At 39.9% G+C, this 144,179-nt stretch overlaps 2 protein-coding genes and 1 pseudogene across 9 annotated transcripts; 2 read left to right on the top strand and 1 right to left on the bottom strand.

Moving 5' to 3' along the window:
• Positions 1-47,932: 47,932 nt before the first annotated feature.
• On the top strand, positions 47,933-125,537 carry ACSL4 (acyl-CoA synthetase long chain family member 4). 7 transcript variants are annotated; one of them, XM_015461586.3, is made up of 16 exons: positions 47,933-48,103; positions 78,196-78,248; positions 91,478-91,714; positions 91,952-92,129; positions 92,499-92,608; positions 92,726-92,864; positions 95,581-95,731; positions 95,872-95,995; positions 96,745-96,816; positions 105,942-106,081; positions 107,074-107,246; positions 109,081-109,155; positions 111,590-111,781; positions 113,371-113,485; positions 115,800-115,957; positions 122,530-125,537. In XM_015461586.3, the coding sequence occupies exons 3-16, from the start codon at positions 91,487-91,489 to the stop codon at positions 122,685-122,687; spliced, it is 2,013 nt and encodes a 670-aa protein (XP_015317072.1). In that variant the 5' UTR covers positions 47,933-48,103; positions 78,196-78,248; positions 91,478-91,486; the 3' UTR covers positions 122,688-125,537. The 7 variants fall into 7 exon arrangements, with proteins under 7 accessions (XP_015317072.1, XP_002699912.1, XP_024844495.1 ...); XM_002699866.6 differs by having other exon boundaries at positions 91,475-91,714; XM_024988727.2 differs by having other exon boundaries at positions 91,298-91,714.
• LOC781022 (ferritin heavy chain-like) lies at positions 55,706-56,639 on the bottom strand (annotated as a pseudogene). Its single transcript, XR_084136.5, has one exon. The product of XR_084136.5 is annotated as a ferritin heavy chain-like (transcript).
• Positions 125,538-142,372: 16,835 nt separating the features above from the next.
• Positions 142,373-143,777, top strand: KCNE5 (potassium voltage-gated channel subfamily E regulatory subunit 5). The gene has a single exon (NM_001077875.1). The coding sequence runs from the start codon at positions 142,482-142,484 to the stop codon at positions 142,917-142,919; it is 438 nt and encodes a 145-aa protein (NP_001071343.1). The 5' UTR covers positions 142,373-142,481; the 3' UTR covers positions 142,920-143,777.
• The last annotated feature ends 402 nt before the right edge of the window (positions 143,778-144,179 follow it).

The following is a 144,179-nucleotide window of genomic DNA, read 5'->3' as shown; positions in this document are numbered from 1 at the left end:
GGTCTAAAATTAGTTTTGGAGCAGCAAGGCTAGCCACTGTGCTACTAGGGTTGAGAGAGAAAGGACGCCTGTTATACTTAACACTTGATTAATACTTTACAGTTTTCAGTGTGTTTTAATACTGTCTCATTAATTCCTCCCAAGCTGTGAGGTGAGGGTGTGGGTATTCCCATAAGGAAACTGAAGTCAGAAGATTAAGTAACTTCCTCAAATGTACTATTTCAAACTCTTTCAACAGGAAAGGTAACTTGAACACAAAAGTGGATTTACTTGTTCACATAACTCTGTGGTACCTGGCAGAATTGAAGGGGAAAAAGTTGCCAGGAACCAGGCCTCAGATGTTGAAATAAAGACTCAACATTGCCAGAAATTTCTCTTTAATCACCGTTATTTCTTCTTGTCTCTGTTTGGATTCCTTCTATATATGGGCTATCTTTATATGTTGGGAAAGTTTGTGGGTAGTAGCCCCAATCATATGCCTTTAACAGCTCATTATCAAAGTGACAAGTACCTGTACTTCAGATAATTTAGGGTAAGGATTCCAATTTGCTTAGCCTTGGTCATTCGCCCTATCCCTTGGACCAATTACCACTGATGCAGTGCTATGGTTGGGCCAGGCCTGGATCACATGCCCATTCTTGTAGTGTGGGGTTGAGACTGGAGCACTTGATTAACCGCTTCACCAGGAAGGCAAGGAATGGGAAGAGGGTTCTCTAAAGGGAAGGGAATGATGTTATTAGGCAAAGAACAATGGGGAAGTATCTGGGGTAGACAAAAACCACAACTACCACTGCAGACTACACCAATATTCTGGAAAATGCAGATCGCTCTTTCCAAAATACCATACTAGGTATGGTATTTTGTAAGAGAGAGTAAGGAGAGAGCAAGGTATTTTGTAAGAGAGAGTAAGGAGAAACAAATTGGGTGAACACACAGGAGAATGTTTCAGTTTTAGAAGGCTATCTTAGAGCCCTTTGTCATTATTTTTGAGAAGTCATAAACAAGAGATAGACCTGGAGATGTGAAAAGTTTGTGTACAACACATAATTAAAAGAGGAAACTTGTCTTGATAAGAGTCATGCTTGTCAAGTTAAGAGAGCAACAGTTTTCAAATATTTTGGTGTGAAGAGCCTCTCACATTCTTAGAAATCATTGAGGACCCCAAAGGTATTGTTTGTGTGAGTTATAGCTATCCATGTTTTAGAAAGTAAAACTAAGACATTTAAAAGTTAAAATAATAATGAATCACATGTTAAAAATAACATTTTAATGAAAAGTAATTATAATTTATACTGCTTCATCAAATATATTCCTAAGCAAACTGGCATTTCTTTTTCTGAAAGTGGATGGTGGTAAAGAATACAATGACTAGTAATATAGTTTTGTACCTCTGCCTTGATTCACACTAACACACCAGATGTTTTACTCACCACTGCTTTTCACCATCCGTACAAATGCCAACACTCCAGGAAAAGCAAACCCTACTTTAGTATTATTATAAAGTAATTCTGACCTCTCTAATGCCCCCAAAGGGTCATGGAAACCCCCAAGCATCTGGGAACTATACTTTGAGAATTAGAATTGCTACAGGAGAGGAGATTGTCCAATAATCCATTTACTCCCTAGACTAACATCAAGTACTGTGTAGCAATCAACCCAGCTTTATATAAAGCAAGTCATTTCATGACATTTTAATTTCCTTCTTTCATAGAAAAATAGGCCAAGGAGTTAAGAGTGAAACAGTATCATTGTAATAAAGTCACTTTGAAATTGTTTAAAAGTCTTGTTAGATTTTCACAGTCATCAACATCAAAAAGTGTTTGTTAAGCTTGCACTTCCCTAGAATAAAGCCCTCTTTCTCTTAAAGACTTAAAAATGTAAGCTAGGATGTACTGACAGAGTTTGCCACAGGAATAAATGTGTAGGAGAAGCAGGTAACAAACCAAAAAGAAGAGCTCATATTTAAACAGTTGAATTTATATATCAAATACTCAGATCTAATCTATAGTCACAGTCTTGCCCATGATAGCACCATCAATGGCTAGTCACATAGACTTGTCAATATGAACAGCACAAGGGGACTACATCTATCTGGAGGCTCACACCCCAAAAAAAGAGACTTTCAGTGCTTCTTTATTATAACCTGGAAGCAATGTGAAACATAGTGTTTCACAGGCAGAGCCCTGGGAATGGTATATCAAATCCATTCATAATTCCAAAAAGAAATAGAGTGAGTAATACATCTGCATAAAGTTCTAACCAGGGCACTTGGTTAAATTGGAACTGCAACTTGGGAACAAGTCAGGAAATTAAATATATATATATATATATATATTATCAGGCCATTGGACAGAGTCTTGGAGCATCGAACTTCTGGAGAAGGAACTTAGTTATTATAGATTTATTTGTGTGTTTGTTTAATGTCTGCCTTTCTCATTCACCACAGTATCCAGAGTCTAACATAGTGTTCAGTAAATATTTGCTGAATAAATAAATAAATGATTGCTTCTACCTGGTCCTGCATGATCTGACCTCTGCCTCCCTTCCCAGCCCCATCTCCACCACGTTCCACCTGGCTCTCTGGACTCAAGTCACAGTTACCTTATTTTCATTCCTTGATTACACTCTACATTCCACTATCAAAAAGACCATTCTGTTCCCTTTGCTTGGAGTGATCTTCCACTCTATTCCCTAATTAAAACTCATTTGTCAGATATCAGCTCCAGTTTTAGGTTTATGTTCCTTAGGAAAGCCCACCTTGAGGTCCATTTCTAGAGCAGACCCCTGCTTGGAAGGTTGGGCAGGACCTAGCACAGGTGCAGGTTTCCATTTGTTTGTGTGGTTATTTGACTGATGTTGGTCCCTATTCCTACCTGATGAGACTGTAAGTGTCACAAAGGTAGGGACTAGGTTGGCTTTCACTTAGCCTTAGAAGTCAGAGCATAGTGGCTGGGCATGGTGAGTGCTTCCCCATTACTTGTGAAATGAAGGAGAGAATGAATGGAGCGTGCTGTTCCCTTGTCATGGAAGGAATCTAATACCATTTAGGATGGGGGAGGGTCATTGGAGGAGACACTGCTTATTTTCCGATTTCTTCAATTCTTCTCACTCCCTTTATTCCCCTCTGCAATTTATTTGCCTTCTGTGGTTGCTCAGCTGAAGTGGCCATTAGTATCCTCATTGTTGTTGTTGTTGTTTTTGTCGCTAAGTCATGTTCAACTCTTTGAGACCCAATGGGTCCATGGGTTTTCTCAGGCAAGAATATTGGAGTGGGTTGCCATTTCCTTCACCAGAGGATCTTCCCAACCCAGAGACTGAACCCTTGTCTCCGGCTTGCAGGCAGATTCTTTACTGCTGAGCCACCAGGGAAGCTCAGAATCTTGTTAGCCTAGGATAATTACTTGGAGCAGGGATAGGCCAACTATGACCCGTGGGCCAAATCTGATCCACAGCTTTTTGAAACAAAGTTTTATTGTAACACAACTATGCCCATTCATTTACATAGTGTATATGACTGGTTCTTCCCCACAGCAGCAGAGTTGAGTACTTGCAACAGAAGCCATCAGTCCTGTGAAGCCTAAAATAGCTCCCATCTGGCCTTTTACAGAGAAAGTTTGCTAACTCCTTTTTACAGAAATGTGGTGTTTTGAAAGCCCAGTGTCTGAGTTTAACTTCCCATGTATTGTTGGACTTCCAAGTTATACACTTAAAATGATGACTGTGTGTGAGGGCTTAACACAAAAAAGATATTAGGCAACTAATAGTCTTTCCATGCAATCTTCACAAAAAATATGTTTGATTTGTAGCCAAAGTTGGCCCTAAGTAGCTTGCAAATTTTGAGTTCCTTGGATAATGATAGCTAATATTTATTAAGCACTTTTAATGAACTGGGCTCAGTTCATAACACCTTATGTGAAATTATCTCATTTATTCCTCACAACAATTCTTTGGTGCATAGATTATAATTATTCCTGCTCTGCTGATGAGGAAAGTAAGGCAAAGAGAGGTTATACTGCATGCCAATATCACACAGCTTGTGGAAGTACTTAAGCAAGAATTTGATTTGGAGGATTCTGACTCCAGACAGGACAGGACCTATGCTTTTAATCATTCTACCATCTTGCCATTTGGTTCCTTCACTCCAAAAAAAAAAAAAAAAAAAAGCCACCCTGTTTCTGATTTCTAAATATGAAGACAGTTGATGTGATATTGTTTACAAGTGGGACCACTTAGAGTTTTGAGCTTTGGAGGTAAGATGTGGAAAAGTTTTTAAAAATCCCAGGGCTTGGCAGAGTGCCAGGCACACAAAAGTCAATCAATAAATGTCTTTATTGTGGTTGGAAGTGAGATGGCATTGAAGAGGAAAAGGATGAAGACAAAGAATAAGTTTTACCTCATCCTAGGTCATTGCCAGTGGATGAGAAAGTAGTTCCAGGTATTGGATTCACTGCTTAGGGATCTGGCTACCTCTGAGCATGTGAGTGGAAATAGCTGACCTTTCAATAGAAACTCTTCAGGCAATAAGGGAATGGCAGGACATACTTAAAGTGATGAAAGATAAAAAACCTACAACCCAGATTACTATACCCAGGAAGGATCTCATTCAAGTATGAAAGAGAAATCAAAAGTTTTACAGACAAGCAAAAGCTGAGAGAATTCAGCACCACCAAACTAGCTTTTCAACAAATACTAAAAGGATCTTCTCTAGACAGGAAACACTGAAAAGGTTTATAAACTCAAACCCAAAACAATGAAGTAAATGGCAATGGGATTATACTTACCAATAATTGCCTTAAATGTAAATGGGTTGAATGTCTCAACCAAAAGACAAAGAAGGACACCACATAATGATCAAAGGATCAATCCAAGAAGAAGATATAACAATTACAAATATATATGCACCCAACATATGACCATCGCAACATGTAAGGCAAATGCTAACAGTCCATTCTGAAGGAGATCAGCCCTGGGATTTCTTTGGAAGGAATGATGCTAAAGCTGAAACTCCAGTACCTTGGCCACCTCATGTGAAGAGTTGACTTATTGAAAAAGACTCTCATGCTGGGAGGGATTGGGGGCAGGAGGAGAAGGGGATGACAGAGGATGAGATGGCTGGATGGCATCACTGACTCGATGGATGTGAGTCTCAGTGAACTCTGGGAGTTGGTGATGGACAGGGAGGCCTGGTGTGCTGCGATTCATGGGGTCACAGTCAGACATGACTGAGTGACTTAACTGAACCAAACTTAACTGAACAAGTATGAAAGGGGGAAATTAACAGTAATACATAATAGTGGGTGACTTTAATACCCCACTCACACCTATGGATAGATCAACCAAACAGAAAATTAGCAAGGAAGCATAAACTTTAAATGATACAATGGACCAGTTAGACCTAATTGATATCTATAGGACATGTCACCACAAAACAATGAATTTCACCTTTTTCTCAAGTGCACATGGAACATTCTCCAGGTTGGATCACATCCTGGGCCATAAATCTAGCCTTGGTAAATTAAAAAAAAATTGGAATTATTTCAAGCATCTTTTCTGATCACAATGGGGTAAGATTAGATGTCAACTACAGAAAAAGACATGACTGACGACTTCACTTTCACTTTTCACTTTCATGCATTGGAGAAGGAAATGGCAACCCACTCCAGTGTTCTTTCCTGGAGAATCCCATGGACAGAGGAGCCTGGTGGGCTGCAGTCTGTGGGGTCGCACAGAGTCAGACAGGACTGAAGCGACTTAGCAGCAGCAGCAGCCGCAGGATTTATTTTCAGAGAAGGCAATGGCACCCCACTCCAGTACTCTTGCCTGGAGAATCCCATGGACAGAGGAGCCTGGTGGGCTGCAGTCTGTGGGGTCGAGAAGAGTCGGACACAACTGAGTGACTTCACTTTCACTTTCACAGAAAAAGAAAAAAAACTATTAAAAATACAAACATATGGAGGCTAAACAACATGCTTCTGAATAACCAACAAATCACAGAAGAAATTTTTTAAAAATCAAAATATGCATAGAAACAAATGAAAATGAAAACATGACAACCCAAAACCTATGGGATTCAGTAAAAGCAGTCCTAAGGGGAAGGTTCATAGCAATACAAGCTTACCTCAAGAAACAAGAGAAAAATCAAATAAATAACCTAACTTTACATCTAAAGCAACTAAAAAAAGAAGAAATGAAGAACCCCAGGGTTAGTAGAAAGAAAGAAGTCATAAAAATTAGGGCAGAAATAAGTGAAAAAGAAACAAAGGAGACTATAGCAAAAATCAACAAAACTAAAAGCTGGTTCTTTGAGAAGATAAATAAAATAGACAAACCATTAGTCAGACTAATCAAGAAAAAAAGGGAGAAGAACCAAATCAACAAAATTAGAAATTAAAACAGAGAAATCACAACAGATAACACAGAAATGCAAAGGATCATATGAGACTGCTATTGGCAACTATATGCCAATAAAATGGACAACTTGGAAGAAATGGACAAATTCTTAGAAAAGTATAACCTTCTAAAACTGAAGAAATAAAAGAAAGAAATAGAATATCTTAACAGACCCATCACAAGCACAGAAATTGAAACTGTAATCAAAAATCTTCCAACGAACAAAAGCCCAGGACCAGATGGCTTCATAGCTGAATTCCACCAAAAACTTAGAGAAGAGCTAACACCTATCCTACTCAAACTCTTCCAGAAAATTGCAGAGGAAGATAAACTGCCAAACACATTCTATGAGGCCACCATCACCCTAATACCAAAACCAGACAAAGTTGCCACACAAAAAGAAAACTAAAGGCCAATATCACTGATGAACATAGGTGCAAAAATCCTCAACAAAATTCTAGCAAACAGAATCCAACAACATATTAAAAAGATCATACATCATGACCAAGTGGGCTTTATCTCAGGGATGCAAGGATTCTTCAATATTCACAAATCAATCGATGTGATACACCACATTAACAAATTGAAAGATAAAAAACATATGATTATCTCAATAAATGCAGAGAAAGCCTTTGACAAATTCAACATCCATTTATGATTTAAAAAAAACCCTCCAGAAAGCAGGCATAGGAGGAACATACCTCAACATAATAAAAGTCATATATGATAAACCCACAGCAAATATTATCCTCAATGGTGAAAAATTGAAAGCATTTTCCCTAAAGTCAGGAACAAGATAAGGGTGCCCACTCTCACCACCAAACTATTCAACATAGTTTTGGAAATTTTAGCCACAGAAATCAGAGAAGAAAAAGAAATAAAAGAAATCCAGATTGGAAAAGAAAAAGTAAAACTCTGTTTGCAGATGACATGGTCCTCTACATAGAAAATCCTAAAAATACTACCAGAAAATTACTAGAGCTAATCAATGAATATAGTAAAGTTGCAGGATATAAAATCAACACACAGAAATCCCTTGAAATCCCTTGCATTCCTATACACTAACAATGAGAAAACAGAAAGAGAAATTAAGGAAACAATTCCATCCACCATTGCAATGAAAAGAATAAAATACTTAGGAATAACTCTACCTAAAGAAATAAAAGACCTATATATAGAAAACTATAAAACACTGATGAAACAAATCAAAGATGACACAAATAGATGGAGAAATATATCATGTTCATGGATCAGAAGAATCAATATAGTGAAAATGAGTATACTACCCAAAGCAATCTGTAGATTCAATGCAATCCCTATCAAGCTACCAACGGTATTTTTCAGAGAACTAGAACAAATAATTTCACAATTTGTATGGAAATACAAAAAACCTCGAATAGCCAAAGCAATCTTGAGAAAGAAGAATGGAACTGAAGGAATCAACCTGCCGGGCTTCAGACTATACTACAAAGCTACAGTCATCAAGACAGTATGGTACTGGCACAAAGACAGAAATATACATCAATGGAAAATAGAAAGCCTAGAGATAAATCCACACACCTATGAACACCTTATCTTTGACAAAGGAGGCAAGAATATACAATGGAGAAAAGACAATCTCTTTAACAACTTGTGCTGGGAAAACTGGCCAACCACCTGTAAAAGAATGAAACTAGAACACGTTTTTAAACCATACACAAAAATAAACTCAAAATGGGTTAACGATCTAAATGTAAGACCAGAAACTATAAAACTCCTAGAGGGAAACATAGGCAAAACATTCTCTGACATAAATCACAGCAGGATCCTCTATGACCCACCTCCCAGAGTAATGGAAATAAAAGCAAAAATAAACAAATGGGATCTAATTAAAATTTAAAACTTTTACATAATGAAGGGAATGAAAAAGCAAGGTGAAAAGACAGCCTTCAGAATGGGAGAAAATAATAGCAAACAAAGCAACTGACAAAGAATTAATCTCAAAAATATACAAGCAACTCCTGCAGCTCAATTCCAGAAAAATAAACAACCCAATCAAAAAATCGGCCAAAGAACTAAACAGACATTTCTCCAAAGAAGACATACAGATGGCTAACAAATACATGAAAAGATGTTCAACATCACTCATTATCAGAGAAATGCAAATCAAAACCACAATGAGATACCATCTCATGCCAGTCAGAATGGCTGCTAACAAGAAGTCTACAAACAATAAATGCTGGAGAGGGTGTAGAGAAAAAGGAACCCTCTTACACTGTTGGTGGGAATGCAAACTAGTACAGCCACTATGGAGAACAGTGTGGAGATTCCTTAAGAAACTGGAAATACAACTGCCATACAACCCAGCGGTCCCACTCCTGGGCACACACACCAAGGAAACCAGGATTGAAAGAGACACATGTACCCCAGTGTTCATCACAGCACTGTTTACAATAACTAGGATGTGAAAGCAACCTAGGCGTCCATCAGCAGATTAGTAGATAAGAAAGCTGTGGTATATATACACAATGGAATATTACTCAACCATTAAAAAGAACACATTTGAATCAGTTTTAATGAGGTGGATGAAACTGGAGCCTATTATACACAGTGAAGTAAGTCAGAACGAAAAACAGCAATACAGTATATTAACGCATATATATGGAATTTAGAAAGATGGTCATGATGATCCTATATGCAAGACAGCATAAGAGACACACCTATAAAGAACAGACTTTTGGACTCTGTGGGAGAAAGTGAGGGTGGGATGATTTGAGAGAATAGCATTGAAACATGTATATTACCATATGTGAAATAGATCACCAGTCCAAGTTCAATGCATGAAACAGGGCACTCAAAGCTGGTGCACTGGGACAACCCAGAGAGATGGGGTGGGGAGGGAGGTGGGAGGGGTTTCAGGATAGGGGACACATGTAAACCCATGGCTGATTCATGTCAATGTATGGCAAAATCCACCACAATATTGTAAAGTAATTAGCCTCCAATTAAAATAAATGAATTAATTAAAAAAAGAAATATCTCAATACTTTGATTAGTTCTTCCTTATAAACAATATGGAAGATGGAAGCAAGCAGTAATTAATTATAGTAAAGAATCAATAAGCCATACCCTATAAATATTAAAAATTAATGAGATCACATTTCACTAAATGAAATATAACTACAATTTCATTCCAATTTTCTGATATGATTGAACAGACTTCATCAAAACAGTTTTGTCTCCACAATCAATGCTTAGCTCTTTTTTTCCTATGTCTTGTTAATTGTTCTTATGGGCTCTGGTTAGTTCAGTGATGTACCCTGACTATCCCCCCCTCTCATAAAGTGGTCATATGATCTTAGACGCAAGAGCAGATGCCCAAATTGCAACAAAATTGAGATTTTCACCCCCACCAACAGATAAGACATATTTGTGCTTCAGTTTGGACACAAAGCTTGGTTTCTGCCTTCTGTGTTGATAACTGCACCATTTGGGGTCAGCACTAGCATCAGTAAATTGCATGTCCTCTATCCTCTGATGTGTGTTGCCATGAATTTGAATTGTTTCAATGCCTGTAGTCTAGTTGTACTCCAGGACTTGGTTATTGGGGAATCGAACCTGACAATGCTAATTATAGCTTGTAGCTGACCCCAACACACTTAATTTGTTAAGATAACCAGTTTAAGGGACACCTAGATGTGATGTCCAATTCCCACTAACAGGCCCATACTGTTTTAGTGAGAGAGAACTTGTAAACCTGCTAGACTTCTCAAGACAGCCAGATTTATTCAAAAGTTTCCATAGTCCATTTCTGTAAATTGCATTAAGGGCTTCAGTTAGGTCAATATATTATGTTTGATCTTGATGCTCTTCCCCACATTTTTGCTAAACCAGCCATAGGATCATGTCCAGCAGAAGCATCCTACTACTTTGCATCTCATTCTGATTTGCTAAGTCCTTGATATCAAGGTACTGTGTTAGGAAGGATTTTACTAGCTGGAGGAGTGGTATAATTATGTTCCTTCACTCTTCTATTCAACAGCTATTTATTGTGTGCCTATATGCTCTAAGTACTAAGGATGCAACAGTGGAACAAACTAGACAAGAAGCCCCTGCTCTCATGGAACTTACATTTTTGTTGGGAGAAAAACAGAAAAACAAATACAGGATGTCAGGTGATTATAAGTCCCACAAAGAATAATAAAGCAATTTAAGAAGAAGGAATGAGAGAGAGACATGGATGACCAGTGCAAGGGATATATACTAATTTAGGGAGGGTAGTGGGGCTTTCCTGGTGGCTCAGATGATAAAGAATCTGCCTCCACTGTGAGAGACCCAAGTTCAACCCGGTTGGGAAGATCCCCTGGAAAAAGGAATAGCAACCAACTCCAATATTCTTGCCTGGGGAATTCCATGGTCATAGGAGCCTAATGGGCTTCAGTCCATGGGGTTGCAAAGAGTTGGACACGACTGAGCAACTGACCACACACACACACACAGGGAGGGTTGTTAGGGATCCACTGAGACCTGAAAGAAATGAGGGATGTCAGAGGGAAATACATGAGTAGCAGCAAAGCGAAGTCTGTGGGGCGAGAGAGTGCTTGGGTTGTCCAGGAAACAGCAAGGAGGCCTTTGCTAAAGGGCAAAAGCAAGGAGTAGTGGGAAGGAATGAGGAAAGAAGGGAGTAATGCATAGGGAGGTCAAAGAGATAGTTAGGAACAAGACAGTGTAAAGTCTACTGAGCTCAGGTCATGCTATGATAAAAACTAATCTCGATTCTACATTTTTTGTTTTAGAGTTTCATTTGTAAACTGGGTCATGGATTAATATAACAATGTTTTATTTACATATTTTGATATTTAGTTGCAGTGGTAAAAGCAGCTAGCTTATATATCAATAGCTGGGAAACCTTTATTTTAAAGGAAACATGATTTGGAAATAAAACAATTAGAACAGGAACTGATACATGTGTGGTGTAACAAAACTGTGCTTTATTCAAAACAGACCAGTTCCCCAGTGGATGGCTTACTTGTGGCCTGATAATGTCTGACATTTTCAAAATGCTTTTAGATTTGTGATTTCATCAGACTCTCATAACAACCCAAAGAGATGGGGGGACAGGTGGTATTACAGATATGGAAATAGAGGGAGTTGATATGGTTTACCCCAAGATAACCCAGAGTATGAGTCAGTATCAGAACGGGAGACTCCTGACTCTGAATATTCACCTCCTCACCGCCTGCTAAAAGGATTATTGAGTAACTTTTTGACTCAGGGGTCAGAATGTTGAGTCAACCAAACTATTAGCTTGTTCCTCCCTTTTACCTCCCAAGGGCATAAAAAATATGCACTATAGAGTTGAGAAAGAAGGCAAGGGATCTCCTCCCTCTCTCTCTCTTTTGTTCCCCAAGCAAAGTCATTGACCACTTTGAAAACATAGTTCTACACTCAGAGAAATATTGGGTATGTGGGACCATCTTCTGGATCACCGTAGTACAGGGGCTATCCTTTTCCCACCCTCTCAGAATCAACCCTGGAAGAGTACAGTAGCTCTCTGTGTGTCCCATGCATCTATGAGTAAGGCTCAATACTTCAACAAGTTAAACTTCTGCTACCATATTCTCAACAGTATATAATTTTTTTCTAGTTTTTTGAGAAGTACTAACAGTGTATTTACTAACATCCTCCTACTGATATCTGGTAAAAAGTAAAAGTACTCCCTCACAAAAATAGCGCAATCTCCTTCAAGAAAGGGAATGTTGATTTAAAGAGGGGAAAAGTTATTTTTTTGGATGTAGTCAGGGTGATTGAGTGGCAAAGTGAAAGAAAGAATTCAGGATTTTTGATTTCCATCAGTGAAGGGAGAAGCCACATATTGTCGTAGCTACTTTTTCCTTTTGGAGTACAAAAATGAAACAGGGCAAAGGCTAACAGAGTTTTGCAAAAGAACACACACGTCATAACAAACACCCTCTTCTAACAACATAAGAGATGATTCTACACATGGACATCACCAGATGGTCAATATCAAAATCAGATTGACTATATTCTTTGCAGCCAAAGATGGAAAGCTCTATACAGTCAGCAAAAACAAGACAGGGAGCTGACTGTGGCTCAGATTATGAACTCGTTATTGCCAAATTCAGACTTAAATTGAAGAAAATAGAGAAAACCATTAGACCATTCAGGTATGACCTAAATCAAATCCTTATGATTATACAGTGGAAGTGACAAATAGATTCAAGGTATTATATCTGATAGAGTGCCCGAAGAACTATGGATGGAGGCTCATGACATTGTACAGGAGGCATTGATCAAGACCATCCCTAAGAAAAAGAAATGCAAAAAGGCAAAATGGTTGTCTGAGGAGGACTTACAAATAGCTGTGAAAAGAAGAGAAGCTAAAGGCAAAGGAGAAAAGGAAAGACATATGCATTTGAATGCAGAATTCCAAAGAATAGTAAGGAGAGATAAGAAAGCCTTCCTCAGCGATCAATGTAAAGAAATAGAGGAAAACAATAGAATGGGAAAGACTACAGGTCTCTTAAAGAAAATTAGAGATAACAAGGGAACATTTCATGCAAGGATGGGCACAATAAAGGACAGAAACAGTATAGATCTAACAGAAGCAGAAGTTATTAAGAAGAGGTGGCAAGCATACACAGAAGAACTATACAAAAAAGATCTCCATGACTCAGATAACCATCAAATGGTATGATGGTATGATCACTCACCTAGAGCCAGACATCCTGGAACGTGAAGTCAAGTGGGTCTTAAGATTCATCACTACAAACAAAGCTAGTGAAAGTGATGGAATTCCAGTTGAGCTATTTCAAATCCTAAAAGATGATGCTGTTAAAGTGCTGCACTCAATATGACAGCAAATTTTGAAAATTCATCATTGGCCACAGGACTGGAAAAGGTCAGTTTTCATTCCAATCCCAAAGAAAGGCATTCCCAAAGAATGTTCAAACTATCACACAAATGCACTCATCTCACACGCTAGCAAAGTAATGCTCAAAATTCTCCAAGTCAGGCTTCAGCAGTACATGAACCGAGAACTTTCAGATGTTCAGCTGGATTTAGAAAAGGCAGAAGAACCAGAGATCAAAATACCAACATCTACTGGATCATTGAAAAAGCAAGAGAGTTCCAGAAAAACATCTACTTCTGCTTTATTGACTATGCCAAAACCTTTGACTATGTGGATCATAACAAACTGTGGAAAATATTTAAAGAGATGGGAATACCAGACAACCTGACAGGCCTCTTGAGAAATCTGTATGCAGGTCAGGAAGCAACAGTTAGAACTGAACATGGAACAACAGACTGGTTCCAAATCGGGAAAGGAGTATGTCAAGGCTGTGTATTGTCACCCTGCTTATTTAACTAATATGTAGAGTACATCATGTGAAATGCTGGGCCGGATGAAGCACAAGCTGGAATAAAGATTGCCAGGAGAAATATCAATAACCTCAGATATGCAGATAACACCACCTTTATGGCAGAAAGTGAAGAAGAACTAAAGAGCCTCTTGATGAAAGTGAAAGAGGAGAGTGAAAAAGTTGGCTTAAAACTCAACATTAAGAAAACTAAGATCATGGCATCTGGTCCCATCACTTCACAGCAAATAGATGGGGAAACAATGGAAACAGTGACAGACTTTATTTTTGGGGGCTCCAAAATCATTGAAGATGGTGAGTGCAACCATGAAATTAAAAGACGCTTGCTCCTTGGAAGAAAAGCTATGACCAACCTAGACAGCATTTTAAAAAGCAGAAACATTGCCAACAAAGGTCTGTCTAGTCAAAGCTATGGTTTTTCCAGTAGTCATGTATGGATGTAAGAGTAGGACTATAAAGAAAGCTGAGTGCCAAAGAATTGATGCTTTTGAACTGTGGTGTTGGAGAAGACTCTTGAGAGTCCCTTGGACTGCAAGAAGATCAAACCAGTCAATCCTTAAGGAAATCAGTCCTGAATATTCATTGACAGGACTGATGCTGAAGCTGAAACTCCAATACTTTGGCCACCTGATGGGAAGAACTGACTCATTGTAAAGACCATGATGCTGGGAAAGATTGAAGGCAGGAGGAGAAGGGGATGACAGATGATGAGATATTTCAGTGGCATCACTGACTCTATGGACATGAGTTTGAGCAAGCTCCGGGAGTTGGTGATGGACAGGGAGACCTGGTGTGCTGCAGTCCATGGGGTTGCAAAGAGTTGGACACGACTGAGTGACTGAACTGAACTGAACTGAACTGTTTTGTTACACATGTGGACTTTTCCTGAAGACTGGTCCTCAGTTGTCTCCCATCTCTATGCTCTCTCTCCTGGCAAACTCACCCACATCCACAGCTTAATTACCACGTGCACACACATGAGGTCCCCAATTTATATTTCCATCTCAGTCCTCTTGTGTGACCTTCAGACTGGTATATCCAAATGCCTACTGGACTGGTCTGAAAGGATGTCTGAAAGCCTACTCAGACTCAACTTGTACCCCAAACCTGGTCCTCTTGCAGCCTTCCCTATTTCAGTTGATTGGTCTACCATTCTATCCAGTGGTACTTAGAGATCTTTTGATACCACTTGGTTCCTCCCTCACTTTGAAACTTTCTTTTGGGAGGGAAGTCAAATTTTGCTTATTTTTTTGTTTATTGCTTACTTCCTAAAACCTTAGGAATCCATTCACTTCTTTCCATCTTCATTCTCACCATGCTACCATCAACCTCTTTCCTAGACTACTGCAGTATCTCCTCATGTACAAACATTCACTCTGATCTGTTCTGTTAATTGCTACCAGAATGGTCTTAGCATAAGGAATGCCATGTCATTCTTATGCTTAAAAGCCTTACGGCTTCCCATCACTTTTAAAACAAACACAAACAAGACTCCTTAATGTAGCCTACAAGGCCCTCCATGACCTGGCATGTGTACTTATTTCTCCAGCCTCATCATAGACCCCTTCGCTCTCCTCACTTACTATCACATTAGTCTTAAGTTCTTCAAGTCACCAGGCTCCCTCCTGCTATGGGGCCTTTGCATATTCGGATTTGTTTGTTTTCTTTGTTGCTCCTTCCTTTCTCATCTCTTATTCATTCTTTAGATGTCATTTTGAGTGACTCCCTTAGGGTTATCTTCTTTGACCACCATCCCCCAACCCCAGCCACCCTCCTCCCTGTAGGTCAATTAGTGTCTTGGTACTGTGTACTACCATTTGTAGCACTTACTGTAGTTCCTGTTTGACATTTGTTAGTATGATTACTTGATTATTATCTGTCTCTCCAGTAGATTGTTAGCTCCTGGAGAGCAAGAACTTAACACAGTATTCCTAGGGCCTAGTAGTAGTCCTAGGGCCTAGCACACACTATATGCCTGGTACACAGTAGTAGTAGTGTTAGTCGCTCAGTCGTGTCTGACTCGTTGTGACCCCATGCACTGTGGCCCACAAGGCTCCTCTGTCCATGGGATTCTCCAGGCAGAAATACTGGAGTAGATTGCCATTCCCTTCTCCAGAGGATCTTCCCGACCCAGGGATCGAACCTGGGTCTCCTGCATTGCAGGCAGATTCTTTATAGTCTGAGCTACAGGGAAGATCCTGGCACATGGTAGACACCTAATAAATACTTGTTGAATGAATAAGTATGTTTAAGTACATTAGATCAGTACTTTTCCCCTGGAGAACAAACACTGGGCCTTTTTAATTTTTTACTTTTCTTAGAGCTACTGACTGGATTCCATAGCCATGCCCAATGGTTACCTATATTTTTAACAGTAGATTCAAGGATGAGAAAAAATAGACCTAGTTCAGTTCAGTTCAGTTCAGCAGCTCGGTTGTGTGGGACTCTTTGTGACCCCATGAATCGCAGCACACCAGGCCTCCCTGTCCATCACCAACTCCTGGAGTTCACTCAGACTCACGTCCATCAAGTCAGTGATGCCATCCAGCCATCTCATCCTCTGTCGTCCCCTTCTCTTCCTGTCCGAAATCCCTCCCAGCATCAGAGTCTTTTCCAATGAGTCAACTCTTTGCATGAGGTGGCCAAAGTACTGGAGTTTCAGCTTTAGCATCATTCCTTCCAAAGAAATCCCAGGGCTGATCTCCTTCAGAATGGACTGGTTGGATCTCTTTGCAGTCCTAGTTAGGGCTCCCACAAATTTAAATACCAGGGGAATAAAAGAGTTTTGCAACTGGAATTGCTGGTGTAAACCATTGAAAAAAATGACACCTTATTAATGCTGTTAGAATAATTTAATTTTTAATATTTTGTCCATTGTGGTTTTCCCCCCTTTAAGTAGACTTTATTTTTCAGAGCACATTCTTTTAGGTTCATAGCACAATTGAGCTGAAAGTACAGAGAGTTCCCATATACTCTCTGCCTTCAAACACATACTGCCTCCTCTACCATCAACATTCTGAACCAGACTGGTAGATTTGTTACAGTCAATGAACCTACAGTGACACGTTATAGTCATCCAAAGTGCAGAGTTACCTTAGGGTTCACTCATGGTGTTGTATGTTCTATGGGTTTGGTTTAGTCTCTCAGTTGTGTCTGACTCTTTGTGACCCCATGGACTGTAGCCTGCCAGGTTCCTCTGTCCATGGGATTCTTCAGGCAAGAATACTGGAGTGAGTTGCCATTTTCTTCTCCAGGGGAACTTCCTGACCCAGGGATTGAACCCTGGTTTCCTGCAGAGCAGGCAGATTCTTTCTTGACTGGGCCACCAGGGATGCCTAATTTTTTCAAAAGGGCTGAGAGGCTGTAAACGATTCCTTCCCTTCAAGTAGCGTCCATGGGAAAATCATTGAAAAAGAATTCAAAGCATGGTCCAAGTCCAAAAGCACTTGGAAACATACTCCACATTGTAAGGCGAGTGCAGAGGAAAAGAGAGTGAGCTGGGCAGTCAGGCAAGAAAAGGGAAATTTATTAGAGGGAAAAGAGAGTGTGACTGGCCCTTAAAGAGAACCAGCGTCCTCCCTTTCTGACGGATTCCTTCTTATACCCCATCAATGAAAAATTCTTTGGGTTTGGACAAGTGTATAATGATATTGTAGTATCACACAGAATATTTTCACTGTCTTGAAAATCCTGTGTTCTGCTTATTCATCCGTCTCTTTCCTGCTTATTCTCTGGTAACCATTGGCTGCTTTAAAATTTTTTTTTTAATTTTTTAATTTAATTTTATTTTTGCCTGTGTTGGGTCTTTGTTGCTGCATGGGCCTTTCCTCTAGTTTCAGTGAGCGGGTACTACTCTTTGTTGCAGTGTGTGGGCTTCTCATTGCGATGGCTTCTCTTGTTGCTGAGTACAGACTCTAGAGCGCTCAGGCTTCAGTAGTTGCTGCATGTGTGCTCAGTAATTGCGAGTCCTGTGCTCTTGAGCACAGGCTCAATAGTTGTGGCACATGGACTTAGTTGCTCTGCAGCATGTGGGATCTTCCTGAATCAAAGATTGAACCTGTATCTCCTGTATTGGCAGGCAGATCCTTTACCACTGAGCAAACAGAGAAGCCCACCACTGACGTTTTTATAGTGACTATAGTTTTGTGTTTTCTAGAATGTCATATAGTTAGAATCAAATAGTATGTACCCTTTACAGATTAGCTTCTTTCACTTAGTAATATGCATTTAAAGTTCCTCCATATCTCTTCATGACTTGACTTCTTTTTAGCTTTAAGTAATATTTGACTGTCTGGATGTATTACAGTTTATTTATCTATTCAGCTATTGAAGGACATCTTGGTTGCATCCAGGTTTGGGGAATTATAGGATAAAGTTTCTATAAACATTCATGTGCAGGTTTTTTAGTAGATGTAAGTTTTCAGCTCATTTGGATAAATACCAGTGTGAATGCTCTATCATATATTAACAGCATATTTCATTTTGTGAGAAACTGCCAAACTAGCTTCCAAAATGACTGTATCATTTTGCATTCCCACCAGCAATAAATGAAAGTTTCTATTGCTCTGCATCCTCACCAGCATTTGTTGTTGTCAGTGTTCTGATTTTTGGCCATTCTAATAGATGGGTACTGGTGCCTTATTGTTGTTTTAATTTACAGTCACCTAGGCAATGGCACCCCACTCCAGTACTCTTGCCTGGAAAATCCCATGGGCAGAGGAGCCTGGTAGGCTGCAGTCCATGGGGTCGCAAAGAGTTGGACAACTGAGTGACTTCACTTTCACTTTTCACTTTCATGCATTGGAGAAGGAAATGGCAACCCACTCCAGTGTTCTTGCCTGGAGAATCCCAGGGACAGGGGAGCCTGGTAGGCTGCCATCTATGGGGTCGCACAGAGTCGGACATGACTGAAGGGACTTAGCAGCAGCAATAATACATGATAGGGGCTTCTGCAGTGGCTCAGTGGTAAGGAATCCACCTGTAAGGCAAGAGATGTGGGTTTGATCCCTGGCTCTGGAAGATCCCCTGGAAGAGGAAATGGCAACCCACTCCAATACTCTTGCCTGGGAAATCCCATAGACAGAGGAGCCTAGTGGGCCACAGTCCATGGAGTCACAGAGTTGGACACAACTGAGCAACTAAATAACAACAAATAATATACAATTTGGAGATTTTTTTTCACATGCTTATTTGACATCTGTATATCTTTTTTTGGGGGGGGGGAGCGTGAGGTGTATGTTCAGGTCTGGTGTTAGAAAAGGCAGAGGAACCAGAGATCAAATTGCCAACATCCACTGGATCATCGAAAAAGAAAGAGAGCTCCAGAAAAAAATCTATTTCTGCTTTATTGACTATGCCAAAGCCTTTGACCCTGTGGATCACAATAAACTTTGGAAAGTTCTGAAAGAGATGGGAATACCAGACCACCTGACCTGCCTCTTGAGAAACCTATATGCAGGTCAGGAAGCAACCATTAGACAGGACATGGAACAACAGACTGGTTCCAAATAGGAAAAGGAGCACGTCAAGGCTGTATATTGTCACCCTGCTTATTTAACTTCTTTGCAGAGTACATCATGAGAAACGCTGGGCTGGAAGAAGCACAAGCTGGAATCAAGATTGCCAGGAGAAATATCAATAACTTAAGATATGCAGATGACACCACCCTTATGGCAGAAAGTGAAGAATTAAAGACCCTCTTGATGAAAGTGAAAGAGGAGAGTGAAAAAGTTGGCCTAAAGCTCAACATTCAGAAAACTAAGATCATGGCATCTGGTCCCATCACCTTATGGCAAATAGATGGGGAAACAGTGGAAACAGCGGCTGACTTTATTTTTTGGGGTTACGAAATCACTGCAGATGGTGACTGCAGCCATGAAATTAAAAGACGCTTACTCCTTGGAAAGAAGGTTACGACCAACCTAGATAGCATATTAAAAAGCAGAGACATTACTTTGCCAACAAAGGTCCATCTAGTCAAGGGTATGGTTTTTCAAGTAGTCATGTATGGATGTGAGAATTAGACTATAAGGAAAGCTGAGCACCAAAGAATTGATGCTTTTGAACTGTGGTGTTGGAGAAGACTCTTGAGAGTCCCTTAGACTGCAAGGAGATCCAACCAGTCCATCCTAAAGGAAATCAGTCCTGGGCGTTCATTGGAAGGACTGATGTTGAAGCTGAAACTCCAATACTTTGGCCACTTGATGCAAAGAGCTGACTCATTTGAAAAGACCCTGATGCTGGGAAAGATAGAGGGCAGGAGGAGAAGGGGACAACAGAGGATGAGATGGTTGGATGGCATGACCAACTCAATGGACATGAGTTTGGGTGGACTCTGGAAATTGGTGATGAACAGGGAGGCCTGGCGTGCTGCAGTTCATGGGGTCGCAGAGAGTTGGACATGATTGAGTGACTGTACTGAACTGAACTGATATTCATGTCTTTTGTCCATTTTTAAAACTAAATTGTTCATTTTCATATTGTTGAATTTTAGACTTTGTACATTTTGAACGATAGTCCTTTATCTGGTATGTTTTTTGCAAATATTTTTTCCCAGTCTGTGGCTTGTGTTTACATTATCTTAATGTTGGGTTTCACAGAAATGAAGCATTTATTTTTAATGAAGTCTAGCTTATCAATTATTTCTTTCCTGATTTTTGCTTTGGTGTTGTACCTAAGGGGCTTCCCAGTTGGCATTAGTGGTAAAGAACACACTTGCCAAAGCAGGAGACATAAGAGACACAGGTTCAATCCCTGGGTTGGGAAGATATACTGGAGTAGGAAATGGCAACCCACTCCTGTATTCTTGCCTGGAGAGTCCCATGGACAGAGGAGCCTGACGGGCTGCAGTCCATAGGGCCACACAGAGTTGAACACAACTGAAGACACTTAGCATGCACATGCACTGTAACTGAAAAATTCATTGCCATACTCAAGGCAATGATATTCTCATATGTTATTTTGTAGGAGTTTTATAGTTTTGCATTTTATATTTAGGTCTGTGATCCATTTTCAGTTAATTTTTGTGGAGAGTATACCTAGATTTTTTTCTTTTTTTACATATAGATGTCCAGTTGTTAAAGCACCGTTTGTTAACAGGATTATCTTTGCTCCATTGTATTGCCTTTGCTCCTTTGTCAAAGAACAGTTGACTGTGCTTTTGTGGGTCTATTTTGAGGCTCTCTATTCTGTTCCTTTGATCTGTCCATTTTTTCACTAATCCCATTTGGTTATGGTATAGAATTCTTTTTATACATTGCTGGCTTTGATTTGCTAATATTTTGTTGATAAATTTTACTTATATATTTCTAAGAGATATTTGGTCTGCAGTTTCCTTTTCTTGTCATGTCTTTGTCCAGTTTTGGTATTAAGGTAATGCTGGCCTCATAGAATGAGTTAGAAAACATTCCCTTTCTTTCTATTTTCTGAAAGACATTGCAGAGAATTGGCATAATTTCTTTCATGAATGTTTGATTGAACCCACCAGTGAATCTATCTGGCACTAGTGCTTTCTCTTTTAGAAGGTTATTAATCAGTGACTTAATTTCTTTAATAGATATTGGCGTATTCAGATTGTCTATTTCTTTTTGAGTTTTGGCAGAGTGTGTCTTTTGAGGAATTCCATTTAATTTAGGAGGTTCATTTCATTCAGGTTAAGAAATATGTGGGTGTGGCAATATTCATAGTATCTCTTTATTATCCTTTTAATGTCCATAGGGTCTTCAGTGATGTTGCTGCTGCTGCTAAGTCACTTCAGTCGTGTCCGACTCTGTGTGACCCCATAGACGGCAGCCCACCAGACTCCCCCATCCCTGGGATTCTCCAGGCAAGAACACTGGAGTGGGTTGCCATTTCCTTCTCCAATGCATGAAAGTGAAAAGTGAAAGTGAAGTCACTCAGTCATGTCCCACTCTTTGCGACCCCATGGACTACAGCTTACCAGGCTCCTCCATCCATGGGATTTTCCAGGCAAGAGTACTGGAGTGGGGCGCCATTGCCTTCTCTGACAGTGATGTTACCTATTTCATTTCTAATATTAACAATTTGTGTCATCTCTCTTTTTTCCTAATTACCCTAGCAAGAGGTTTACTGAATTTATTCATCTTTTTAGGAAACCAATTCTTGGTTTCATTGATTTTCTGCATTGATTTCCTGTTTTCAATTTTATGGAATTCCTCTCAAGTTTTTATTGTTTTCTTCCCTGTGCTTGCTTTCGGTTTATTTCGCTTTTTAGTTTTGGAGGTCTCTACTGACATGTCCTCAAGCTCAGAGGCTCTTCTATCCTCAGTTGTGTCCTATGATGGACCACGCAGAAGCGTGGCTGAGAGGACCTACCCCATGCCCGAGGTCAAGGGCGGCAGCCGAGAGGAGCAACCCCATTCCTGAGGCCAGGGGCGGCGGCTGGGAGGAGCAACCCTACGCTTGAGGTCAGGGTTGGCTGTGCAGGTGCAGGAGGGCCTAGAGGAGCTACTCTACATTCAAGGTCAGGGGGGGGGGCGGCCCTGATGAGATACCCCTTGTCCAAGGTAAGGGGCAGCAGCTGCACTTTGCTGGAGCAGCTGTGAAGAGATACCCCAGGTCCAAGGTAAGAGAAACCCAAGTAAGATGTTAGGTGCTGCGAGAGGGCATCAGAGGGCAGACACACTGAAACCATAATCACAGAAAACTAGTCAATCTAATCACATGCACAACAGCCTTGTCTAACTCAGTGAAACTAAGCCATGCTGTGTAGGGCCACCCAAGACAGATGGGTCATGGTGGAGAGGTCTGACAGAATGTGGTCCACTGGAGAAGGCAATGGCAAACCACTTCAGTATTCTTGCCTTGAGAACCCTATGAACAGTATGAAAAGGCAAAATGATAGGATACTGAAAGAGGAACTCCCCAGGTCGGTAAGGGCCCAATATGCTACTAGAGATCAGTGGAGAAATAACTCCAGAAAGAATGAAGGGATGGAGCCAAAGCAAAAACAATACCCAGTTGTGGATGTGATAGAAGGAAGGTTCAATGCTGTAAAGAGCAATATTGCATAGGAACCTGGAATGTTAGGTCCATGAGTCAAGGCAAATTGGAAGTGGTCAAACAGGAGATGTCAAGAGTGAACGTCAACATTCTAGGAATCAGTGAACTAAAATGGACTGGAATGGGTGAATTTAACTCAGATGACCATTATATCTACTACTGTGGGCAGGAATCCCATAGAAGAAATGGAGTAGCCATCATGGTCAACAAAAGAGTCTGAAATGCAGTACTTGGATGCAATCTCAAAAACGACAGAATGATCTCTGTTTGTTTCCAAGGCAAACCACTCAATATCACAGTAATCCAAGCCTATATCCCAACCAGTAACGCTGAAGAAGCTGAAGTTGAACAGTTCTATGAAGACCTACAAGACCTTTTAAAACAAACACCGAAAAAGATGCCCTTTTCATTATAGGGGACTGGAATGCAAAAGTAGGACATCAAGAAACACCTGGAGTAACAGACAAATTTGGCCTTGGAGTATGGAATGAAGAAGGGCAAAGGCTAATAGACTTTTGCCAAGAGAATGCACTGGTCATAGCAAATACCCTCTTCCAACACAAGAGAAGACTCTACACATGGACATCACCAGATGGTCAATACCAAAATTAGATTGATTATATTCTTTGCAGCTAAAGATGGAGAAGCTCTATACAGTCAGCAAAAACAAGACTGGGAGCTGGCTGTGGCTCAGATCATGAACTCCTTATTGCCAAATTCAGACTTAAATTGAAGAAAATAGGGAAAACCACTAGACCATTCAGGTATGACCTAAATCAAATCCCTTATGATTATACAGTGGAAGTGAGAAATAGATTTAAGGGACTAGATCTGATAGACAGAGTGCCTGATGAACTATGGATGGAGGTTCGTCACACTGTACACGAGACAGGGATCAAGACTATCCCCAAGAAAAAGAAATGCAAAAAAGCAAAATGGCTGTCTGAGGAGTCCTTACAAATAGCTGTGAAAAGAAGAGAAGCTAAAGGCAAAGGAGAAGAGGAGATACACATCCATCTGAATGCAGAGTTCCAAAGAATAGCAAGGAGAGATAAGAAAGCCTTCCTCAGTGATCAATGCAAAGAAATAGAGGAAAACAACAGAATGGGAAAGACTAGAGATGTCTTCAAGAAAATTAGAGATACCAAGGGAACACTTCATGCAAAGATGGGCTCAATAAAAGACAGAAATGGTATGGACCTAACAGAAGCAGAAGATATTAAGAAGAGATGGCAAGAATACACAGAAGAACTGTACAAAAAAGATCTTCATGACCCAGATAATTACAGTGGTGTGATCACTCACCTAGAGCCAGACATCCTGGAATGTGAAGTCAAGTGAGCCTTAGAAAGCATCGCTACGAGCAAAGCTAGTGGAGGTGACGGAATTTCAGTTGAGCTATTTCAAATCCTGAAAGATGATGCTGTGAAAGTGCTGCACTCAATATGCCAGCAAATTTGAAAAACTCAACAGTGACCACAGGACGGGAAAAGTTCAGTTTTCATTCCAATCCCAAAGAAAGGCAATGGCAAAGAATGCTCAAACTACCGCACAATTGCACTCATCTCACACGCTAGTAAAGTAATGCTCACAATTCTCCAAGCCAGGCTTCAGCAATATGTGAACCGTGAACTTCCAGATGTTCAAACTGGTTTTAGAAAAGGCAGAGGAACCAGAGATCAAATTGCCAACATTCACTGGATCACCAAAAAAGCAAGAGAGTTCCAGAAACATCTATTTCTGCTTTATTGACTATGCCACAGCCTTTGACTGTGTGGATCACAATAAACTGTGGAAAGTTCTGAAAGAGATGGGAATACCAGACCACCTGACCTGCTTCTTGAGAAACCTGTATGTAGGTCAGGAAGCAATAGTTAGAACTGGACATGGAACAACAGACTGGTTCCAAATATGGAAAGGAGTATGTCAAGGCTGCATATTGTCACCCTGCTTATTTAACTTATATGCAGAGTACATCATGAGAAATGCTGGGCTGGAAGAAGTACAAGCTGGAATCAAGATTGCTGAGAGAAGTATCAATAACCTCAGACATGCAAATGACACCACCCTTATGGCAGAAAGTGAAGAGGAACTAAAGACTCTCTCGATGAAAGTGAAAGAGGAGAGTGAAAAAGTTGGCCTAAAGCTCAACATTCAGAAAACTAAGATCATGGCATCTGGTCCCGTCATTTCATGTCAAATAGATGGGGAAACAGTGGAAACAGTGTCAGACTTTATTTTTGGGGGCTCCAAAATCACTGCAAATGGTGATTGTAGCCATGAAATTAAAAGATGCTTACTCCTTGGAAGGAAAGTTATGACCAACCTAGATAGCATATTAAAAAGCAGAGACATTACTTTGCCAACAAAGGTCCATCTAGTCAAGGCTATGGTTTTTCCAGTGGTCATATATGGATGTGAGAGTTGGACTGTGAAGAAAGCTGAGCACCAAAGAACTGTGGTGTTGGAGAAGACTCTTGAGAGTCCCTTAGACTGTGTGGAGATCCAACAAGTCCATTCTAAGTGAAATCAGTCCTGGGTGTTCACTGGAAGGACTGATGTTGAAGCTGAGATTCCAATACTTTGGCCTTCTCATGTGAAGAGTTGGCTCATTGGAAAAGACCCTAATGCTGGGAGGGATTGGGGGCAGGAGGAGAAGGGGATGACAGAGGATCAGATGGCTGGACGGCATCACCCCCTCGATGGACATGAGTTTTTTTTGTTTTTTTTTTTTTATTTTTATTTTTTTTTATTCTTCCAATTTTATTTTATTTTTAAACTTTACATAATTGTATTAGTTTTGCCAAATATCAAAATGAATCCACCACAGGTATGAGTTTGAGTAAACTCCAGGAATTGGTGATGGACAGGGAGGCCTGACGTGCTGCAATTCATGGGGTCACAAAGAGTCGGACAGATGTTTGTATGTTTGATTTCTAGTGTTGCTTTTGTAATCTTTTCTAGAATTTCTGTCTCCCTGCTTATATTATGCATTTGTTCTTGCATATTGCTTTCTTTTTCTTTAGAACCCTTAGCATATCCGTAACAGTTGTTTTAAATTCATGGTCACAATTCCATATCCCTGACATACTGAGTCTGGTTCTTTTTCTCTTCAAACTGTATTATTTTTACTATTTAGTATAATTTATTTTTTTATTGAAAGAAGACATGATGTACTGAATGAAAAGATCTTCAATAGATAGGCATTTAGTGATACGCTAGTAATGTGTAAGAAGAAGGGAAAGTTTTCTGTAGTCCTATGATTAGGTCTCAGTCTTCTATGAACCTGTACCCTTGGGATATAAATTTCACCAGTATTTCTCTGTCATCCCTCTTCACCTTAAGTCAGACAGGATGGCCAGAGGGACTTGGAATCGGGTATTTCCCTTCTCCCAAAATTGGGTATTTCTCTTTCATCAGGTGGAAGGCTAGAATAAGCTGAAACTAAGTATTTCATTTCTTCCAAGTCAGGCTCCAATATAAACCCAAAAGTTTAGGCTCTGGTAAAATAGATTCTCTTGAGGGTAAGTCTTGTTAAGAAGAACGGAATGCTGTGGTCTACTTGAAAGTGGCCACTTTTCCCTTCTTCCTGCCAGAAGCCTGAGGGGATTTTCTTTTTCTCCTCCCTGTAAGAACCTGGTAGGGCTCCAGGAGATAAAACTCACAAAAATGTTGGGTTTCCCTTGGAGTTTTTAACTCACAGAACTGTCCACCCTAAGCCTCCAGCATTTCATCATTTACATCTCAGATTTTCCTACCCTAGTACCCAATACAGGTTCCACTGGAGGTTTCTGCTTTGATAAACTGTGATTCTCTATATACGCCTGTCTGTTTCTCCAATTTTCAGAGCAACATTTTACCCTGTGACCTCACTTCTTTTGTGGATCTAAGAAAAACTGTTGATTTTTCAGTTTGTTCAGCTTTTTGCTTTTTGTCAGGATGGAATGCCGACTCCCAAGCTCTTTACATGTTAGACAGGAAACCAGAAGTTCCTGTTATGTTTTTAATGCCACCTTTTAGCATAGATGTTATCTCTGCAATCCTTAGATAAAAACTTTAAAAACAAAAAAGTAATTTGATCTGTGTTAAAGAGTGAATTACTTATTGAAATCTTGGTAGGCTAGAATAATATGCACTTTGTTGTACATTAACTGTACAACTGATCAAACAGCTATCGTTGCCCCCAGGCAAGAGTTAAGTTTTTTGTAAGAAAAGGACTTCAACTATAGCCCTATGATTAGGTCTCAGCCTTTTATGAGCCTGTACCACTGGGATTTAAAATTCACTGATGGTTAACTCTCAGATGACAGGGACTACACCCTAAGCCACTCTTACCTATGAATATTTGACTCCATCGCTGCATCATCATTACCTTCTCTTGTATTATTTAAAGATGCCACTGTTGGCAGAGTTCCCCATGTGTGGAAAAATAATTGAAAAGGCTCAAAAGTGAGGCAGTTTTCTCTACACTTGTGTGTGTAAGGAGATGGACTGCAAATGGGAATAGACCTTTAGAGCTGTAAAAGGCCACAGAAATAACTATTTTTAGTTGTCTATCTCCATGATAATCTCAGGATGTTATGTAATGTTTCCATTGATATATCTAATATATGACCTCAGAAGTATTTCTATTTATTTCCTTGATCATTGGCATATTATCTTGTGAATATTTTCATTGCACACATTCGGACTACAGGAGTACTTGGATCTTGTATGAATTATATACTTATTGAGAAGAAGAGTGAAAGTTTACCCCAAAGACAAGTTTCTAAACCCCTTGCTGGGTTATGTCTTGGCTTAGCTTCCCTGGTGGCTCAGATAGTAAAGAATCTCCCTGCAATGCAGGACACCCATGTCCAATCCCTGGGTCAGGAACATCTCTTGGAGAAGGGAATGGCTACCCACTCAAGTATTCTTGCCTGGAGAATCCTATGGTCAGAAGAGCCTAGCAGGCTACAGTCCATGGGGTTGCAAAGAGGTGGACATGATTGAGCAAGTAATACTTTCACTATGAAAGATAAAAATGGATCTATGACACAATCCTTTTTTTTTTTTTTTTTTTTTACAGCCTTAGTGACTGAGGGGAATGTTCAGGATTGTTGTTCATTGCTCAGTCACCTACTTGTTTCTGACTCTTCACCCCATGGACTGTAGACTTTCCTGTCCCTCAGTATCTCCTGGAGTTTGCCCAAGTTCATGTTCATTACATCAGTGATGCTATCCAGCCATCTCATCCTCTGACACTCTCTTCTCCTTCTGCCCTCAATATTTCCCAGCATCAGGGATTTTTCCAGTGAGTTGTCTGTTCGCATCAGATGACCAAAATACTGGTGCTTCAGCTTCAGCATCAGTCCTTCCAATGAATATTCAGGGTTGATCTCCCTTAAGATTGACTGGTTTGATCTCCTTGCTGTCCAAGGGACTTTCAGGAGTCTTCTCCAGCACCACAGTTTGAAGGCATCAATTCTTTGGCATTCTGCCTTCTTTATGGTCCAGCTCTCACAATTGTACATGACCACTGGGAATAGCCTTGACTATACAGACCTTTGCTGGCAGAGTAATGTCTCTGCTTTTTAACACACTGTCTAGGTTTGTCATTGCTTTCCTGCCAAGAAGCAATCGTCTTCTGATTTCATGGCTGCAGTCACTGTTCACAGTGATTTTTGGAGCCCAAGAAGAGAAAATCTGTCACTACTTCCACATTTTCCCCCTTCTATTTGCCATGAAGTAATGGGGCTGGATGCGATGATCTTAGTTTTTTAATATTTAGTCTTAAGCCGGCTCTTTCACTCTCCTCCTTCACCTTCATCAAGAGGCTCTTTAGTTCCTCTTTGCTTTCTGCGATTAGAGTGGTATCATCTGCATATCTGAGATTGTTGATGTTTCTTCCTCCTATCTTGATTCTGGCTTATAGCTCATCCCCTTCAGGGATCACTGCCTTGTCATGGCAAAGGAGCCTGCATAACTCAATGAAGCTATGAGCTATGCCATGCAGGGCTGCCCAAGATGGACAGGTCACAGCAGAGAGTTCTGACAAAGTGTGATCCACTGGAAGAGGGAATGGAAAACCATCTCAGTATACTTGCCATGAGAATCTCATGAACTGTGGTCGTGATGGTTCAGTTGCTAAGTCGTGTCTGACTCTCTGTGACCCCATGACTGTAGCCTGCCAGGCTCCTCTGCCCAAGGGATTTTCCAGGTAAGAATACTCAAGTGGATTGGGTAGCCATTTCCTTCTCCAGGGTATCTTCCCCACCCAGGGATCAAACCTGGGTCTCCTGCATTGCTGGTGAATTCTTTACCAACTGAGCTACTAGGAAAGCTAAAAAAGATATGTTCAGGATACCAATATCTATATTATAATTGACCATATTATTATGGGATATTAAATGGATCTTATCTGAATCTTAGCTGTAAGACAAGGGATTAGGCTTCAAGAAATTTGTGCTAAATCTTTTGTTAGTGGATAATATGGTCTAGAAATCTTAGTGTTCATTGAAATTTTTTTCTGTATTTTTTCTCTGTATCTGTCACAATGCCAAGAAAGTGAATGCTTGTTATTCCACAGTAAGTAAACAGTTCAAAGAAAATGAGAAAAGGAACAAAATAATGTTATATTTATCCAAGAGTTGCAAAAGTCTGGGTTTTCAGCAAAGTAATGGTTTGAAAATGTCTGCTTTTGTGAAAAGAAATACTGGTCATTGAGAGAAGCAAGTGGCTCCCTGTGTGAAGTGTTTATAAAAGGGTATGTTTAGGGCTTACCACAGGAGATAAAAAGAAGAATCCTAGTTGATTTAAGAGACTATCTGAGGAAGAGCAACTCTTGGGAATTTACAGAGGATAAGAACTATAGCCCATTAATATGACATTAGATAAGATAGCTCAAAGGACTTTCAATGCAAGCTGTAGTGGAATTCCTTTAACTGTGGGATGTGAATGATGGCTTAGGCCTGGAGAAGTAGCAGTCTTCTATGATGGAGATAAGCTTAAGAAGTGTGAGTTTTTATTAGAAGTGAGGCCTAGATAACAAGAATTATGTAACACAAATATGCCAGATTTTTCCATTTGGTGAAATGAGATCACATGAATGCTACTATCCAAATTTCATCAGCTGCAAAGCCCCACCTGCTCTCAGAGGAATTTAATCCCCTTCCAAAGACTCTTCAGTTATTTCTAGCCATCCTCTGCAGAAAGCTTTATCACATGTGCTTGTAACAATATCATCATATTCTTACAGTCCAGCCTATCAGACAAGGCACCTCATCAACTATGTCTGTTGCTGATACCCTTTGGGCAAATAGCATTGAGCTTTCAGTCCTTGAGCTATTGAGATTGGGACCCTCACCTAACTTTATATAAATTTTATCAATTTGGCCCTAAACAGCAACATTTGAGCTCAGAATCACAGAAGGTCCTTCATTAAAATGTTTTTTTTTTTTCCAGTTTTTGGCTCCATCTTCCATATTGAGCCTTGAATCCAAAGTGCTAGCAGGAGCACCAACACTCTACCTTTCCCTCTGTTCTTTTAAGCTCTCTCTCCTCTTCTGTGTGCCCCAGCAAAAACCCAACAAACAAAAACCGAACTTCTCACTCCTTCGGGCAAAACCAGAAAGCCTCAATGTGCACAGAATTATGCTAATAGGTAAAGGAAGTAATAGGGGTAGGTGTCATCTGATTTGTTGAAAAAGTGCTATCACTAGCACCAGCCTAGTCAAGATAATCTGTAATACATACAATAAAAACACAGGCTTATGTTTCTGTTACATCCTGGGTGGGAATAGGAAGAGCATATCAAGGAAAACAGTGGTATAAAGGAACCACCACTTCAGAAAGAGAATTAAACCTTTCAAGAGTGACTGACTGCTTTTGTCATTCTTTCTTACTGCTCTCTTTCATTTTTTCAGGTTTAATTTCAATATTGAGTCAAACTCTTTTGTTCCTTCGTCTCCTTCATCTTTAGATCCAGGAGAGGACAGAGATTAATTAGTATTTATAATTGAACAACCAGGAATTAAGATGAGTTTTCATTATGAAAGCTATGGAAAATGATTGATGACATTAAGTTTGATAGACCTCTTTGCCTTAAGTTAATTCTACTTTATAGCCAAAGCAGAAGGCTTCTGTTCCATAATTCAGTGGAATATCTTTTCAGACAAAGCAGCCTTATAATGAGGACAAGACCACACTTGAACTATGATTATTGAAACAGTAAGGACATGCAAGTACTCCCCCCATCCTGTTTTTTGGAGAAGAGGAAGGATTATTGCATGGCCATTCAAGGAGAACAAATGGCTCATATTCAAATGACCCAAACTCCAACAGTAGCCCAGTTAAATTAGTCATATCACTGAAGATTTTCATACCATAAAAAAGAACAAATAGTTGAACAATTATCTCATGTCTTGAAATGGAAGAATTTATAGACTTGATTTGTTAGATATCGGAGAAGGCAATGGCACCCCACTCCAGTACTCTTGCCTGGAAAATCCCATGGATGGAGGAGCCTGGTAGGCTGCAGTCCATGGGGTCGCTAAGAGTCGGACACGACTGAGTGACTTCACTTTCTCTTTTCACTTTCATGCATTGGAGAAGGAAATGGCAACCCACTCCAGTGTTCTTGCCTGGAGAATCCCAGGGACAGGGAACCCTGGTGGGCTGCCATCTATGGGGTCACACAGAGTCGGACACGACTGAAGTGACTTAGCATAGCATAGCATAGCATTCCCCATGAGGGAGATGATGATGAACCTCACTTCAATAGGTATGATGTGAATTGCCAGACAAAAGTGGAGAGGAAGAACATTCTGGAAGCTGTAGGTGAGGACTCAGAAGATTTTAAAGTTTTAAGAAAAATTCTTAAACATCAAGAGTTTGATAGACATAGAGAAGAATCTCGAACTTGGTAAAATACTATAAGGTGTTGTTGTGCTGTTTAGACACTAAGTTGTGTCTGACTCTTCTGCAATCCCATGGGCTGTAGCCCGCCAGGCTCCTCTGTCCTTGGGATTTCCCAGGCAAGAATACTGGAGTGAGTTGCCATTTCCTTCTCCAGGGGATCTTTCTGACCCAGGGATTGAATCCATGTCTCCTGCATTGGCAGATGGATTCTTTACCACTGAGCCAGCAGGGAAGCCCAGTACAGAGGGTGGAAGTGCTATAATGAAAAAGCAAATGATTAGATTGAGTTAGAGCTGTGGTTCTCAACTGGGGAAGGTTTTGCCCGCTAGGGGATGTTTGGCCATGTCTGCAGACATTTAAAAAATAACCTTTCAAATATTAGTATATCTTTAGAGTTACAAAAAAGTTACAGAGGACAGAGACTTCCTAAATACCTCTAGTTTCTCCTATTGTTAACCTGTTGTCCTGGATGGTGAAGAATTCCCCCACAATGCAGGAGACCTGGGTTCCATCCCTGGGTTGGGAAGATCCCCTGGAGAAGGGAATGGCTAGCCAATTCTAATATTCTTGCCTGGAGAATTCCATGGGCAGAGGAGGCCAGCAGGCTACAGTCTATGGGGTAGCAAAGAGTCAGACTCGACTGACTGTGACATACTAGTATGATATATTGTTGCTAGTATGATATATTGTTACAACCAAAGAAACAATATTGATACATTATCATTAACTAAAGTGCATTCCTATTCAGAAGTCCTTAGCTGTTATCTAACACTTCCTTTCTGTTTCAAGAAGCTACATTGTATTAATTGTCATGTCTCCTTAGCTTTCTCTAAGTTAAAGTTTCTCAGATTTTCCTCCCTTTTGATGATCTTGACAGTTTTGAGGGGTACAGTTTAGGTATTTTATAGAATGTTCCTCAACTGTGATTTGTCTGAAATTGTTCTCAAGATTAGACTGGGGTTGTGGCTTTTTAAGGGGAAGAAGAATAGAGGTGAAGTGCCATTCTTATCACATCATATCTAAGGTTATCAACATGACTTACCAGAAATGGTATAGACCTAACAGAAGCAGAAGATATTAAGAAGAGGTGGCAAGAACACACAGAAGAACTATACGAAAAAATCTTCATGATCCAGATAACCACAATGGTGTGATCACTCAGCTAGAGCCAGACATCCTGGAATGTGAAGTCAAGAGGGCCTTAGGGCATCACCAGGAACAAAGCTAGTGGAGGTGATGGAATTCCAGTTGAGCTACTTCAGATCCTAAAAGATGATGCTGTGAAAGTGCTGCATTCAATACACCAGCAAATTTGGAAAACTCAGCAGTGGCCACAGGACTGGAAAAGGTCAGTTTTCATTCCAATCCCAAAGAAAGGCAATGCTAAAGAATGCTCAAACTACCAAACAGTTGCATTCATCTCACATGCTAGTAAAGTAATGTTCAAAATTCTCCAAGCCAGGCTTCAGCAATATGTGAACCATGAACTTCCAGATGTTCAAGCTGGATTTAGAAAAGGCAGAGGAACCAGAGATCAAATTGCCAACATCCACTGGATCATTGAAAAAGCAAGAGAGTTCCAGAAAAACATCTACTTCTGCTTTATTGACTATGCCAAAGACTTTGACTGTGTGGATCATAACAAACTGTTATGATCTGAAATTCTGAAAGAGATGGGAACACCAGACCACCTGACCTGCTTCCTGAGAAATCTGTATGCAGGTCAAGAAGCAACAGTTAGAAGTGGACATGGAACAACAGACTGGTTCCAAATCGGGAAAGGAGTATGTCAAGGCTGTGTACCATCACCCTGCTTATTTAACTTAAATATGCAGAGTACATCATGAGAAATGCTGGACTGGATGAAGCACAAGCTGAAATCAAGATTGCTTGGAGAAATATCAATGACCTCAGATATGCAGATGACATCACCCTTATGGCAGAAAGTGAAGAAGAACTTATGAGTCTCTTGATGAAAGTGAAAGAGGAGAGTGAAAAAGTTGGCTTAAAACTCAACTTTCAGAAAACTTGGATCATGGCATCTGGTCCCATCACTTCATGCCAAATAGATGGGGAAACAATGGAAACAGTGACAGACTTTATTTTTTTGGGTTCCAAAATCACTGCAGATGGTGACTGCAGCCATGAAATTAAAAGATGCTTGCTCCTTGGAAGAAAAGCTATGACCAACCTAGACACCATTTTAAAAAGCAGAGACATTACTTTGCCAACAAAGGTCTGTCTAGTCAAGGCTATGGTTTTCCCAGTAGTCATGTATGCATGTGAGAGTTGGACTATAAAGCAAGCTGAGCACCAAAGAATTGATGCTTTTGAACTGTGGTGTTGGAGAAGACTATTGAGAGTCCCTTGGACTACAAGGAGATCCAACCAGTCCATCCTAAAGGAAATCAGTCCTGAATATTCTTTGGCAGGACTGATGCTGGAGCTGAAACTCCAATACTTTGGCCATGTGATATGAAGAACTGACTCATTGCAAAAGACCCTGATGCTGGGAAAGATTGAAGGCTGGAGGAGAAGGGGATGACAGAGGATGAGATGGTTGGATGGTATTACTGACTCTATGGACATGAGTTTGAGCAAGCTCTGGGAGTTGGTGATGGACAGGGAGACCTGGTGTGCTGCAGTCCATGGGGTCGCAAAGAGTCAGACATGACTGAGCGACTGAACTGAACTGAACTGATCAACATGACTTATCACTAGCGGTGTTAATCTTGACCACCTGTTCAAGATAATATTTGTGAGGTTTCTCCACTGTAACATTATCCCCCCTCATCCCACCCATCTCATACTCTGTCCTTTGGAAGCAAGTCACTCCCTTTTGTAGCCCTCACTTGCAAGGTGAGTAGTTATGCTGCATTGCATTAAAGGGGGAGTATCTATGTAAATGAGTTAGAATTTTGCACAGGAGATTTGTCTCTTCTCCCATATTGATTTATTCATTGTTCATTTACATTAGTATGGACTCCTGTATATTTATTACAAACATGTAGATTTTTATAATAATCTGGGTAGAGTGCTTATGGCATCTAGTGGGCAGAGACCAAGGATGCTGGTCCTGTATTACACAAGACAGACCTCCACAACAAAGAGTTGTGTGGTTCCAAATATCAATAGCACCATGGTTAAGAAACCCCACTTTCGAGTCCTGGATGTTCTATCCTGCTAGAGATTGCATATGGAAATACAGGTCTAAAATCATAATTGAAGTCAGTGAATAAAAGTTGTATTTTCAGAGAACTTCATTGGAATACATAAAATGAATGATTCTTTTGGTGTTATAAAGACGTAAATAAAAGGCTTAGTCTCTCTAGGCTGTGCTCAAAATGAGCTGGAAAGTTAAGGCAGTTACCCAGACTATTTAAATCCAGAGGTATAGTGACTCAGTAGTCCACATAGGTAGTGTACATTGAATGAATTTACTAAATATTTACTTAGCACCAATGTATGAGTTCTGGGAATCAAGAGATGCTTTGGAATGGGCCTGGAGATGGGAAGGTTAAGCATGGTATAATGCACAGGACAGGCTCTTCTGTCCATGGAATTCTCTAGACCAGAATACTGGAGTGGGTAGCCTTTCCCTTCTCCGGGGATCTTCCCAACCCAGGGATTAAACCCAGGTCTTCCACATTGCAGGTGGATTCTTTACCATCTGAGCCACCAGAGAAGCCCAAATAAAGAATTATCCAGCCTCAAATGCCAATAGTGCCAAGGTTGAGAAACTCTGGACTAGAAGGGAAAACAACAATCTTTCAACTTGATCAAATTGATTTTTCACAGAGAGTGGTGTAATTATCTTGGATATCTCTTTTAAAATTGTGTGTGTGTGTGTTTCACCAGCCTCTTTGTCCAGATGACTGCTGGTGCTGAAAGCCATTTCAGAGCATAGGTGCATCTGAATAAAGTCAAACTTCTTATGCTAGCCTATGAAACTGAAAAAATCAGGCCCTCCCCACCTTTCTGTCTTCTTTCCATACTCTTATGCCCTTGGTTCTCTTGATCCATCCAACTGTAGAAGATGCAAGCCCCATCTGACTTTAAAACCTTTGTACTTCATAATCCTTCTGCCTGGACCACTATTGTCTGAGACTTAAGCATGGCTTGCTTGCTTTCATCATTCCCATCTCAACTCAAACATCACCTTCTCAGTAAAGTTTTCTTTTTCTTTCTTTCTTTTTTTAATATGGACCATTTTTAAAGTTTGTATTGAATTTGTTACAATATTGCTTCTGTGTTATGTTTTGGTATTTTGGCCATGAGGCATGTAGGATCTTAGTTAGCTCCCTGACCATAGATTGAACCCACACCCTCTGCACTGGAAGGCAAAGTCTTAAACCACCAGACAACCAGGGAAGTACTTAGGACTCAACATTTTCACTGCCATGGGCCAGGATTTGATTCCAGTCAGGGAACTAAGATCCCACAACCCAAACCATGTGGCTGAAAAAAAATGGAATTATACATTATGTGACCTTTTGTGTCTGGCCTCTTTCACTTGGCATGCTGTTTTTAAGGTTCATCCATTATGTATCACATATCAGTGTTTCACTCATTTTTATGACCAAATAATATTCCATTGTATGGTTATACCATATTTGTTTATCCATTCATAAGATGATGGATCTCTGGGGTGTTTCCACTTTTTGGACTATAATGAATAGTGTTACTTGAACATAAGTTGTTCCTGTATCGTTTGATTACCTGTTTCCAATTTTTGGGGGTAAATGCCTAGTGGTGGGATTGCTGGATTACATGGTAATTCTATACTTATCTTTTTGAGGAACTGCTGAATTGTTTTCTACAGCTATAGCATTTTGCATTCCCACTAACAGTATGGGAGGGTTTCAATTTCTCCTTTTTTGCTTTCCTTTTTTAAAAATTAGCCTTCCTCGTGAATGTGAAGTGCTACCTCAGTGTAGTTTTAATTTACATTCCCTAATGACTAATGAGGCTGAGTATCTTGTCCTGTGTTTATTGTACATTTTCCATGCAGATTATTTCTGACTGTAGAGCATTTCTGAACTTTTACAGTTTCTTTTATATAGCGTAGAAAATAGAAAGATCAGAAGCAAATAGGAACAAGAGAACTAGTGTTATAAAATTATATTTGGCAAATACCCCAAATGTCTTTCCGGCCTCAACTCCTGAGAATTTCACATTTTCCGTAACACTGGAAAGTTCCCTTCTGATATCAGGTATTATCAGCCTTGAATATTTGCTGATACAGTTAAATGACATTGCAGGAATGTCATAAAAATGACAGGAAATATGGAAGGCATCTACAGATGGGGCAAGCCATCAACTCCATGCCTCCATTGGGTAAGGAAGAGGTTGCAATCTGAAGTGGACCTTTGTAAAGTATATTGACCACATGCAGATAATCAACAAACACATTGGAAGAGTTTGTTTCTTTCCCTTAACAAATTAGATTAGGGAGCAGAAATGATCTTTTCCTTCAAAATTTCCACTTGCTTTCTCAGACACATTCCACGTAAATTGAACAGACCACATTTTCTTGCTATTTTTAAAAATGTATTCCTGATTTAAAAAAAGAAAACTGAGCAATCAGGGCACTTTCATAAATGTGGTTATGGAAACATAACCTTTCCAATTTGCTTCAAATATCAAATGACCATAGAATGGTCAAATATACATATATATATATATATATATATATATATATATATATATATATATATACACACATACATAGAGAGAGAGAGAGAGAGAGAGAGAGAGATGGAGAAGGCAATGGTACCCCACTCCAGTACTCTTGCCTGGAGAATCCCATGGACGAAGGAGCCTGGCGGGCTGCAGTCCATGGGGTCACGAAGAGTTGGAAATGACTGAGTGACTTCACTTTCACTTTTCACTCTCATGCATTGGAGAAGGAAATGACAACCCACTCCAGTGTTCTTGCCTGGAGAATCCCAGGGACAGAGGAAGCTGGTAAGCTGGTAAGCTGCTGTCTCTGGGGTCGCACAGAGTCGGACACGACTGAAGCGACTTAGCAGCAGCAGTAGCAGCAGCAGAGAGAGAGAGAGTGAGAGAGAGAGAGCGAGCTTATTGTTAGACCATCAAACCTCTGGCAAACTGATATGAGGTAGGCAATGTAGCAAAATAGGAAGAGCTTTGAGCCTGGTCAGGAGATCCATGTTCTGGTCTCTAGTTCTGAAACAACTAGTTTTATAACCTTGGATAAATTAAACTCGTGAAGCCCTAGTTTCCTCATTTGTAAATAAATGAGTGATTGTACTCTAGATTAGCCTTCAAGTCCATTACAGCTCTAAAATTCTATTTGAAAAGTTCATATGTTATGCTAAATTTCAGAAGCAACACATACTCTTTTTATGTTTGCATATGTAAAAATTAAAACCGTTGCCTCAGTTCAAACCTGTGTCAACAGAAAAAGTTAAAAAGAAAAATAAATAAGGCCTAGGGACACAGGTTTTCAGGTTCCAGAGCCACACTCTTCTTTGTGTACTGGCTAAATGCCTGGGTGCTTTCTACGTGTGATGATCTGTCCTCTACCCTGAGGTTTCTTAATCTACGTTTTGCAATGTGTGTCATAGATGTTTGTTTATCAAACATAACTGACTCACACAGGACATAGAACTCTTTCCTAATCAGCGGCTCAAATATTTCTTATCTCCTGAACTTTTCCAGTCTTAAATTCTGGTCTGAAATGAGGATACTTTGACTTTCACTTAATCTGATGATGCATTTTATTGTTGCAGGAAGATACTGGCTTTCAAAATGTTTTCCCCCATCCCCTTCATTTGTAAGAAAACATTACATGAAATGGTAAGGTGATTCTGTTCTGTCACCCATAGAGTCTCTTTCCAGGCACAAGACCTAGGGAGCTCTGGGTCATTTCATTGCCATTGCCAGGAGAGTGCAACTAGCAACTTTAGTCCCTGATGAAGAATCCAGAGTTTATGATCTCTCCGGGAAGGGTTGTGTTACATTTAGGTACAGTATAGCATGAGGTTTTTGTAATCGGGATTAACATAAAGCCAGTGGAAGGGAAAGGGTGAAGCTAGTCATCTCAGATGAGAGAAGCTGACGTGATCTTTGTATTAGCATTTATTTCCAATTTGGAAGATGTTCTCACATGAAAAACTGTCCTAGATAAGATAAAGGCTCTATGAAATTTTATGATCAGAGAACTTTATCAGAAAACTGATCTGTTCTGCACTATCTTAAGACTCATTTTTCATGTGTTTATTACCTCTTGACTATTTCTTTTATGTTCATTTCTTTTATGTTCATTTACAGGTGTACATTGCATTAGTGCTTTTCTTGGTTTTCTGTATTTGGTCTTTTAGCCCTAGGTCAGCTTGTGTATTTCCCCAAAAGCAGCAGCTTCTGCAAAATGCTGGCAAACAGGGTGGAGTATGGGGTGTGAAGGAGGGAAATGTGATTGAAGCTGAAAGGAACTTTTATAGTTAGTGTGTTCTGTTCATCTAAGCTATCTCTCCCTCGACTTTTTTCCCCAGTAGAATGTTAAAATATTGTACTCCTGCCAAAAAATTTCCTAAACTCAAATCCTACACAAAAGAAACTACCTCTCTATCCTGAACTAAGCTGTATTTATTTTGTTTGTGTCTTATGTCAAGAATCATTATATTTAATTTAATTTAAAATTACCTTTGTGATTTTACAGCAGAAAAGTACACATATTTTTTTTCCTATTGGGGTCTATTGATAAATGGGACTATCATTACAAATCATTGTTTTCAATTTCTTTTTAAAATCAGAGGAAAATTGTTTTGGTTATGTGAGTCAATTACCTTGAAATGCATCATTTGATTCAATAAGTCTATATCTAGTCTATTTCTAACAAAATAATTAGGAAGACAAATTTATGTCCAAGAATGTTCACAACAACATCATTTATAATACTGGGAAAATTTAAAAACCAACATAAATGCCTGCAAAGACTAGGCAACTAGTTAAATAAATTATGACTCTCATATGCTAGAACAGTATGCAATCCTAAACATTATTTTTAAATAATTTTAGCAAATGGGGGAGAGCTCGTGTTATATGTCAAGTGAAAAAAGCACACAGTATCCAATTTTGGAAGACATATGCATAAGACAAAACTGATAAAAGTATATCAAAATATTAACAGTGAGTAGAATTGTGGAATTAAACAGCATTCTTCATACATTTTTGGTGTTTCCTATATTTTCTATGATGAATAGTCATTACTTTCATAGAAAAATACAGTTACCAAACATTTTAATGAAAGCCAATTAAACAACAATGAGATGGCGTTACCTATCAGATTGGCAAGATTTTTAAAGATTGATAATATTCAATGTTTTCAAAAATATAAGGAAAACGTTACTCTTATGCACTCTAAGTAGGAGTATTAATTCATCTGGCCCTTTTGAAAGACAATTTGACAGTATCTTTTAAAATTTAGAATGCACATACTCTTTGACCCAGCATCATTTCCACTTATAGGGCTCCACTGTAGAGATGCTTAGACAAATACACAATGCTATATGCATTGGGATATTAGTTGGCATATTGTGAAAATTAGAGAAAACTCCTGACTGTATATCAGTAGGCCTTTGGCTAACACATCATGGTATATCCATACTATGGAATACGGTGTAACAGTGAAAAAAGGATGAGGTATAATTCTTTAGATATCTATCTACACACAAATATAAAGACATGGGATAATGTTTGTGATGTATGATAAAATGCATAAAGGCAATCTGTAGAGCAATATGAATAATCTCATTTTGAAAAAATAAGTATATGAATGTACCTGTGCACAACAAACATTTGGAATGATATATACCAGATTATTCATAGTTATCTCAGAGATTCTGTTACTTCATACACTTGAACCAAAGAAGTGAACATGCACTTCGTTTGTAAAAATAATAATAATAATAAAGAGGCAATCAATGGAAAATGAGGTTTGCTGTGTGAAAATCTGATTTATTAATAGCCTTTCAGGAATGTATTACAGTGGTATACAGCTACGAAGAGTTTGGCCACCTTAACCTAGGGCCTAATCTGTACGATGGCTCAATAAAGAGACAGAATAGTCTCAGGGAAAGAATTGATTCATAAACTGATCTAGACTGCCATGCCTGAATTTTTCCCAGTGGCTACAAAATCAGATTTGTTGAACTCTTTCATAAATACCATTGAAGTGAGCTTACAGAGAGTTGAGGTTAGCCAGTGATATTGAAATCTGCCTGCATAAGTGGATTAGATACATATCATAGCTAAAAATGACTCTTCTAACCTATGAGTTAAATATTTAAAAAAAAATTCTATGTGTTCACCTTCAAGGTATTTGCTTTAAATTTCCTTTCATAGGAGGGATTTTCCCTGGGTCTGATATAGAAGTAGGATGTTCCCAAATGAGACTTTGTTTCTCTTCTAGATAGGTTTATGTGATAATGAGATGGACATTGGACATTTTACTTATTCAATTATATGTATATTTCCTCTGGAATAATAATAGTATCCACCTCATAGGCTCATTGGGAAGGTAAAATGAAATAACACATGCAGTGTTTGTGGCAGCGCCTTGTACATACTAGGTACTCAATAGCTGGTGGCCATCATTACCCAACCACTTACTAAAGCTTTTCCATTTAAATAGTCATAACTTGGCCTGAACCAGGTACTATATATGGTCCGAGTGAAGGAGACAGTTTTCTTATAGTATTTTAGTTTGAAGAAGAATTGCTTTGAATGGAAGTTTGCCAGTTTAAGCAGAGTGAATATCTAGGTATAAAGATGGGGCTTGTCCATTTCATAGAAAGCATTAGCAAAGGCACATTTAGAGGATTAAAAAGAATGGAAGCTGGCTTGTAGGTCAGAGAGTGATTTAGTGAACGAAAGTGAAGGTGGTGGTTGTAGACAAAGGGATTTAGCCCTTGGCTTTAAAGAAAGTCACTCAATAAGTAGGAGAATCTGGAGAAAGACTGGTGGAGTGTAACGGAAGGATATGAGTTTTGGTTCTAGCTTTTTTTTCAAATCTGTAAAATGAGGTCTAAGTTGGTAATGAATAGCCCCATTTTCTATATGCTTGCCATCAGTTCAGTTCAGTTGCTCAGTCCTGTCCAACTCTGTGACCCCATGGACTGCAGCACACCAGGTCTCCCTGTCCATCACCAACTCCTGGAGTTTACTCAAACTCATCTCCGTTGAGTTGGTGATGCCATCCAACCATCTCATCCTCTGTCATTCCCTTCTCCTCCTGCCTTCAATCTTTCCCAGCATCAGGGTCTTTTACAATGAGTCAGTTCTTCACATCACATGGCCAAAGTATTGGAGTTTCAGCCCCAGCATCAGTCCTGCCAAAGAATATTCAGGACTGATTTCCTTTAGGATGGACTGGTTGGATCTCCTTGTAGTCCAAGGGACTCTCAATAGTCTTCTCCAACACCACAGTTCAAAAGCATCAATTCTTTGGTGCTCAGCTTTTTTTATAGTCCAACTCTCACATGCATACATGACTACTGGGAAAACCATAGCCTTGACTAGACAGACCTTTGTTGGCAAAGTAATGTCTCTGCTTTTTAAAATGGTGTCTAGGTTGGTCATAGCTTTTCTTCCAAGGAGCAAGCATCTTTTAATTTCATGGCTGCAGTCACCATCTGCAGTGATTTTGGAACCCAAAAAAATAAAGTCTGTCACTGTTTCCATTGTTTCCCCATCTATTTGACATGAAGTGATGGGACCAGATGCCATGATCCAAGTTTTCTGAAAGTTGAGTTTTAAGCCAACTTTTTCACTCTCCTCTTTCACTTTCATCAAGAGACTCATAAGTTCTTCTTCACTTTCTGCCATAAAGGTGGTGTCATCTGCGTATCTGAAGTTATTGATATTTCTCCTGGTAATCTTGATTTCAGCTTGTGCTTCATCCAGTCCAGCATTTCTCATGATGTACTCTGCATATAAATTAAATAAACAGGGTGACAATGTACAGCCTTGACATACTCCTTTCCCGATGTGGAATCAGTCTGTTGTTCCATGTCCAGTTCTAACTGTTGCTTCTTGACCTGCATACAGATTTCTCAGCAGGCAGGTCAGGTGGTCTGGTATTCCTATCTTCTTCAGAATGTTCCACAGTTTGTTGTGATTCACACTGTCAAAGGCTTTGGCATAGTCAATGAAGCAGAAGTAGATGTTTTTCTGGAACTCTCTTGCTTTTTCAATGATCTAGCAGATATTTGCAATTTGATCTCTGGTTCCTCTGCCTTTTCTAAATCCAGCTTGAAAATCTAGAAGTTCATGGTTCACATACTGTTGAAGCCTGGCTTGGAGAATTTTGAGCACTGCTTTACTAGCGTGTGAGATGAGTACAGTTGTGCAGTAGTTGGAATATTCTTTGGCATTGCCTTTCTTTGGGAATGGAATGAAAACTGACCTTTTCCAGTCCTATGGCCACTGCTGAATTTTCCAAATTTGCTGACATATTGAGTGCAGTACTTTCATAGCATCATCTTTTAGGATCTGAAATAGGTCAACTGGAATTCCATCACCTCCAATAGCTTTGTTCGTAGTGATGCTTCCTAAGGCCCACTTGACTTCGCACTCCAGGATGTCTGGCTCTAGGTGAGTGATCACACCATCATGATTATCTAGATCACGAAGATCTTTTTTGTATAGGTTTGTGTATGCTTGCCACCTCTTCTTAATATCTTCTTCTTCTGTTAGGTCCATACCATTTCTGTCCTTTACTGTGCCCATCTTTGCATGGAATTTTCTCTTGGTATCTCTAATTTTCTTGCTTGCCATGGTTTCTCGCTTCTTGGTTTATGCTTGCCATAAACCAGACATTTGATGATCATGATTTCATTTAGCCCTCCCTCAGAAAAGCCTGTGTTACCATAATGAATGTGGTATCATTATTATCCTTGACTTACAGATGAGCAGGCTGATGCTCAGAAGAGGTTATGTAACTTGTCTAGGGGGGTCCAAGTCCAAGGCCCATAGTTTCTCTCCTGCTCCTCTGACTATGTGACCTCCTGACTCCAGTAGTCAATGATTCCCAGTAAAGAACATTAAAAAAAAAAAAACCAAACATTTGTTTAGTTATTTTTGCCTGTGCTGGTCTTCACTGCTGTGTGGGTTTTTCTCTAGTTGCAGCCATTTGGGGCGGGGGGTGGCTATTCTTCTCTGTGGTGCACAGGCTTCTCGTTGCAGTGGCTTCTCTTGTTGCAGAGCATGGGCTCTAGGGCACATAGGCTTCAGTAGTTGTGGCTCCTGGGCTCTAGAGCACAGACAATAGTTGTGGTGCATGGGGTTTAGTCGTTGTGTGGCATGTGAGATCCTGCAGGACCAGAGATCAAAACTGTGCCTCCTGCATTGGCAGGCAGATTATTTACCACAGAGCCACCAGGGAAACCCCGAGTAAAGGAAAACCTGGACTCATCTTTTAAGAATGGGTAAAGAAACCAAATCTTCTTGCATGTGAAAAGGAAAGGAAAATAAAGATTTAAAGCGAGTTAAGATATTGATGACCTTTTGTACACACTGATATATTCAAAATGGATAACCAACAAGGATCTACTGTATAGCACACAGAACTCTACTCAATGTTATGTGGCAGCCTAAATGGGAGGAGGGTTTAGGGGAGAATGGATACATGTATATGTATGGCTGAGTCCCTACACTGTTTACCTGAAATGACCACAATATTACTAATTGGCTATACCCCAATACAAAATGAAAAGTTTAAACTTTGAAGAAGTAAATAAAATAAAAAGGAAAATTCTAAAAGAAGAAAAAGATATTGATGACCTTTCCCTCTAACATTACTAGGCTAGAATCACTACAGAAAATGGGCAAAGTATACAAAAGGTAACTTTTTGCAGATTTGAGGACTACCACTGCACATTCAGTTTGCCTCTGGCCTTATGGATAAACATAAATATTTTGTTCCTTTTTTCTTTCTTTTTGGGAAGGTTGCAAAAGTAATTTGTGAGGATATTGCAGAGGATCTTATCTAGAGGGGATAGAATTCGTTTTTAAGAAGACAGAGTTAATGAGAGACACAGAAGTCAAATTTCATTAAAATCCTGCTGGTATTTGGTTTGGACTGCATGATCTTTACAGATGAATTTGGGAAGAATTGGGTCTTAACTGAGTTTTCCCATCCAGATGAGTTCAATATCTTTCCATTTGTTTTGTCTTTTCAATTAGTTTAAAAGCCAGTGGAATGTACTAAAGTGACAAGAAATTGTGGTCTGAAAAGATAAAAGAGTTGTTTCTCAAAAAATGACATTAAATCTAGCTACAATGGCAATGGTCATTTTTGAAAGGATTAGCTTAGGTTATTATTTATGTTCACAGTTAGATCAGCTTCTGTTTAGGTTTCTGATTTCACCAGTTGTTTCAGACACACCACTGAAGACAATATTTGGCTTGGTTATTGAGTCTAAAAAAAATAAGGTCTCATGAATGACAAAGCATAACATCACTTGGCTATGCAAATATTATTATAAAGTCCTGCTGCTTGTAGTGAGACCAAAAAGGAAATTATTATTTTACAAACATGTGAAGTATGTTTAACATGCAAAGGCTTGTTACACAGTCAATGAAGAACAGTTGTTTTCTGCCCTTCCATAAATAACTAATGCCAAGAGCAGCCTGGCTATCTGTTTCAGCTTCTTGTTACAGAAGAGTAAAATGGGCAAGGTCTAAATATCAGTACCTGCTAACAGAGCTGTCCTGTAAGTTCTGTTTGCCTTCAGTTTAATTTCCATGCTTTCAGTGCTTTTTATGTTGCATGTTGAATCTGTCAATTGCACTGTACATTTTACTAACTTTTCTCCATGTTTATATGTTTCTCTCTTCTGTTTCTAATTGGACTGGTTGTCCTGGGTAAAACTTATTACCTAGGAAGCCTGATGTAGTGCAAGCACCCTGGTCTAGGAATCATAATTGTGATGGGAAATCCAGGCTCTGCTACTGGTTAGTTGTATGTCTAGACAAGTCGTTTAACCTGCATCTGTTTCTCTATCTGTAAAATAGGGATAATAATCCCACGTCTTCCAAACTAGTAAACAATGATGCAAATGTTCTCTCTAAAATGTCAGACAGGTGGCTTGGGGGATGTTTTGCTTCTGGGTAGTACACTTCTAGAGGGTTTCTGATGACAAGAAATTAAGCAGTTTATTTTGACCTTGAAAAAGTGAAAAAAAGCAGCTAGAAACAGCATGGATACACTTGGTTTCCTTTTTGGAGATCCTTCTATCCTCTTCGTCCTGAGTGTGGTTAACTAGAAAGGAAAAGGTGAGAAAAGGCAGATGATAAAGGTAGCCAGAACTGTTAGCATGAATGACTAGCATGTGATAAAGATCTTGAAAAATACAACTAGTTTCTTGGTCTGATAAATATCTCTGTATCTGTATTTACAGACATGCTTATACATAGGTAGGTATATGCACAGATTCATACATACAAACAAAAACTGATAGCTTCAGGTTCTTTCCTTTACACCTTCTAAAGCTGGAGGAACTTTAGCAACCTGCGCTCAGTATTAAGAAAAAATTACCCAACTGAAAAATTCTGGGCTAAATGCCTGCTAGTAAAGGAAACTGACAAAAGTATATACTTTCATTACGAGGTTGTTGGTTTTTTTTTTTTTTTTTTCATTTTGGTCTGATTTATGTGGTCTACTGGGTCTGTTCTCTGTGTTTTCATTCCATCACTAGACACTAAGTTTGTTGAAGGCAGGAGTGATCATTTGTTTGATTTCGTTTGTGTTTACTATACTTGACAGTCCTCTGTATGCTGTTGGTGCCCAGTGAATTTTATAGATGACAAATGATTACTTATTTCTGGTATTACAACAAGATCTCATAAATAAACATGACAATTAAACTTGTTGTTTGAAGTCCCGAACTTTCTAGGTCAGTCTTGAAAAAAGAAGTTATATGACTGCCATAGCAATATTCATAGGCATATTATATATAAGTGGGTGGGCCTGTTGAAAATTGGATGAGTAATCCCACTTCAAAGAAGTAACGTATAAAGGCTGCAGCTCTCAGCTCTCCAGTTGCGGGCTTCCAACCACCTATAGTGTCACCTGAGATGCTTATTAAAGATTCAAGTTTCTCAGTCCCACTCAGATCCAGGTATCCATATTTTAACAAGCACCCCGGATGATTCAGATGCATACTAAAGTCTAAGAACAACTCTAGCCTGTAATCTGAGTTGCCCCCCCGCCCCCCACCACACACACGCAAACACACATGCGTTGTTACGTCCCATAATTATATGGGAAAGTGAAAAACAGTGAAATGACACGTCCATGCCTAGCAAGAAAAGGAAGCTAGTTCTCCATTAAACATCAGGGAACTGGAAGAATACTGGCATTTTCTTTCTTTTGGTGATATATTCTTGGCAGTTTGTCGTGGCTTATTTACAATTACGGTCTCTTTTGAAGCCCCAAGGCAGTTCGCCAGCATTTTATTTTTAACAGCAGTTTCTTGAATCTCTTGGGAAGATTATTTGTAGGACTGTCTTAGGAGCAACGATTAAGGGCCAGTAAGATGTCACAGTGCTGCGGTGACATTTCCTTATCGGTTGTGAGCTCTTTTTGCCACAACACCATCGTAGAAACACAAGGCATAAAGTGAAAACCCTGCATTCTTGTGATATTTCATAAGTGGGGATGGCTGTATGGGGTCTTAACGCAGTGAGAGGCGCGATAGAGATGCGTTAGGTGGGGCTTGGAGGGGCAGGATGTCTTAGGCAAAGAACGTTAAGATTCCTCTCTAAAGAGTAGTGAAGTCCGAAGATGAGTATCTTGAAAGGGCAGCTGGAATATGACCCGAGGGGAACTTTCATTCTAGGGTGGAGTTCTGGGAAAGCGAGCGCAGGTACGGGCGTGGGCCCATGGGGTAGCTCGCGGAAATCAGATAAGCGCCGGAACCTCCCCAAAACAAGCTCCATCACCAGGCGGCGGGTGCGGGAGCTGGACCCTAAGGCAAGCCCGCGAGGAGCCGTTAACCAACTTGGTTCCCCCGCACTTCCCCCCGCCCCCCGCGTTCTAACGGCCCTGGCCGCCCCTCCTTTTCGGCTGACGTCGGGTGAGCGGAGGCGGGAGCGTGGGTGGGCTGAGCGGGCCGTCGCCCGCGATTCGGCCGGCTGTGCCACACCACCGCGCGCCCCCGCTCCGCCCGCCCCTCCGGGCGCGTCTTTTCCGGGCCCGCGCGGCGCTGCGCCTCGCCCCGCCTCCGTTGGCCCTCCGGGTGCGCGCGCGCTGCTGCGGCTTTTTCTCCGGCGTCCGCGGCGCGCCCCTCCTCATCCCAGCGCTAGCGGGCACGCGGCTCCTTTCCGCCGGCTTCTGGAGTGCCGAGTCCCCGCCGGCTGCGAACACGCCACAGGCAGCGCCTCGGGTAAGTAGCCGTAATCGGAGAGGCTCCGGCCCCGGCACCTCTACCCCGTTGCTATGTCCCAGGCCCCCCGCTCTGGCCGCGCCACCGTCCCACACCTGAGCCCAGAGGACGTGGGGCGGGGTGGGCGGGGGACGTTCCTGTTCCCGAAATCCGTTCGCTTTCTTCTAGAGCCTGGGCGATTTACCCGCCCGCCTCCTCCGGGGCTGGGAAGATTTCCCGAGATGCCGGCATCATCTCCATTGCTGAGGTGTGGGGTCTTCGAGACCCTGGTCTGCCTCTTCATGCCACTCACCGCCTCCTCGAGGGCCAAAAGCTCTTCCTGATCGGGGTGCTAGGCTTTGCCATGACCTTTCCCCAGTGAGCACACCAGGGACTCGCCAGACCTCCAAACGACCTTTAGGACGCCCCCGGACCTCAACTCCATTTTGTCCGTTTCGAGTCGCTCTATATCTGAGAGCTTGGGACTCTTTCTGGCTCTAGAAGCATCCGCCCTTCGAATTTGAAGGATGCCCTTGCTTCCGATATCCTCTTAGCTTCCTATCTTTAGGTAGGTTAGAAAATGACTAGTTTCTAGCAGAAGCATGCTCTTATTTTTTCCTGTCCTACCTATCTACATCCCTGCCCTCCGTGGGTGCTGTATATTTAGCATCAGCTTTATTCACTTCCTCTTCCTCTCATTCAAGTGCCCTACAGAAAGAACTGTGGTCGATGTCTATAGCACAGAGAAAAATCGAGGAGAATATGATTCACTGCCTAACCACCATTAAGGGGTTACATATTTTAAATAAGACGTCATTTCTCCTCTTCACTCCAGCATCTCCTCTTTCAAAGGCATTTTTTTCCACCCTCTTGAAATGACTTTGCTCTAATCGCTCTTTTCACGTTAAAAGAATCAATCATCGCTCTAAGAAACAACGGCGAAATGGCATTTAAATAAGTCCCTCTGAAAAAGTAAGCAGTCTGCTCTATTGGTTAATGGTTTAATCAACGCCTCAGTTAGCTCATTTACAAAATTGAGGGTGTTGAACGAAGGTTCCTTCTAGTATTTTGATTTTAAGACCTGTGAATTCATGCTTAGTATTGTAACGTGTTGCAGCGTAAGGGAGATTTAACCTGATGAAATCCACGTTTCCCAGTAGTTGCTTGTCACATTAGGTTTTATATTACTTATAAGTACTTATATTACTTTATATTACTTATATCTTTTATATTATAACAAATCCTTTTAATTGCTCTTGATGCATAAGTTTGTAGGGAGATATCCAATGTCTGTACTGTCAATGAGTGTATCAATTAAGATTTGCATAGTGTGAGGCCTCTTCCTTGAATTATAAAATAGCTCATCTTTTAGATTGAAAAGAAGTGTGAAACACCTAAAACTCCTGGAAGAATTAACACCCTTTCTGCCATTTTGGCAGAGGATGAAACACTGAGCTGTTCTTCTTCTCCCAACATAGAATAAAATACCTTATTGTTCTGATAGAAGTAATTTGACACCTAAAAATCCACAGAAGGTGTAATGCAACAATAAACATCTTGAATAAATTCAATTTTTCCTCCTAAAGCACCGATTTTAAAAATAAGTGATTCAGAAGAACATTTTTGAGTGTTTTGGGTAGGGGCAGGATGGGTGGAGAAAGAAGAGGCTTGCCCAATTCCGTGGGAAGAGAAATGAATTGGGACTCTGGAGAGGCTGACGTGCAGTTCCAGTGGTAGCTAAATGTATAACCTTGAACAAGTCACTTTACCTCACTTCATTTTTGCATCTGTAAAAGGGTCTTGATGTTGTCAGAATAATCTGCATGCTGCTGCTGCTACGTCGCTTCAGTCATGTCCGACTCTGTGAGACCCCATAGATGGCAGCCCACCAGGCTCCACCGTCCCTGGGATTCTCCAGGCAAGAACACTGGAGTGGGTTGCCATTTCCTTCTCCAGTGCATGAAAGTGAAAAGTGAAAGTGAAGATGCTCAGGCGTTTCCGACTCTTAGCGACCCCATGGACTGCAGCCCACCAGGCTCCTCCGTCCATGGGATTCTCCAGGCAAGAGTACTGGAGTGGGTTGCCATTGCCTTCTCCAATAATCTGCATAAGTCCCCTAATTTGACAATACATATCTATCACAGTTTGCATTAAGGCTGTGCCGTAAATCATTAGTTAAGTCCTTAGTTATTTAGAACATTTTTCTCAAAGATCTGCTTATACTAGTTCCAATCTATATATCCATAATTCTTAATTCATCCATATCAAATGAATTACTCTATGTGAAAGTCTATATATTGGGAAGCATTCTACAAAAGTCAGGTATTGTTCACTTCTGCTTGCAAGTGAAGGGTGTGCATACCACACTTTATTTTTCTTTAAAGGTTCAAGGCTTTTAAGAAATGTGTATGGGAATGTATACAGACTGCCTTGTAACTGTAATTGGCTAGGCAACTTGAAAAGAATATGCAAGCATCTCATTCATTCATTCATTTGTTCCTTCTTTCAACTTATCTCATTCCTCCATCTGTCATTTATTTTGTGCCATAGGCCTCTAGGGTATGATGGTCGAGAAGACAATCCTTTGCCTCCAAGGTTTAATTTTATAGTCCAGGATGGAGGCGATGGTGGTGAGGGTTGTGGAGAGATGGTTTTGTGTGCCAGTTTATTTTTATTAACAACAGTCAAATCAGGGACATAAAATCCTGGGGAAGTTAAGGCTCCACAGGGGAGGAGGAGATAATTGTGTTAATTGTAGCCTGTAGACTCTCTTCTTGGTGTTCCTTTTTTTTTTTCTTTCCATTTGTTGACTTTCAATTACTGAGACTTTAGCAAAAATGAAAGATTTGTTTTTTTCACTCCTGCCGTTGACTGGTTTTATATATTCCTTTCATTTGTTTCTCTTTTAGCTGTTTAAGATAATTATACATTCTCATACAATTGTAAAAAACAATACCCTTTAATTTTCTTAGTGGTAACATCTGGCATAACTGTAGCATAATATCACAAGGAGATCGAAGCAGGTACAATCCATCCACCTGATGCAAAGATCTCCAGTTTTACATGCACTCACTTGCGTGTGTGTACTTAGTTCTGTGGGCTTCTCTATAGGCAATATATAGTGGTAAAGAATCCACCTGCCAATGCAGGAGACATGGGTTTGATCCCCGGGTCAGGAAGATCCTCTAGAGAAGGAGATAGCAACCCCCTCCAGTATTCTTCCCTGGAAAATCCCATGGACAGAGGAGCCTGGCCAGCTACAGTCCATGGGGTTGCAAAAGAGTTGGGTATAACTTAGCGACTAAACAACAACAGTTTGTCTCTGTGCAGTGTTAGCACATGTAACCACCACCACAGTCAAGAAACAGAACAGTTCCATCACCCCAAAGGTCTCTGATGTCCTTTTATAGCCATCTCACTCCCTCCCTGAGCCCCTGGCAACCCCTAATGTGTTTTCTTTGCCTGATTGGTGTTTTTTCACTCAGTGTAATTGTGTGGAGATTCTTGCAGGGAATATATCTTGTATCAATAGTTCTTTTCATTCTAGAGTCGTATTCCACGCTGTGGATGTATTATAGTTTGTTTAATCATTCACCCATTGAAGGATATCTGGTTCTTTCTTGTACTTTGTAACCCGTTATGAATAAAGCTCCTATGAACAGTTATGTACTGGTTTTTGTATGAATGTAAATTTTCATTTCTCTAGGATAATTGCCCAAGAGTGCAATTGATGCTTGTATTGGTGTTTAGTCTCATAAGGAACTGCCGAACTGCTTTCCAGAGTGACTGTGCTATTTTATATTCCCTCAGCAATGCATGAATGGTTCTCATCTTTGCCAGCACTTGGAGTTGTTACTATTTTTTATTTTTAGCCATTCCAATATATATATATATATATACAGTGATATCTTGTCATAGTTTTAATTTGCATTTCCCTAATGGCTATGATGTTGGACATCTTTTCATGTGCTTATCTGCTCTCTCTGTATTTTCATCAGTGAAATGTATGTTCATGTCTTTTCTCCATTCTCTAGTTGGACTTTTTTTTTTTTTTTTTTACTGTTCTGAGAGTTCTTTATATAATTCTCAATACTAGTGCTTTGTTGGCCACGTGGTTTGCAAATATCTTCTCCCAGCCTGCAGCTTGCGTTTTTGTCCTCTTCATAGGCAAGTTTCACAGAATAAAAGTCTTTAATTTTGATGAGGTCCAGTTTGTCAGTTTTCCCTCTTATGGATAGTGTGAAGGAATCTCATGTACCTTTGTTATTTAATTTTATTCCTTGCTGTTCTATATAACATCCAGTATTTCTGTGAGCAGTGTGAACATTTTTTTTTCTTTGAGCATTCCTGGAGCTCAGATGTATTCTTCAAACAAGTGACCTTGATGGCTTAGAGTGTGAATCCATACTTATACATATTCTCACTGGATGAAAATGGCTGCCATCCTTTTGTGCCTTAAAACTATAATTTCTATATTACCAGGCAGTCACCGTAACATTAAAATTAATATTTTAAAATTAAGTATATGCGTCATATGCCAAGGAGATTTTTGGTTTCACTTTCTAATTTTAAAATATTTTGGCAAAACTGTGTAGTTTCTAATCAACATTTCTGGTAAGTAATCCAAAGAAAAAAATTTGAGTTCTCATTTAAATGTACTTTGAAAGTCTGCTTCTGCATTTTGAGTAGTGAAGTTGTGAATATGATGATAGATTTAGTAGGCTTGTTCTGCTCAGAATAATGAATCGAATGTTGAATTTGTCTGTCTAGACTGTATGTTTTTCTTTTATAGTAGCTATTTAATGTTCATTTTAATTATCTTTGAAAATAAGCATTAGTTTTAAGGTAGCTTACAAGTGTTATTTTGAAAAATATATGTGCTCATGTTTGAGAAGAACTTAAGGAAAAGCTTCGTGATTGATTTTTAAGAGTATTCATTTCTGTAAGGGGGCACTTAAATTATTAATTGTCCCTTCAGTGTCACAATATTTGCTCAATAAATTTATAGCCAAGATAGTGGATTCCTAGTTGGAAGAGATCAATCATTGGTGTGAGACAGTGGTGGGTAAAGTACTGCTTGTGACGAAATCCTGCCCACCACCTGTTTTTGTAAATACGTTTCTGTTGGAATACAGGCACATCCATTCATTTATGTGTTGTTTGGCTGCATTCAAAATACAGTGTCAGAGTTGAAACAGAGAACTTAACGGCCCTGAAAGTCAATTTACTCTCTGGTCCTTTACACAAAAAGTTTGCCCAGAGATAAAGCAACCTTATAATAAATTATTGAGTCTCTATGTTTTAAAAGAAATTTAACAAATGTTACCTTGACTTTTAGTACCTTTTAGGTATATTTCCATGTGGAAATTGTGGTTTGGAAGAGTGTATTCATTTTCTTTATTGTGTCCAAAGGCACTGATCCTAGGGGCAGCATTAAGGAATGGATGGAGAGTTGGAAAAATTGATTTTGTTGTTTTTGTCAAGTGTGGGCTCTTTCAGTGTGAATGTCAGTTTGCAAGTTTGGTAACTGGTGAGATTCAGAAGGAGGCCTATCTAGTCGCCATATCCTTTGGAGATTCTGTTGTGTGCCAGAGTGGTAATGACAGCCAGGTATGGCAGTTCTGTTGCTCCTCCTCCCAAAGTTACTGCGATCTTTAAATACATAGTAGTTTGAGCCTGTCAAGCTGAACTTAAGACTGTTGGTTTATTATTTTGTGTGCACAGCTTCCTTTTGTAAGTTAGAAGTTCATACTTTAGTTCTTTTGAATGCCCCACCTACAAGTAAGGTTGAAAATGGAAACTGAGTTTGGACTGTTTCACTGTATATTTGGAAAGAGATGGGTCCCTGCCTCACATCATACTCCAAAATAAGTTAAAGATGTATTTTTTAAAAATATATGTATATATTTTAAAAACTTCTGGAAAGCACAACACACCATAACAAAGTTGAAAAGTCATATGACAGGCTGCAGGAAAATAATTTCTATATATGCCATGGGAGCTTTTACTGACTTCCACTTAACTGACCCACCATATTAAATGCTATTCGTTTGTTTTGTAAAACACACTATGAACTGAACACTTGGTATCTGGTACGCCAGGCTTGTGAACCCACCAATACAACAGATGCTTTTATTACTGAATTATTATGAATTAAAATAATTAAATTAAAAATATGAATTATTTTATTATGAATTACTGTGCTTGTTCTTGTTTTTGTAAATATAAAATTTATTTTCATATAACTTGATACAATCTGAGTAGTGAGGAATTGAAGTTCTTACTGAAAATTTACATATTAAATGATATGATGTCTGGGATTTGCTTCAAATTATATAGGAGTTGAGGTGCAGAGTGCATAGAGATGTGAAAGAAATAAAATTCAGCAAATACAGATGATAGTTGAAGTTGGGGGATAGGTTTATTGTAACAAAACAAATGGTATATTATGAAATGAGTTGATGAAAGCAAGTTGTAAGTGTATAATTAGGTGTGTGTAAGACAATGATAAAAGATTTGTATAATCTGAAGTGTTCTCCACTAATAGTTCCTTACAGGTATCTTTTAAGTTCTTTGAAGTTCTGCATTATCTAAGAATTCAGTTTAAATTTATTTGCAGTCACTGGGCCTGGAGTTAAAGAAAGGTTTTGGCCTTCTGGCCGTTTATCAAAAACTTGATGAATGAGTGTACATTTACCACTGATAAAATGAAGATAAAATGAAATGTTTGTCATGAGCATATTTTTTTTATGATTGTCCACCTTAGTTGACTTTTTAAATTAGCTAATTGTGTTCCAAATAAAATTAGGTTAAAAGGTTTCTACTATATAATATCTATGCTATGTAAAGAGCTCCTCCAGATCAATAAATAAAAGGTACCTGTTAGAAAAAGTGGCAGAGGGTTGTGAATTGGCCTTTACAAAAAAAGAAAAGAAATTGAAATAATGATTCAAAAAGAAAAGATGCTCAAATTCACTCTAGTAATTAGGGAAATGAAAATCATTTTTTTACCAAATACATTGGCAAAAACTGTAATATCCACTTTTAGAAAGGAATGGGCACTGTCATACACTTTAATGAGAGTGTGAATTGTGTAGCTTTTTGATAGAGTGCCAAAATCCTCTCATTTTTAAATGTGCATATATTTTTGACCCAGTAATTCTGTATAAAGCTATTCTTGGTAAATATCTGCACATTTGTATAAAAATAAACACAAGATTTCAAAGCAATGAACCTTGGTAACAGTGAAAACTTGGCAGCAAGCTAAATGTCCATCAGAAGGGGAATGACTTAAATAATAACATGTTGTTCTGTGGAATAATATGAAGCTATTAAAGGAAAGAAATCCCTTAGACCTATATAAATGGACATGGGAGTTCCAAAATATGTTGTTAAAGGATGGAGGGAATTATATAACACTCCATATACCATGAATCCACCTATCTAAAAAAGACAAAACCTTGCCATGCATATGGATAATACAAAGAGGTGTGACTGATAGGCACCATGCATGGTTATCTCTAGGGCAAAAGGGAGTGGTGTTAGAGGAAGGCATTACAGAGATACTTATACTTTTTACCCTATACAATTCTATAATGCATTTTATTTTTATTTATTTTGGGGGGGTACCAAATTACTTTATTTGAAGGAATGGTACTAAAGAAAGAACTTAAGTAGATGTTTTGTTACAACTTATAGAAAAGATGAAGGTAACCCAAATATGCATGCACTGCCTTGCTGACCAGGGAAGTCACCCCTGTGGCTGTGGGAAACCAGCCTGAGGCTTAGCTCTCACTGTGTCCCAGGGTGTGCTTGTCAAAGAGGTACTCTGCCATGCCAGATCCAGGGCCCCCCATCTTGCGCAGGTTGGTTATGTGGTCACCCAATTCTTTGATGGCTTCCACCTGCTCATTCAGGTAATGAGTCTCAATGAAATCACACAGATGGGGATCATTTTTTTCAGTGGCCAGTTTGTGCAGTTCCAGTAGTGACTGATTCACACTTCTCTCCAAGCACAGCGCACATTCCATTGCAGTCAGCCCATTCTCCCAGTCATCACGGTCTGATTTTTTGATATCCTGAAGGAAGATTCGGCCGCCTCGCTGGTTCTGCAGCCTCATCAGTCTCTCAGCGTGTTCCCTCTCCTAATTAGATTGGTGAAGAAAGTATTTGGCAAAGTTCTTCAAAGCCACATCATCACGGTCAAAATAGTACGACATGGACAGGTAGACATAGGAGGCGTAGAGCTCCAGGTTGATCTGGCGGTTGATGGTGGCCTCCGAGTCCTGGTGGTAGTTCTGGCGCATCTGCGAGGGGGATGCAGTCGTCATTGTGGGCGGCTGAAAACGGGCAGTGGTGGTGGTGGTGGCGGCGACGGCCGAGCGGCGCTGGAGCAATTGGCGGGGACCTTGGGCCGGTCGGAGGGTGCTGTCAAGTGGTGACGAGGGCTGGCTCTGAGTGGCCGGCCGGCCGGGGTGCTTGAACGGAACCCCACCGCCGGGTTCCGTTCAAGCACTGTTGAAGCAGGAAACCGCGGCGACTCTCTGCTAAGACTGTCTATAATGCATTTTAATATATGATTACCCTTTTGATAGTAATTTTACAGATTCTTCATATGCAACATTACACATTGAAGGATATTTACAATGCAGTTTCTTCACTGTGCTTTATACAGTAACATTGTGCTAGAAATGGGGTGAATGCCTTGTATTTAGAGAGTACTTAGTACTTTAACAAAGGAAGAACATTATTTTTAAAACTATTTGTATTTTCTGAATGTTCTGCATTGAAAATATAAGTATAAAAAAAGAATAAAAGCGCCATAATGCCATACCCAGGGAGATCTATTGTCAACTTCTGGGCACATGTTTGTGTACATACATGTATGGACACTTGCATGCACACACACATGCACGTGTGCACACATATGTATCTTCTTTCTACAAAAGAAGGGTTCTTAGTGTACATGCTGATTTGTAACTTGCTTCCTTTAACTGGACTCTATACAGTGAGCATCTTTCATGATCGATAGCTGTGAATAAGTGAAAAAGACATACTAGTGGGAAAAAGAACGACCACGTGCCAGGTAAACATAGTGTTCCACTTAAAATAACTGATTTCTGGGACAAACTATAATCTTCAAGCAAAGTCATGGCCACCAAAAGTAAATAACCAAGGAATGAAAAAATTCTCAATGTTAAACCAGTTCAGTTCTGTTTTGAATTTATGCATGTTGTTTAAGTTGTAGTTACTAGTAATGATATATAAGTACAGTATATTAAAAGGTCATTAGGGATCTTTTGGGGTGGGGTTTGGTTTTAATGAAGGTTTTAAAACTGAGCTTGAACAGTTATTTTGGTTCAAAGAAAAACCAACCGCTCTGACTAATTTTTGGTGAATGTGTGGGCGTAGTTGTGTTCTTTTGCAGCTTATAAAAGTAAAGAAAATCTGGGTGTCTGTGGCAACATGAATCTTTGTCTATGGTATCTCAGTCTACAGTAAAATTGAACATTACGAGAAATGTGTTGCAGGACCAAGTTTGATTTGTATAGTATGTATTCTGCTCATATGTCATCGAGAAGCATTTATTAAGCACATCTGCCATAGGCTCATTATAACCACTTCTGAGTTTATACTGTGGGATTTAGAGGTGAAAATACTTTATGATGAATTCAATAGAGTATTTAACAAAAGAATATTCTACCTTGTAGACAGTGGTGTTAATGTGATGGCCCAGTGTAGCTGCTCATATTTTTGTTATGGTGATTGAAATAGCATCCCATTCTCCAAGGCCTTTCTAGAATTGATTTTGCAGCAAGAGGATTTTTTTTTTTTCATAGGCACTGTGAAGTTTGAAGATTTTATAGGGGACTAAAAATCCCATGGACAGAGGAGCCTGGCAGCGACAGTCCATGGGGTCGCAGAGTCAGACACAACTGAGCCACTAAGCATGCACGCAGAATAGAGTTTTCCCACTTCTCACTTGAGTAATGACAGGTGTGTGTGAGACGAGACTTTTAACAGAGGTATTTGAAACATTTATGGGGGCTTCTAGTGATTGTTAGGAAGTTAAGGCAGTGGAAGGCATGGTGAAATACCTGTTTTCTCTTAGGTATTCTGTTTATTACCTTCAACATGTGCCTGAAGCATTCTAATACTGTTAAAAAAAGAAATGACAGAGTTTTGGAGGACCACTCCCCTGGGGGTACCCAGGTGATGTCATAAAAAAAAAAGGTCTGCAAAAATGGGCAGAGCTGCTCCCTATGAAATGGTGATCATTCGTTTTTCTCAGAATATATTAGTCATTTCTGCTTTTCAAATAAACTGAAAGCTGAAAACTTCCCACAGACAGGAAACAGGAACTTGGTTGAATGAGCTTAAAGTTCAGTTATGGCTTTGGAAACAGAAGAGAAGACACAACTAGCACTAGTATCTCATGGGATGCATCCAAGTAAAAGGTGCTCTGTTCTCCATGACTGCTGAAGATGGTAAGTTGAGAAGTAGCTTAAAAGAATAGTTGAAAAACCGTAACTTGACTCAGGGGTGGAACTGAGCAGAACTAGCCATAAATAACTGTCAGATGAATGTGTTTCAGACAAATAGAGTAGAAAAGAGAAAAGCAGGCCGGGATAATGGTATTCTTATACTTGGAACCACAGAAACCTTCGGGATTTGGTCAGTTGCAGGTTAGTCTAGAATGGTTTAAAGCCTTTGGTAAAATATTTGGGATTTCTCTGTGCATTTCCTTACAGAAGTAGGTTAGAATATCTGTGAAGAAAGTGGTTTACATACTCTGGAAACTAGAAAAGGCAGGGTTCAGGCTCACTGTTTGGTGAATTATAGCGACCTGCAGATGGGAAAATGTGTAGTGTTTATTTCCCTCAGTAGAAAGAAATGTCAGTATTAGCATATTCATTCAAATATATTTACATGTTATACATTTTTAAGCAAAATGACTGAACTTGGAAGGATATTATACAACTCAGATTTTCCACCAGAAATTTTGGGATCCCTTTCCTTCGATTTTGTTTTTAGTGTCAAGTATAAAGGCCAGGATTTTTATGTAGAAGCAAGTTTTTAATTTATGCCCTTATGTACATTAATTTTAATATTCTCTTGATCACCAGGAGATCATTGAGAATTAAACTGTTAATAAGGGAGTAGCTTTCTTTAGGAAGTATCCCCCCCCAAATAATTTACTTCTTTACAAGTAACTTTAGAAAAGACAAGTGCAAAATGGAAACCTCCCTGGTGAATCTCCATTCTCTGTTTTTTATTCTTGTTTTGAAATGGAGTTCCCCAACCTCACTATTCCAGTCTTTCTTTTAGGACTGAGTAGAATTGAATCAGGGATGATGATTCTCAACCCCAGAAGTACAAATTGTTCACTGCAGTTGTAAAGACATGTGCACTAGTCCTGCTGGCTGACTTGAATCCTAGCTCAGTAGGGTCTGTTTGCAGTCACTGTAAGTATAAGGAGTCTGCAAAAGAAGACTGTTCTACCTGGCTCTTGGGAGAAGAATATTCCAGTGCTCAGATAGTTACCTAATCTCTGTCCTATGTCAGCAGTACCCTGCATTTGAGCCATTGTTCTTTGGTTATATGAAATGTTTGTGAGGAGTGATTGGCGTATGATTGCAATGATATACATGTGGTGAAATGGTGGAGTTGTTCTTAACTCAACTTTCAGACCACTGATCTTTTTCTCATAAAGCCCCTAACCCTTAAAGATTGTAGGGTGTTTTTTTTTTTTTTTTTTTTAACTTCTTAGGGAGGAAGCGTGTTTCCCTGGTGGCCCAGTGGTAAAGAATCTGCCTGCCAATGCAAGAGACTCCAGTTCGACTGCTGGGTTGGGAATATCCCCTGGAGGAGGGCATGGCAACTCACTCCAGTATTCTTGCCTGGGAAATCCCATGGATAGAGGAGCCTGGCAGGCTACAGTCCATGGGGTCACAAAAGTCGGACATGACTAAAAAACACAAGGAGGAAGTGCTTCCTATTAATCTTGCTTCTAATTGTCCTCAACTGATGAAGACTGTTGTCCACCGCCCTCTCTGCCTTTGACTGAAGGGTCGTGTTGCTTAGGGCATTGCCCACAGGAAAGAGGAGGTGGATGCTATACTAGGGCATGACCAAAGGAGTGGGAGGTGGCTGTGAGCATACAGTCTCTAGCCAGAACGTACCTTGAGTTTTGAAAACTAGGAATCTCAACTCCAGTTTGTAATTAAAGACATATTTTAGAAACCAGTTGTAGCCTATTGAATCCCTAAACTAAGAAAATATTGAGAAGCCTTGCAGTGTTTAATCTGATGATATCATAGTCCTCAGTGGAAATCTGCAAAATTGAGTCAAAATTCTATTTGTCTTCTTCAAATATGGGATTGTTGTTATGAAACACATATATGTTATTTTAATGACTTTGATGAAATGCACGAAACTCATTTTGATGCAGCTAATTCTGGTTGAAAGAATTACTTTTCAACCTAGACTAGATTTCTTCACTCTTGCATCGTTTCTAGCTATTTTGACACTAAGGTCATTTTATTTGTCTGGTCTCTTCTAGATGTCATAACATTTTGTCATGAGATCATGAGAAATGTTTCTTCTGCTTTGAGAGGAGTGATTAGGAATCTGTTTAGGATGGAAAATCTATTCTTAGATTTGTTGCCTCTACTGCTTACCTCTATCTGCTGCATGAAAGAAAATCAATAATGTCTCAAAGCCTCACAGTTACATATTTGAGTTACATAAAATTGTTCTGTGGAATGATCTAAACTTTTAGAATTTGTTTTGAGTTTGGTACTTGGTTGGGTCTGGGGCCATGTCTTGCTATTGCTTGACCTTAAAAAAATTTTTTTTTCTTTTTTTTTTACCAGCACTGCCCCATTGCTGATGAAAGATCAGGATGTTGTCTAGGTGGGCTTGGCACCAGGTGCCAAACCTCAGTACCTTTCTCTTCTATTTTCAGGCATAGCAGCCCTGGAAACCATCAAATTGAGGTGCTGGAAGCATTTTGATAATATCTTTTCTTATTCTTTAAAAATCTGGCCTGTCGCCATCATGCAACCATCAGACCTCAACATGTGTGCTTAACGGAGAACGTTTGTTTTCAGAACCGCCTCTGTGTTGACCTTAGTTTTGCTTTTGAAGAAGAGTAAGCAGTGTATTGCCCCATGCAGTACATGAGAAAGCAAACTGCTTTTACTGCTCCTCGTATTGTTTGCAGATGTTTGTAGGAGGATTGAATTATAACTTAATTAAAGATGATACATTTTTGCTTAACAATTCACAGAAATAACTGCAAAGGGATGTCTTAAAGGCGGATTACATTATAGATACAGCAGAAATTAATTGCTTTAGAGATAAATGGGTGATTTCTACTAGTAGTAAATATCAACACTGTTGAAATTGCAGCAAGGTTCTTGGCTGACCTTTTTATGGGGACACATAATAGCCCTTCCTTAAGTAGTGTTCCATTGAGATGGGAAAGACTTCTCCTCTGCTTGGGAGTTCTTAGTACACTGGTGCTTCTTTTTAAATCTGTTTTTTGAAATTTTTGTTTTGGGTCTCATCTGCAGACATACCTTACTGATGCATTTTCCATACTCAACTAATGAAACTTCCAGGTAACAAAACCTCAGTTGGGTGTGTTTTGCAGTGGAAGTAACCTATTCCAGATTTTACACTTGCCAGAGTAGTAGTATAACCAGAAAGCTGTAACCTGTTTGTAACAGCTGGGTAGCAGTCTGCAGATGAAATTGATCAAAACCTTTTAGTTTTCTGTTTGTGTATTTCAGCTCTGCATTTTCCTTTCCTTTATTTCTTTTCAGAACCTCACTTTCATCCTTTGTCTTTGCATAATTCTTCTTGCTCCAATATTTAAAGATTAAAAAAAAATACATTTTGAGCAAGCCAGCTGGTCCCTAAGCAGTAACAGGTATAACTGGATAATTCTAGAGGGTAGCTATTATTATTAGCTTTTTATTAATAAAAGGTAAGATGATCATCTGATTGGGCATATAGGGTTGAGGGTTGACTCATGGGTGACCCTCCTTTCCTGTTACAGGTGTATGTCTGCTCTCTGTGTTAGTCTCATGGCCTCTTTTTTAAAAAAGTTTTTAAAGATTTCTCTGATGTGGATCATTTTAAAAGTCTTTATTGGATTTATTACAATATTGCTTCTGTTTTATGTTGTGGTTTTTTGGCCACAAAGCATGCAGCTCTTAGCTCCTGGACCAGAGATTGAACCTGCACCCCCTGCATTGGAAGGCAGATTCTTAACCACTGGACCACCAGGCAAGTGCCTAGTCTTAGGTCCTCTTAAAATGTTATCTATTGAACACTAAGCTCCAGAAGGAGAGGGCATAGTAAATGTTCACTGGATTTTTCATGAACGAATGCATGTTCATGTACCTGTAGCTGCCTGCAATTTGACAACTAGAAGTACTACAACTAAAAATATTACAAAAGAAGAGGGTTGGGACTTCCCCGGTGGTCCAGTGATTGAGAATCTGCCTGCCAATGCAGGAGACATGGGTTCGGTTTCTGGTCTGAGAAGATCCCACATGCCACAGGGTAACTAAGCTGGTGCGCAACAACTACTGAGCCTGCGATCTAGAGCCTTTGAGCCACAACTACAGAAGCCTATGGGCCCAGAGGCTGTAGTCCGTGCTCCGCAACAAGAGAGGCCACAGCAATAAGTGTGCACCGCAACTCGAGAGTAGTCCCCACTCACTGTAACTAGAGAAAGCCCAAGTGCAGCGATGAAGATCCAGTGCAGACAAAAAGTAAATACATTTTTTGAATTAAAGGTTGTTACTGGCTGTACTTACTTTTAATTCCTTCCCTCACATGTTCTTATGATGGTTGGTCTTCAGCAATGATGATTACAAAATCAAAGAAAATAGAGACTCAGCCATTTATTTCCAGCTTCAGTGAGTCTTTGCCTAATAGGGTAACTTCACTTTCATATTATGAAAGGCAATGCATATGTCGTTAAGTCTTTATAGCTTTTGGTTGTCATGCTAGAAGGCATACCTTCTTCAAAGCTTCTATCTATGAAAGAAGTTTGATTCCACAATATTATTCTTTAAATGTAGGAATCTTTTTAACCAAATGGATTTTTTCTTCTAGGTTTAAAAGGCGTGATCTTAATACATGGCTTATTTTTTAAAATAAGTATTTCATGTTGGAATAATGTTAGATTTACAATGAATTTGTGAAGATAGTTCTGATGTTCTGGATATCTTTCCCCCAACTTCCCCTAAGGTTAACATTTTACATAACAGATAGTGGCACAGTACTCTACAGTATAGAATTTGTTTGGATTTCCCTAGTTTTTCTGCCAAAGTCTTTACTTTTCTTCCTGTTCCAGGATCTAAAATTGTTATACATGTTTATTTTAGAAACATGTATGGATAAAAAGACAAAACAAAGTAAGGCTAACCCCCTACCCAGAGACATCTATTGAGGCTTTTAGTATATATCCTTCCATATGTCCCCAAACATTTTGAATGCCCCTAAAACACTGGGTCTTAGAAAAGACCCTGATGCTGGAAAAGATTGAGGGCAGGAGGAGAAGGGGATGACAGAGGACAAGATGGCTGGATGGCTTCCCCGACTCCATGGCCATGAGTTTGAGCAAACTCCAGGAGATAGTGAAGAACATGGAAACCTGGCATGCTGCAGTTCACGGGATCAAAAAGTCAGACACGACTGAGTGACTGACAACAGCAACAAAACACAAAATGTGTTTTATATACTGTTTTGTAATTGCTTTTTACACTTAATATAGCATTTACTTTTTTGGTGAACATGTTCCCATGTTTGCTGTTTTTTAATATAGTTTAATCTATTCCTTATCCTGAGGGTGTTTGTTTGTTTGTTTGTTTTGGTCATGCTATGTGGCTTGCAGAATCTTAGTTCCCCAGCCAGGGATTGAACACATCCTCAGCAGTGAAAGCACCGAGTCCTAACCACTGGACAGCCAGCAAATTCCCTATCTTTAGTTATTTTGTTTCCATTTGTTTGTTCAATTAACTCTTCATGATTACAGAGAAACTATGCATGTATTCTCAACCTTTTTTCCCCAACAAACCTGAGAGATAGGACACTCTTATCAGTAACAGTGGCTCACTAAACCACTGATTCTAAATAGGTGTGTATTTGGTTGAACTGTTTGAAATTGCTATTTTGGGGGATATGTAACAGTTTTTTGACTATCAGCAATTTTATTTGGCTCAACTTAATAGTTTTTTTTTTTTAGTTTTTAAAAAAATCTGTATTTGTATTTTGAAAAATTTCCAATAAAGATCATGTTTATTTACTAAGACAAAGTATATTCTTTATTTCTACTAAAAGTGGTTTAAGAGGGACTAAAGAAAAACTGCCAAAATCAATTCATGAAAGTTTATTTTAAAATGTGGGATAATACCACCTAATAGTTTTTAAAATAGCTTTCTAAGTCATTCTGATCCCTTTCCTTCCTTATCACTCCACTCAGAATCCCTGGCATCTCACTCTGAGATTCTCTGCATTTAGAATGATAAGCTATGAAAAATTTCACCAGGTAAAAATGTTGACAAACCACCTTCTAGGTGTCTCTGATAAACAAACATCCTTAAAACCTATGCCTGTGTTAATGATACATGCAGAGAACTTGAAATCTGGTGAATTGCATCTGTCCATCAGTATGCTGAAAATAAACTTGTGAGCATTTAACCTAAGCTCTGGGAGATGCAGGCTAATTGATGGCTCTGCCTCCTGGTTCCATACCTGTATTGGAAAGCCAGGGGCACTGGCGCCACCCAGTGGTTCCTTGTAGACTAGCAGCTGATGTTGCTCTTAATACGGCTGCTGCTGCTGCCAAGTTGCTTCAGTCGTGTCCGACTCTGTGCGACCCCATAGACGGCAGCCCATAGACGGCAGCCCATAGACGGCAGCCCACCAGGCTCCCCCCGTCCCTGGGATTCTCCAGGCAAGAGTACTGGAGTGGCTTGCTATTGCCTTCTCCGCTCTTAATACTACTTTCGCTCTTTTTTCTTTCCTGTTTTTCTGTGTTCATGGTCTCACCTTCCTTTGCTTCTCTCCATCTGTGCCAATTGCACTAACGGATTTCATTTAGCCCAGCTGATGAAAATCGGAGTGGTACCCTAACCATATAATTTTGCTGCGATATACTTATAGCAGTAAAGGCTTTGGAATATGAGACATGAAATCATAGATGTAAACATACTGAACAGACTGTTACTTTCTCTGCTTGTGAAATCATTATTCCTACCCAGAATGGCTATAAAATTTGTATTCTACCGGAATGTGGCATGTCTCATGTTTAATTTCAAACTTCTCAATAGATGAGAGGAAGTATTCTTATACATCTCAGATATGAAGAGGCATACATTTCTGCCTAGAGTGAAAGATTTAAGTGGGAATTCGTTCTTTGGTCTCCTTCCTCTTTAGCATGACTTGTTATTTCAGTCCAGAACTGTTTTGTAAGCATCTACTGTGTACCTGTACTGTGCTGGGTTCTCAGAATTATGGCAATGATGGGGACAGACATGACTTCTGTCTTTAAAGAGCTTATAGCCCAGCTGGGGAACAGAAACTTGAACACGTTTAGGTGTTGTGCTATATGAGCACTGGGAGGACAAACAGCAGAGGCACCTGACATAAAGTGGGGAGGTCAAGGAAGGCTTTTTAGAAGTGTCATTTAAACTAAGACCTAAAGGAAGCCAAGAAAAGGGAGAAGAGAATGTTCTTGGCAAAGAGAAAAGCATGTGCTAGATGCAGAGGTGAGAGATTAAGCTTGGTGCTTTTGAGAACCTAAAAGAAGTTCATGATGGCTGGAGCTGTGAGATCAGCTCATTTCAGCTTCACAGCAGTCCCAGAAAGTAGGAGGAGTATTCCCTCCATTTCAGGGTTGTGGCAAATGAGGCACAGAGGGTACATAACTTGCCCGAGGTCACTCAACTCTAGTAAGTGGCACCACCAGGAACTGGATCTAGGCCGGCTGGCTCCAGCACGTTGGTTCACAGTTACCCTCATCAGGGTGGTGTGTTGTGTGTGCTGGAGCTTCACTGTCCCCCTCCCTTTAGCCTTTGATGGAGCATAGCACCTTATCCTTTTCATCTGTGGTCTTTTTTTTTTTTTTTCCTGATGGGCCTAATTAAATAAAATCGTTCTTAGTAAGCTGAATATTAGGCTGTACTGGATACAGCCTCTTCCAAGAACTGAAGCTTATAAATAGGTGAAAAATTCCTTAAGCTTACAACATCTGGGTTAGCCTGGAATGTCTCCTGTTTGCTTTAGTCTTTTATCACTGGGAATCAAATACCTCATTCAATATGCAGCTCTATGGTTGCTAACCTGTATTTTCCAGAAAATCTTAGATGGCAAGTTATAATCGGTTGTATTTTTCAGAAATGAGTATCAGATTTGTATTCCCTGCAAAGTTAGAATTTTTGTTTGCTCAGTCCGTGGGGTTGCAAAGAGTTGGACATGACTGCCTAAGCACAAAGTTGGTTTGGCAATAGGTTAATTGCCAAATTAACCTATTTGATTTAGGTTAATTTAGTGAAAGCGTAAACACAACTTCTTAAATAGGATTATAGTCTTTAAAAGTCATAAGTTAAAAACCTATTTGTGGAGGTATTTTCTTAAAATGGATCTAATTTATCCTTTATGTACTTAATATACAAGTGTATGCTTTGTAAGATGAGGAATTGACTTCAGTTAGAAATTACCAATTAAAATCTAAAACAGTAGATTTTAGAAGTGGGATTATAAATATTTGGTTGTAGATAAAATATTTAAAGTTATCATAATTTGATATTGTTGAAACACTTGGAATAAAAAGTCATGTGTGTGTTTACTGGCACAAAGCTGATTATTTCATTTACTTGCCCATTTGTATATGACTGTGGATTCAGTCAGTACTTAGTACTTTCCAGTTGTGGAGGTTGGCTTCTGCTGGTGTAGCCATATATTCTTATCTTGTTCTCTGTGGGACCAGAGTTAGGGTTATTACTGGGTCATCACTAGGGTTGCCTCTCCCAAAAAAGGAAAAAGGTTGGGCGTGGGGGATGACTCTGATAAGAATTCTGGTAAGAATCTGGGACAACACATGACAACCAGGGAATATACATTAGCAAGCTGAGAAATGTGATTGCCTTTTTTTTTCACCAATTCATGTGCATGTGAGCTTGGTCACTCAGTTGTGTCCAACTCTTTGTGATCCCATGGAGCCCACCAGGTTCCAGTGTCCATGGAATTTTCCAGGCTAGAATCCTGGAGTGGGTTGCCATTTCTTTTCTCCAGGGGATCTCCTGACCCAGGGTTCGAACCCTCATCTCTTGCATTGAAGGCAGATTCTTCACCAGTTCACACAGGGCTCAAATTTGTGAGCTTAGCTTCAGAAGCACTGGCTCAACTCAATTGAGTTAACCAGCAGCCACAGACTACTTTCCCTTAACTTTGGAGTAAAAACATTAATTTTCAAGTAAATTAAAAACATTAATTTTCAAGTAAATTGTATATTGCAGTGGGATGTTATGCGTAGCTGCTGTGTGCCTTTTATCATTTTGAGCATTGTGAACTCAGTGCCACTAGGCCCTGTCGAGGTTATTGCAGGACACAGTTGGAGCTGTGTGGGCCTTTACAGGAAATGAGATTACTTAATGATACTTTACTGTTGCCCGAAACATTTTGAAATGAAAACTTTGAGGGAAAGAAATGATTCAACCCTTTCTGCCTCCTACAGCTTTTTGAAGTCAGCTAGTACATATTAATAACCTGATATCACAGTTGATTGGAATGTCTGAAGTAAGACAGTCTTAGGTAAGATGAGATCTTCTAATATTCTGAGCCACTGGTCCCAGAGTTCAGGTTGTAAACAAGTGGGTACGGATGGAGAGTTTAGTTCTGAAATCCCCTGCCTGTATCATCCCTCCCATCACCATGTGGAAAGCAAAGAAAGGATACTCATTTGCTGCCTTTTGCCTGTGATGCTCACCTGGGGGCAGGCAGGCCTCAATTCCCATTAGGGGGCTGATTGATATTAATATTATATTAATATTAATAATATATTAGTATTAATATACTTGGGCTAGCTGAAAAGTATTTTCTTTGTGGGGCAGAAGAATGCCAGTATGACTCTTCTCATACCTCTTAAATCTTTTGGCAGTGTCACCTGGCATTTGAGTTCCTGTTTGTTTTAATAGGATAAGTGGGTGGAACTGGGGGCATTAAGGAAATTATTGATATTTCCATCTGTACAGAACCCCTTGTGATTATCTGGCTTTTTGATATTGTCTATTCACTTGCCAGTGGGCTTCTCTTGTGGCTCAGATGGTAAAGAATCTGTCTGTAGTGGGGGAGACCTGGGTTCAATCCCTGGGTCAGGAAGATCCCCTGGAGAAGGGAATGGCTACTCCAACTCCAGTATTCTTGCCTGGGAAATCCTGTGGACAGAGGAGCCTGGTAGGCTACAGTGTAGTTACAGCAAGAAAAAAACCCACTGATTTTATTTTGCTTTATAGATCATATTACACGAGCAAAAGAAGTTTCTTTTACTTTGAGTCTAGTTTAAAAACTGAAGTATCTAATCTTCTCTCTACAATGCAGTTATGTCAGCAAAATAGCATCACTTTACCATGTCAGTAGGGCCAAATACCTTATGGGCCATGTTCATTGTCACTTATCAATACCCACATATAAACATAGACACACACTAGGATTAATTGACACTGGTGCTATTTTTTTTACTTATGTATTGAATGAGAAAAGTAATATGTTCACTGCAGCAGTTTTAGAAAATGTAGAAAAAAATAGGACAAAACTAAAAATCACCTGTAATTCTACAATCCAGAGATGAATATTTCAGCTGGTAGCCTGCATATATTTGGTTAAGTTTTGTCTTAAACCAATTTCACTTATTAATATCTTGACTGTTTTTTCATATCCTTAAAAATCTTTGACAATACTGCGTTTGATGACTGTAGTGTTAAATCATGAAGATACATCATTGTTTTACCAGTCTCCTTTTGGATATTTGCTGTTGTTTCTGGTTTTCTGTTATTTATATCACAGCAGTGACTATTGTCTATGTTTTTTTGTGCATGTGCATTTCTCTTTCCTTAGGCTAGTCCTAGAAGTAGAGAGTGAAATTACTCAGTCATGAGATATGTATGACTTAAAGCTTCTGAATGCCTATTGCCAAATTACTTTCTATAAAACTTGTACCAATTTATACTTCCGTCAATGGGATATAAAGTGCCTTTCTGTATACATTTGGCAATACTGAACAATTTCTTTATTCTTAATTGGCACTACTTTCGACGGAACTCCAGTGCATTTTTTTTTTCAGCAAATAAAAATTATTCCTGGCAGAAATGAAAGTGGTGCTTGCAATATTATGAACAGTAGTACCGCCAGGAACTGGTGGCCCCAGAGATACTTTGAGAGTCATCAAAACAGGCCATATTTTAGCTCTAAGAGTCTGTATTTCTAAAAATATATTTTCTTTTCTCAGTGGTTTATCAATCTCATCTTTAATGTAGAAGAAAATGCTAATGTTTTTCTCCTAAAATGATTGCTTCATGAGTACTTATTGTTCATTACCTTGGTGCTCTCTGTGTGTTTATTTATTGAGTCATGTCTTTAAAAACAAAATGTAACTTCTGGCAAAAATTACCCAAGCTTTTGGAAAGTTTTGATTGTTACACAGCAGTACTTTCTGGTCAAGATCTCTTGAAGTAACAAATACTTCTTTCAGGCATTGTTCAGTTCTTCAGTATTTTAATAAAGGCCTTGTAAATTCAGAATTACCCATGTATCAACACACGGCTTGAGTAAACTTGGAAGGAAGAGATGTGGTAAGTCCAATGTTTGATATTATGCAATCAATTTGTTCAAAACACTCTTTTAAATCACTATTGGGAGATTGTTGCTCCTGAGCCGAGTAGGCAATGGCACCCCACTCCAGTACTCTTGCCTGGAAAAATGCCATGGACGGAGGAGCCTGGTGGGCTGCAGTCCCTGGGGTTGCTGCGAGTCCAACACCACTGAGCAACTTCACTTTCACTTTTCACTTTCATGCATTGGAGAAGGAAATGGCAACCCACTCCAGTGTTCTTGCCTGGAGAATCCCAGGGACAGCGAAGCCTGGTGGGCTGCCATCTATGGGGTCGCACAGAGTTGGACACGACTGAAGCGACTTAGCAGCAGCAGCAGCAATTTTCAGCTATTAAAACAGTTCTACCCCAGTGATTGCCTCCTAATAATCAAGCTATATCTTAGGTGGATCTTACAAATAGGATTCTTGATATATGTGACTTTAAAAATTTCTTATTTAAATGCAGTTGTTCTACTGAGAGCATTTAAAGAGAATGTGCCTTTCTGTCTTGATACTGTTAATTTCATCCTAGGTAACCAAAAGGTTAGAAATAGTGTAATTTTTTGCTTTCTAATATTCTCACATTTCATCTTAAGAGTAAAACTAATCAACACTGATTAGAAAGAAATTCTTACATTATCTGTATAGGGAAGCATATAAGAGGCTTTCCTTATATTCTAGAAAATAGATCCTCTCTTAGCTCCTGTGATCATTTGGAAGGGGAGGGAAGAGAGTTTCTTTTTAGAGACTAATTACTCTCATTTTAGGGAGAAGGAAATGGCAACCCACTCCAGTATTCTTGCCTGGAGAATCCTGTGGACAGAGGAGCCTGGAGGGCTGCTGTCCATAGGGTCACACAGAGTCGGACATGACTGAAGTGACTTAGCATGCATGCATGCATTGGAGAAGGAAATGGCAACCCACTCCAGTATTCTTGCCTGGAGAATCCCAGGGAGAGAGGGGCCTGGTGGGCTGCCGGGTATGGGTCACACAGAGTCAGACATGACTGAATCAACTTAGCAACAGCAGCAAACTTTCATTTTAAAGCCTATTTTAGCTCTGGAAGTCTATAACTTTGTAGGTAAGGAATGGTATTTATATGTGTATAGTTTATCTTCCTGTCCCAGGTGAGGTCTGGTACTTACATTGTAGGTAGATACTTGTCATTTTTATACATACACATAATTTACATATGTGTGTGATATGCAGATTGTATGTGTGCATGTATATATATAAAGCCATGCTAATGATGAAACTCTGTGTGTATATAATTCATATAATTTACCATACTAATTATAAGGGCAAAAGTTATGTAAGAAAATGGGTGGTAACAGAATTCTTAACTATAGTTGAAGTATTTCTCTTAATGTTCAAACTGGACTCTGTCTTTGAGCTTGGGTAAAGACAATGGGTAGAGTATAAATAAACATTGCTTCAAAACTGAGAAAATGAAACAAAGAATTTACCACAGAATACTGCAGATCTAACTACGTAAAGAAATATTCATTGTTGTCATGGATATGCAATTTATATATTGTTCTAGCACTGAAAAGAATAATTTCTAACGAGTAAAACAAAGGATTTTCTCTATGGTTAAAATTGATTATCATTGTATCATTGTTCTAAAATATAATGGTAGTTTTTTGTTATAAGTACTTTTCCAAAATATCTGCTGAAGTTGATAATGTAAAAAAATACTGTCTTAAAAATAGTTACTAATGAAGTGAAAGCTGATATTAAATGTGAAGAAAAAAAATGACTTAAACCAGCTGTATTCTCTGACAGCTGTTAGTTTCCTTTATCCATTCCAACAGATTTTTAATGCTCTTTCAAGCCAAAATAGATGCAGAGATAATAAGACACAATCCTTGCCCTATATGACCTTCTATTTATGTTTACTAAATATCAATAACCTCAGACGTGCAGATGACACCACCTTTATGGCATAAGGTGAAGAGGAACTAAAGAGCCTCTTGCTGAAAGTGAAAGTGGAAAGTGAAAAAGTTGGCTTAAAGCTCAACATTCAGAAAACTAAGATCATGGCATCTGGTCCCATCACGACATGGGAAATAGATGGGCAAACAGTGGAAACAGTGTCAGACTTTATTTTTTTGAGCTCCAAAATCACTGCAGATGGTGACTGCAGCCATGAAATTAAAAGACGCTTACTCCTTGGAAAAAAAGTTATGACCAACCTAGATAGCATATTGAAAAGCAGAGGCATTACTTTGCCAACAGAGGTCCATCTAGTCAAGGCTATGGTTTTTCCAGTGGTCGTGTATGGATGCGAGAGTTGGACTGTGAAGAAAGCTGAGTGCCAAAGAATTGATGCTTTTACACTGTGGTGTTGGAGAAGACTCTTGAGAGTCCCTTGGACTGCAAGGAGATCCAACCAGTCCATTCTAAAGGAGATCAGCCCTGGGTGTTCTTTGGAAGGAATGATGCTAAAGCTGAAACTCCAGTACTTAGGCCACCTCATGTGAAGAGTTGATTCATTGGAAAAGACTCTGATGCTGGGAGGGATTAGGGGCAGGAGGAAAAGGGGACGACAGAGGATGAGATGGCTGGATGGCATCACCGACTCGATGGACATGAGTTTGAGTGAACTCTGGGAGATGGTGATGGACAGGGAGGCCTGGCGTGCTGTGATTCATGGGGTCACAAAGAGTTGGACACGGCTGAGCAACTGAACTGAAGTGATTAAGATAAATTCATAAATGGTATAAGGTGCAGTTAACCTAGCAGTTTGACTTAACAATTCTTCTAGAAATGTATCCTATAGAAGGGCTGGCATAAATATATTGTTAAGGGTGTTTATTGCTGTTTCTAATGATGAGAAATTAGAAAATCCCAAATACCTATCAATAGGGAAGATTGGTGAAGAAGGCAATGGTGCCCCACTCCAGTCAGATCTCTTGCCTGGAGAATCCCATGGATGGAGGAGCCTGGTAGGCTACAGTCCATGAGGTCGCTAAGAGTGGGACACGACTGATCGACTTCACTTTCACTTTTCACTTTCATGCATTGGAGAAGGAAATGGCAACCCACTCCAGTATTCTTGCCTGGAGAATCCCAGGGATGGGAGAGCCTGTTGGGCTGCCATCTATGGGGTCGCACAGAGTCGGACACAACTGATGCGACTTAGCAGCAGCAGCAGCAGCAGGGTAGATTGGTAAGACTTAATTTTGACATGGCCATACAATGGAATACCATATAACTGTTAAAAATTTAAAAAGCAATAACAAAGTAGTATTATGTTAGATCTATGTATTCTGACATGGAAAGGCATGTAAGAGCCGTTTTTTAAAAAGAAAGTTGCAAGCTTGTATAGATAGTATAATTCAGTTTTTAAAAATTGTGTGTGTGTATTAGAATATGCTTAGAAAAAAGTCCCCAACGGTATTCACCAAACTGTTAAAGCTCTTATTTCTAGAAGATCGAATGAAAAAGATAGTTTCACTTGTATTTGATAATTTGTAATGTTTGTTTTTCAAGTAGCTTTTTGAGATCATGAGTATTTTATAAACACTTTTTGGTTTTAACTTTTCCATGAAGCAACATTATAGTCTATGACTAGTCTGTGACTAGTCTAGAGTCTGGAATTACATCCGTACTCTTTTCATGATAGATTTTGGGTAGTTTTACTTAGGTTATAACATTTCTTAAATAGTTTTAATGTTTACAAGTCAAGTGACCCACAATCTTAGGAGCATTTAAAGCTCCTGGACCACTCATACTCAAGTATATTTTTAAAGGGAAAAGAAAAGATTCTATTGTAGCTTAGACTCTGAGCAGTACCTCCGGTGATTTGACTACCTTATTACTGTCATGTAGGCATTTTAAATGAGTCATTTTCTTGTTCCATTAGGATTTTGAAAAACTAATTTTTAAGTAAAAGCAACTTTTATTTCTGGAAACTTTGGAAGACACTAAATCAAAGAATACACAACTTAAAATTAGTAAAGCATGTAAAATTCCCCTTTAATTGTACCATGCAATAATAGCAGTAATATTTGGTGCATGTCTTGCTAATTTTTCTATGAATATGTGCCTTCTCAAATATGTATGTATATATATAATGATAGACTCATACATACTGTTTTGCACCTGTGTTATTTTTTATTTCAACATCTCTGACCTTTAAAATATATGCTAGCATGGCAGTTTTCATCCATTAGTATTTGCCGGTATATAAATTTTGTATACATAGATTTATAAAACACTGTTGCTTAGGGAATTGTTTCATAAGGGACTTTCCAGGATTTACTTTTAGATTTGGACACAATGTGCGTAGGACTTTGTTAATGTTTCCCACTGTTTCCCGAAACATTCTCTTTTAAACTTACTAAGATTGGTCCTTGAGTCATTAAGGAAAGAATGATTGATCATGCCTGAAACATTTCCATCTGATGCTGTCACATTTTTAGTATATGGACTTTACTTTAGAAAAATGTTTCCAAAATATTCATTAGCACACAAACTTATTTACAGAAAGGGCAAAAACTAAACACATTAATGGTTTGTTATGAAGTCTGTCTCAAAACATGAGGTTGAACAACACTGCCTTCTATTTGTATTACTTTTTCCCTTAGTCACTCTCTTGTTAGCTGCAAGGACACTGTTATGCTCCCTGATATTTAGTGGGAAGGCTTTCTCAGAGCTACCTCATTCCCTAATTGAAAGATGATCAACTCTAGATGCTGTATTACTCCTTTTGTTCATGCCACCAAGTGACTATAAAGTGGAAACAAACCATGGTATATGCTTCAGTCTGTTTAAAAATTTGCTATGCTAAGGATTTCCAACTTCCTTATGTTGCAAAAGCTTGCATATCCGTGAAAGTGAAAAGTATGACTCAAATTTACATTGTAATTTTAGCCAGATCATCCATATTTCTGATCATCTGTAAAGAGAACCTGCATGTTGATAATCTGTTTAGTTCTTTTATATCAGATTATTTCTTCAATTTAATAGGATGACTTTAAGAGGAGGATGCTATTTTGTAGGGAGGAGGCTAGAGAGAGAGGCGAGTGCCAGTTTTTCTGTTGTGCAGAGAAACTTAATTAGGCTCAGTTAGGAAATGTGATTCGGAGAAGGCAATCGCACCCCACTCCAGGACTCTTGCCTGGAAAATCCCATGGACGGAGGAGCCTGGTAGGCTGCAGTCCATGGGGTGGCTAAGAGTCGGACACGACTGAGCGACTTCATTTTCACTTTTCACTTTCATGCTTTGGAGAAGGAAATGGCAACCCACTCCATTGTTCTTGCCTGGAGAATCCCAGGGTCAGGGGAGTCTGGTGGGCTGCCGTCCATGGGGTCACACAGAATCGGACACAACTAAAGCAACTTAGCAGCAGCAGCAGCAGGAAATGTGATTTGATTCCCTTTTATCATCTGTAAAGTAAGTAAGCTGTTGCTTACTTACTTTTAAGCAAGTAAGCAACTTACTTACTTACTTACTTACTTTTAAGTAAGCAACTTACTTACTTTCTTACTTATCATCTGTAAAGTAAGTAAGCTGTTGCTTACTTACTTTTAAGCAAGTAAGCAACTTACTTTTAAGTAAGCAACTTAAGTAAGTAAGCTGAGAAAAATTATGTCTGTCTTTTGTATTAAAGAACATCTGAGAGTTACATTGTCCTGCCCAATTGATTGAGGGCTCTCAGACTGGAAATTAGCCAAAGGTTGGTATGGGCCTCTCATCCAACTGAAAGAGTTCTCTTATACTTTTGAGTATCCTCTCCAGCCTCTCTTTCTGTAGGACCAATGACCAAGTGTCAGGTCTCCTTTGGAAACTTTCTCTATGGAAATTATTTTTCAAATTACACAAACTACTGGATAGTTTTGTATCCCGTCCCGACTCTGCACCACCTATAGATGAGTTCATGTGATTTTATGAAAGGTTGGTTTTTTGTTGTTTGTTAGTTATCTGAATTAAGCTCTGTGTGGAAGAGGAAATACATGCATTTGTATAAGAAATATGAAGTTTTTCTTCCTCAACGTTCTCTTTTTGAGCTCTTGGGACTTTGTTTTAATACGAACATGCAGAGATTTCCCCTCTTGGTGTTAATATCAAGTGTTAGCCCTCAGGGAGTAAAGGAAGAAAATATTAAATAGTGTGTCTTTTGTTTATAAGTAATCTTAACCACTTGTATTTGCACAGGTACTGATACTACTGCCAGAGCCCCCTTTCCTAGAGTAGATTGTGGGTATTAACTTGAAGTTGAAAAGTAGTTCTATTAAGCCAAACGATTGGCATACTTAGTTAGTGATTGATCTGGGTATAAACCTTTGTTTCCTTGACCCTCCTGATAGCAAAAGAGAAAACCAACTGTTTGAGTTAATACCAGCTAGTTAGTATGTTGATTAGTTATATGGATGTTTGATTTGCAACTTCCATTGGGATGTCTAGAGTAAAAATTTTGTTTGAATGTTATTCTTATAATCATATGGAAGTAGTACCGAGTACTACTGGATGGAAAGAAAACTGAAGCATAATATGATGCCCAGTCGTGTTGAAATGTAAGTAAACAGTATCTGTTACTGGAGAGCTTTATTTTACTGTTCTGAGTATTCAGATGGTAAGAAGTTTTCTCCTGCATTTTCCAAAATAGACTAACTCTCAACTATAAATGGATCCTAAACCTTCACAGTGTATATATCTTGAAGGATGTCACAAGACTCTCTCTTTATTCACTGAAGGAAGATGAAAATTATCTCTCATTTCTACTTAGACCAGTGCTGTATTTGAATTTGGAAAGAGCCATGTATTGTTTAAAGGAAATAGTTCATTTTTAATGAGAAAATAGCTGGGTGCCTGTGGGCATTGAGGTTGGGGTTAACCAGTCAGATTGACCTACTAGTTTCCCATAGTCAGACTTTGTCTCTGAACTTGGCTCCTATCCTGACTCTGGGAGAAGAGGTAGAAATAAAACCATTTACATCATGACTCCTGCTCTCTGTCATTTAAAAACATTTAATTGTGTATATATATATATATATATTATTGAGATATAATTAACATATAACATCGTATAAGTTTAAGATGTACAATGGGTTGATTTGATATATTTATATATTATACTGATTAATACCTTTGTATTGGCTAACAACTATCACATCATGTTAACTATCATTTCTTTTTTGTGACAAGAACATTTGAAATCTAATCTCTTAGAAATTTTTAAGTATGTAATACAGTATTGTTGATCATAATTACTGTGCTGTGCATTATAGATCTCCAGAACTTACTCAGCATTCTAGTTGCAAGTTTGTATCTTTTAACAGCATCTCCCCAATTCCTCCACCACCCCACTCAGCCCCTGATAACCAGCCTTCTAGTCTGTTTCTTTGAGTTTGACCTTTTCAGATTCCATATAAGTGATATAATACAATATTTGTCTTTCTTTGACTTAATCTAACTATAATGTCTCAGGGTCCATCCATGTTGTTGAAAATGGCAGGATTTCCTTCTTTTTCATGACTGAATAATACCTCCATTGTGTGTGTGTGTGTGTGTGTGTGTGTGTGTGCACACGCATATCACATCTTCTTTATCCATTCATTCCTTAGCAGACACTTAGTTTTTTTCCATATCTTGGCTAGTGTGAATAATGCTTCACTAAACATGGGAAGGCATTGAAGAGATCTTCAGTATCCTGTTTTCATTTCCTTTGCATATATAAGCAGAGATGGGAATGCTGGATCATGTGATAGTTGTTTAAATTTTTGAGAAACCTCCATACTGTTTTCCATAGTGCCTGCATCAGTTTGCATTCCCACCAACAGTGCTCAAGAGGTCCCTTTTTGTCCACATCCTCACCAACACTCATTATCTCTTGTCTTTTTAGTGACAGCCATTCTAACATGTGAGGTGAGAACTCAGTGTAGTTTTGATTTCCATTTCCCTGATGATTAGTGATATTGAGTACCTTTTTATGTACCTTATTGACCATTTTCTTTGGGGAAATGTCTGTTCAGTCGTCTGCTTGTTTCTTAATCTGCCCTTTTCCTGTAGGGTTTTGACTACTGTTTCTTAGAGCCAGGCTCAGTTACTTTTGTAAGACCCCAATAGTACTAGTTATAGTCATTTTTTGTTTTTCCTTTGGTACCTGGCTTATCATGAACTAAGGTGCACAGGTAATGCGAAAAAGCAGATGGGTTTCTTTTTAAAAAGGATCTTTTCTTATGTCACCATACACATAAATATTGTCTCTTATTGCAGATTCAAATCCAGAAAGATATACGGGTTCTTCTTAAGAGAAAAAGAGAAAATCTGTAAGTATTTGTCCTTTAAAAATTCTAAATTTGCAATCTTGTCAGCTTTTGGAGAAAGTTAAGTGACCAAACTAATAGACATTTTTTCTCTCTTTATATTGGAAAAGCCCTGCCAATATTTATATATTAAAAAGGCATTATTTGGAAAAGTAAAATAGGAGAACTTTTTACTCTGGACAGCTTCTAAGATTTAAAACATCTGTCACTCATTTATGAATGGGGAAGTGATAATTAAAATCTAAATATAATCTCTCTTTTTTTTTTTGTTTTTGAGTTTTACCAAAAAGTGGAGTCATAATTGGAGTTCCAGTTCTGACTCCTGAGGCAGTGTGTCTCTGAAAAGTTATTTAGTTTACTTTTGCCTCAATTTCTTCATCTGTAAAATGAGCTTAATAGTAAGTGTCCAGTGAATGGTTCATTAATATTGATGAAGTTGAATCTGTAGTAGTGTATACTTCCTCCAATAAATTGAAGCTTAATTTTAGTTATTATTTCTCAAAATGATTTAAATGTATTTCTAATCTTCAAAAATCTAGGCATCAGTGCTGTCCTTCATGAAACACCTACTCTAGACTATAATATAGAATGAAAGAAATATAACAGAGCACCTACAATTATAATTTAGTGTTTGAGCCTTGGACCTTGAAAATTACCTAGTTCCGGAGTTCCCAAACATTTACTTTTAGACAGTACCCTGACCAGTGAAGACGTTTTACTGGCCCATGGTGAAGTGAGGGAAATAAGCCCCACAGGCCATGAAATTTTTAAAGCTGAACTTTTTCGATTTGAAAAATTGCTGCTTATTATAAGTTATATCCTTCTAATTTTGAGGAGTTAGACCCGTTCTGTATTTTATGAAATGTTGGTGATAGTAAATGATAGGTTTTTGTTTTTTATGTCCATGCTTGGCCAAAAAAAAAAAAAAAAATTGGCAGTTGTGTCATTGCCCTCACCATCATTCTTTGTTTATAAAACTTTTACTTGTCTATGATATCTTAAAATCTGAATCCAACTTTCTCATGTAGATGAGGAAATAGACAAGAGGTCATTTAATTTGTTCCAGGTAGTGCAGCTTGTCAAGCTGCTGAGCCAGGACCAAAGCCCTGTATACAATGCTGTCTCTCTTGTATTTCTGGTCTTCTGAGAATCGCTCTCATTATAATAGATTATGAAACTGAAACAGAAGAAATAGTAGTTTTTATGTGCTCATAACTATTTTTGAATTCCAAGTATAAAGAAATTCAAAAGACTTAATGTGCTTGTATAGCAAAGATTGCTACAGTTGACTGATTAGGCTGCATTAGAAAAATCTTGAACATGAACAAAGATTTTCATCAACAGACCAAAATTAGTTGTCTCCGAATTCAGCTACACAGGCAGCATGCTGTCCCATGATTGACAAAGGAGATAAGGTAACAGGTTTAGTGTTTCTTTTGGGAAATAGACCATAGTGCAATTGTATGGGCTGTAGGATTCAGGCTCCTATAGTTATTTATACACAGAGAATCTATTTCCTGTTTCTTTTTCCCTCTCCACCCCCACCCCACACGTCCCACACACATAAAAATTTATTGTAATTGGCCTGCAGCCCACTTAGATGTGTAAGAGAAAGAACTACCAAGGTGAAGAGCAGGAGTTTCCAGAAGCTTTAGCAAGAGTATCTGGCCAGTTCAGGAGTCAATAAACACTTTGGAGAGAGTTCTTCAATTGGCATAGTGCCTTGCCTCTCCCAAAGTACACTTCAAAATAGAAATACCTAATTCCCTTATCTCACTCACGTTCGTGAAGCTTGCATGGGTCAGGTGAACAAATGAACATGAAGAGAGAACAGAATGGAAAATATTCCTCATCCTTAACATGGAGACATTACCTCTCAGAGTATTTTTCCATGGCTTCTTGTATTTGACTTCGTGTGGCATCCTTCTTTAGTTAAGAATTCTTTAATTTCTCAAATGTCAGGAACACCCATAATTCAGTGTGAATAATTTAACTATGTATTGCATTAATAATAATGTTAATAATAAAAATACATATTGAATTTTTTCATTGTCTTTGGAATATCCATGCCCTTTTCTTTACTAGCGCTAATATTTGAGCGCTATAAGATTTGAATGGCTTTTGATTTGAATGGCTATAAGACTTCAGTCTTCAACAGATTTATCAGTCACTGAACTCTTTTATTAATCTCAGTTATAAGATATATTTGCTACTGAAGAGCAGAGCGAGGTTTTGTTGTTTTATTTTGTTTGTTATTTACCACAGTACAGTTTCACATTATGGTGGCCTGGTAGCTGAATCATAGTGACTTATTTAGCCATTTTGTAAGAAATGGTTTAAGACTACCTTGCTGCATGGCTTTTTAACAGTGTGAGTACTGGGAAACAACATTCATAGCGAACCAATCTATTAAACTGGTCCCTCCTCTAGGAAAGGCCAGAGGATAGGGCATGTAGCCAAGATGTAAGTTGCAAAATTCTCCCTGTAAAACAAAGGCTGTGGGAAATAGCACTGCAGATTAACAGATTTGTTTTTTAAACCTGTGCTCAGGGTTGGCAGCTCACAGCTGTATTGATTTATTATAATTAGTAGATAAGATGATAGGAGACAGATGTGTAACAAATAGCAATGATAATAGTCTATATATTTCTCATTCAGATAACACATTTATAACTGTGAGTTAATTTGTCAGATATGTAATCCAATTGTTTTTATTAACTTATGTTAAGATCATAAAGAAAAAAATACCCAGTACACGGAAGACTTTACAGACAAAAAGTCTACACCATGCATGATGGGCTGTTGAATGTAGCAGCAGGGTTTTGTCTAGAGGGACCTGTAGCAGATCCTCTTTAGCAGGGATTAGGGATTGGGGTTGTCATTGTCGTTGTCTGCTTCCCTTCTACAGCACTGAACCCTTTATATTTCTCTGAACACATAACTCCTAGAACTTAGTTTCTCTCCCATTTTTCATGATGTCTGAAAAAGTTGGATTATAACATCATGTCTTGTTGGCAGGTGCCACTTCTAGCATGATATATCCTCAAAATTCCTTATATGTAAGCTTTGGATTAAATTATATCCAATCCACTCTCAACTTTGGAAAGCTTTAAAAAATCAAGTGTGTTTTTAAAAATAAAAATCAAGTGTGTTTCAATCACTTAAAATGAGGAAGATAAATGTACTTGTACACAGTGTGTGTGAGGTGTGTAGGCACAACATTGTATGAGGCTCCCACATTTCAACACATGACATCTCCTTATTTCAACATATGTAGATAGGATCCAAATTATACTATCCTATGACCTATAAAAAGCATTATCTGATACGTGCTGGGCATGTTCTTAACGCATTATGGGAGGGAATGCGTGCTCGAGCAAGAAAGGGCATCTTCAACATGGCAGCTGAGGTGCTTTCTTTGCTGGGGAAAGCTGGGAAGAGACTAGCAGGATGGCGACTTCAGGAGTTAATATCCATCCAGGTGATGAAGCAAACAAGTTTGGTTCATCTTGTTTGAGATGTTACCAAAGATCAGTCATAGCTGTGAGACTCTTCTAGTCAAACTAGCTAGGCAGGCGTACAGTGTGTGGTATAGAGCATCTGTCTAGTCATCCTAGGTGTTTGCTTTTCTTTTGCTTTTTTTTCAGCTTTCAAATGTATTTATTATAATTACTGTAAACTTCAAAAGTTTGACTGTATAAGCTATTTCATATTGATTAAATTGACTTACCAACTTTGAGTCACATGAGACTTACATAGAGCAGACAGATATATATTTCACATGATTATTCAGTCCTGCAAACTGTCTGAAAGCAAAAGATCATGCTAGCTACTCTTACTGCCTTTTATTTTCTTAAAATATTAACATTTAAAAAGTTTTAATGTTGAAATATAAGGTTAATTATATTGTAATGTAGTGCCTATGAAGTTTGATTTCATTAACCAAAGCAACTGTTTTCTTTAATGGGTATATAACCTTTCTCCTATATGTTTTAAAATCACTTGAAACTTTTTAATAGTGTGTGAAAGAAAATAGGAATTTTTAAAAAAGCACTCCACCCCTTTACAAAAGTCTTGTTGATGCAATATCTATGTCGAAGTATGATCTTTTAAAGTGCAACAGGTATGCATATCTGTTTTAATCTCTTGGAATTTTTATAATTGTTTTCTGATTTAATGTTTAGTGGATACAGGCTTATCCTTTTCAGAAGGCAAATTATCTCTTTATTTGGTATTTAAATTACTCTTAACTGATGTGTGATTTGAAAATGTGATTTCTTAAAGTACCACTGACAGTTAATCACAGATTATCACGTTGATATCTGTTACATTTTCATAAGGAAATATATCAAGGACAGATGAAGAATATTTGTCTCTACCATGTGTCTCAACTTGGTAGATGCATGGATCCTTGCTTGGTTTAGACCATTTTCTAAAACTTGTTAAAAAAAAATTATCTTGGTATGGACTTTAGTTTATTATTTTTTCTCTTTCCTGAATGGGTGTTGTGTCACATGCTATTGGAAAAGATGATGATTTCTTTTAAATTCAGCCTTTAATCAGTATGTCACGTTTGTTTACTTTGTGTGCTGGAGCTTCATGTATTACTAATGCTTTTTGTGTTTAACCTAACTATCTCAGAGCGTTTGAAGTAACTGGAATGAAATACTTAACATTAAACTTGGCCTCAAAACAAGAAGCAAAGTAAAATTACACCTGATTTTCACTTAAACTTCTAGGACTTACTGGGCAGCTAAAGGGCTCCCCGCCCCCTGCACTGCTATAAAAATGCTTTAGACCGTAGGACAGATCAGTGCTCAAAGTTGTCATCAGGATTTTTTCATACACAAAGTTTGTCACTCTCACCTATTTAAATTATACCAGTATGACCCAGGTCACAGACAGTACAGCTAAAAGCATGGACTTTAAAATCCAGTAGACCTGGATCAGAATCCCTACTTAGCTGTGTTATCTTGATCAAATGATATGTCTGAGACTATTATATCATCAGTTATAAGTTACATCCCTAGTTCATTAGTATATTAGTTCAAAGTGTGTTTCTGAAGGATTAAAGGAAATAGTGTATCTAAAGGACTGAGCATAGCCCATAGTACAGGCTCAATAAGTGGTTATTAATCTGATGCTCGGGCTTCCCAGGTGGCTCATTGGTAAAGAATCTCCCTGCCAATGCAGGAGATGCAAGAGACGCAAGTTCGATCCCTGCGTCAGGAAGATCCCCTGGAGGAGGGCGTGGCAACCCACTCCAGTATTCTTGCCTGGAGAATCCCATGGACAGAGAAGCCTAGCAGGCTACAGTCCATGGGGTCACTGAAGAGTTGGACACAACTGAGTGAGCATGCAATCCGATTCCCAAATGGAATGCTGAACATCAACAGGAATGATTCGCTATCCCCTGACTGAAGCTGACGCCCTGCCCTTTCCAGCTGAAATACAAGTGCATTATTTGATTTTAAGGAAGTGCAACTCAGAGTTCATGTCCTCCTGGTGGGACAGCAGTATCCCTCTTCATACATGGCAGGACAGCATTTGTGAAAGGCATCCGTGAAAAGGCACATGATACAAATTCTATAATCCTCTTGCTTTTGTAACAACTTGTCTTTTTCCTCTGTGGAAAAGGCAGTTTGTCCAGTTTCATGTTTTCTATCAAGCAACTAAACACATGTTCAAAGTAATTACCAGGAATTTTAAGAGTATACCATTTCCTGGAGTGTTGGCATGGACAAGTGATTTTTTAAAACGATGACTAAGATTGATTGTCTTCTGGCTATTGCCCTTAACATACATTTTTACTTTATAGTTTCAGAGCAATCCCATCTCCATTCTTATTTCAGTCAACAAGTTTATTGAACACTTCATACACAGAGGTACAAGTGTAGGAGGATTCAGCAGCAAACAATAAACTCTGCCTCACGGAACCTTTATGTTCTAATGGAGGCCTTGAAAATAAACATGAAAGATAAAGCATATGATGTATTAGTGTTAAGTACTAAGGAGAGAAATCAAAACGGGCTGTGATTTTGGAGTGACTGGAGAAGGCCTTGGGCTTCCCAGGTGGCTCTGTGGTAAAGAATCCACCTGCAATGTAGGAGACTCAAGAGACCTGAGTTTGATCCCTGGGTCAGGAAGATCCCCTGGAAGAGGGTATGGCAACCCATTCCAGTATTCTTGCCTGGGAAATCCCATGACTGCAGCCTGGCAGGCTATAGTCCATAGGGTCACAGAGTCGGACACGACTTAGCAACTGAGCATGGGGAAGACCTTACTGAGGGAGTGATATTTAAATAAAGGCAAAAAGGAGATGAGAAAATAAGCTGGGAAGGTATCTTGGAAGAACATTCCAGGTAGAGAGAATAGCGTGTACAAGAGCCCTGAGGCAGGATCATGCTTGTTGTGTCCCAGAAACATCAAGGAACAAGTTGGCATGGTAGCAGAAGGAAGTGGACAGTGTCGCAGATGAAGGCAGAAACTTGAGGTGGGGGACAGGTCCCTTCTTATAGATTGGAGTAAGGACTATGTTTTTTTCTGAATGAGTCACATGGGGATTCTTTGAAAGGTTTTGAGCAGAGGAATGGCATGATCTAGCTTACAATTGAACTGGAGCACTCTGGCTGCTGAGTTTATAATTTGTTATAAAAGTGGAAGCAGGGAGCTCACATTGGGTATTGCAGTTCTCCAGGTGAGAGGAGACAGTGGCTTGAGCCAGGTTGGTATGTGTGGAGGTGGTGAGAAGTAGTTAACTTTGGTATCTGTTTTGTGAGTAGAGCTGGTAGGATTTGCTGATGAATTGGCTGTGGAATTGTGAGAAAGAGAGGGGGATGAAAGTGAACCTGATTGAAGGCCTTTGGTTAAAGCAACTGGAGCTACAGAGACGGGCAAGACTGAGTGGGCTATTTGTGGAAGGATGATCAGCAGCTCAATTTCCTATTAATACATATGTATTAAATGAGTATGTAACTGATATCTAAATGGATCTGTTGAGGAAGCAGTTGGATATACAAACCTAGTGCTTAAGGGAGACCTCCAGGCTTAGCAGAGAAACTTTGGGATCATCACCATATTTATGTTGTTTAAAGCTATGAGCCTAAATGAGATCACCTTGGGAGTGAGCTTAGATAAAGAAGAGGTTCAAGGACTGAACACTATATCATTGAGAGGTATGGGAGATAAGAAGCAGCAATGAAGATGGAGAAAGAATTGTCAGGGAAGTCGGAAGAAAATCTGAAGAATGGGTTCTCCTGGAAGCCAAGTGAAGAAGTTTCCAGCAGGAAAAGAGGGGTCAACTGGGCTAAAGGCTGGTGGTGGGTCAAGGGCAGGGTGAGGCCTGAGCTTTAATTGACCTTGGGATCTGACAACATGGAAGTCATTGGTGACCTTGAGCAAAGCAATTTTGTGGAATGGTAGGAGGAAACCTGCAGAGAAGGCAATGGCACCCCACTCCAGTACTCTTGCCTGGAAAATCCCATGGACGGAGGAGCCTGGTGGGCTGCAGTCCATGGGGTCGTGAAAAGTCAGACACGACTGAGCGACTTCCCTTTGACTTTTCACTTTCATGCATTGGAGAAGGAAATGGCAACCCATTCCAGTGTTCTTGCCTGGAGAGTCCCAGGGACGGCGGAGCCTGGTGGGCTGCTGTCTTTGGGGTCGCACAGAGTCGGACACAACTGAAGCAACTTAGCAGCAGCAGCAGCAGCAGGAGGAAACCTGAGCTTAGTGGGGTCAAAAGAAAATGGGAGATAACTGGGTGACAGGGCATGGGGACAACTCTTTAAAGGAGTCTTACAGAGAAGGAGAGGGTTTCTTAGGTGGCGCTAGTGGTAAAGAACCCACCTGCCAATGCAGGAGACTTAAGAGACATAGGTTTGATCCCTGGGTTGGGAAGATCCCCTGGAAAAGGGCCCAGCAACCCACTCCAGTATTCTTGCCTGGAGAATCCCATGGACAGAGGAGCCTGGCGGACTATAGTCCAAACAGTCAGACATGACTGAAGTGACTTAGCACACACACAGAGAAGGAGAAGAAATGGAGCCACAGGCAGAGAATAAGGTACAAGAGAGGGAATGGTTTTTAAGATGAAAGAAATCATAGCCTGTTAGAATGTGGGTGGGACCAGTTCAGCAGAGCAGGAGAAATTAATGAGGCAGGAGAAGGAAGAGTTAATAGAGCAGCAGAACAGAGGAGCCTGGTGGGCTGCTGTCTATGGAGTCGCACAGATTCGGACATGACTGAAGCGACTTAGCAGCAGCAGCATCAAGGTCTTTCTAGTCTAGACAGGGGCTTCATGCATGAGAGAAGGGGTCGGCCTTGGCTGGGAGCATTACCAGCCCATCTCTAGTCATAGGAGAGAGGAGAGATGTGGCCACAGATGCGAGTAGTTGCAGAGACACTGGTGGGAGTCTGTGGACGTTCTCTTCAGACGGTTTCAGTTTTCTCAGCCAAATGGTAAGCCAGGTCAGCAGCTGAGGTTGAGGACAATGAAGGAGACTTGGTGGTCTGAAGAGAGACAACAAAGCATGAACCCCAGGAGAGCAAGCCTGTGGATGGCCTAGGGCAGGGCAGCATGGCTTCTCTGCAGCTTCAAGGGTCCATTTGAGGGAGCAGCCATGGATCTAAAGGGGGATGTTTGGCTCTGTTGGGTGTTTCTCCAGCCAAATTCAGCTGCATGGGGAAGGGTGCAGATAAGGTGGTAAACTGGATTTAACCAGGTCGTGGTTTAGCTGAGTGAGTACACCAAAGTGGGAGAGGGGCAAGAGAGTTGAGAGTGTATTCCAGGGACCAATACCACACACCCATGGAAGTGAAGCTGGATCAGACAGAGGACTTTCCCAACAGTGCCATGAAGTAGATGGCAAGCAAGTAGAACACAAGCAGTATTCCCGATTGCACATGATGCCGCTGGTACAGAGCTTTACATGAGAGGTCGTATATCTTGTCCAGAGTCACATTTAAGAGCAGATACTGAGTTGAGAAGCCAGATCTCCTTTGATTAGGGTGTTTACCACCCAACCTATCATAGGCTTTCTTCTAATATAATAGCAGGGTGTTTAATCTTAAGTTACCAAATCACTATACACATGTGTCTCTTATAGTGACATTCTAGTAGCATTGACTCTGAAATAATATGACTTAGATCACAAAAGGGGACCAGCACTTTAAAAGCAGAAAGCTCGAAAGTATCTGCCATGCTGCTTGCTGTTTTCTGATACATCCTGCAGTTCTGCTGCCAGCCATTCCCCAGAGTCCATGAGGACCATCCTCATTTCCCAGTCTTTGTCCTCTCCTTTTGAAAATGTTCCCATCCTTTACACCAACCCAAAATACTGTGCTTTTTTTGTGAAACCTTCCTAGGTGGTTCTCCTTCGTCCTCCATCTCTCCCCGATCCCCAAACTGGGTGTAATCTCATCCCTTTTTTGAATACCTTTTGTTCTTGCTTCTCTGATGGGATCTATCATAGTCTACTGTATATGTTTGTGAACTCATCTCCCTGCCCCCTACCATACATATGGACATGCAGATGTGCATGCAAAGGATTGAGAGCATGTTTTATTCATCTTTGTATTATGTGCTCAAAACATACATAGTAGGTGTTCAAATTTTTTTTAAAAAATTAATTTATCAGCAGACTGTGTGTAATGCTGGAAAATTTTTGATACAGAAGGATTTTTAAATGATAGGCCAAAGTGAGCGGAGGCTGCCTGGGAGCGGGGGGTGCTTGAAAGAGCACCAAACTTGGGGACAGACCTCGGATGCAATTTGCACTGTCACTCATTCACTTCCCTTGGAGATGAAAGATCAGACAGCATCAGTGGCTCAAATACTCAGCTGAAATGGAGGTTCCATAGAGTCCCTTCAGGTGCTCACACAGCTTCCCCAACTGAAGCAACTCTGCTTTTTTCTTTTATCTATACTTGTGTTTCCATGTGCATATAAGATTTTATTCAAATGAGTGACCCATACCCACCCCATGCCCCCAGCCTCAGCACCACCAGAAAAAATAGAAAACTTCTAAACTAAATGATCTCTCTTTACCTCAGTGTTCTTTGAGCCTTGTGGGGTGTGTGTGTGTGTGTGTGTGTGTGTGTGTACTATGAGGATTAAGTAGATGTTTCCCTACCTCTAAGACTTAAGGGAAGTCTGTGTAAAAAATTAAGTGTATATAACAAAACAGTTGACTGAAAAGCATGCAGCACAGTTTAAATCCAGCTAGTTTGTAATATTGTCAAAAGCTGTCTTCTGCTTCTTCAGCCCCATTTTTCAAATGAGACTGAGGTGATACTCCCCACTTAGGGGGATTCTATCAGTCTAAAGACTTTTGTTTGTCTTCTGGTATTGTCCCTGAGAATTTATGTATTGAAATAAGTATTTATTTTGAATTAATTTCCTTTCAGTACTTCTTTATATTATCAGTAAGGAATTATTTTTAAAACTGTGTGTAAGTAGACTATCATCTCTGAGTACCCTTTAGGGTTTATAAAGGAGTATTATAAAATATTTGTTATAATAAAGAGGTGCTGGATTTGATAGGGTTGCGAACTACTGGTCTGTGCTGCATACTTAGATGCTTAGATGTTTAAAAATGATGACATAATCAAGGATCAGAATGAGTGGTAGACATTTCTAGTGATGTGGGAAATTAGGAAAAGGAGAGACTATCATGGATTTGGGTAGTCATGGAATGTTTGATGGAGGAGAGGATTATTAGAGGGGATCTTGCATACTGAGGATCAGGCACTATGATAGACCCTTGGTGTATTCTATCTTGAAAAAAAAAAAAAAGGGTGACGAGACTTGTCAGAGAGATGGAGAAAGCAATTTCTAGGTATATTGTTTAGTAACTCAGTTGTGTCTGGCTCTTTGTGGCCCCCTGGACTGTAGCCCTCTAGGCTCCTCTGGCCATGGGGTTTCCCAGGCAAGAAGACTGGAGCGGGTAGTTGTTCCCTTCTCCAGGGGATCTTCCCAACCCAGGGATCAAACCCACATCTGCTGCATTGGCAGGCAGATTCTTTCCACTGAGCCACCAGGGAAGCCCTTTTCTAGGTATAGTAAAGCATAAAGTTAAAGTTGCAAGGGCCCCAGGAAATTGTAAGGGTGGTGTCAACCTTTGGTGTTCATGGATGGATTCCAGGGAACTCAGGAATTCCCTGAATGTGAGTATACCATTTTGCATATCTTTCTGAGGAGAACTGGGTCTATAGTACTCATTGAATTCTGAAAGTGGTCCATCACCCCTAGGAAGTTAAGGCCTACTGATCTAGCCAGATCTTATGCTCAGAGGCTTTGCCCAAGGTTACACAGCTAGTCAGTGACAGAGATGGGGCCTGAATCACAGGTCGTTTCATCTGTAATTTCTTGCTCATTTCACCACGCTCAGTTGAACAACATGAATAACAGCAGAGCAGGCTTAAGGATTATGTTACCATTTTATAGTAATTGGTGTAAAAAGGCACAACTGTCTTGGGGTCAGTAGTTGATTTTCACAGGAGTTGCAGAAGGATGCACTTTGCTTTGGCCCCTCAAAGTGAGCTAATACTGTACTTTTTTCTAGTTGAAATATACTGCCACTCACCAAAATAGCTTTCTCAACTGAAGGCAAGCTCCTGGAGAAAGATTATTCTCCATGAGGCTGTTTCTGCAGTTCCTTTCCAGTTGGCACTGTTTTTCTGACCTGCAGTGGCCTCCAGTTTCCTGCCAAATCAAATGAAAACTACTTCGCCTGATTTGTCAGATCATGTACTACTGTGGCCTGTACTGCTGTGGCGAGTACTTTGTGCCCCAGTCAGGCGAGTGTCCTTATTATTTGCACTCATTCCTCTCCTAGAGTCTTTTCATTCCTCTCTTCATGTGGTTCCCCAGCCCAGAATGACCTCTGTCCTTTTCCTTTGTTTCCAGATCCCCAACATAAGGTCCAGCTTAAGTCTAATCTCCACAAAGCTTCCCTTTGTAACTGTGGACCATTTTGCACTTGCTCTGAACTGCTATCACATTAATTGCTTGCACTGTGCACCACAGGACTTAGGTATTTCTACAGACTCTTCATTGGAAAGAAGGTCGAGTGGTCACTTTGAGAATGGGGTTCCAGGAAGTCCAGGGTGGGACTCAGGGCACCCCCAATCCCTGCTTCTGCCAGAGCAATTCTACTTTAGTGTTTACAGATGGGAAATCTTCACTAGTGTTTATTTGATGAAGTGGGTTAGCTGCCCCTTTCTCCTGCAAACAAAGTTTGAAAAACATTGGATCTATCTTGTGTGCTGATGACTTCATAACTGTTAACTCATAATGAGCAGGGGCCAGGAGACTTACACTGCCTTGGACTTAATACTGCCACTCCCAGGCAACTGGTGCAATTTGAGCACAAAACAGACATGTAGGAAATGATTTTATGATTATATTAGCCCAATTTGGGGGATAGGCGATAATGAATAGCATTACTAAAAAATTATCATAATGAAGAACTCAGAATATTTCTGGGTTGATCATTGAGAAATAAGCCAAAACTGGTGGATTTATTTCCCCTCTTTTGAAAAAGCCAAATACTATTTAAAGCTGTTGAGTTTACATGTGCATATTGAAGAGAAACCTCAGTATTGGCATTCTCTACTCTCCTAAAATTTAGCCAAACTTAAATATCACAGGCATGTGCTCATATAGTTGCTATAGTGTTATACAACTGACTTGTAGAGTCACGTGCAGTATACCAGATAACCTACAAAAATTGCATCTAAAATTTATGGCCATAATGATTAAAACTGGAAAATACCAGTCTTTCAGACCAGTTATTTCTGCTTTCTCGTATCAAATCAATGCTAGAAACTAATAAAAACCTGAGTATTTAAATCAATGGTGCTATCAACTTGTTAATACTCTTTTGTTTTTGTTTTGTTTTCCCTGCTCTCTGCCTGGTTCATTGTCTTCACCTGCAGGTGTACTTTATTGTCGGCTTCCAAAGATTACTAACTCTTTCTGTATCATTAAAATTGAACTGCCTTGACTATTCTGCTACTCTTACTGCTGCTCCCATTATTGCCTTCTTCAGCAAAATCAGGCTTTCCGAAGCCAAAGAATAACAAGAAATAAACATCATTTTAGAAGCCTTGCCACCATGAAACTTAAGCAAAGTGTGCTCACCATTATTTTGCTGCCTATCCACCTGTTAATAACAATATACAGTGCCCTTATATTTATTCCATGGTATTTTCTTACCAATGCTAAGAAGAAAAACGCTATGGCAAAGAGAATAAAAGCTAAGCCCACCTCAGACAAACCTGGAAGTCCATATCGTTCTGTCACGCACTTCGACTCGCTAGCTGTCATAGACATCCCTGGAGCAGACACCCTGGATAAATTATTCGATCATGCTGTCTCCAAGTTTGGGAAGAAGGAGAGCCTGGGAACCAGGGAAGTCCTAAGTGAAGAAAATGAAATGCAGCCAAATGGAAAGGTTTTTAAGAAGGTAAAGCATTTTGGGGCTTTCTATTTTTTTTTTAAGGGGAAGGTACACTTGACTATAAATCAAGTGCATTTAAAACATGCCAACATTTCATTATAGTGCCTGTAACTAATTCTCCAAAGCTGTTCCTAGCGTCTGTATATTCACTTAAGGGCAATTTTGAGTTCTCCCCATTGAATAGTATTTTAATTGCTTGTTTGAGCACATATGCTAATATTACAGCATCTCTCACTCTAACAGTTAATTCTCGGGAATTATAAATGGTTGAACTATCTCGAAGTGAACCGCCGAGTGAATAACTTCGGTAGTGGACTCACTGCACTGGGACTGAAGCCAAAGAGCACCATTGCCATTTTCTGTGAGACCAGGGCTGAATGGATGATTGCGGCACAGACCTGCTTTAAGTACAATTTTCCTCGTAAGTGCCTGGTGGTTTTGGAGGGAGAGAGTGGGCTGTTCTTATACATGAAACTGTCCTGAGCAAGTGTTAAGCCAGAACCTGTTGACCTTGAGAATCCTAACTGATGAATTTGTGCCCAGTTTGTGGCACTTTTAGTATTTTCTGGTTTCTTTAGGTTTAGAGAGTTAGAATCCTGAGAATTTGTAAGACACATTTGCGACTGCCAGGAAGTTTGAGGCAAAGTGGAAGGGTAAGAGCAGAGACTATGAAAGCAAAGTAGATTATAAAATATATTCATGTCTGTGAGTCTACCATTAAAAGTTGGCTGAAATAATATATCTAAGAAATGTTTATCATTTAATGTTTTGTATATTTTTTATTATGTAGTTGTGACTTTATATGCCACCCTTGGCAGAGAAGCTGTAGTTCATGGGTTAAATGAATCTGAGGCTACATATCTGATTACTAGTGTTGAACTTCTGGAGAGTAAACTTAAGGTAAATATGACATTTTCTTTTAATTTATGGTAGCATTTGACAGCATAGGAAAATATTCAGTAATGAAGTTGATTGCAAGCCCATATTTAATAGCTGGATTTTCCTTCTGTTCAACAGACTGCATTGATAGATATCAACTGTGTTAAACATATCATTTATGTGGACAATAAGACTATCAATAAAGCAGAATACCCTGAAGGATTTGAGATTCACAGCATGCAATCAGTAGAAGAGTTGGGATCCAAGCCAGAAAACTGTAAGTAAAGCAAACAAATTTATTAATTGATTCAAGGCTTATTATTCCAGTAAATTAAAGAAATAATACAAGTGAAAACTGTTAAGTTCTCTGATTTAAAAAAAAGGTTTGTATAACTCAATAAAAAATAACATGAAAAATGTTTAAAAACTATCAAGACCATATAATATTAAGATTTTCTCTCCCTCCTCAAAAAGGTAACCACTGTTTGAAAATTTACTAAATTACTGAGAAGTATTCAATGGTTCAGGGCTTCCCTGGTGGCTCAGATAGTAAAGAATCCGTCTGCAATGCAGGAGACCGGGGTTCAATCCTTGGGTTCGGAAGGTCCCTGGAGAAGGGAGTGGCTACCCATTCTAGTATTCTTGCCTGGAGAATTCCATGGACAGAGGAGCCTGGCAAACTACAGTCCATGGGGTTGAAGAGAGTTGGACACAACTTAGCAACTAAGCATGCATGCATTCGATGATTCAGATTTATGGCAGCTGCTGCCAAACTTTCTTCCCCCCCCTTTTTTTTTTTTTTTGTTAAAAACCTACTATAACCTTCCAGTCTGAACCTCATGTAAGGGACAGATCTCAGGCCTTCCATTCAGTAAAATTTTCCTTTATTTTTTTTAGTGCTAATGCTACTGATTTTAATCATATCTCTGAGGATACAAACCATAAATAAAACCATACTTGGATTTATTCTACTACTGGTATGGTAGTTGGTATTCCATTTGAAATAAGTTAAGTGTGTCATATCAAAATGTCAGTTGGTCATCAGGTCAGAGAGGGTTGAACAGTTGAAATATTCCATTTAAATTATTTTCTTTCACATGTTTAATGAGAAGATCACAATACTCTGCTAGATGAGGAAGCCAAGTCTTTTATAACAGGCAGTCAGCATGCCTGCCCTTTGCTCTGAGGAAAAGTATTATCTTTATTGCACTGGACAGTGAGCATGCCTGTTCTTTGCTCCAGAGGGAGACACTTTTTCTGTCTTCCAAGGCTGCTCACTGTGGAATCATCCTTGAAAAGATAGTCCAGAATAAAGTCAGTGCCTCTGCTCACAAGATGTGCAGAAACTCAACAGACCCATGGAGAGTTGTGTCTCAACACCAGGTTGACACTGCAAGATTGGGATAAAGTTGACTGACAAGTCCTGATTGGTTGGGATTTGTTGGCATAAAACTATGGGAGGTAGGGGTCCTCATAATTTTGTGTGAGCCGTAACATGATAGACCCACATATCCTACCTAGTCCACTCATCTCTACCTTCTTTTATTGTATTTTACAAATGCATCCATCCATAAATTATTAGGGGGAAAAAAGGTCCTCATAGTTTGAGAAGCACAACTCTAGCAGACAGGTTAGCAAGCTTCAACCTGCATCTGTTTCTCTAAATGAAGTTGGATTGGAACACAGTCACATCCATTTGTTTAACAATTGCCTATGGTTTCCTTCACTCTCCAGTAACAAACCTGGGTAGCTTTGGCAGAGAGACCATACGACCCTCCAAGTTTAAAATATTTACTCTATGGTCCTTTGCAGTAAAAGTTGGCTGATCCCTGCTCAAGACAGCTAACTGTAATCTGTTGGGAAGACCTCTCTATTTCTTTCCCCTAATCATTCAACAAGCAGAGGCGGCACTGGAGCTCAGGACACAAGATGATTAAACGTTCCTACCTGAAGGCAGACGGCAAGAAGAAACAAAGTTTAGAAACTGTTTAGATATTACCTTTGGTGGGAACTGAAGGCCATCTAAGCCCCTCTAAATTGTCTCTTTTTCTTGGTTTCCTAAAATTCCTGTTTGATTTTGATTAAAAAGAATCGAAGTATGGTCTGACCCTGATAGGGAAAGAAGCATTAATTCTGAAAGACCCAAAAGAATCCCCAATCCAGACACATACCAAATATTCTAACTACAGGCATGAGTGAGTGTATGTGTGTGTGTAGCAGAGAGAGAAACAACTTCCTGTTACAGTTTTTATGTCACTGCACTTTCAGCAGTTTCAAGAAATGATTTCCTTTATAGATTTCAAGAAGCAACCGTCAAAACACAGACATCATTTTGGTTTGATTTCCTTTGGATTTTACTTGCTACTTGGAATCTAATTAAAAAAATATGTTAAATGTATAATGGTTATCTTATTGTTATCTTACTCAACATCCATGGTTCAATTATTTTTTAAAATAAAATTATTTTTCTAAAAACTTGAAGAGAGTCAGGTCCAGTTGGTTTTCAATCAGGAGTGTGTATGAGTGTCACCTGTGGAGCCTGTGATCCATTCCAGACATACAAAACCAGAATTTTCAGAGCTAGGGTCCAGAGATAGTATTTAAGTTGCACAGGCGATTCTTATGCCCACCAGTGGTTAAGAACCAAAATCTAGTCCAACCATTTCATTTTAGACATGAGAAAACTGAGGCTTGAGGAGCTCACACACAGTACTCTATCGTCCTAATTCTCCAGATCTTAGATATCTTTCCACAACAAAACCCTGTAAACAGCACTGTGGAGAGGGATTAGGCTAAACATTCAGAAAATGGGCCAAATTAAGTTTGAAGTTCTCATTGCAGGTAACCAGAATTGGATAACCATTTTCTTGTTGATGATCAATAGAGAGTATTTGTTTTAAATAGTTCATCATTACACCAGAATCTAAAAATCTTATCTCTGTTTAACAATTTAACTTTTAAACTAAAGGAAATGTGCTTTTTCATTCATTTAGTGAGCGTTTCTCCAAATAGACCAACTCCTTCAGACTTGGCTATTGTCATGTATACCAGTGGATCTACTGGCCGACCTAAGGGAGTGATGATGCATCATAGCAATTTGATAGCTGGAATGACTGGCCAGTGTGAGAGAATTCCTGGGCTGGGGTAAGAGAAAATTATTGAGTGTTCTTAGAACTAATGTTTGACATTCTCTAAACTCAGACTATAGTAAAACAATAATTGATGTTTCTAATTTACAATGTCTTTTTAAGAATGGCTAGAATCTTTCTCTTACTTTGTTTTAGACCAAAGGATACGTATATTGGCTACCTGCCTTTGGCTCATGTGCTTGAGTTGACAGCAGAGATCTCTTGCTTTACCTATGGCTGTAGGATTGGATATTCTTCTCCACTTACACTCTCTGACCAGGTGACAAGCTTTTCAGTCTATTGACATGATCATATTAAGTTACAGTGTTTGGCTGAGAACAGTTTACTAAAACATGAAATATTTTAATTCAGCTAAAACTTTCTCCTTGGCTTCAAAAATAGCTCCCATGAGCAGTATGTTGCTATAGAAAATAACCTTGAGGATTTGTTAGCATTGCTTTATCTATATATTTTAAAATTATTTTGAGACTGATAATTACTTTCATTGTCTTCAGTATTCTATCAACCAAAATGTTACCAAAATAGTATTTCTATATGATGCTAGTTGATGTTCATAGAGATGACTTTGAGATGTGGCTTTGCCTTCTGGCTGATCAAAGAAAATTAAAATTTTTTTCAGTTTTGTTTTAGTGTTTGATCTACCTTAGTTTAGGTTTTTTCACCTTTTTTTGTTTTTGTTTGAAAATGGATAGTCTGTGCTATGTGTGATATGTTATTAGTAAAAACGCTCAGTTTACCAAAATACCCCATTTTCTTTTATCCTGGATCAGAGTTTCTCCTATAAGAAAGACTGAAATGTGCTAGAAGAAATCATCTACAGGACAAAACACTAATATCCTCATACCTCAGACTTGTAGGTTATGATAGTTGGAACAGATAACACACAGAGCAGTACAGAGCAAATTCCATGTGTAAATGTCTGTCTTTGCTCCTGCTAATACTTAAATTATAACCTTTTTCCTGCTAAGGTTTCTTTCCTTGATCCTATTTACTTTTTGTTTACTCTAGTCCAGCAAAATTAAAAAGGGAAGCAAAGGAGACTGTACTGTACTGAAGCCTACACTCATGGCTGCTGTCCCGGTGAGTATAGCATGTCAGTGTCGTCCATGGCCTGCACTTGGACTTTAAAAAAAGTAACCCTCTTAAATATTTGTCAACGTTTTTAAACAATTGTACTTTGTGGAAATTACAGTAAAATGTGTCCCTTAAAATCTTAGATAAGCATCTGGAAAAGATGAAATGGCAAACTTCTAAAGTGGATGCCTGTAAGGGTTTGCTGATTCTTGAAAATTAAGTGATGAAACTGACCTAGCTCAAATTACCTAGTCTGAGAATTGGTCATAATACTATAAAGATAGATGACACTCCAAAGATCATTTAGTTTAGTCACTTCATTTAAAAATGAGGCAACTGAGGCCATCCTAGAAAACTGGGGCAGTGTATCCAAGGTTACAGAGCTGGTTCATGGCAGAGCTGAATCTAGAATCCAAGCTGCTGACCCTTATGGTGGCTAAGAAAGATTAAGGAAACTGTCATATGAGAGAACTCCCAGAGAAAAAAAGTTGAATTCTCAGTTCAGTTCAGTTACTCAGTCGTGTCTGAGACTTTGCGACCGCATGGACTGCAGCACGCCAGGCTTCCCTGTCCCATCACCAACTCCCAGAGCTTGCTCAAACTCATGTCCATAGAGTAGGTGATGCCATCCAATCATCTTGTCCTCTGTCGTCCCCTTCTCTTCCTGCCTTCAGTCTTTCCCAGCATCAGGGTCTTTTCCAATGAGTGAGCTCGTCACATCAGATTGAATTCTAGATATTAAAAATCTTTATGTGAAATATTGCCTTTCATAAAAATAAGATGTTACATTTTATAGCCTTGTAATGATAAATTATTAAATATTTAACAATGTTTCTAACTTGTATAGTCAAATATATTCTAGCACTTTAGGCTTTAGAAACTCCAGTGGGAGTATCACTACTGCTTGTATTATGATCAGACGTTACATCTTATCCGATTATCTTTCTAAGAATTATTTTTGCATATGGAAAGCCTGTGATTAGATAATGAAGTGTTCAGTCCAAGTTTTTCTAAGAATTACAGATGGAAGATAATTTTTTTTTACCTTCAAATTACCAAAATAACCAAAGTATTCGATCAGAGTAGCATTTGCATTTTTATTTAGAAAGTGAAGTGAAGTCGCTCAGTCGTGTCCAGCTCTTTGCGACCCGTGGAGCCCACCAAGCTCCTCCGTCCATAGGATTCTCCAGGCAAGAATACTGGAGTCAGTTGCCATTTCCTTCTCCAGGGGATCTTCCCGACCCAGGGACGGAACCCAGGTCTCCCACATTGCAGGCAGATGCTTTAATCTCTGCACCACCAGGGAAGCCCTTAAATGCAAGCAAAGATTTCAAGGGAGGAAAGGAAGCCAGGTTGAAAGACGGGGGAGGAGGCGGTGCTGTAGAATTCAGCAAGTTTACAAACTGAAAAGAGAGTCTTCTGATTAAAAGCATCATAAAATGCTGATAATAGGTTTCACAGTACTTAACTATGTTCCAGACACTGTGCTAAGTGCTTTAGATGGATCATCTTGCTTAATCCTCTCTAAGACTCTGCTGCTGTTGCTGCTGCTAAGTCACTTCAGTCATGTCCCACTCTGCTAGGTGGGTCCTTGTATAAAGAAAAAAAAAATACTTGCCAAAGGTCACAGAGCCCATAGATGGTAATTAAAACTTGAACTGTGATGGCAGAGACTTCTTAACCACTGTGGCTGTCTATTTACGATTGTCTTTGGGAAACAGTATGTTGGGTTTATTACCCAGAAGTTCTTAGGAAACCGTATCAGAGGACATAATTAGGGAGGGGGAAGGACCGAGGAGTCTAGGAAATAATGTTTGAATTTAGGCCTGAAAGATAAACAACAGTTAGCTGATATGCTGTGTATCTTTTAATTACCTGTTTTTCATTCTTTACTTTGTGTCTTGGGAGGATAACTCCAGGAGGATTTGCACGTGTTTTGATTTCTGGTGGGGCTTAGCCACTTGTTGGTGCTCATGAGAGATCAGAGAACGGAGAGAGAGGTCTACCTATTTACTGACTTTGCCTCTTCCCTGCTAAGCTGCCATTTTTGGTAGTTGTTGCCAGTGCTCATTGGATAGTCTCTTTCCTATTGGCTCTAACCAGGTCTTTCCCATGGCAATGGTCCTCCATCAGATTCTAGTAATACTTCTCTCCTCTCACTTCTTCAGACCTAGAGATAGTAAACCATCTCTTATGTTGCTAGTTCACTGATGCTTCACCATACCTTATTGGTTCCCTTAGCTCTTTCCACTCCTCTTTAAATAAGCCTTAAAAAATCTTTTTATTGAGAATTGTTTCTGGTAGACTATTTTCTCAGTTTCTCTCCTGAGTCAGAATAAAAGATACATTTAGTATTGTAATATTCACGTACATGATGAGAATTCACAGTAAATCACTACTTATAAGTAATGACTATTGAATGTCATGTAATATTATTAGGTCGATTTAAAGGGTGACTGAATGTGCTAACAATAAACCCTGCCAGTGTGTTGCAACTGTGTTGAGTTCTTTATTCATTAAGGCCTTTCTGTATCTGTGACTGGTATCTAGTGTTGGAAGGAGTGGTGAAAGTAGTTCTCACACATCTGCCTCACTCCCATGTGCTCTTTTCCACCCAACCTTTTTTTTTTTTTTAAATGACTTATACATGATTTCGGTGTTGACCATCTGGTCATGTCCATGTGTAGAGTCTTCTCTTGTGTTGTTGGAAGAGGGTGTTTGCTATGACCAGTGCATTCTCTTGGCAAAACTCGGTTAGCCTTTGCCCTGCTACATTCCGTATTCCAAGGCCAAATTTGCCTCTTACCCCAGGTGTTTCTTGACTTCTACTTTTGCATTCCAGTCCCCTATAATGAAAAGGACCTCTTTTTTGGGTGTTAGTTCTAAAGGTCTTGTAGGTCTTCATAGAACCATTCAACTTCAGCTTCTTCAGCATTACTGGTTGGGGCATAGGCTTTGATTACTGTGATATTGAATGGTTTGACTTGGAAACGAACAGAGATCATTCTGTCATTTTTGAGATTGCATCCAAGTACTGCATTTGAGACTCTTCTGTTGACCATGTTGGCTACTCCATTTCTTCTAAGGGATTCCTGCCCACAGTAGTAGATATAATGGTCATCTGAGTTAAATTCACCCACTCCAGTCCATTTTAGTTCTCTGATTCCTAGAATGTCGATGATCACTCCTGCCATCTCCTGTTTGACCACTTCCAATTTGCCTTGATTCATGGACCTGACATTCCAGGTTCCTATGCACTATTGCTCTTTACAGCATCGGACCTTGTTTCTATCACCAGTCACATCCACAACTGGGTATGGTTTTTGCTTTGGCTCCATCCCTTCCTTCTTTCTGGAGTTATTTCTCCACTGATCTCCAGTAGCATATTGAGCACCTACTGACCTGGGGAGTTCCTCTTCCAGTATCCTATCATTTTGCCTTTTCATACTGTTCATGGGGTTCTCAAGGCAAGAATACTGAAGTGGTTTGCCATTGCCTTCTCCAGTGGACCACATTCTGTCAGACCTCTCCACCATCACCCATCTGTCTTAGGTGGCCCCACACAGCATGGCTTAGTTTCATTAAGTTAGACAAAGCTGTGGTCCCTGTTGGAGAAGGCAATGGCACCCCACTCCAGTACTCTTGCCTGGAAAATCCCATGGATGGAGAGGCCTGGTGGGCTGCAGTCCATGGGGTTGCTAGGAGTCGGACGACTGAGCGGCTTCACTTTATTTTTTCACTTTCATGCACTGGAGAAGGAAATGGAAACCCACTCCAGTGTTCTTGCCTGGAGAATCCCAGGGACGGGGGAGCCTGGTGTGCTCCCGTCTATGGGGCTGCACAGAGTCGGACACGACTGAAGCGACTTAGCAGCAGCAGCAGTCCCTGTGATCAGATTGACTAGTTTTCTGTGATTATGGTTTCAGTGTGTCTGCCCTCTGATGCCTTCTCGCAGCACCTACCATCTTACTTGGGTTTCTCTTACCTTGGACGTGGGATATCTCTTCACGGCTGCTCCAACAAAGTGCAGCCACTGCTCCTTACCTTGGACGAGGGGTGTCTCCTCACGGCTGACCCTCCTGACCTTGAACGTGGAGTAGCTCCTCTCGGCCCTCCTGCGCCTGCTCAGTCGCCGCTCCTTGGACGTGGGGTAGCTCCTCTTGGCCGCTGCCCTTGACCTTGGGCGTGGGGTTGCTCCTCTCAGCCCTGCCCCTGACCTCAGGCGTGGGGTAGTTCCTCCCTGCTGCCACAGCACCTGACCTCAGATGTGGGATAGCTCCTCCCAGCCACCGCCCCTGACCTCAGGCGTGGGGTAGCTCCTCTTGGCCGATGCCCAGATTATGACTCCTTATTGGCAAATTCAGACTTAAATTGAAGAAAGTAGGGAAAACCACTCGACCATTCAGGTATGACCCAAATCAAATCCCTTATGATTATACAGTGGAAGTGAGAAATATATTTAAGGGCCTAGATCTGATAGATAGAGTGCCTGATGAACTATGGACGGAGGTTCGTGACATTGTACAGGAGACAGGGATCAAGACCATCCCCATTGGAAAAGAAATGCAAAAAAGCAAAATGGCTATCTGAGGAAGCCATACAAATAGCTGTGAAAAGAATAGAAGTGAAAAGCAAAGGAGAAAAGGAAAGATATAAGCATCTGAATGCAGAGTTCCAAAGAATAGCAAGGAGAGATAAGAAAGCCTTCCTCAGCGATCAATCCAAAGAAATAGAGGAAAACAAGAGAATGGGAAAGACTAGAGATCTCTTCAAGAAAATTAGAGATGCCAAGGGAACATTTCATGCAAAGATGGGCTCAATAAAGGACAGAAATGGTATGGACATAACAGAAGCAGAAGATATTAAGAGGTGGCAAGGATACACAGAACTGTACAGAAAAGATCTTCATGACCAAGATAATCACGACAGTGTGATCACTCACCTAGAGCCAGACATCCTGGAACGTGAAGTCAAGTGGGCCTTAGAAAGCATCACTACGAACAAAGCTAGTGGAGGTGATGGAATTCCAGTTGAGCTAGTTCAAATCCTAAAAGATGATGCTGTGAAAGTGCTACACTCAATATGCCAGCAAATTTGGAAAACTCAGCAGTGGCCACAGGACTGGAAGTGGTCAGTTTTCATTCCAATCCCAAAAAAAGGCAATGCCAAAGAATGCTCAAACTACCGCACAATTGCACTAATCTCACATGCTAGTAAAGTAATGCTCAAAATTCTCCAAGCCAGGCTTCAGCAATACGTGAACCGCGAACTTCCAGATGTTCAAGCTGGTTTTAGAAAAGGCTGAGGAACCAGAGATCAAATTGCCAACATTCACTGGATCGTCGAAAAAGCAAGAGAGTTCCAGAAAAACATCTATTTCTGCTTTATTGACTATGCCAAAGCCTTTGACTGTGTGGATCACAATAAACTGTGGAAAATTCTGAAAGAGATGGGAATACCAGACCACCTGACCTGCCTCTTGAGAAACCTATATGTAGGTCAGGAAGCAACAGTTAGAACTGGACATGGAACAACAGACTGGTTCCAAATAGGAAAAGGAGTTCGTCAAGGCTGTATATTGTCACCCTGCTTATTTAACTTCTATGCAGAGTACATCATGAGAAATGCTGGACTGGAAGAAGCACAAGCTGGAATCAAGATTGCCAGGAGAAATATCAATAACCTAAGATATGCAGATGACACCACCCTTATGGCAGAAAGTGAAAAGGAACTAAAAAGCCTCTTGATTAAAGTCAAAGAGGAGAGTGAAAATGTTGGCTTAACTCTCAACGTTCAGAAAACGAAGATCATGGCATCTGGTCCCATCACTTCATGGGAAATAGATGGGGAAACAGTGGAAACAGTGTCAGACTTTGTTTTTGGGGGCTCCAAAATCACTGCAAATGGTGCTTGCAGCCATGAAATTAGAAGATGCTTACTCCTTGGAAGGAGAGTTGTGACCAACCTAGATAGCATATTAAAAAGCAGAGGCATTACTTTGCCACCAAAGGTCCGTCTAGTCAAGACTATGGTTTTTCCAGTGGTCACGTATGGATGTGAGAGTTGGACTGTGAAGAAAGCTGAGCGCCAAAAAATTGATGCTTTTGAACTGTGGTGTTGGAGAAGACTCTTGAGAGTCCCTTAGACTGCGTGGAGATCCAACAAGTCCATTCTAAGTGAAATCAGTCCTGGGTGTTCACTGGAAGGACTGATGTTGAAGCTGAGATTCCAATACTTTGGCCTTCTCATGTGAAGAGTTGGCTCATTGCAAAAGACCGTAATGCTGGGAGGGATTGGGGGCAGGAGGAGAAGGGGATGACAGAGGATCAGATGGCTGGATGGCATCACCCCCTCGATGGACATGAGTTTGAGTAAACTCCAGGAGTTGGTGATGGACAGGGAGGCCTGGCGTACTGCAATTCATGGGGTCACAAAGAGTCAGACATGACTGAGTGACTGAACTGAACTGAACTGATACATGATTTATTGGTAGGATACACATGGTGCAATTTATTTACCTTGGTGGGGGCTTAGATTGAAATATAGTTAAGGTATGCTGCTGCTGCTAAGTCGCTTCAGTCATGTCCGACTCTGTGCGACCCCATAGACAGCAGCCCACCAGGCTCCCCCGTCCCTGGGATTCTCCAGGCAAGAACACTGGGGTGGGTTGCCATTTCCTTCTCCAGTGGATGAAAGTGAAAAGTGAAAGTGAAGTCACTCAGTCGTGCCCGACTCTTAGCGACCCCATGGACTGAAGCCTACCAGGCTCCTCCGTCCATGGGATTTTCCAGGCAAGAGTACTGGAGTGGGGTGCCATCGCCTTCTCCGAGTTAAGGTATAGTATTATATTAGTTTTAGGTGTACTTGTACTACATGGTTTGTCATTTGCATACCATACACTTTCTTAAGAGGAATAGTTATAGGATGTTAAAATCCTTTTAGAGAGTCTTTGGGATTTCTCAATCACAGATATAAAGAAGGATTTCAGTGTATCCAATAGTGATTCTTTTTGAGGAAATGGAGAGAAACAACATTGTACCATACTTGAGTTGCCATGCAACCGTCCCTCCCCAGCTTTATTGAGATATAATTGACATATAGCATTATGTCAATTTTGGAGAAGGCAATGACACCCCACTCCAATACCCTTGCCTGGAAAATCCCATGGATGGAGGAGTCTGGTGGGCTGCAGTCCATGGGGTCGCTAAGAGTCAGGCACAACTGAGCGACTTCACTTTCACTTTTCACTTTCATGCATTGGAGAAGGAAATGGCAACCCACTCCAGTGTTCTTGCCTGGAGAATCCCAGGGACAGGGGAGCCTGTTGGGCTGCCATCTATGGGGTTGCACAGAGTTGGACACGACTGAAGCGACTTAGCAGCATTGTGTCAGTTTAAGGTCTACAATGTGATGATTGGATATACATATGTATTGCAAAATGATTACCACAATGTTAATTAAAACATTTATCACCTCACATAGTTACTATTTGTGTGTTTATGAAAAGAACATTTAAGATTTTATTTTACCAACTTTCAAGTATACAATACAATCTTATTGATCATAGTCACCATGGTGTACGTTAGATCTCTAGACTTATTCAACTGGAAGTTTATACCCTTTGACCAACATTTTCCCATTTCCCTCACCCCCTAGACACAGGCAACCACCAATTTATTCTCTATTGCTATGAGTTCAGCTTTCTTATGTTTCACATATAAACGAGATCATGCAGTAGTTGGCTTTTTCTGTCTGACTCCTTTCACTGAGTATAGTGTAAGGGCTGATTCTGCTGTCTTCATTTGAGAATGACTCTGTTCTAGCATTAAAAGAGCCATCCATAGAGTTATTCATTGTAGCACAACTGAATTTACATTATTTGCTCTTTTAAATATTTAAATTAGGTATACATGTGTATGCTTTATGTAATAATTCTTATTGATTTGTGCTAAGTAATGCCAAAAAAACATCATCTAGTGATATAGTGATAGTTGGGGCTTTTACTGCTTGGTTGGTTTGTTTTCTGTTTTCTACGTATTAGCTTGGGAGTTAGTATATCCCAAACCTTGAACTACTCCTAATTTTCCAAAGAGCTGTGAGGAAGAATCCTTTTGTTGTTGTTATTGTTAACTTAGCTTCTATTAAGATGGAATAGGAATGCCTCATGTATAAGGAAATAATTTTAAGAAACTGTAAAACTCTCTGCCAGGCTGTGAGAGTTACAAGGTAGCAGTAAGAACAACATTATGATTATATTCAACATTGTTGGATGTTTTAGTGCTGTTTGAGAACAAGTCAATATATTTAAAAGAAAAGAAATATTTTAAAGTTATTTTTATGTTACATGTGGACGAATTATTTATACTTTCAGTTCAAGTCAGTTCAGTCACTCAGTCATGTCTGACTGCGACTCCACTGACTGCAGCACGCCAGGCCTCCCTGTCCATCACCAACTCCTGGAGTTTGCTCAAACTCATGTCCATTGAGTTGGTGATGCCGTCCAACCATCTCATCCTCTGTTGTCCCCATCTCCTCCTGCTTTCAGTCTTTCCCAGCATCAGGGTTTTTTTTTTCCAGTGAGTCAGTTCTTTTCATCAGGTGACCAAAGTATTGGAGCTTCAGCTTCAGCATCAGTCCCTCCAATGAATATTCAGGACTGATTTCCTTTAGGATGGACTGGTTTGATCTCCTTGCAGTCCAGGGGACTCTCAAGAGTCTTTTCCAACACCACAGTTCAAAAACATCAATTTAGTCAATGTTTAAAACACTTCCATTCAATAGATTTATTAATTAGCCACACCACGTGGCTTCCAGGATCTTAGTTCCCCGACCAGGGATTGAACTCAGGGCCATGGCAGTGAAAGCACTGAGTCCTAACCCCTGGACCTCCAGGGAATTCTTGTAAGAAATTTTAGATAAAGTTAGGGTAAAGAAGTGAAGAAACCCCTCTACTTGCTCTTAGTGTTTTTGAAATAGTAAACAAGTTAGTGAAATTAATTCTTTAATAAAGTAAATATTTCCATTATGTTAAAGACTATTAAGATTTTGTAAATAGAGTATTTTCGACTAAAGGCTATCACAGTGTTCATGTAGTTCTTTTCATATTATTTAATATATTGCTTACCTTTCAGGAAATCATGGATAGAATTTATAAGAATGTTATGAGCAAAGTCCAAGAGATGAATTATATTCAGAAAACTCTGTTCAAGATAGGGTATGATTACAAATTGGAACAGATTAAAAAGGGATATGATGCACCACTTTGCAATCTGTAAGTATATTTCACAGACTCTGTAGTTTGAGCTTTTAAATATTTTTGTGTTTTAATATCTGGAAGATGAATAAGTAAATGACAAGTTAATTTAGTTTGAGCATCACCACCATGATCATAACATTGAATTTCTCTCTTACTCACTTCTAAGCTTTGTTGCTTATATAGCAAGCAGAGGACCTTAAACTCTAATCTTGGCAGTTTAACAAATTTTAATAATTTGTGTACATATTTAAGATTTAATTATAAAATTTGGTCTCATGAAGAAAAACTAGAGTAGACTTTTTCTCAAGATAGTTGAAAAAAAAGTCATCTAACTAAAAAAGTGATTTTCAATATTTATTTTGTGTGAAGGTTTCTGATTTATTGTATTCATAAAATATTAAGCATATGAATATAATGGTTACTTTAAATGTAGTGCTGGGGAGTCAAGATGAGGAAGCATTTTTCATTGGAAGGGAAATAAGATAGATGACAAAATGTTCCAAAGATTACATTTTTTCCATTGACGTCATCCTTTTCTTTCATTTACTATGTGTCAAAGCAGTTTCCCAACACTGTACAGTTTTCTTCTTGCATTTTTCAGAGTTTTTCTAGCATTTTTTAAGGTGTTACTAGTTGTTGCTTTGATCGCCTCTCATTATCACAATGGTCCCAAAATTTAGATGTTCAACCAAAGTTGAGACATCTTTTACAGAGGCTATGAATTATGACGCTTGGTGAGTCACCAAGAATAATCTATTCATACATTAAAATACAGATAGCCAGTGGGAATTTGCTGTGTGACATGGAGAGCTCAACCCAGTGCTCTGTGACAACCTAGAGGGGTGGGATGGGATGGGAGATGGGAGTGAGGCTTAAAAGGGGAGGGGACATATGTATACCTGTGGCTGATTCATGTTGATGTATGGCAGAAACCAGCACAATATTGTAAAGCAATTATCTTCCAATAAAACATTTTTAAAAATCATTTATTGCCCCTTTTTATCAAGGATACTGTTTAAAAAAGTGAAGGCTCTGCTGGGAGGGAATGTCCGTATGATGCTGTCTGGTGGAGCACCCCTGTCTCCGCAGACACAGCGATTCATGAATGTCTGCTTCTGCTGCCCAGTTGGTCAGGGTTATGGATTAACAGAAACGTGTGGTGCTGGGACAGTTACTGAAGGTAAGTTTGTTTTTTTTTTAATTAAAATTTATTGAAGTATAGTTGCTTTACAGTGTTTTGTTTGAACGTAAGCATTTTTAACATGGCAAATAATTATATAATTATAATTGCTATTGGGAACCGTGGTGACTTTATGCCTCTTAAGTAATATTGGATTCAGTGCAAATCTACATATTTTAGTTTTAGAAACTTTTAGTTGAGTCATGTGTACCCTTTATTTGTCAGCCTCATAAATATTTATGACACATTGTCAGCCCTCAAAGTTCTTTTACCCTGGTCTCATAATCTCTCTCTAAAATGATCACTTCTTCAGAGCACTGCACTCTTGGATTAGGTATCACTTTTTTTTTCTCCTAGCTTTCTTTTTTTATTATCATTGGAGTAGAGCTGCATTGGAGAAGGAAATGGCAACCCACTCCAGTGTTCTTGCCTGGAGAATCCCAGGGACAGAGGAGCCTGGTGGGCTGCCGTCTATGGGGTCACACAGAGTCGGACATGACTGAAGTGACTTAGCAGCAGCAGCAGCAGAGTTGCTTTATGATGTTGTATTAGTTTCTGCTTTTACACTTTTGTGCTCCCTCTTGAACCTGTGTTCCTATCCTGACTTCTTGTTTGCTTTCTTTTCTGTTATTTTCAACAGCCTACAGCAGGGTTTCTCAACTTCAGCACTGTTGAGATTTTGAACCAGATAATTCTTTATTGTTGGGACTGCTCCTGCATATTGTAGGATGTTTAGCTGCTACATAGCTGCCAGATGATGTGACAATGAATTATATCTTTAGTTGTTGCCAAGTATCCCTGGGTTGTGAAACAATGGAGTAGAGCAATCTTTTTTGTTATCTCACTTTCACTTTAAACTCCTGTCCAAAGTCAGTGCCATTGTCCAAAACCATCTGTCCATTGCAAGATTGTGTATGACAGTGTTATTCAGTTCAGTTCAGTTGCTCAGTCGTGTCCGATTCTTTGCGACCCCATGGACTGCAGCACACCAGGCTTCTCTGTCCATCACCAACTCCTGGAGCTTGCCCAAACTCATGTCCATCGAGTCAGTGATAAAATCATTCAGGGCATTAGCTTTGAAGTCATTGGATGGTTTATTTTTAATATCTTTAAATTTCACTCGATCTCCCCATGTTTTTCATTGGATTGCTCCCTCCCCTGGCTGCCACCTTTGGCATCTCACCTTTTATTACTTCACCATGTCCTAAAGTAACAGTCTTTCAACTGCTGTGTCTGCCTCTATTATATCACTTCTGTTTCATCCTGTATTCTTCTGTTAGACATGTCCACATCAAACACTGCTTCATACCTGGTGAACCTAGATTTCAAGCATCTCTAACCTGGCACCATTGTACCTATTCATAATTATTTCCCACCTGTGTATACACCTGGGTTCTTTTCTCCAGACAAGCCAATCTTCTCTGTCTTGTATTTTCTGTTCCCTTCTCTTGGAATGCCCCTTTTGCTGTCTGGTCCCAGCCATCTTCTCACGTGCAACTCTTCTTTCCCAGCCATTTCATTTTATGTTGATCTTTCTAGCCTCCAAGGTGCTAGTGTGCTCACCTTCAGAACCATGCAGTTTACTATTTAAATGTGCTCCAAATTATTTAATGTGCTTTTCTCTCCAGGTAGTTTGTTTGTAAGCTTGGTGAGGGCAGGGTCTCCTTACCTTTAATGTGTTTTTCTCACAATGTTTAATGTAATGCTAAGGTACATAATAAGTTGTCCATAAACACTTGATTAATGCACGCAATAATCACATACTACAAAAGAACAATATCATCAGTGAAATGTCATGCACTAATTAATATCCTTGTTACTCTTTCCCTTATAGTTACTGACTATACCACTGGCAGAGTTGGGGCCCCTCTTATTTGCTGTGAAATTAAGCTAAAAGACTGGCAGGAAGGTAAGCATTTTATGACAAACTCTAGTGTTTCTAGATATGCTGAAAATCACCACGAGCCTCTAGACTTCCATTTTTTTAAAAGTGTTAGGTTGTCAATGGTAGCAAGTGAGCCTTTGCTGTTGCTTGTTTTTTGTGCTTTCTTTTTCTTCAGTAACATCATTAGGTTCCCAATAGAAAAAGAAAATCTCTAGAATCTAGGCATGAAGATTCTGAACTTGGGAGTACTTGATGGATGGTAAAAAGGAAAACGTTCTTAATGGGGCATTCCCTGGGTTCAGAGAAGGATATATTATCCTATCCTTTGAATCTCGAGATTGCTAGTGAGTAGATTTGGGCTGAGAAATGAAACCCCAGGTTTTCAGGGGATACAGTGACTAATCACACACACACTCCCCCAACTTCTTAGCTCTTGACCCCAGCAAACATTTTTATAGTTGAGAATCCACTGTCTATCTTTGTATAGTTTAATTTTTATAAGTAACTGTAGAAGGTGAACCACTTAGAGACCTGTGCTTTACAGACATTAGTGATAATCCTTTTCTATAAATCAGCTGAAGGCAATCTTCCTGTGATGAAATTGTGAAAAAACATTAAGCATATTCATTAACTGCAAAATAATTAACAACCTAGCCATGCCGAATGAAGAGTAATTAAAAAGTTTAAGATTTCCTTCTATTTTTAATTTACTGTATTTGGTATATAATATGTAAATTGAAGACATACAACATGTTATTTTGGTACCTTTATATATTGTAATATGATTGTTGCTGTAGCGACATTCAGCATCTCTATTACATTACATAATTGCCTTTTCTTTATAGTGGATGGGATAGTTAAGTTTTAGTCTCTAAGCAAGTTTGATGGATATAGTACAATATTATTGTCTGTTAAGAAAAAATCAAAGCTTAACATTTAAAAAGGGAGTATTCACCTTAGGATGGAGTCATAGACTGAAATTTTAAAGGACCAGTTATCTTGTTGTACATATCCCTTAGGTTGTTCAAACCCAAGAAAATGAATGTGCTTTGTCTGACATAAATTTGAAGTTTCTAAAAGTGTTCTTCCTATGTGACTTTTTAATTATGTGCATTATTTTTGGTGCTCTATGAGCAAACAACCATTTCTTTTTAAATACCATGTTGAAAAGCCAGTTTCATCCCCAGGTGTTTTACATCTTGGAAATAAGACTTCATTCTCCCATGGTAGTGCCTTTGCAGCTTTAGAATGAAAATTTGAAAAAATATAGGGGCTGTGTGTCTATGTATATTGGGCATCAGCATCAAAATTGCTGTAGTCAGTGGGTTATTTATTAAGCAGTGGAATCAGAGAAACAAGGTATATTATAAAACTTGGTAAGAATAATTTTGCCTTTAATTTTTATTTTCTGATTTTTCTGGTACTGGGCTTTAATGTCAGTTTTGTGGGGAGTGGGTCCATGTTTGGAGTTTTCCTTGCTATGAAAGAATCTTTGCTTTATATAATACAAATGATGTTCATGCTTTACATACAGTGAGTTTTGTCATATTAAAATATTGAATTGTTTTAAATTTATAAGAGTAGCTAACAGCTGGAAAGAACTCTGCTTTTAATTCTTTTATGACTTAAAATCTAACCAGCATCTCAGTTTATCAATTTGAATTTTTGTGTATTTTCCTTAGAGTAAGCTTTGTTCAGTAATAAACAAGTAATGAGTGTAATAAAATGTTTCATTACTCATTGTCAATGATTTCGGTGTTTTCACTTTTAAAGCCATGACTGACCAGAGGCAAAGTGAAGAAAATAATGTTTCCCTCTCACTTCATAGTTTCTCTGGTGGCTCAGGTGATAAAGAGGCTGCCTGCACTGCAGGAGACCCAGGTTCGATCCCTGGGTCAGGAAGATCCCCTGGAGAAGGGAATGGCTACCCACTCTAGTATTCTTGCCTGGAGAACTCCATGGACAGAGGAGTCTGGCAGGCTACAGTCCCTGGGGTTGCAAAGAGTTGGGCATGACTGAGCGACTAACACTTTCTTACTTCATGGTGTTGCCTTTGAGAGCACTTACTCTCAAACTGCTCTCTTTGATTAAAACAATATATTTGAAACACATTTGATATCAAAATATTAATAATTTATTTATAACAGCTTCAAATATTATCCTACTTGGGGTGATTTTATTTTAGTAGATGTCTGTGAACCCTAATGATGTCTGTGAAGCTTTAATGATGTTCTGAGTGTGAAATTTTATGGTCCTTGAAAGGTTTCAGATGGGTTGGTACTTCTGTAGTCACAGTCACCCTCTGTCCTCACACAAATCTCAGTAAATATTAACTAGTATGCTCCTGTAGAGTGAAGTAAAATTTGACCAGCAAAAAATATTAGCAAAGGATCTTTAAGAATTAATGCAAGTAAATTTTGCTTTGGAACAGTAACTAAATAGTTTTTATGACCTCCAGGCGGCTATACAATTCATGACAAGCCAAACCCCAGAGGTGAAATCGTAATTGGTGGAAAGAATATCTCCATGGGATATTTTAAAAATGAGGAGAAAACGGCTGAGGATTATTCTGTGGATGAAAATGGCCAAAGGTGGTTTTGCACTGGTGATATTGGAGAATTCCATCCCGATGGGTGTTTACAGATTATCGGTCAGTGTGTTCTCTTTTTGTGCTTTTCTGTAGTTTTTGCAGCTTCAACAACTATGAAAGGTAATATTGATCAAGTCATTAATAACTTTGATGATGGTTCCATTGGTTTAAACTTCAGACACGTTATTTAATTAATGTCTGTGCTTCCCCATCTGTGAAATAGGGACAGCAACACTGACCTGGCAGGGGTTTTGTTAGGATGAAATGAGTTTGTATAAAATGCTTAGAGCAGGGCAGTGCTTTCACCTTAGTTAAGTGGTAGTAGAAGCAACATTAGAGTGAGCAGACATAAATTTGAAGTTTCTAAAAGTGTGCCTTCTTTGTGACTTTTTAATTATGTGCATTATTGTTGGTGCTCTATGAGCAAACAACCATTTCTTTTTAAATACCATGTTGAAAAGCAGGAAAATAGCAGTTGGTGATGAGAAAACAAAAATTGCTCAGAAGAGGGATTTTTGGTTGGTTGGTTGTGGGTTTTTTTCCTTTTTTCATCAACTACATTTGGTTACATATAACCATGTACTGCAACATACCCTATTCTAGGGCTTCCTCACCATTTACCTCCCCACCCAAGAGGCATTGTGGACACATTATTTTCCCTGCTGCTGCTGCTGCTGCTGCTAAGTCGCTTCAGTCGTGTCCGACTCTGTGCGACCCCATAGACGGCAGCCCACCAGGCTACCCCGTCCCTGGGACTCTCCAGGCAAGAACACTGGAGTGGGTTGCCATTTCCTTCTCCAATGCATGAAAGTGAAAAGTGAAAGTCGCTCAGTACTATTATGACTCTAACTAGCCTAGACTCTTAGAACGAACTTTTTGGCCAACACATCTCAGTTCTTAACGTTAATCTATTCTGAGAATGTCAGTTGGCTTGGCACTGCCTTTATTGAGCCTACTAGAATAGACTTTGAAGTTCAAAACTACTCCAAAATAGCCCTTACACTACTCACTTTAATCAGGCAAAAGTGAAAAATTTGACTAGCTAATACCGATCACAGCGTTGGGTCTCATTCAGGCCCTTTTAAAGCCATAAAATTTCCTCAGTCGTATCTCCAGTGGTCCATTTAAATCTGTCTCTGGACCCGTATGTGACCTGAATAGAATTAGAGATTTCCTGAGAAAAGCTGGTTCTTCGCCTAGAAGTTTGATCTGCCAGGGAAATTTCCTGGAAGCATGGCTTGATTTAGAACCAGTAACAACCTCATTGCCTTTTTCCCCTTGATCCTTAATTGTGCTAGAATCAAAGGTTGTCTCTGTTGGCATGTAGAGTGGGTTCCCAGCCCATGGGTAGGGATATAAGACAACCTGATGATTAGCCACGCTGTGCCATCCTGTGCCAGCATGTTATTAGAGCACAGTCATTTTAACAATAAAAAATTGAAAAACTTTTGGTGTGGGATATAACATTTTAGCCAGTACTTCTTTAAGTAGGCATTTTCTTTTTAACTGATGTGTGTGAGCAGGCATTCTATATAACAAGCTTTTTAGAAGTATCTTTATAACTAAAGGTTAAGGCAGTGGGATGGAAAGGAAATCAAAATTGTACATACCTGTACTGTGGGTAAGCTAACATGCTTCATGACTTACAGACCGTAAGAAAGATCTGGTGAAGTTACAAGCAGGAGAATATGTGTCTCTCGGGAAAGTAGAAGCTGCACTGAAGAACTGTCCACTTATTGATAACATCTGTGCTTTTGCCAAAAGGTAATTTTAAAGTCGCATTTGTTTCATATACTTACAGTAACAGGATAATTGGGGAAATATTGATACAATCATAAGGGAAACATTAAACTTTCAGAGTTGGGGAATGTTATACATTTTATGAAAGTTCTTGAATTCAACAGCTTAAAGGTCATTTGAGATAACCCAGACATTTTAACCATTTATGGACCACCTACAACGTCTTGCTATGCCACAACAGTTACTTGGTTTAACATCCATAACAACTGAAACTTAGCATAAGTAATTTTCCTAGGAAGGTAACACAACTAGTGTAAGTTTTCTAAATAAAAAGCCTGAGAGACCGAACCATTTTCTTTCTTTGTATGTTAATATGATTTATTTTTCTGGACTTTATTACCCCCTTTAAAAAATTTAATTGTAAAAATCACAAAACCTAAATTTACCATCTTAACCATTCTTAAGACAGTTCACTAGGGTTAAGTATACTTACATTGTTGTACAACCAATCTCCAGAACTTCTCATCGTGCAAAAATGAAACTCAATATCCATTAAACAACTCCACATTTCCTCCTTCCCACCATCCTCCCCACCCCCTGTCCACCAACATTCTCCTTTCTGTTTCTGTGAATTTGACTACTCTAGATACCTTAAATAAATAGAATCATACAATGCTTGTCTTTTTGTGACTGGCTAGAATATTATTCAGCCTTAATAAGGAAGGAAATTCTGATACATACTACCGTATAGATGAACCCTGAGGGAAATTCTAAGTGAAATAATCCAGTTACAAAAAGATAAGCACCATATGATTCTGTTTATTCAAGGTATCTAGAGCAGTCAAATGGCAGAATCTCTTTCTTTCTCATGGCTCAGTAATATTCCATTGTACATATAGACCACATCTTTATCCGTTCATCCACTGATAGACACTTGTTTCTGTATCTTGACTATTATAGACTAATGCACGCAGTCCATTACATGGACTATGCAGCTGTGAACATGGACCAGCTGTCTCTTTGATATCCTGTTTTCATTTCCTTTGGATTTATACCAAGAAGTTAGATTACTGGATCATATGACAGTTCCATTTTTAATTTTTTGAGGAGCCTCCATACTGTTTTCTATAGTGCCTGCACCAATTTGCATTCCCATCAACAGTGCACAAGTGTTCCTTTTTCTTCACATCCTCCCCCAAACTTGTTATTTCTTGACTTTTTGATAATAGCCATTTTAACAGGTATGAAGTGATATCTTATTATGGTTTTGATTTGCATTTCCCTGGTATTGAGCACCTTTTCATGTACCTGTTGGCCATCTGTATGTCTTCTTTGGAGAAATGTCTATTCAGATCCCCATACCTATTTTAACTGAATATTTTTTGCTGTTGAGTTATATGAGTTCTTTATATATTTTGGATATTAGCCCTGTATCAGATATGATTTTCAGATACTTTTCTCCCATCTTGTCGGTGGCCTTTTCATCTCGTTGATGGCTTCCTTTGCTGTGCAGAAGCTTTTTAATTTTATATGCTCCTACCTGTTTGTTTTTATTTTGTTGCCTTTGCTTTTGGTGTCTAATTTAAAAAGTCATTACCACACCTATGTCAAAGAGCTTCCACCTTTGTTTTCCTCTAGGAGTTTTATGGTTTCAGGTCTTTGCCCATTTTTTAATAGAATTATTTTTTTTTTATTATTGAGCTGTATGAATTCTTTATACATGCTAGATATTAACCCCTTATCAGACATATCATTTGCAAATAGTTTGTCCAGTTCCATAGATTGCCTTTTTATACTCTGTTGTAACCTTTGATACACAAAAAATTTTTTCTTTTTCTTGTACTCTTCATCTATTTTTTCTTTTGTTGCCTGTGCTTTTGGTATCATATCTAAGAAAGCATTGCCAAATCCAATGTCATAAATCTTTCCCCTTGTTTTCTTCTAGGTGTTTTATTATTTTAGATCCTACATGTTTGGGTCTTTGATCTATTTTGAGTTTAATTGTCCTATGTGCTATAAGATACAGATCCAGCTTCGTTCCTTTATATGTGACTATCCAATTCTTTCAACACCATTTGTTTTAGAGACTGTCCTTTCCCCATTGAGTGGTCATGGTGCTCTTGTTGAAGATCATTTAACCATATATGCAAGGATTTATTCTGGACTGTATTCTATTCCATTGGTCTATCTATATGTCTGTGTTTATGGCAATACTATGGGCTTTATTACTTCTTAATGAACTTGTAAAAAGAGAAATATATACTTGGACTTATATGTACTATTTTCGTTGAATTTATGTTTTAAAATTTCTGTTCTGCTTTATTATCTAAATTTTTAGTGACCAGTCCTATGTGATAAGTTTTGTGGTTCCTAATCAGCAAAAGTTGACACTTTTGGCACAACAGAAAGGGGTAGAAGGAACTTGGGTTGATATCTGCAATAACCCTGCCATGGAAGCTGAAATACTGAAAGAGATTAGAGAAGCTGCAAATACCAGTAAGTAAGAAATTGTTTGTCTGCTGAAGTCCTCAAAAGTTATTTAATGAGGTCCTATGCATTAGGCTTTTCAAGATGTTTATTTGTTTTGACAATAAAATATTTAATGAGGTCCCATGCATTAGGCTTTTCAAGATGTTTATTTGTTTTGACAATAAAATACAAGTTTTTTTAAAAAAAAAACTCTTAAATTATATATAATGAATTTTCTTGTTGAAAGGATCTTTAAATGTTATATGGTGAAGTAACCTATCTAGTTCTTTATTGCATGTCACAGCATCCCTGCTAAGTGGTCATCTGGCCTGTGTTTGGAATGGTCTGTCTTTGTTCTCATTGGGCTTCCCTGATAGCTTGGTTGGTAAAGAATCTGCCTGCAATGCAGGAGACCCCAGTTCAATTCCTGGGTCAGGAAGATCCCTTGAAGAAGAGAAAGGCTACCCACTCCAGTATTCTGGCCTGGAGAATTCCATGGACTATATAGTCCGTGGGGTCGCAAAGAGTCGGACACGACTGAGCGACTTTCACATGTGCCCTGGTGTGAATCTTTTATCATTTACTATTATGTGTACTTACTTGGTGTGGGCCCTTTTAATCTAGAGATCTCTGCTCTTTGTTTCTGGGAAATATCCATTGACCTTTTGTTGTGTGTTTGCTTTTCTTTCATAGTCTTTCCCCCCTTTAAGTTTCGGGTTCATGTTTTTATCTGGGACTACTTTTATATGACTGTTGACCTTCTACATTCATCCTCTTATTTTCTTATCTATTTTTTCTTTCGTATTGTGTCTTGTCCATTTTGTTTTATATGCTGGCAGATCCCTCAACCTTATCATTGCTTCAGTCTATTGAATTTCCAGCTTCTAATATCAGAATTTAGATTTTCAAGAGCTCTTTCCTGCTTTCTCAGTGTCCTTTTAGTAGCATCCAGTTGCTCTTTCAGGGATGCAGTCATCCTCTGAGGATAACTTCTATGAAGTTTTCTTCTTCTGTTAGTGTTTCTATTTCCTCCAAGTTCCACTTTCTGCTTGCTTTGGTTAGCCTCACATACATCTGCTGACCTTTGTCCATTCATATTTGAGAACAAGGTACTAAAAAGCTATTTGGAAAACTTACTGGGCTTCACTGAAAAGTTACTCAAATGTTAATATCTTGGGTAATACTGTTGCTGCAAAGAAGACTTCTCCACTCTCTTCCCTGGAGTGATATTAACCTGAGTGTCAGTATTCTGGAAGCCACAAAAGGGACTCGGGGCTGGGGTTGGGGTATGTAGATCTTCTCCTCACTGAATTCTTAGGTTTTCAGCTTTATTCCCTCACTCTCTTGTACCTGGTGTCCTTGAGTCCAGAGTCTCTAGTTCAGTTGGGGCTTCCCAGGTGGCATTAGTGATAAATAACCCATTTGCCAATGCAGGAGACTTAAGAAATGCAGGTTTGATCCATGGGTTGGGAAGATCCCATGGAGGAAGGCATGGCAACCCCCTCCTATATTCTTGCCTGGAGAATCCCATGGACAGAGGAGCCTGGCGGGCTACAATCCATAGGGTCACAAAGAATTGGACATGACTGAAGCAACTTAGCACACATGCACACCTATCTCCAGCCTGGTTGGGGACGAGCAGAGTAAGAGAGAACTGTCCTCTGAAGAGGCGGGGGTCAGCCCTCCTGTTTGCAGTGTGCCTCTCATCCCTTTCTTTGGCCCCTGTAGCTTCTGTCTATGGGCTCGGGAAGTTGGTTTGCCTCTGTCAGTGTCCTTCAGTGTCAGCAGTTAGCTTTTTAGCCAGAGAAGGCAATGGCACCCCACTCCAGTACTCTTGCCTGGAAAATCCCATGGACGGAGGAGCCTGGTAGGCTGCAGACTATGGGGTCGCTAAGAGTCAGACACGACGGAATGACTTCACTTTCACTTTTCACTTTCATGCATTGGAGAAGGAAATGGCAACCCACTCCAGTGTTCTTGCCTGGAGAATCCCAGGGACGGGGAAGCCTGGTGGGCCACCGTCTCTGGGGTCGCACAGAGTCGGACACGACTGAAGCGACGCAGCAACAGCAGCAGCAGCAGCTTTTTAGCCCGTTTGCTTTTGGTCTTCTAAGATTTTATTGAGTCCTCTCACCCACTGTTCTCTTTCTCATGTTCCTGTTTTTTGTCTGTGAGGTTAATACCTTTTTAATATAAAAAATTATTTTCAAACTGCTTATTTTCCAGGGGGACCTGTATAAACTGTGTACTCTGTATGCTTAATTGGAAGCTGTTAACCTAGTTTAACCTGTTGGCTTCCCTCCAAAAAATGAAAATATCATTTTTCTGAGGATAGGTTACCTATATTCATTCTAAACTACTGGACAATACAGAAAATTTAAAGGAGGAAGCAAAAATCACTTGATATTAGTTACCTTTGGGTGGTGACATTACTTTCTGGTATATATACTCAACGTATCAATGTCATCTACTTTCTTCTAAGTCAGTAGATATAGAATTGCACTACCTTTTTTTTTAGCTAAATAGTATTCCAGTACAGGGAGGCCTGGCGTGCTGCGATTCATGGGGTCACAAAGAGTCGGACACGACTGAGCGACTGAACTGAACTGAACTGATAGGAGTGTCTACTTGTTAGACTTTTTCCCTCTACTGTTAAACAAATAGACCCCCACCTGTTGTTGCCTCCAGTCAATTTTCCTTATGTAATTATTTTATTAGTGTGAATCCTTAGCCATTGAATTTCTTTTTTAAAAATAATTTTATTTATTTAGTTTTGGCTGTGCTGGGTCTTTATTTCTGTGTGTGGGCTTTTTCTGGTTACAGCGAGTGGGGTCTTCTCATTGCAGTGGCTTCTCTTGTTGCAGTGCACAGGCTCTCGGCACATGGGCTTCAGTAGTTGCAGTCCCTGGTCTCTAGAGCACAGGCTCAATAGTTGTGACACACTGCTTAGTTGCTCTGAGGCATGTGGGATCTTCCCAGACCAGGGAGTGAGCTTGTGTCTCCTGCATTGCCAGGTGGATTCTTTACCACTGAGCTACCAGGGAAGCCCCAGAAATGAAATTTCTGAGTTAGGGAAAATGTATATTTTAAAGGCTTATGGTTTACCTTAGACTTCCCAGGTGGCGCTAGTGGTAAAGAGTCTGCCTGTCAGTGCAGGAGACATGAGACGAAGGTTCTGTCCCTTGGTCGGGAAGATTCCCTGGAGCAGGGCATGACAATCCACTCCAGTATTCTTGCCTGGAGAACCCCATGGACAGAGGAGCCTGGCAGGCTGTACTCCATAGGATCGCACAGAGTCAGAAGCAACTTAGCACGCATGCCTTATATTGCCAAATAACTCCCTCTTCCCCTAGAAAAATTGGACTAGTTTATACTCCTGTTAGAGATACATGAGCACACCTATTTCCCTAACTAGGGTACTATTATTTTTATAGATTACCTACTTGAGTTCCACTTTGGTTTAAATAGTTTGCAACATTTGTTAGCAAGTTGAAGTTAAAAAACTATTTCCCCCAAGAAGAACATTCTTCTAGTTAACCCTGGTCACTGTAAGTTTTGGATAACAGTTATTAACATAATCTAAAAAGTATGTTACTTTATAATCATAAAGACAGTGGCTTAATTTTTTCTTAAAGTTGGTTTTGTTATAGTATTATTGACATATCACACTTTTTATGTTAATATCACCAGGCTTCCAGAATTTTCTTTGACACAAATCCTCATTTTTTTCTTTAAATATAGTATTTTAAAAACAATTTCAGTCAATAGGCTGTTAGTCACTCTCAAAGTACTAATGGACTGGAATGTGATTTGAATAATTCATCATTGAATATTTAACTGTGTGAAAGCAATAATGGCGGAAGTTTTTCAGGCTGGAAAATGGAATAAAATTCTAGGACTTAATACATCTACATAACTTTCCTGTGTTTGGAATGGGCATGAAACTGAACAGTTCATGATTTGGTTAATGAACAGTAATCATGAGTTAAGTCTGTATAATTCATGAGCTTGTCTGTGCTGCAAAAGATTTATTTTACTAATCTTTTGCTTCAGATTATAATTTCAGAAAGTGAAAGTGTTAGTCACTCAGCTGTGTCTGATTCTTTGTGGCCCCATGGACTGTAGCCCACCAGGCTCCTCTGTCCATGGGATTCTCCAGGCAAGAATACTGGAGTGGGTAACCATTCCCTTCTCCAGGGGATCTTCCCAACCCAGGGATAGAACCTGGGTCTCCCATTCTTTAACTTTTGAGCCACCAAAGAAGCCCTAATTTCAGAGACTAAGGCAAAAAAGTATAAAATAGTTATGACTGATCTCAGCTAAATCTGCCTGAAATCATGCATTGTTCACAGCAGGCCTCTTCATGTTTTAAATAAAAGTGCAAGGTATTGATAAGAATACAAAATAATTGTTTTGGGGTGATTTGACAATTATCACTGGCTAAAAACCCTGACATTTGCTGCCACCTGCAGGTCACATTTCATAATGTCCGAGGTGATTCTGATAAAATGCCATGATTACAATTGTCTTTTTTTCTTCCCCCTAATCTTTTTCACTTGTTGGCAATTTTTCCTTTTTATAGGAAACTGTGTGATTGCCTATTGTTCTCTATAACTTGTGGTACTAGATAATGTTTAGGCATTTCCAAAACTGGGAAACCTCTGATGCAGCATTTTAAAAATATATATGCTTTATTTGCTTGTGTGCAATTGAAATAATATGCCTGTTTTGTCTCATTGTTGTCAGTGTTTCTGGAATAGGACCTAGGTAAGTAGGGAAAGTAATACAAAATAAAAGGTTTTGGAGCCTGATCAATACTTGAGTTATTCCCTTCAACTTTGGCTTTATTTCAGGGACCTCTGTGTAACTGAGCTGTAATGTATCATCGGAGTAAATACGGTTAATTTGAACAAGTTTTGACAGTGTTAGTCGCTCAGCCATGTCCTACTCTTTGCAACCCCATAGACTGTAGCCTGCCAGGCTCCTCTGTCCATGGAATTCTCAAGGCAAGAATACTGGAGAGTGTTGCCATGCCCTCCTTCAGGGGATCTTCCTGACCCAGGGATCAAACCTGGATCTCCTGCATTGCAGGTGGATTCTTTACCATCTTAGCAACCAGGGAAACAAGTTTCATATCCTTTTATTTACCTTTTTAGGCATCACTTTTAGGAAGTTGGTTTTAAGTAGGTCAAAAGATTACTTTTCATACTCAGCTTTATATTTTTCTCTTATTTTAACGAGAAACTCACTAATTCAACCAAGTTTTCATAAAACTTAGACTAGCCTTAGAACAAAAGCTTCATTGAATTTGAGTTCTTTGTGCCTATCACTAAAACCAAGTTATCCCTAAAGTTACCTAAGGCTGTTTAGTAGTAGTTTTAAAGCATGCGGATGTTTGTGTCTTCAAAACTGCTGTTTTAAATAATAGTGTATAAAATAAAGCTCATCTGTACATTAACATTATTGTTAGTAGTGGGCCTTCAGAATCTTAAAGAAGATGTTGTATTAATAATAAGTAACTTCACTGACTATAACTTATTGAGATTTAAAATCACTGAGTACTATATTGATCGCTTCTCTTTATTTTCACCGTTTTCTTATATTTCTTTCAATAAGTGTTGTCTAACTCAAACCCATTATGTGCTACATCAGTTCTTGTATCATTTAAAAGTATGAAATTCACAACCCCCTTTTGATTATTTGAATTATAATAAAGTTTCTGAAAAACAGTTATCTAGAGGCTAATTTTCTGTGGAATGAGTGAATAAATATGTATGTGCTTCTTGAGGGCTCAATGTAGCCTGTGAATGGCAGCGAATAGAACAAAGCCCCTGCTTTCATGAAGCTTACATTTTAATAAGTGAGACACATATACAATGTATGGGGTGGTGATAAGTATTTTGAAGAAAAGATAGCATAAGGGGATACAGAGAGACAAAGGGACTTCTGTTTTGTTAGGAGTGGTCAGGGAAGTCCTCTCTGAGGAGGTGGCATTTGAACAGACACTTGGATAAAGTAAGGAAGTGAGCTGTGCAGCTACAATAGGGAATGCCATTCCAGGCAGAGGGGGCAGCAGATAGACTCTATATAGGAGGGTGTCTACACATATATATATGTGTGTGTGTGTGTGTGTGTGTGTGTACTCAGTCATGTCCGACTCTGCAACCCCATCGACTATAGCCGCCAGGCTCCTCTGTCCATGGGATTCTCCAAGAAAGAATACTGGAATGGGTCGCCATGCCCTTCTCTGGGGAATCTTCCTGAGCCAGGGATAGAACCTGCATCTCCTGCATTGGCAGACAGATTCTTTACCACTGCACCACCTGGGGACATATATATTAGGGAAAAAAAACTGCATAGACCAAAACCATCCAACTGAAACAATTGATGTGTACTTTGAGAAGTATAAAATGAAATTATAAGGTGGTGGTATTATTAATTAACTATAACATACCACTAAGTAAGTTTATCTCATCACCTGCATCATCTAAATCCTGCAAAATTCATGTTTTATTAATTGTTTCTCTCTCTTGCTCTTCCCCCTCCTTTCTTCCCTCTCTCCCCTGTTCCTCTCCCTGCCCCCACACTTCTCATTTCAGTGAAACTGGAGCGATTTGAAATCCCAATCAAGGTTCGATTAAGCCCAGAGCCCTGGACCCCTGAAACTGGTTTGGTCACTGATGCTTTCAAACTGAAAAGGAAGGAACTGAAGAACCATTACCTCAAAGACATTGAGCGAATGTATGGGGGCAAATAAAATGCTGATCTTGTATTTACAGTTGTGCAGAAGGTGGCTTGGTGTTTTTTTTGGTTCTAGAGTTTTAAGCCTCGCATTGTTGAACTGTCTGTTAGAATGTAAAGTGTATCGTTTTAAAGACATAGTAACAAAAAATCAAAACCAAAAGTGATTAAGTCCACTTTAACTAGTTTCCATGTTCTAGTGAAGCTGAAATTGAAAAGTTATTTCCCTGTAATTGTGTTATTAATTTTAGAACAAAACTTCTGTTTTTAAAAATTAGCCTAAGATTATACTTCATGGGGTCGCAAAGAGTCGGACACGACTGAGCGACTGAACTGAACTGATACATGTTTCATTAAAGAAAAAAAATTAATGTTGAACAAAATAAATTAGAGCTGGAGTAGAATGTAGTTTGAGGAAATTTGCAACTTCCAACATCTACTGTCTTCCTAGTTCAAAAGATGCTTAAATATTAAGCATGACCAAAAAAATGTATTAACACTACTCAAAGCAGAAGTGCTCCAGGGCTTTAAAATTCTCTTCCAACCATTTGTCTTGATTTGTAATGTAATATACAGAATCAAATAAAAACATCGGAAACCATTTTAGGATTCACAATTGTTGTGTAGGTTAGATGTAGAATCATTATAATATTGTGAATAATTACAGTGCCTGAAGTTAGAATAAAAAACATATAAATGCACCAAAAATATCTAGTAATACATTTAAAGGGAAATTGAACTGTTATTTGAAACTTGGAGATGGAAAATCAGTAGCTGTAATTATTTGAATGGCTTAAGTATAAAAGTACATCTTCAAAATGCTGAAAATTTCCTTTCTCTGTTTGTTCAAAATAAGACTGAAACCAAGAGTTAAAATGATAGAAATTTAATCAAATTTTAGTGGGAGCATTTTCTCTGTTAGAAAAGATGATGAAATCCTGAGTATTTCGAATCCTGACCCTTGCATAGCTTTGAACCTGGGGAAGGATTTAGACTCTGAATTTATCTTTAATAACAGGGATTGATTTTAAAGTGTATTAAATCACACTCATAATTTAAGGTCTGTTTGCTGTTGCTGATTTGATTCTTGATCAATTGGTATTTCTAAAAGTATTTCATTTTGTTTTAATTTTAGCAAAGCGAATTATGATAAATGAATTCCCTGCTATCTTGTTTGAATCTATGAATGATTAATTAACTTGGATGAATTTGGGGAAGTTAAAGGGAAGAACACACTGTTACCACTTTTTTTCCTGTTTGTAAGAAGAGTTTAGAAACTGGAAATGCTGGATTTGGGAGAAGGGAAGTTACTCAATAAGGGACTGATATTTGTGCAGTGACTTTGTGTGTGGGCTTCTTTTTGAATCTTTAATTGAAATCTGGGATTATATATCCCTGAAATATAGTCACACTTGAACATAGTTATTGTTAAAAAAAACAAAACCACAAAACTTCTTAATACTGTTATTCTTTGCACTTTTTTCTTAATCATTTTATATATATACATATATATATATATACCTATATATATATATGTTGCTTATATTGCTTTGTACAGTTGTGGGCCACCACTGCAACAAAACACATTCTTTTTGCTCTAGAATATTTATAAAGAAAATATTTAAATGTTATGTATATGGTGGTAAAAAGGAAAAATCATCTGGTGTTATTATAAGCAAGAATGAAGGTTTTTGTAAAGAATGTTCAGTGTCTGCAATGTAAAATTTGAAGCAAGGCCCCCTGAAGTTACGTGTATGTGAGTATTCTCATTCTTCCCAAATTGCCTTTGAAGTGTGAAAAACCATTCTTACCAAGTAGACTACTATTCAGCTTCTGCTGTTCCTGGCCCACTGTTGACCCTCTAAGGATGATGTACTTAGACTTTTTCAGTTATGTGACCCCCCCTTTTGGAATGGTGATTTTAAATGTGTGAGTGCATGCATACATACTCAGATATTTGCACCCCCACCCACTCCCATCTCCCAAAAGCTAGAACACTGCCAACTAATCTGTTGTATGGGTCCTTTAGAAACACGTAATTAACACTTAAGGATGGGTGCTGCTAATTCTTTGTGAAAATCCAAATATTGTTAAGGGACCAGGGAGATGCCACTACCCCCCGATTTTTCATCAAAAAATACACTTGTTTATGTAAACAGATCTTTCCATATTCATAGTGACTTTTCAAGTATTTGAGCCTAAAGATTTTGATCCTACATTTTTATACCGGTTTAAATCGTTCACTGTTATTATTACATGTCAGCCATCAAATAAAATTGTACTTAAAAAATTTCCTACAAGTATGTACATTTCTAAGACGAACACCTGTGACTTTTGCTTTAATTACATGAAAGTATCTTGCTTCCAAAATTTCTTACAAGTATGTACATTTCTAAGTCAAACACCTGTGACTTTTGCTTTAATTATGTGAAAGTATCTTGCCTCCTTGATATTTGTATTGATTCTTTTTTTTTTTTTCTGGAGTGGAGGTATAATTGTATCACTTTTTGGAACTGAGATACAGATGGATGATTAAAAAAGTCAGAAGTTAAGAATGATGTTTCTGTGGTCATAAAGATTGATTAATAATCTTTGCCTATATTTTCCTGATGGCACGTTACAGATGTTTCTGGAATAGCAAGATGAAAACAGATTAAAGATTGTGGGGTATTTGGGATTTGGAGAGAAATATTTTAATTTTCAAATGTAGTTACAAATTAGAATGTATTCATATTTGTATTTTCTGTTAAATTGCACGATTGCAGGATTGTTACTTAGATTTTTGTGTTTTCCTTGATGAAAAGCTTTGTTCTGGTTTTTAAGTTTGCACTCGAATCTTAAGAAATAAATCCACCCATGTTATCAAGCCAATTCGTGCTTAATTATGTGCCAGGATAAAATCTACAAATTTGAGGAATATTAACCAAACCTTTAAATACATATTTCAAAAGTACTCATCTCTAGGTTTATAGAATTGCATTAGCAGATAACCTGGTTTGTAGAAATCACATCCATTAGTTTGGAGGATTGAACCCAAAGCTGTTACTTTCGTACGGTTAATAGAGTAAAATTCCTTTGTAGCACTGGATACTGTGGGACAAAACATATTCATGTTGTGTGGATTGTTAGCATGTGCTAATAAATAATTGTTACCTTCAGGCTAATTAAAATTTAGGGAGAAATTAATTTACCTGAGTTATACAAGGGTGTATATAAAATGGTATTAGAGACTGGGAACCATTGCCTGAGTCTGTTTCCTGGCTTTGCCACTCACTAGGTGTGTGACTGGGCAAGTTCGTTAACATCTCTCCACTGCATTTCTCCTTCCTGAGAAATGAGGTTGTTTGATAATAGGATGGTTGTGAGGGTAAAATGAGTTAAACTGTTTAAAACATAGTAAGCATATGTTACCAGCACCAACAAAAACATATGTTAGCTGTTATCATCATCATTGTTGTATCCAGGCAACATTCATCAGTCAAGTTATTTAACATATTGGCTGGCACACTCAGGGACTCAAAGGACTGCTAGTCCTTGAAGGCTTGGTAGAAAGAGTTCTGGATTTAGAGGTGAGGAGACCTGGGCTCACTCTGTCGCTAGTTTTGTAGCCATGGACAAATCTCATAACACTCCCCTTAGCTTTAGTTTCTTTTTCCTATATCAAAGAAAGAAAGGGGGAAGACTGGACTTAAAAAAAAAAAAGCCCTTTGTAAATAGAGAAAGATGAATGACAGAAGAAATAAGGAGTGTAATTGACCCTAAGTCCCATCACATCTAGCTTTCTTATTGTGATTTTGCTATCCCAAGGTGATTTTTTATTTTTTTTTTTTAAGATGCCCTCGGTCCCAAGTTTCCTATAGGGATATGAGGCTGTAGATGATGCCATGCTACTAGGTACCAAGAGTTTCTGTCACTCCCATGTTCTCTCTTTAAAAAGCAGGGCTGTGCACACACAATTCAACAGTGCTTTCAATTTTTTTTAAACATGATCCACGATGCTGTGACCATACACTTCTGTGTATCCTGCTCATGCTCAGTCCCTCGGTTGTGTCTGGCTCTGTGATCCCACAGACTGTAGCCCACCAGGCTTCTCTATCCATAGGACTTTTCAGGCAAGAATACTGGAGTGGGTCACCATTTCCTTCTCCAGGGGATCTTCCCGACCCAGCGATCAAACTTGGATCTCCTGCCTTGGCAGACCGTTTCTTTATACTGAGCCACCTGGGAAGCCCCTGCTTCTGTGTATATGAAACAATATTTTATGACAATGTTTATGTGGAAAAAACAATAATAATGAGATGACCAGTGACTCTATTTCGTTTATTTAAATGCTGGTTGTCACCCTCTATACTGATTTCATGACCCCACAAGATAGTGCTGTCCGATGGGACTCTGTGAGTTTGGAAATGTTTTGTATCTGTCCTATCCATTATAGTACCACTAGTCACGTGTGGCCATCAAGCATTGGAGATGTGGTTAGTGTGACTGAGGAACTGAGTTTTTCATTTCCATGTTGGATAGCACAGCTCTAGAGAGTCTGCAAGCCACTCTTTGGAAAGCACAGGTTGAAAGTCAGCTATCATATGAAGTCCATGAAAGAAAGCTATCCCTTGCCCTCATCCTCCCACCTCCTCTACCTCAGAGACAACCACACTGTTAGACCTCCCAGTCAGTGCTAGTATTTTCTTCTTAGATGAGAAAGCAAGGATTACCTTTGAAGACTAGAGAAAGAGCAAATTGGAGTAAATTGGTTCTGTAAGATAAAAAAATGTTCACAAAACACTTGAAAACTCCCATTAAATAAGAGCAGAGAGCTGCAGCAAAACTAATGTATAGAAAACAAAGCCCAGCTCTTATTATAAATATGATGGCTAAAATGAAAAATTGAAAGAACTGGTAGAGGCAATTTCTCAGAAAGTAGAATTTTTGGAGGGGCCAAAATATTGTGGTAAAATATATGTAACGAAATGTTGCTTTAAGCATTTTTGAGCGTGCAATTAGGTGGTGGTATATTCACAACAGTGTTGTGCCACTATCACTACTACCTAATTCCAAACAAAGTATTTTTTAAAGGTGAAAAATGGGGACAAAAAGGTAAGGGTATTAAAGAGTCAGTCCAGGTGATTCATCATTTGAACAACAGAACTTCGAGAGAGAGAGAACCAAAAAAAGTGGGGGGGATTTCAAGTATTCAAGAAAATTACCCAGAACAACGGGGGTGGAGTTTGTTAAAAAAGCTTTGCTGTAAGGTGGTTTGGCTGGACCATTTGGGAAACCCCATGTCAGCACTATTCATAATGACCCACAAATCGGAAACAACTATAATGGCTATCAACAGGAGAATAGACAAATTGTGGCATGTTCATACAAGGAAATGCTACATAGCAAGTAAAAAGAATAAACTGCTACATGCAAAGATATGGATAAATTATATTCACAGATAGTTATGCTGTACGAAAGAAGCTATTCACAGTACATTATGATTCTATTTATATGAAGTTTATATGAAGAATGGCCACAACAGTGATAGAACCCAGAATAATGGTTTTCCCTGAAGAAAGTGGTGGTGTTGCCTAGAAAGGGGCATGAGGGAATCTTCTGGCATCTTGAAAATGCCCTATATCTTGTTTACACAAGCATCCTAAGTAGGATCAGACATGTCTGGCCTGAGGAGGCAAGATTGATAGGAGAAGTTGAAGGTTGGGTGTATTTGGGTGTGTTGAAGAAGAGGATGAACCAATTAGGCTCATATTCTGTCCAGCCTATACTGGACAGAATATCAGATTGATCTCAAACTGATCAATTTTGGGAACAAATGTGTTTAATTAAGGGTGTGGGAGAACCTGAAAGGCTCATCTGATGAGTAACATCTTTGTGAGCTTGAATAGGAGGAAGCAGACCTAGGCAGCTGTGAAATAAGGGGCACAGACAACTTGGGTGAACTTAAAATACCTGGAGTATGTCAGTATATTTCACTGTTTGCATCTGCTTTCGGTCTCAGTTGGGCTTAGTTTGGGGAGACTTGACCTCATGTACCTGAAGTTCATTTCCCACTCTCTTCCCGCAATTACTACCGTAGATCAGACCTTCACTACTTTTCACCTAAATCAGCTATGCATGCCTGAGTGCTTAGTCACTCAGTCTTCTCTGACTGTTTGCTACCCTATGGACTGTAGCCTGCCAGGCTCCTCTGTCCATGGGATTCTCCGAGCAAGAATACCAGAGTGGGTAGCCATTCCCTTCTCTAGGGGATCTTCCCAACCCAGGGATTGAGCCTGAGTATCCTACATTGCAGGCAGATTCTATACCGTCTGAGTCACCAAAACAGCTATACTAACCTCCCAACTAGTTTCTTGGCAAGTCTTTTCTTTCCATCACAGCCAGTATACTCAGTATACTCCATCTTGTACAGAGCTCTGCCAGACTAACCTTCTTAAAATACCACCTTGTTGATGCTGTTTTTATTCAAATCACAATGTCTTGGTATTCAAGTCCCTGAATCAGAAGCTCTCTCTTTACTTGTCTTACCATATCTCCACAACAGAAACCTTCCATTCTCTTTCATGTCTGTGTTTTCCAATCTGCCAAGCTCATCCCTCCAAGTTGTTCTTCATCCTGCCTTCACTTAGGAATCACATGGGAAGTTTAACAGCAATAACAACAACCAAAACCCAAACAAACAAAAAACAGTATCCATGCCTCATCCTTTCTCATTGGTCAACAGTGACCTTTTCCCTAGATCTGTAAGTTCCTTTAACACCTGTCCTTAGATTAAACTATTATACAAAATAATTCACAGAAGAGAGGGCAGTCTTCACAGCTTACCAAGATAGGAGGCTCCCAGTTAACTGTTGGCTCCCCTAACCCTCTACTGTTGATATGGGATTGATTTTTCTTTTGTAGGACAGATTATCTATTTCCTTTGACACCTGAAAACGTGAGAGATTCTGAGAGAATGAAATCTTGAATCAGTTTCTTGGAAGACACTCTAAGGGTAACAAGAATCAGAAAAGGGCTTTAGTGGTGGGACCACTTGGAAGTGCTAACCATCAACTTTATCTAATTCATATTTTTGCCTTGGGGCTGTGAGAAATCAACAACAACAACAACAATAATAAGAGCCAAGAGACTCCTAGGGACAGGGAAAAAGAGAAAAGAAGAGAGAATATGTTGACCTATCCATGTGTCTCTCCAGAGAGACTTTTTGAAGCAGAATTATGAAAATGATTCTTTTGAAGTCAGGTATTTCTTCTTGTGGCCAGCTTTTTGCTAGCTCATGGAATTATAAGAAGCTTAGAGTCAGATATATGTATATGTATACATACATATGTATTACAGACATGTCCGCACATATTTTCTTTATGGCCAGCCGCTCTACCTTAGCTGTATCTTTGACATTCCTTAGGATGGGGCACTCCAATGCCCAATTTCAATTTGGGATGGTGAATTGTACTCATCAACATAGGAAAGTAGCAATGTAGCTCCCCAAGAATGGGGGGAGGAACTTCCCTAGTGCTCTAGTGGCTAAGTCTCTGTGCTCCCAGTGTAGGGGGCCCAGGTTTGATCCCTGGTCAGAGAACTAGACCCCACATACCACAACTAACAGTTCCTGTGCTGCAACTAAAGATCCCGTGTGTGGCAACTAAGACCTGGCACAGTCAAATAAATAAATTAAATATTCTAAAAAATTTGTTTAAAAGAATGGGGGAGAGACGGGGCCAGAAAGGGAAATCAGGAAGCCTCCTTGTCTAGTGACTGAATCATGAACTATTTGAGCAGGCAATGCAAAGAGAGGAGTTAAAATTTGTCACATTTGAACCCCAGCCTTCCTCAAGATCACATCATTTCTCACCCAAATCTTCATTTCATTGGCCATTAGGATTCATGATGGTGAGAGAATTAACTTTTCTCAGGGAGTCCAAGGGAAGGAAAGGATGTGGACTCTTCTGTTTCATTTCAGCAGGAGTCTTTGTTTTCTCTGCAAGACACCCCTTGGGCTCTCTTTGCTTGTGAATTCTTCCCTTTTGCTTATGTTATAAACAATAGCTCCCTCGACCCTATCTCCTGGGGTTGTGGGATATCTTGGTTGACCTTTGGTTGTGTTCTGAGAAGAAAAACTCCAAACTGGCCTGGAGCTGTGGGGCTTCAGCATCCTGTTTCCAGGAAGAAGGCCAATTACTTCATTCTCTTACAGCTTTGGGACTTTCTCTCTGAAGTGTTAAAAGATGGCTTCAGCACTGAATGTTTCTTAGATAACAAAGCTATTTCTATTTTAAGACCCTCTTAAGTTCCAATAAGATTTCTTTGGTCTTGAAACATGACACTGAAGAAGTACTTCGGAGCCCTCTCTTGTATAGTACTGCTTGATGCTATAGGGGAGACGATGTTCTTGTGCTGTCAGCATGCAATATCAGACTATGGGGGTGAATTAGAAGTTGAACTGTGAACTGAAGACTGTATGTAGGAATTTGGAAGAGACAAGAGATCCTTTTAGGCTTCAGTTGTCCAGGAAGCCTTCCTTGGAGCCTCCAGTCTAAGCCTAATGCTGAAGAGGCAAAAGTGACTCTTACCAACTTCTAGTTAATAACAAAGACTGCTTATTCATCTGCAGCAGCATCCCTTCTGTGCCCATCAGCCTACAAGGACGAAGTGAGATGAGAGCAACAACAGTGCCATGGGTTATAACTTGAGATTCTCAACCAGAGATGCTAGGTATGCCCGAGATATTGGTGCCCTCTGCCCTTGGAGTGGCCAGAGCTCCCTGGCAGGCTACTTTCTTACCCGTTTATCCTAGGGGTCATATATGTTATCTATGTGTGCTATGTGAAGAAAACAATTGGAAAGCACTATTTTAGATAGATCCCTCCTCTGAGAAAACTCTGGTGACTCACGGTCACAATGCTTTGTTTTCATGTCATAGTTCCAGGCAGACTGTCGGCTCTGGGAAGGTAGACAGACTGTGTCTGTCTTGTTCACTGCTATATCTCTAGTGTCTGCCACTGTGCCTGGCACATAGTACATTCTCAGAAAATATTTCAGGCAAGTCAAAATCGCAGTGAGCTACAACCTCACACCTGTTAGGATGGCTATTACCAGGAAGACAAGAAATAACAAGTGTTGGTGAGGATGTGGAGAAAAGGGAACCCTCGTGCCCTGTTGGTAGGAATGTAAATTGGTGCAGCCTCTATGGAAAATAGTATGGAGGTTCCTCAAACAATTAAAAATGGTATCGAGGTTCCTATCATATGATTGAGCAATTCCACTCCTGGGTGTTTATCTGGAGAAAATGAAAATACTAACTTGAAAAGATATATGCATCCCCATGTTCAATGTAATATTTATTATTTATAACCAAGATATGGAAACAACCTAAGTGTCCATTGATGGATGAATGAAAAAAGAAAATGTGGTGTATATGTACAATGGAATAAATGAAATAAGTCAGAGAAAAAAAAATACTGCATGATCTCATTTATGTGTGGAATCTAAAAAAAAGAAAAACAAGCTCATAGATACAAAAAACATTGGTGGTTGTTGGGAGGTATGTGGGAGAAAGGGGTGAAGAGGGTCAAAGTTACAAATTTCCAGGTATAAAATAAATATGTCCTGGGGATGTAATGTACAGCCTGGTGACTATAGTTAATAATACTGTACTGCATATTCATAAGTTGCTAAGGAAGTAGATATTAAAAGTTCTCATCACAAGAAAAAATTTTGTAACTGTGTGTGGTGACGGATGGTCACTCACCTTATTGTGGTGATCATGTCACAGTATATTCAAATACCAAAACATTATGTTGTACACTTATAACTAATTAATGTTATATGTCAATTATACCTCAATATAAAAAAGAAAATATTTCATGAACAAATGAGAAAGTCTAGACCATGAAGGATGAGTAAAATTGGGACAACATAGAAGGCTTAAGAGTTTGCAGGGAAAAACAATATGAATAGAATCAGATGTGGTCATGATGTGGGCCAGGCACAATTTGGAGAGCAACAGAGGGACCCAGAAATGTTCATGTTTTGAGGCAGTGGGAAATTACCAGGCTCCAGCATGCCTATGTTGGGTGAATAAAGAACCAATGAAGCACTATTTCCCCCAAAGTCAGAATTAAAACAAACACGTGGTAGTTGACACAACTGGTCTTGATTTTTCTTTTAGCATCTAATTTCAAGTCAAGCTTTGCTTATCCATTGTGGGAACTGATTTCTTACTTGGTCTGGGTCCCAAACCCAATAATTCTTAAATGTTCTCACACCATCTTCCAGCTCAGAGGCCCTCACCGAAGCCCCTGGCACTCCTGAAGCAAGAATGCTGTGCCAGTGTGCCAGCCCTTCATGATGCAGGGGTAAGGGGAGGTGAACACTGTTGTTTTCCTTACCCACATGTTGCGGACATTGCTTTCTACATGGAGGAAGGGTCCGACTGACTACTTCCTATTCAAGACATCCCAAATGTCACATCCTCAGGGATGGCTGCTATGAGCTCTCTGAGGATGAGCTAAATGCCCCTCTTCTGGGCCCCACAGCACCATATGCTTATCATTAATGATGAAGTAACCATGTCTGAGGGCTTCCCAGGTGGATCAGTGGTAAAGAATCTGACTGCCAGTGCAGGAGACATGGGTTTGATCCCTGATCCTGGAAGATCGCCCCTGGAGGACATGGCAACCCACTCCAGTATTCTTGCTGGAGAATCCCATGGACAAAGGAGCCTGGCGGTCTACAGTCCATGGGGTTGCAAAGAGTCAGACACAACTGAGCACACCTCTAAACACGGCTGACATTTTTAAACATTTAATATGCTCAAAGCACTATTCTCAGTGCTTTCTCAGCATTATCTTATTCAATCCTGCCACAAAACCCTACAGTGAGCACTTTTATTATTATCTCCATTTTACAAAAGACGAAACTGGGACACAGAGAAGTTAAGTGACTTTGCTCAAGGTAACAGAGCTGGTAAGTTGCCAACCCAGAACGAAAATGCAAGTTTGCCTTATTTGTCTCTAATAGGACTTTTACCACACAGTGTTGTAAGGATTTGGGTAACCCCCACACCCTAGAATGTTAGCTTCATTACGGGAGGCAGCGAGTCTCATCTGAATTCTCCTGTCCTAACCCAGGGCCTGACACAGAAACCGGCAATAAACCTGTGAACAGAAAAACGAAGAAAAACAAAAACGCAAGCCTTCCACCAGATGGCGCTGTGGCAGTCCAAGAGAAAAGTGCCCCCGGCTTCTTCCTTTCCAACTCCTTTCCCACAGAATACCTCAAGTCTTCACATTTGTTTTCTTTCCTTTTCCAGAGAAGACTGAGTGGGTGGGAGAAACATTTTTCAAGATAATATTTAGGCATGAATTGACACAAATTTGACAATTTAATTTGTGACCTTATGTTTTGGCCTTAAAGGGAAGGTTGACCCTACTCCATTCTCTTAGATTCACACACTTCTTTCAGAGATCTCAAAATGGTTTTCAGACTCTTGTCATCATTAAAAAGGCAGAAATAAAATCCAAATTACCCAAAACATTGAAGGAGACTGTGTACTGGAGTGGAAAGGTTTCCTGACTAGAAGGTAGGATTCTGATGGCTGTGTGTGTGTGTGTGTGTGTGTGTGCTCCATCATGTCTGATTCTTTGTGACCCCACAGACTGTAGCCCACTAGGCTCCTCTGTCCATGGAATTCTCCAGGCAAGAATACTGGAGCAGGTTGCCATTTCCTTCTCCAGAGGATCTTCCCAACCCAGGGATCCAACCCTGGTCTCTTGTGTCTCCTGCACTAGCAGGTGGATTCTTAACCACTGAGGCACCTGGGGACTTCAGTCAAGTCTTTCTCCTCTCTGGACTTCCATATGCTCAGCTGAAAAATAAAGGGGTTAGGAGTGAACAGTGAAGTTCTTTTTTTTTTCTTTTAGCCTCTGGACAAAGGACATCAGACAGCAGCATTGTAGCACAGTGGTAGTACATTAACGGGTGCCTTCCCCTGTGGCTCAGTGGTAAAGAGTTCGCCTGCAATACAGGAGCCTCCGGAGATGTAGTTTCAATCCCTGGGTTGGGAAGATCCCCTGGAGGAGGAAATTGCAACCCACTCCAGTATTCTTGCCTGGAGAATCCTATGGGCAGAGGAGTCTGACGGGCTATAGTCCATGATGTGGAAAAGAGTTGGACACAACTGAAGTGACATGGCATGCATGCAGTGCGTTACAGACTCGGGTTCAAGTCGTGGCCACCTACAAGCTTGTGACTTTGAGCAAGTTAACCTCTCTGGGCCTCAGTTTCCTCAACTGTATAATGGGAATGATATTGTACCTACCTCACAGGGTTCCTGTAAGAATTAAGTCAGATAATGCATATAAAGTGTTTAACACAGTGCTGGGCACATGTAAACTTTCAGTAAAAGCTATTATTGCACAGAGTTGACCCACATTTTAGCAACTCCATCTAGAGATTGGATATACATTTAGTAGTCAGCAAAATGGGTGATGGGGGAGACTTTAAGCAATAAACCACAAACAGGCCTGGCCCTATTCTAAGAGTAAATGCGTGTCATGGGTACAAGACAAAGCTAAGTATGGGGCTGAAGCAAAGAGATGGAAAAGTAACCACAAACAGTTGGAATCCTCATACATTATCGGTGGGAGTGTAAAAAAATACAACCACCTTGGGAAAAGGTCTGGCTGTTTCTTATAAAACTAAATCACATCTTCCCTGTGACCCAGAATTTTTCTCCCTTTGTACTTACCCAAGAAAAAGGAAAATATATGTTTACAAAAAGACTTGCATGAGAATATTCATAGCCACCTTACTCTTAATAGACAGAAACTGAAAACAATACAAGTGTCCATCAGTAGGAGAAAGGATAAATGATACACAAACTGTGGTATTGTCAACCATGGAGTGCTATTCAGCAATAAAAAGGAACAAATGACAGGTACATGACTGGATGATTCTCAGAAACCTCAAGCTGAGTCAAAGAAGTCTTTTCTTAGCATGCATCTTTTCAAAAAAGTCTTATACAAAAGAGTTCATGCTATATGATTCCATTCATATAAAGTTCTGTAATAGGTAAAACTAATCAATGATGGAAAAAAATCAAAGCAGTGATTACCTCTAAGAGTGAAAGGAGAGGACTGCCAGGGAAGGGGCAAGAGGAAGCTTAATCTTGAATGGAAATAATCTTCTACATCTTAGTAGGGAGCTAAGTTACTCAGTTACATTTGTCAAAACTCAGCAAATGTACAGTTAATGTTTGCGTATTTCATCATAGATATATTTTACCTCAAAAGTAAAACAAAAGAATAACAAGCAAATATTGAACCCTACCCCCTGGAGTAGGAAATGGCTACCCACTCCATTGCATGGGAAATCTGATGGACAAAGGAGCCTGGCAGGCTACAGTCCAGGGTGTCTTGAAGAGTCAGACATGACTGAGCACATGCACACATACATATACACACACATGGGGAAAGTGTTTAGGAGTAAAATGTACTGATACCTGCAACTTAAGAAAGAAAGGACACTAGATAGACAGACAGATGGATAGGTGAAGGATGGATAAAGCCAGTATCAGAAAACTTTATGCTAGGATCTGGCTAATAAGTTATAAGGTGCTGCTGGCAAATTCTTTCAACTTTGCTGTATGTTTGAAATTGCATAATATTCTCTTTTTTTTGGAAAAAAAAATGTATCCACAAAGTTCCATATCCTGAATGGAGCCAATTTCTTTCAAACTTATAAGGCTTCATTGGAAGAAGGCAGACCTCAGACCCAGGTAAATATTTCCTGATCACCTACTGTATGCCAGGCACTGTTCCAGGCTAGACAAGGAATATGAAGAGAAAGAACACAGCCCTTGCCCTCAGAAGGATTGTTGGGACCATCTGACAAGCACACATATTACTGGTATCCTATGCTTTGGAGTTGCTAAAGACGGAGAGATGTTATCTAGTTGAAAACGTGTCTTAAAAGCTCTCCACACCAAAAAGAAATGATCATTATATCAGGTGATAAAAGAAGATTTAGCTCATGTTACAGCAGTAATCATTTTGCAATACAAATGTACCAGATAAACATATTTAACACCTCAGACTTACACAGTGTTATGTACTAATTACATCTCAATAAAAATAAGTTATAAAAAAAGAGAAAAGATTTCTGGTATTGGAGACATGTTGGGTAGTTATTGCTACAAATATGACTGGAAGGCATCTTCAAGCCAGAGCACAGAGAGTTTTGATGGCCACACTAAGGTGATAATTTGTCAAGCCAATGAGGCCCATTCAAGAATTTTGAGCCAACAAGTGGCATCCTTAGAAAACTGCTGGGAGAGAGGGGCAGCTGCAGTAGATATCATTGCTTTAGAGGAGTCAGTAGGCAAGGGATATTTCATGTACTTGCTGTGAACACAGGGAGCAGTGGAGGCACTGGCAGGGAGGAAAAGAGATTCAAAAATGACTCAGGACAGCTTTGAACCCCAAGGAGATGAGATCTTGGTTTCGTCTTCTGGGAACTAGGAAGCTCTTTAGTCTGTGCCTTTCTTCTACTTCTTTGCCCCATGTTGTGGCTCTGTGAGGCTATATTGGTTGTTTATAGTCAGCATCTAAAACCTACTCCAGTATTCTTGCCTGGAGAATCCCAAGGACAGAGGAGCCTGGCAGGCTATAGTCCATGGGGGTCACAAGAGTCAGACACGACTTAGCGACGAAACCATTCTGATTATTTGCTTATCCATCAGTGCCCAAGACATAGTGCTGTTAAATATTTTTAATAACAACCCTACCCTCCTCAAAGGGTTGTTGTGAGGTTAATTAATAGCACATGCTAGGCATTTGAGACTTGAGAGTCCCTTGGACTGCAAGGAGAGTCAATCCTAAAATAAGTCAACCCTGAATATTCATTGGCAGGATTGACGCTGAAGTTGAAGCTCCAATACTTTGGCCTCCTGATGCAAAGAGCCGACTCATTGGAAAAGACCCTGATGCTGGGAAAGATTGAGGGCAGGAGAAGGGGGCGACAGAGGATGAGATGGTTGGATGGCATCACTGACTCAATGGACATGAATTTGAGCAAACTCTGGGAGATGGTGAAGGACAGGGAAGCATGGCGTGCTGTAGTCCATGGGGTCGCAAACAGTCAAACACAACTGAGTGACTGAACAACATCAACAGGCATTTGATAAATGAGATCAGGGGCCATATTTCATGCTCCCGTATGTGGCCTGGATATAGGGTGACCTCAGCACAAACCCATCTCCAAGAAATCTCCAAAGTAGGCACATGAAGCCCCTGGGGTTCATTTGAACCCATAAATATTGATTTTATCAAACCACAGTCCCTCTACCCCCAATACTGCACACAATCCCATGAAGCAACTGAGAAGTCCCAGTGGGATCCAGGAACTGTCCCATTTATTCTCCTCCCTCTTTTGAATTAAGGGGAATCTTCCTTTTTTAAACAAGTCTTTGGACTCTGATGCTTAGGTCCAGACTCAAAATTCTCTCCCAATCAGAATTTTGGCTATCCTTCATGACCACTGGCCCAGTTCACAAAGAAGTGTCTGTGAACCATCAAAGCCACAGCCAGCTCACGGGTGTGACTTGTTTGCTGAGGTGTCTCTAGGATCCAGCACAGTGTAACATGCAACAAGTACTCATTGAAGAAATGAATGAATGAATGATTCTTTCTCGGTCTGTAGTTGGTGCTCATGAAGCCTTCTTTCCTCCCCTCCCTTGGAGCCCATTGTAGCTTTGCCAGCCTCCTGGACTCCAAGAGTGCTTACCATCTGTGCCCGTCCTTTGGCAACTAGCCAAACTCAACTCAGTTCAATTCAACCAACTTCCATGGAGCTGCACTATTGGCAGGAAACATTCACAGTTTCAAGAAATGGTGAAAGCATTTCCTAGCCCATGGCGCCTCAATTGTATTTTTAAAACAACCCTGGCATGGAACAGAACCTTTTCCAAGACTTTTTTGAAAGTCTAAACACATGATTATAAATTCCTTCCCTTTGTCAACACACTTGATTACCAGTCAGGAAATAAGTGAGTTCTGGACAATGGATAAACAGATGATTATGTGACAGGTATGGGACAGGTGTAGAGGGGATGGAAAGCTGGGGAGGAATGAGATTCAATCCTTGTCTGATGGATTCACAATTTCATTAAATGTAGGGGGTTGGAGGGGGTTGGCATCTCAGCCATTCAGGGCTGGGGTTGTAGGGTTGTCCAGCAGCCAGCCCCTTGAGTGAAAAGAAAGCCAGAGTCTCCCCCACACACACCTGTTGTTTTTTTCAGAGGGTTGGGCCTTTTTAAATTTTATGACTAGTCTCCATTCCTGTTTCCACCCCCTTCTATACATCTCTCTCTCCCTATGCCAGTCTTCTGTAAATGTGTAACTTGCTTTCTCTCTGGTAATTATTTCCTTTAAAGGAATTAGAATTAGCCTTGTATGTGTTCATGAAAACATTATCTTTAATAACAAGAACCTGGAAATTAACCAGAAATCTTACAATAAGAGCTCATTTAAATACATCATAGAAGGTCCATAGTCCAGAATACTGTGTAGATAATAAAATGATGCTATAAAAAATAGTTACTGACATGAGGAAAAATTCCCAGTATCTTGTTAAGTGAAAGAGGCTACATAATAATGATGTATGTACGGTGTGTGCCTGTATGTGTGTATGTTCACGTGCAACATTTGTGCGCTCTTGGGGATTCTTTTTCTTGGTGTTTTTCTGTGTTTTCCAAATTTTATGCATTGAATACTGCAGTCTGAGTTGGGGCACTTTCAGGCGGGGTGTGTTATAAGGACTCTGAGAGCACAAATAAGGGTATCAAGCAAGACTTCCTTTTGTCAATGTATTTTGAGGAAGATGAAAGACCCAGAGTATTGGAGAGGAACTCCAGGAATATGCTATTTTGCAAGTGCAAAGGAAGAAGGTGGTGTCTACTGGTGATGAGGACTTCAGACCCATCAAAGAAGATTGGACTCCATTAAAGAAGCAGTGGGGAACAGTTTTGGGTTTCTGAACGCAGGGGTGAATGGATGGAAGTGGTGTTGGCGGAGAATTATTTCAGTCATAGCAAGGTGAACTGGGTTGTAGGCAGGGCGATCTGACATGAGACTCTCAGTTTGCATATTTGACCTGAGGTAATAAGAGCTTGGATTAAGCTTGTGGCGATTAAACCCGAAAGGAAGGAGCAGATGGATCTAAAAAATGTTACCAAGAAAGAATCAGAGCTAGAGATTCAGATTTGGCTAAATAAATACCATGTGGTTGGTGAGACCATGTAAGGAGACACTTTCCAAGGAAATGGATGTTAAGAGAATAGCTGAGGACTGAGTCTTTGGGAATTCCAACAGCTAATGGGAGGAGGAAAGAACAGGAGCCAGCAAAGGAGACAGAGAATGATGCATCAGAGAGATAAGAAGAGAAACTTGAGAAAGCAATACCACCAGAGCCAAGGGTAGGACAGGAAGAAGTGGGCGGTTGATGGTATCAAATTCACCCTTGAGGTCAAAGATGCAAACTGAGCAGAGACCCTTAAATTTGGCCCTGAGGGTGTTGGTGAACTTACTTACAGAGAGTAGTTTTGGCCAAAAGTGCTGGACTCTAGAAGTTTCCAGGAATGGAAGGGAAAGAGAGGGGTGAGAAAATGGAGACAGCTCATGGATACCGCCCATGTGACAAGAGTCATGTGTTATGACATAGAACAAGGTCAGACTTTATTATTCTAGTCCTGCTGCTTAACCATTTGAATCTACTGGCTTATAAGGCTGTTGAAAGTAAAAGTTTCAATGATTGTATTTGTGCTACAGTGAAGAGGCTTCTTCCTCCCACTCCCCCGAACAAAAAACCCTAGATATTATGGTCATGTTTTAACAGATCAGAGAGGTTTTTTAGCTTAACAGTTCTGTCGTTAGGTTGGCAGTGCTTGAGAATTTCCTAGCTGTGTCCTCTAGCATTAGTCATACCAATTCACTTGAACAGTTCTTCCCTGAGTCCCTCTGAAGTGAGGACATTGAGGCAAGGTGATTAGGAGGGAAGCAGTGGTCAGGGTCATGTGGAATGTCTCTAAGAGGTATGTAGAGGCTGCCAAGCAAGGTTCTGTTTGAGACCCTGGATATGGTACCTGGGTTTGGTACCACCTTGACTCCAACATACAGAAGGCTAGTGGCTGGCCCGCTAGTTGAAGGGTGGCTGAAGCAGAGACATCAGAAAAACATCTCTTTTTAAACCCATGGTCCTTGAAGATCAAATGGCCCCTGGACTGAATGGTCTTAAACAGGCAGCTTGATTTGCATGGGGTGCATACAGGCATATAGCTTTTTTAAAAATTCCTTTTATTCTTACTTGGCAATCATATACAAGAAGACCTGACCAACGATACTTCATTTTTTTTCCTATTCGCTGTTTAGAAATCAATCCTTTGAGCAGTTCTCTTTGTGAATCCCAGTCTGTTTCCAGTTGGACATACTAAGAACTTATCTCTGTCTTAGAACCTTGATTCCCCCTAAAAGAAGACTGTTGTTGTTGTTTAGTTGCTAAGTCACGTCCAACTCTTTGTGACCCCATAGACTGTAGCCTGCCAGGCTCCTCTGTCCATGGGATTTTCCAGGCAAGAATACTGGAGTGAGTTGCCATTTCCTTCTCTAGGGAAACTTCCAGACTCAGGGATTGAACCCACATCAGCGGGCAGATTCTTTACCACTGAGCCACCAGGGAATACCCTATGAGGGGAAAAAAAAATGACTGCTGCATGACCCAGCAGGGCCAAGACCTGTTACCAAGCCCCACAGAGGCACAGAGTTGGATATCAGGCTAATTGGGTGTGGAGTTAAGCATATTCTCTAGAATTGGCACTTTTCAGATCCTGAGATGTCTAGAGTGTAGCCAAATGGCCTTTTAAATGTCCCTGCTACTTTTAATGGAAGAACTTGGTTGCATTTCTGGGAGGATGACTTGCCAAGCAAGGGAAAACAGGGTCACATAATAGATGTTACACTCACATGCTAAGATGTGGAGGCCCCTCTAAAAATGTGATAGGAGATCAGAGCAGGGGTACTTCCCAGGAGGCTAGTATATTATCAGAAGCCTTTTTGGAAGCCTGGGGCATCCTACTCCACTTCAGTCGCCAAATTTGTCCTGAGCATCTTCTGAATAAGATGCTCACCTCTCCCGTCCAGGGGAAGCAATGATGGCTGGGAAGCTAGGTGAGGGTCCTTGTCTACATCAGTAATCACCAGCTCTGAGAGGCGGACCAGCGGTGTCTGCTGCCACTTTCTGTGAGAGCTGATGGAACCCTCGCACAGGGTCATCCTTGCGGGAGGTGGGCAGATGCTGTAACTGGGCCAAAACTGGGCCTTCAGGGCAGGTGGCCAGAACTTGGAAGGAATTCTCTTCCGCCGCAGCCTGGGGTCCAGGCTTGGCCCCAGTGAGCCGCCGGGCCAGGCTTGGCCACCCGGGGGCCCCGCGCATTCCGCGCCCCCGCCCCCTCCGCCCCGCTCTTGGCCTCGCCCCCTCCCTCGTCCCCTTCTCCTCCCCCCACCAGCTGTCCCCTGTCCCCCGGGCGGCGAGACAGCCTGGGAAGAGGCGGCCTCGGGCCGAGGGGGCGTGGTGGGGAAGGGGAGGAGGTGCGGGGGTGAGGGAATAAGGAGGCCCGGGCGGCGGGGCCCCCCAGCCACTCCGCCGCCAGCCCGGAGGAGCCGGGTACCGCCGCCGCTCGCCCGCCCGCATCCCCTCGGCCTGGCCCGGGGGCAAGGTCAGCAGCGATCTGGAGCCGCCGTGTCACTCCCCGACAGCCATGAACTGCAGCGAGAGTCAGCGGCTGCGGACCCTGCTGAGCCGCCTGCTGCTGGAGCTGCATCACCGGGGCAACGCCAGTGGCTTGGGCGCCGGCCCCGGCCCGAGCATGGGCATGGGGGTCGTGCCCGACCCCTTCGTGGGCCGCGAGGTGACCAGCGCCAAGGGCGACGACGCCTATCTCTACATCCTGCTCATCATGGTCTTCTACGCCTGCCTGGCCGGCGGCCTCATCTTGGCCTACACCCGCTCCCGCAAGCTCGTCGAGGCCAAGGACGAGCCGTCCCAGGCCTGCGCTCAGCACGAGTGGCTCCCGGGAGGGGTCCCGGCCACCGCCGACGCCGCGACGGTGGCCGGCTCGCCCGCCGAGGGCCGCCGCCAGCTCGCCCCCTGCGGGCTGCCCGCTCCGGCCCTGGCCCGGGGCACTGAGGGGGTCTAGAACCGCCATCCAGCTCGCTGGCTCACCCGCTCCCTCCTCAGCTCGCCGTGTCCTCTCCTCCCCTTCCAGGGCTTGCCCACCTGAGGCTCAGAAGACGTTGAGAGGCCAGGAGACCTCGCCTGGAAGGCCGTGAAAGAAGCATTACCCTCCGGGCCGGCCTCTCACTCCTCTCCAACCACCTCAGACCCCCACCCCCACCCCGCACATCCCACCACCCTAAACTGCCTCTGTGCGCCCTGTCTTCAGACAGCCCCGACACCAAGCTCCAGCCCCCTGGGAACTGAATCCAACACGTCCAACACTTGGCATTGAACTGAAGCAATGAAGTCTACCTGAACTCTGGGCCATCTAACTGGCAGCTGCTCCAGGGGCTCAGACTCTGCAGAGCCAACGCGCTTGCCACCACTGCCAGGCCGGCTGCGGCTCCAGCTTCCTGTTGCCTTAGGGACAGAGACAAAGAAAATGAAGAGACCTCAGACGTCTTTTCTCTCCCTCCTCCTTCAGCAGGGAGCTAAGCAAGACACTAGGACCAGTCTGTGGTGTAGAACGGACTTGATGGGGACTGGTTGGGGAGGGGGCTTAGGGGTGGGGAAGACGTGTGAGTCCCAACTGTATGGTTTTCTTGCTTCCAGTTGTCATCCCAAAGGTAACTTGCCTACTTTTGAGCAGCTTTGCCATGTTCTGCCGTGGATAAACATTGCTGGGTGTATTACCCCAGTACTTTCCCGTGCCTTTCTTATCTTGATTCAGTTATTAGGGGAGCTATCTGCTTCCTCCATGGAATATGAGGTTCAGTTGTCTCCTGCTCTGTAACCTGGGGACTGTCAGAGGCAAGTAATAAAGGTCGTTTAAAAATGGCTTAAGATTCTTTTCTCAAAGATCCCAGCACTGAGACCCAGCACTATATACAGAATGAATTCGTTTTGCTTTTTGGAAATAATGTTTAGATTTGGGTGTTGGGTTGTTGTGATATCCAGTTCCAATGCCATAGATGTCACTGTGAGTGAAGAAAAGGCTTATATATGGCTAAATGGGTTTTTTTTTTTTCAAATGTTTCCAAGTTATAATGGCTTTATTCTCCTTTTCCCTTAATTCTGAAACACTTTCAAATATCACAGTGCTGAATAAGGATTTTCACTTGCCTTTTGCAGTTTTTTGGCATAGACTTTAAATGAAAGCAACATCTCATACCCATCTCTATTAGCTATTATCAAAGTTAATTTTTAGAAGCCACATTTGTAACTCTCTCAAAGAAGTGAC

Source organism: Bos taurus, chromosome X (assembly GCF_002263795.3).
Source record: "Bos taurus isolate L1 Dominette 01449 registration number 42190680 breed Hereford chromosome X, ARS-UCD2.0, whole genome shotgun sequence".
Taxonomy (NCBI): Eukaryota; Metazoa; Chordata; class Mammalia; order Artiodactyla; family Bovidae; genus Bos; species Bos taurus.
The sequence above is the reverse complement of the archived record's forward strand: the minus strand, read 5'-3'. Positions and strand labels throughout refer to the sequence as shown.

Coding starts and splice junctions, on each gene's coding strand:
- ACSL4 (XM_024988727.2), top strand. CDS start 91,364: ATGAAACTTAAGCAAAGTGTGCTCACCATTATTTTGCTGCCTATCCAC. Junction 106,082..107,073: donor GATGCACCACTTTGCAATCT/GTAAGTATATTT, acceptor CTTTTTATCAAG/GATACTGTTTAAAAAAGTGA. Junction 111,782..113,370: donor TGGGTGTTTACAGATTATCG/GTCAGTGTGTTC, acceptor CATGACTTACAG/ACCGTAAGAAAGATCTGGTG.
- KCNE5 (NM_001077875.1), top strand. CDS start 142,482: ATGAACTGCAGCGAGAGTCAGCGGCTGCGGACCCTGCTGAGCCGCCTG.